Raw genomic sequence first — 144,179 nt, 5'->3', positions numbered from 1 at the left:
CCCCTCCACCCTCCCACCCCACTCCAGTGATGCAGTGAAAAGACTCAGGTCCAGGGTAGGCCTAGGAACCATATTGGTTCTCCAGGTCATGGAATGATCAGAGGAAGGCAATTAGGAGTTGGGGAAAACTAGAAATCTAAGATTATTGTTGAAGTAACTGGGAATGTTCAGCTTGGAGAAGAGATTTAGGGTGAGAGGGGCATGAAATCTCTCTTCAGATAGCTAAAGAGCTTTTCCTGGGAAAAGGTTGTAGTGCCTTGTTTGGCCTCCAAGCAGGGGTGCGCTGAAGTCAGCTCATACTGGCTCCTGAGAGCCAGTTGTTAAATTGCTATTGTGAGCATATATTCCAGAGTCAGCGAATGTGACTAATCAGGGCTCGATTTATTGTTTTGTTCATTGTACATACTTTTAAAAATGATGGAGACAATGTTAGTAATCCAGATTAAACGTAAAAGTATGTTCTGGTTTTCAGAGAGCAAGTTGTTAAACATTTACCAGCAAGCCCAGACTCAGAGGATTGAGATAGGGTCAGGGAGGGATGTTATGGGAGATGAGAGACATTTTATCCCAAGATAAGGAAGAGTGTCAACTGTCTGTTGTCCAAGAATAGAATGAGTTGCTCCAGTGGGTAATGAGTATCCTGATACTGGAAGGTAGATGCCTGAGCCTCAGTTTCTTTACCTGTAAATTGGGAATAACTTACAGATGGAAATCTGCCATCTGTAATCATCTAGTGAGCCACACAGCTAGCCAGAACAGTAAGTGCTGGGAGATGAGAAGAGGAAAAGACCCATTGGAGATGGGGAGGGTTCCTGAGGGTAGAGACCCTAAGAAGGGACAGAGAGCTAAGGATAATAATGATGATGATAATCCACATTTCTATAACACTATAAGGTTTAAAAAGTACTTTCCTCAAACCAGCCCCATGAGAGAGGTAGTACAGATTTTATTTCCTCCATTACAGAGGATAATATGAAAACTCAGGATAAGGGGCTAGCCTGTGATAATATAGCTAAAAAATGGAAGTACTAACATTTAAACCCAGGGCCCCTGATTTAAAATCCATCTATCTTTTCATTCATTGTTCATTTTTAGTGTCTGTTCAAAAAATATATGTACATTCATATGTATACATATATGTATGTGTGTGGACACACACACACACACACACACACACACACACACTGATGTACCAGTTTTATAAATTGTCCATTCAACTCAATAGTATAGTCTGGAAAATAGTCCATCATCCACTTGGTTTTTGTTGTGTGGATAGTTAGACCATACTCTTTTGATTATGATTTAATTTGATTATGATTGAAAGAGTCCCCAAGACCCTTTCATGGGATATGTTTAGTCAAAAGTATTTTCATAACAATGCTAAGATATTGTCTATTAAAATGCTCCTCCCTTTTCCAACTACACACACATTTGTGTGAGACTAGATTATATATGTGTGTTTGTGTATACATATACATCCATAGATCATACATACCCCAAAATAAAATATCCCAATAGATTGAATGTAGAAGCAAATATGAGAACCTACTGAGTTTGACCTTCAGGGTTCCTGAGCACCTGACCCAGCCACCCAGCTCTTCTCTGAGGCTCAATGTCACTGCCAATTATACATTCATTTCCACTCATCATTTTCTCCTCTGAAAGGGGGCTGCCCCCACTCTCTCATATGAGATAGGAGAGATTTGTTGCAGGGGCAGCTAGGTGGCACAGTGGATAAAGCACTGGCCCTGGATTCAGGAAGACCTTAGTTCAAATCCGGCCTCAGACACTTGACACTATCTGTGTAACCCTGGGCAAGCCACTTAACCCCCATTGCCCCGGAAAAAAAGAGAGATTTGTTGCAATCAGCACAATGGCCCCCAAGTTTCTCCCTGAAACAAAGGCTCTTCTCTCTAATAACAATATTCTTCTAGTCAAAATCACCACGGCTTTGACATATATATAGAATATCACAGTCTGAAGAAGTAGAGTTTTACCCAAAGGGCAATGGGGAGTTGAATAGTGGGTATGAGCAGACTGCAATACATTACAAACAAAGAATTATGCAGGAGAGATGGTTAAAAAAAGATGTCATCAAAGAAATTTATGATTGGAAAAAAAGATGGACCAGTCACCCAGCAAGAGCTGGGGATAATTAATAACCCAGGAACTTATTTGATATCCATTAATGTAAAGAGCCTTCGAGAATGGATCCCATGTGGTGAACTTATGGGAGGGCATAGACAAAAACTGTGCCAATGTGCAAGGTATTAAAGGGTTGCCATCTGTATCACTGGAGGGCATTCCCACTTCAATTAGGTCACAGCTCCATTGTATTACTGGAGTGTGCCCATTTGACAGAGGAATCAAGTGAGATTCAGGGAAAGGATGTGACTTGTTTAAGGGCACTCAAAAAATTAATGGCAGAGCCAGGAGTATAGCCCACATCTCTGGCCTCTTGTGATCTTTCCAAACTGCCTCATGATTCTATCTTTTTTTGGGGGGGGGAGGGGACAATGAGGGTTAAGTGACTTGTCCAGGGTCACACAGCTAGTAAATGTCAAGTGTCGGAGGCTGGATTTGAACTCAGGTCCTCCTGAATCCAGGGTTGGTGCTTTATCCACTGTACCACCTAGCTGCCACCCACCACCTAGCTGCCCCCTGCCTCATGATTCAATGAGTGGAGTTAGCAGAAGGTGCTGGGAGACACTAAGCCAGAAGCTCTTACCTTCCAGGACTGAGCTATAGGGCTTCTCTGGTCCATGGCACTTGCTGATAATTTCCCCAACGTAGGTGCTTAGGAGAAAACACACTGGTGTTCACACCCCTGGTGGTGAAGGGAGAGGGGACCAGAATTTTTTCAAGGAAGAGAAAAGAGGGAACAACAGGGGCATGATGCTCAGTTTGGTGGCTTTGGGTCCAGGGAAACATAATGTGCAATGGACTTGGACTCAGGCCATGGCATGCCCCTCCCCCCATGCCATGTTCAAGTCCTTGTTCTACCACTTAATAACTGTGCATCCTCAGGCAAGTCATTCCTCTCCAGGCCTCGGTTTCCCAATCTGCCAAATGAGGGGATTAAGCTAGATCATTTCTAAGATTTCTTTTGGTTCTCAAAATCTATGGGTTATTCTTTCCTGTAAGGCTAGAGCATGGGAGATGAGGGGAGGAGATTCCAAGAAGGCTTCATTTGGGTCCCTTCTGACACTACAGTTATAGTAGATTCTTCTCTGACAAGACCCCAAATAGGTAGCAAGGGATAGTGGGAAAGATAGTTCAAATTTCAGCTCTGCTACTTACTACAACATAGGTGACCTTGAGCAAGTTTGGAGGCCCCAGTTTCCCCATCTGTAAAATGGGGGTGTTAGTTTAGGTGGCCTCTGAAGTCTCCTGCTGTTCTAAATGCACGATTCTTGTGAGGATCTTGGGAGTAGGGGTCCCTTCGTGGGTGAGGAGCCCCTGTCTGACCCAGTCTGAATCTCTTCTGTAGGGCTGAGCCCAGACTATTGATGCACTAGTAAAGCAGATTATTTCTCATCTCAATAAAGGAGAGGGGGAAACAAAAAGGGGTGCTCTGGGGGAGGCAAGGGCTGGTCACAAGAAGGCTGCTAGGTAAAAGAGCTTGAGATGAGATCAAGGGCGCAGGCTGTCAGCGATAGTCACTGAGGAGAGAGGGGTGGGGGCAGCCCCCTCTCAGAGAAGAAAATGATGAATGGAACTGAATTTAGAAGTGGCAGTGGCGGTGAGCTCAGGAGAAGAGCTAGGCACTGGGGCCGTCGCTGGGGAGCCCTGAAGGTCAAACTCAATAGCACAGTAGTTCACTAGTACTGATCTCAGAGTTGGGGGGATGGGGCAGGCTGGGGTACAGCAGGCATTTGAGCAGTGACCCAGTAACAGACTATGTGTGATTAGGGAAAAAGGAGTAAGAAGAAGGGGGAAAAGAGGAATAGGGAGGGCAAAGCTGTGGTCACAGGCAGAAGAGGCTTGAGGAGAGTTTTACAGAAAGGGAGGGAGGGAGGAAGAGAAGGCTAGAGAATTCTATGAGAAAATTAAATGTGTCTTTGGAAGAGGGCTCAGAGGCCCAGCTTTGGATCCATTCCTGCCACTAACTGGCTGTGCAACCCTTTCCTGTTTCCTTGCCAGTAAAACAAGAGGGGGTGGGTGTGCAGATGTCTAGTTCCGCACTGGGACCATCGGCTCAAAGATATGGAGGTGGAAGGGATGTCAGAGGCTATCTAGCCTAAGGGCCCCCATTCTACAGATGAGGAAACTGAGGCTCAAGAAAGCTTTCAGCTTGCCCAAAGGTGTAAGCATCAGAGGCAGGAGGATGGCATCTGAAGGCCTCCAAGCTTTAGGAGTCTAGCAATCTGAGGCTCCCAGCTCTAGCCTCCTGGGGCTCCTATGATGTTCCATAGCTTATAGTGGCATAATTTCTAATCCAGGGCTTCTCTAGAACAGAGTCACTGGGATGAGATATGGGGCAACTATGCCATCAATAGATTGAAACCAGGAGCAACAGAGGTCAACGTAAAGAAAGACTTCCTAACAATGAAAGTCATACAAAAGCAGAAGGGACAACCTCTCAAAGTAGAGGGTTTCTCCTCACTAGAAATCTTTAAGCAGAGGCCAGATGACCTCTTTGCAAGGATATTGTAGAAGGGAATCATACTGGACCATACTATGTCCCTTCCAACTCTGATTCTACAATACTGTGTGCCTAACCCATTTACTTGTTGGAATTCAATTTAACAAGTATCTAGGCCCTCACTACATGTAGGGCCCTGTGCTCTCTGCTGAGGGAGACACAAAGATAAATATAACATTGTCCCTGCCCCGAAGGAGCAAAGAGCCTAGTAATGATGAGACACAAACCAATCTGATGATAATACAAACTGATATGTGAGTAGTGCATAAAAAAAGGTACAAACCAAAGGACTGTAATGGAAGGAGAAAATGTCAAAGGGATGGGAGAATGAAGGAAGGCTTCCTTTAGGAGGCAGCATTTTAAGGATGGAAATGGATCAAGTTAGCCCTTCTGCTCAAAATCCTTAATGGCTCCCCACTGTCTAAAAAGGTTTAATTCAGGGGCAGCTAAGTGGCACAGTGGATAGAGCACCGGCCCTGGATTCAGGAGGACCCGAGTTCAAATCCAGCCTCAGTTACACTTACTAGCTGTGTGACCCTGGGCAAGTCACTTAACCCCAATTGCTTCACCAAAAAAAGGTTTAATTCATATAATTTAGAATTTAAAGAGACTTTAGAGAATTAGCTTAACTTTCTAAAATTCAATTCATTTCTCTGAGCCCCTACTTGAACTTAGGGAATTTCTTCTTTTGGGTTTATTTACTCAGAGGGCTTCTCTCTTCTTCACTGTTTGGTATTTTCTTCTTTTTATTCACATCTTCAACCTCAGTTTCTGACTGGGTTTTGTTCTTGGATCAAACTCCTTTCCTCTACTCCCTAGGTCGTTTGATCCTGAGTTTGAGATTAGATCCTCCCTTCTGGAGGCATTGTCTGGATTTGTTTCCTGCTGTGGTTTGGGCCCAGTTTGTCTGGCTCCTGGATCAGTTTGGGGGCTGTCTGGCCTGATCCTGCCACGGATGAGTCATCCTGCACTAGGCACTTCTCTGGCTCTGTTTCCTGACTCAGATGGAGATGATGCCCTTGGGTGCTGGTCTGGTGCTATGTCCTGACACCGATGGGGATGGGGCCCTGAGGTTGCTCTCCCTTTTCTCTTGCTGTAGGACCAGGCTGTTTTGTTTCCCCTTCTCCCTCCCCTAGCTTGTCTCTGGTGATTCCACAGGATACCGCCCATCTTTTGGAGCAGTTCTGAGCTGGAGGAATTTACAGCTGATTCTCTTTGGTTTTGTCATGGTTCCTTCCAGTGAATTTGTCACCAGCCATTTCCCCCCAATTCAACAAATAGTAAGTGCCTCCTCTGATGCCCAAAGTCCTCTTTTACAGGACACTGGAAGAGAAGCAAACTATAGAGAAGACATGGTCCCTGCCATCCAGGTGGGTCCTGGCCCAGTGGATAGAACTCTAGACTTGGAGTCAGAAGACCTGGAGTCAAGCTGTGGTTCCAGCACCGTTCTGTGACTTTTGGAAGATCACATTACCTTTGATTCTCTTCTAACTTCCTCATCTTTAAAATGGAGATAGCAATACCTATCTATATTTCTTACCTCACATCTCAGACCCATACTGGCTGTGTACTCTAGCCAGTGTAACCATCTGACCTCTCCATGATCTAGGCACCTCTAGCAGATTCTGTTTAGGTTGTAGAGGAGAGATGACCTGCGTTCTTGGAGGGAGGTTCCCCACCCCAAAGTTCCTTGTATCATTGAAGTCGCAGGTCCAGTACCATCCCTATGGATCCCGACCTCTCTGGGCTATTGGAAGGAAGGTACTTAGAAGGAAGCTTTAGTTTCTTAGCATTGGGAATTATTTTTATGATATATCCAGAGATAACTGTAATACACAATAATGCATACTTAGTGTTTGCTAAGTAGTGTGCACTAATATACTACTTAGCTTGGGAGAAGCCTGCAGAGAAAGGAAAGGAAGGGAAACTGGATCTTCCAGATCCTAGGTGGTGGTGGGGAAGGGGGATCCTAGACTCCCAGTGGGGCTGTCCTACACCCCCCCACCCCAAACACCTGGGGCAAGAACATCTCTCCAGTCAGACTGAGGCAGGGAAATGAATCCCATGGGGTGAGTTTTTAAGGTAAATTTTCAGGAAAACAGCAAAAATAATCCTCAAAGGACTCTCTCTTGGGGCTTAAAAAAAATCTAATATCTTCATTTCCATCCCCCCCTTTTAAGCTAATTTGTGGAAAATTAAAATGGGGAACTCACAAAGGCTGCATTTTAATTGAATCTTGTGTCGGTGCTCAGGAGCCCCGGTCTCTCTAGGATTCCTTGATTAGCTGCCTCCATTAAATCATTTTCACATCGTTTAGCTCCCTTCCCGCCTCCCCAGAGGCGGCCAGGCCTGAGAGCTGGGGCTTGGTTCAGGGAAGTTCCAAGCCCCTTTGGGGACTTGGGGTGGGGCTAGTACACTGGGCTCTTCGATCCACTGGAGTTCCAAATCCAGGGATCTCTGGAACCTTCTGGGTGCAGGGCCCTGGGGACTCCTGCAGCAAGATTCCTTTGCTAGAAGCAGCTCTGTTTACTGGAAAGAGTACTGAACGGGAACTCTGAAAACCAGGGCTTAAACCTGGCCTCTAGCCTACAGGCAAGACCCTTCAGCTCTCTGGATCTGTTGCTGCACATCTCTAAAATGGGCACAATAATACTTGCACTGGCCATTGACTAGAGCAAGGCTTTTTGCAAAGCTTTAATTGCTTAGGAATGTGTTGTTGAGGGGCAGCTAGCTGGTACAGTGGATAGAGCACCGGCCCTGAAGTCAGGAGTACCTGAGTTCAAATCTGGCCTCAGACACTTAACACTTACTAGCTGTATGACTCTAGGCAAGTCACTTAACCCCAATTGCCTCACTAAAAAAAAAATGTGTTGTTGAAAGATTAAATGGTCAAAGCTATAAGCATGTATGTTTTGTTCCTGTCCCTCCCCCCAAACTCTTAACCTGGCATGGAGGAATCAGAAAGAGCAGAAGGCAAGTTCTCCTTTCCTTCTGTTCTTTCCCTCTCTTCCTGCTCCCTCCTTCTCTTCCCCCTCCCATTTCTTTCCGTCACTCCCTCCTCCCCATTCTTTCCCCTTCCCCTCTCCTCCCTCCCTGCTCCCATCTTCCCCTCTTTCCTTTTCTCTTTTCCCCTCCCTCTCCTCCCACCTCTCTACACACTCCCTTCTCTCCCCTCCTCTCACCCTCTCCTTTCCCCCTTCCTCCACCTCCTATTTCTTCCTCTCCCCTCCAATCTCGTTTTTCTCTTTTCTTCCCTCCCTTCCCCTCTAATTTCCCTCAAGCCCCTCTCCTCTCTTTCTCTCCTCTCACTTTCACTTTCCCTCCTCTCCCTCCATATTCCTTTCCCTCCATTGCCTCTAGTCTTCCTTTTCCTCCTTCCATCGGTCCCCCCCCCTCGCGCCCCTCCCCCACATTGGTTTGGGCCAATGATTACAATGCATACTAATCGTGCCCTTTCCCTTTTCCTCTCCTGAACCCGAGGTATAGCCGAAATTCCTCGCGAGGATCCCAAAGCGCGCTCATGCCCCCTGCTGGGACGACAGAACCAAAAGTCAGGCTGGTCTAGCAGCTGGTGTTCAGAGCTGCTCTGGTAACCTCAGGCCTCTCCATCCGGCTTGGAATTGGAGGCAGGCTGCGGGCGGCAGGTTTAGCATCCTAGCGTCTGGGCCCCAGGGGATCCTGAGCTCGTGCTCTCCTACTCAGCAGCAGAGCCCAGTCTCTGGGCTCCATTCTTCCCCCACTCCACGGGGTGGCTGCAATCAGCATTAATCAGCTGTAATTATGGAGCCCCCGTGGGGCGAGGAGCGTGGCCCAGGCCCCTTGCTGAGCTTCAGAGCGGACTGTGTAGCGGCGGCGGAGAAAGCCAGAAGACTCCGGACTCTCCCTGGAAAGCTCTCAGCCCGCTCTGCGGGAGAGCTAGATGGGGAGAGATAACACAGCAGCCCTCCCGGAGTGGTAACTGGAAGAGCAGCTGGGGTGGCGAAGGTGATGGGCAGGAGACCAGCTTTAAATGGAGTTCTGTGGTCTGAATAGCTGAATGACCTTGGGCAAGTCATTTCTGCTAACCTTAGCCTCAATTTTCCCATCTGTAAAATGAGATGATTGGATTCAATTATTTCCAGGGTCCCTTCCAACTCTGACATTATATGCTACAGCGTTTCCCTTTCTAAATTTGGGGCAGGCCTAGCAAGGGGGTTTATTGAGCAAACCTGGGCCTCTCCTAGGCTAATAGTCTCCTCCTCTCTACCCTATAAATACCTCCATGTAAATTTCCTTGGTAATTATACCGAACACTATCAAACTATCTAATTTAATTTCTTTGTGAAAATAAATAGCTAAAAGTGGCCCTCGGTAGCGGCATAAATACTTCAGACTCAGCTCCCGCCTGTTATTATTTCTCTCGGCCTGGCTGGCTGTAATGCACACTTAATAAGTACATATTTATTGCCAGGGTGGGCCCTAGGGACGAGGCTGGGATTTTGCTGAGTAAGCAAGGAAAAAAAAGAGAAACTCGTATGATGGTAGTAAAGAAGGGAGGGGAGGGAGTGCCAGGGAAATATGGGGATAATTAATTATCTGTCTCTGTACATCCATAACTTTTTATTAAACAAATATGCAAATGCTGTCTAAGAGGCTGGTGTAGCTGGGGCCTCTGCTGATTGCTTCCCTCTCCTGGGACAAGAAGTAAGGGAAGGAGGAGGAGCCCACCTGTGCTGGGGAGCCAGAGCCCTGCCTTTGGGGTCCTGGGGCTGGAGGCCCTGAGGTTTGGGCTGCCCCTCTGGGTCTTTCTTGGAGCCTTTGTTGAAGGGAAGTTAGACACCATCTAACCCACCCTCTTCATTTTACAGGTTGGAGAATGAGACCTGGAGAGTTGTATAAGATCCTACTACCCGTAAGTGGCAGAGTAGAGCTCAAACAAAGGTGCCCTGACTTTGGGGCTAGAACTCTCTATACCATAGTATAGTTTTTGGTCTCAACTTGTGATTTCATCATTATAGGAAACTCACAGTGAGAAAATTCTTTCTACCAGCTGTTGTTGTTACTCAGTTGTGTCCAACTCTTTGTGCCCCTGTTTGGGGTTTTCTTGGCAAAACTGCTAGAGTGGTTTGCCATTTTACATATGACAAACTGAGGCAAACAGGGTTAAATGACTTGCCCAAGGTCACATAGCTAGTAAGTGTCTGAAGCCAGGTTTGAACTCAGGAAGAGGAGTCTTTCTGATTCCAAGTCCCAAACTGTTTCCACTGTACCACCTAACTGCCTCCTTCTACCAGCATAGATCTGCAGTGTATAGTTTCTATCTCCCATCTTTTCACTGGCTGTTCCCAAGTCCTGGACTGTACTCCCCCCTTACCTCCATCTCCTAGACTCCCTTGTTTTCTTTTTCTTTTTTCTTTTTTGTGGGGCAATGAGGGTTAAGTGACTTGCCCAGGGTCACACAGCTAGTAAGTGTCAAGTGTCTGATTCTGGATTTGAACTCAGGTCCTCCTGAATCCAGGGCCGGTGCTTTATCCACCACGCCACCTAGCTGCCCCCTTGTTTTCTTCAAAACTCTGTTCAGATACCACTTTCTACAGGAAACCTTTCCTGATTCCCCCCATCAGTTAGACTCCCTACCCCCGCATCACCTCTTATTTATTTTGTATATACTCACCTATATCCATATTATCTCTTTCATTAAATGTAAGCTCCTTGAGGGCAGCAATGTTCTCATTTTTTGCCTTTGTATCTACAGTACCTAGAGCAGGGTCTGGCACATACTAGAAACTTATATCCTTGTTGGTTGGTTGATTGATGGGAAGAGTTGTCTAGGGGTCCTGAGATGTGCCCAGGATCACACAGCACTATATATCAGAGGCAGAGTTTGAATCTGGACCTTCCAGACTCTCAGGCCAGCTCTCTAGCCTACAGCATGCTCCTTCTTCCATTGTGTTCCATATTGCCTCTAATAGGTAACAAGGTGGTGAAGACTTCTTGGAGCTAAGAGCAGCAATATAAAGAATCCTAGAATGTTCTGACTAGAAGGAACTTAAAACTCCACCTACTCCAACTCCCTCATTTTATGGAATTGGGAAACTGAGGTCCAAAAACATTAAGTGACTTGTGAAGATCACACAGGTAGCAAGTAAGGGAGCTAGGATGATGAACCTAGGTCTTTTTTTCTTTTTTGGTGAGGCAATTGGGGCTAAGTGACTTGCCCAGGGTCACACAGCTAGTAAGTGTTAAGTGTCAGGTCAGTTTTGAACTCTGGTCCTCCTGAATCCAGGGCTAGTGCTCTATCTGCTGTGCCACCTAGATGCCCCAACCTAGGTCTTTTGACATCAAAAAACCTTTATTTCCCCCAAATGGAGTAGAAGTCAGGAGCTGGGAATGGGAGCAGCTAGAAGCTGGAAAGTGATGGGCCTTCAGAATTAGGCAGGATGCCTTCCTCTGCCACTTTTGATAAGCTTGAAAAGAGGCAGGGGCCTTAGGAGAGCAGGCCAAGGCTGGGAGGGGTGAGCCACAGGGAGCCACAGGGAGGGAGAGCTCCACATTAGCCCTAATTAGTCAGCGTCTGGAAGAGAACTCCAACAGAAATTAAGAAGCCATCATCGCGGTCCCGGCTGGGTCGTTGCTGAGCCTGGTCGGGTGTTGCAGCTGCATTCTATCCAGATCTGACTGTTAAAGGGACAGAGGGAGGAAGTCCTGTCTGCCGAAGATTACTCCTGCCCCACAGAAAAGTGCCTCAGAAAGAAAAAAAAAAGATGTGGAGTCAAAAGAATGGAGCTCTTCACCCTAGCTCCAATGAATGGGACAAGTCTCTTAAGCCTCTCAGATCCTCAGTTTCCTCATCTGAATAAAATGGGAACAATAATCCTGGTAGCCCTTCCCTCAACCTGGCTATTTGTAGGCAAGCACAGTGGAAAGTGAGATATTATTGTTGTTGTTGATATCTAACCTGGTATTGACAAGAGGAAGAAGCAGGATTGGACTAGGAGAAAACAGGAAGGAAATAAGTGTTCATATAGTACCTACTATGTGCCAGTCACTATGCTAAGAGCTTTACAGATATTGTCTCATTTGATCCTCATGACCACCTTAGGAGGTAGGTGCTGTTATTATCAACATTTTACACTTGAGGAAACTGAGGTAGAGGTTTGCCAACTCGCTCAGGGTCATATAGCTAGTAGATAAAAAATAAAGTATGGTGGAAAGAGCACTGGACTTGGGAATCAAAGGACCTGGGTTCAAATCCTACTTCTTAATATCTTTTGTGTGATCTTGAGAAAAATCACTTAGCCTTTCTGTGTCTCATCTGTAAGAAAAAAAAAGGAGTGGGGTAGGTGGGTGGGAGGGAGGGAGGGGTAGACTAGATTTCCTACAAAGTTCCTTCCAAGTCTCTATATGTGATCTTCTGACTGTTAACATCCCTTCTAGCTTTCAAGGTCTATACATCTATGGATCAGCATAGGCAGAGTTCAGAATCTCCAGGGAAGGAGTGAAGATACTAGAGCATCCAGATGTTTCCACTTCTCCCCTTTTACCCTTTCTCCCTTCCCAGGGGAGTAGAAAGAAGATTCAGTTCAATGCCTGCCCATCACTGAGGAGCAAAGGAGACACCTGCCTGAAATCCCCCCTTTTCTCGCCAAAGGCACTGAGAATAAACTTAGATTTAAAGCCCAAGAAATCAATGGAAATGATTTGTGGAGCTGACACCATGCTGGGGAAGCCCTATTGTGCGGAAAGACGTAGAAGGGCTGAGCTCTGGCTGGCTCCTGCATTACTATCCGTGGCCCAGGAAGTTGGTTGGATAGACTTCAGAACAGGTAAACACACAGGACCAGCTCTTTCTCCTCCCTTTCTGCTGATACGGGGTGGGGCTGAGGGCCCACAGAATTGATTAGTTGGAGGTCACCAAGATCCTTATTGAGATTGTTTTGCTTATTTTTAAAATAGATTTTAGATTGAAGATTCCCTAGTGAGAAAGAAAAACAATTAAGCAAAAACATCTGATACAGAAACCTTGCCTTACAATGTATATAGTAGTCTGTCATAGGAGCCCCCCATTTCTTTGTCATGAGGGAGGAGGCACATTTCATTTCATTCTCTCTCTTCCAGGCCCCCTCCCTTTTTAAAGGATGACTCCAAAACTTAATGGCTGAGGATAGTAGTGACAGTGAGGCACCTAAAGACTGCTGAAAGCTCTGTGCATGCTTAATTAATATTTGTAGAATGAAAAACAAAACAAAGGATAGTGGCACCATTCCGACACAAACTGCACACCTCATACAAGGGACCTTAAATACCATATAGCCTATCAGCCTCATTTTATAGAGGATACTGAGGCCAAAATAAGGTCAGGGGTGGGGTGGGAGTGGGGAGTATGATGCCTGAAATTCCAAACCTTTCACCCAAACCCTCCAGTTTTATGATGCCTGAAATTTCACCATTCAAACTTCATTTCTTTTTTCTTTCTTTCTTTTTTTTTTGCAGGGCAATGAGGGTTAAGTGACTTGCCCAGGGTCACACAGCTAGTAAGTGTCAAGTGTCTGAGACCGGATTTGAACTCAGGTTCTCCTGAATCCAGGGCTGGTGCTCTATCCACTGTGCCACCTAGCTGCCCCAAACTTCATTTCTTTGACATTAAATTTTGATCCTTATGCAAATGCAACTTTCCCTTGGAAGGGTCTCACACTAAGTTGTTATCAATTTTATTGTTCTCTGTGGTGCTAAAAAAAAAGACTGGACTGGAAGTCCTATCACTTAGTATGGTGTAACCTTTTTTTTTGTTTGTTTTTTTGGTTGGGCAATGAGGGTTAAGTGACTTGCCCAGGGTCACACAACTAGTAAATGTCAAGTGTCTGAGGCTAGATTTGAACTCAGGTACTCCTGACTCCAGGGCTGGTACTCTATCCACTGCGCCACCTAGTTGTCCCTCTCCCTGGTCTTCTAATAGCCTCCAAACTGGTCTCCCTGCCTCCAATCTCCCACTCTCCAATCAGTTCTCCACAAAGCTACCCAAGTAGGTCTAATCATGCTATAGTCTCCCTCCCTCTCAAAAGTATGCATGACACATTTAAAAGATTAATCATTAAACATTTTCTTGATCACTTTCTTAAGTCTAGACAATTAAGGCAATAATAAATCAAGCCCTGATTTGTAGCATCTGTCAATTCCTGTCCAGTTGGCCTAGCACAGCCCTGCTTCCCCTACTTCTCCCCTCTCAAGAAGCCACAGTGGCTCCCTCTTGCTTTGAGAATAAAATACCAAACCCTCTGGCATTTAAGGCCCATCAAAATCTGGCTCTAACCTATCTTTCCAGACTGATTTTCCACTCTTCCTCCTCCTGACACAAACTACATTCCAGCCAAACCTGTCTACTTGTGGTTCCCCTTACTCACTATTCCATCTCTGACCGGATGCCTTTGCACAGGCTGTCCCTCATGCAGGGAATGCCAAACACTCTTCACTTTCAAAGCCCAGAACAGGCTCCACCTCTTACATGCAAACTTCCCTGACCTCCTCTGTCCTTGGTGCTCTCCATCTTGCAAGTACTTTGTATTTACCCTTTATATTTTCTATATACTTATCCTTGTACATTTTGTCATTCCCAGACCTCCACCCTCACTCCCCGCCAGTAAATTCTAAATGGGAAGGGAATGGTTTTTTTGTTTTTGTTTTTGGCATTCCAGCACCTAGCAGGATGCCAGCCCCACAGTAAGGCACTCAATAAGTGCTTGTTGAATTGAATTGAATATAGATGAGTTTCTAAGATCCCTTCTTGCTTGCAGGTTTTGCTAAAGGAAGGGGGAAGAGCAAGAGGCTAGTGGAAGTCTGAGTGTGTAGGGAAGGATGAAAGGGCGTTCGGAAAAGGGAGGTTTGAAGCCCCCAAAGGCAAACTTTGCTCCCTTGGTATGCACTCATAGGCAAGAGAGGTAGAAAAAGGAATTGCCTCCAGCAAGTTAGGTGGAACCCCTCATGAAGAATTGATAGGAGGATATGTACAAGAGTTGTACCAGATGAGAAATCATGCATAAGTTCCTGTTGAGGAGAGTACCGCATTGATTCACAGATCCACCAGGGTTTCAATGTATCACAGTGGAAGAAAGAGCAAGGCAATTCGTATTGTCCTTCTGCCTCTAAACCTCATAAAACCTCAGCCTGGGGCCCCTATGGGAATCACAGAATCATGGAATGATGATGAGTCCTGAGATACAGAAGGGCCTTAGAATGGAGGGGACCTTAGAGTGTAGAACTAAGGGCCTTCCAAACAGAACTTCAGACCTGGAAGAGAATGTGGATTAAAATATCTGACCTGGAAGGGACTTAGAGATAATTTAGTCCAATCCTCCTTGTTTTTTGGAGAAGGAAACTGAAATCTAGAAAGGAGAAGGGACAACACAGACATACATATGTACATACATGTATATATATATATGTGTGTGTGCATACATATACATACACAGTTAATTGCATTAATGAATCTTGAACCCAACAAGTTTCAGGCTGCTCTTGGTTGGTTTTCAGTTTTTTGTGAACAGACTAAAAGGAGGATTGATTCTTTCTCTTTTGGGGAGGAGGCAGTCAAGGTTAAGTGATTTACCCCGTGTCCTATAGCTAGTAAGTGTCTGAGGCCAGATTTAAACTCAGGTCCTCCTGACTCCAGGGCCAGTGATCTGTCCACTTTGCCTAGCTGCCCCAAGGATTGATTCTCTTAGAAAGACCTGACCCCTATAAAGAACCAACTTATAGGTACATGTCAAATTATGAGAATAGTTGAGTACTTACAATGTACCAAGCACTGTGCCAAGTGCTGGAAATATAAATACAAACACAAAGGAAAGTAGTTCATGCCTTTGAGGAGCTTCCAGTCTAATAGGAGACAACACATAAGAGGAATCTGAAGAGGGGTGGGGCAAAGGAGAGGGGAAAGGAGGTAAAATGGAAAAAGGAGTCTGGAGAGCTAGTCATGGAGCCAGGAGAGGGATGGAGGAGAGAACCCAGCTGTTTTGGCCACTTCTTTAAAGTAAAGGTTCTGGTAGGAAGTGACTAATCATCTTTCAGAGTGAGAAGGCTCCTGATTTATGGTGGAGAAAGAAATCTGTAGAATATAAAAATATTTATAGCAGCAAAGAATTGAAAACTAATATTCAATTGGGGAATGGCTGAGCAACTTATGGTATATGAATGTTAACAGAAAGCTATTGTTCCATAAGAAGCAATGAAGGAAGTGATCTCAGAGAAACCTAGGAAGACTTGTATGAACTGATGCAAAGTGGATTGAGGAGAACCAGGAGCACAATTTTTTCTAAAACAACAATATTGTAAAGCCAACAACTTTGAAAGACTTAAGAACTCTGATCTACACAATGATTCCAAAGGACTGATGAGTTATGTTCCTTACTTCCTAGCAGAGAAATGATAGGTTCAATATATAGAATGGTATGTGCATTTGGGGACATGACCAATATAGAAATTTATTTTGCTTCACTATGTCTATTTTTACAAGAATTTTGTTTTTATTTTTTCCCCATTGAGTAGGGGTGGTGGGAGAGAAAATGTTCATTGAATAAAAACAATGTAATTTTTAAAAGAGAGGGGACTGACTCATTTCATTCTCCTTTCATCCTGTTCCTGACTTTCTGGACTTGAAAACCATACACTCATGCAAACCATGTCTTTTTTTTCAGGGTAGTGAGGGTTAAGTGACTTGTCCACGGTCACACAGCTAGTAAGTATCAAGTGTCTGAGGCTGCATTTGAAATCAGGTCCTCCTGAATCCAGGGCTGGTGCTTTATCCAATGTACCACCTAGTTGCCCCCAAACCATGTCTTTTCTACTGTCTCATCCCAGAACTTCCCTGAGGCTTCCTCCTGGAACATTTAACTATCCCTTCAGCCTTCTTATCCTTGAATATCCCTTTGCAAGGCCCAGCCTCTTCTCCCATTGGTGAGTTCATCCTGGAGACTCCGTTTTGTGAAGGGACCCAGACTGGCCACCCTCCATTCCCCTGCATACCATGGACCTGACTTTTGGACTTCAGAACCATGCCTCAGCACTGGGTACCTTCATCTCCCCATATCTCATTTTTCAGTTCCCTTTTGGGTGGCTTCTCCCATTAGAATGTAAATACTCTTTGACAGCAGGGATCGGCTTTCTTTTTGCTTGCATTTGTATTCTCAGTGCTTAGCACAGTTCCTGGAATATAGTAAGAACTTAATAAATATTTTCTTCTTCCCTTCCTCCCTCCTCCTTCCCTCCCTCTCTCCCTTCCTCCCTTCCTTCTTCTCTCCCGACTTTTCTTATTTCCTTCTTTTCCAGAGCCCCTAGATCTCCAGACGGAGACCTGGCAGACAGAAGCCAAGTGTTAGAAGTGGATGGATTTGAGAGCCAGAAGGAGCTTGAGAGATATATGTAGTCCAACACTACCCCTCCTCCATTTTACAGATGAAAAAAATGAAGCCTGTAAGAGGGGAAATTAGCAGAGATAAGAAGTGTCAAAGTCAGGATACAAACCCAAGTCCTCTGACTTCAGACCCAAGGCTCTTTCATGACACCACACAGACATAAATGTTTATCAGATGACTCACTCACCCACTATTTGCCTTGCCAAGACTCTTCTCCACTTAGGTAAAAATGACTGGGCTTGTGGGCCTGGGGTCTAATGCTTAGAGAGGAAAATCCGACTGCTTTGGAGAAAGGAGATGGAGGTCGTTGTCAATGAAGACAGATGGAGGGACAACCTCCTTTCCCACATAGGATCAACTTAGCAGGCTCCCTTAACCCTTGTGGCCTGACAGAGTCCTGCTGGGATCCCTGTCCTACTGGGAAGTGGGGTCTGTAATGACCACACTGTCATTGCTAAGCTGTCCACTGAGTGTAGAGAGCACAGCCCCTGCCTGTGATTTATTGGTACCCAGGAAAGGGAGGGGTCAGGGTCTGGGCTGACCCAGAAATAGTGACCCACCATTCTCCTCTCCCACCATTACTCTCTGCTCCCCTGCTGACAGACTGATGGGAACCTTATACCCCTGACATCCAGCTGCCAACAGTCACCTTTGCTTTTGTAAGCAAATCACAAGTAATGAGCTTTCACTCTAGGACCTGGTGACCTTCTAGGAAATTATGTCCCAGATGCTAAACCGCAATGGGCAGGAGTGGGAACAGGAGTGGGGACCCTGAGATTATGCATAGGAAGACTCCCTATAATCTCCTCTTCCCCTTGACTGCCAGTCAAAGAGAGACTAGGGCTGAGTGAGGCTCTCCTGCCAAGGCTGGGGATGGAAGAGGAGGCCAGGCCCTGCCTTTGGGTCACTTGGCCATCACTTGACATTAGGCCTGGGGAGTCCCAGCTGCTCGATCTATTGAGAAGTTTGGCCAGTATGGTCCTTTCGTGGCCTGGCATTCTCTGTGTTATCTAAAGGCAAGGGGGCCAGGCACATTCTGCCAGCCAAGGGCATCACAGCCAGATACTATCTGTGCCAACCAAGGGCATTGCAGCAGGACATTATTGATGCCACCTAAGGGCATCACAGCCTGGCACCCTCTGCCACCCAGGCACCCAAAGACATATAGGTCAGACACTGTTCCAGCCAAGGGCATCATCAAAAGGTACTCTGTGTCACCCGAAGGCCAGGCCCTCTCCTGGCTACCCTCAGGTGCCAGTACAGCCTATCAGACCTTGTCCCCTCCTCTGGGCCTACTCCCATCACTAAGTGATCCCCACCTCCCTGCTTTAGAGACCCTGACAGGGACTCAGCCCCTGTTCCCAGGTATAGCTCACTCCACAGAAAACTCATGATGACCCCACAGGACGGGATGTGCTGGCAGCTCAGCCAGGGCTCTCCAGCCCACCAGAAAGAGGGAGTCCAAAGCTGCTGTCCAGCCTGGTTCCCAGATTGGAGGCTAATTGATCCTACTTGCTCTGCTGCTAGAATGTCATTTTCTACGGAAAACTCTCTCTTGCAATTACTGAGAATTACTTATGAAAAGAGAGACAGCGTATTGATTACTGCCCCAGAGAAGCTCAGGAATCATTTGGAGTAGATTAACTTAACTTTTTTTTGGCATTGGGTGGGTGGAAGTAGTGAGCTCTGAGTTATTTAAGGAGATTAGTCAGGTCATCCAAGATCCAAGGAGTCTTTTTGGACTCCTCGTAACTTTCCCCTCCAGGTCTTGGGACTCTCTTGGGAATATTGGATCATATAATCCCAGAATGTCAGAAATGGAAGGACCCTTTGAAGAATGTCAGAGACAGAAAGGACGTTAGAACACAGAATGTCAGAGCCGGGAGGGATCTTAGAGGCCGTCTAAGTCTACTCCCTCATTTTACAGAAATGGAATTCAATTCAACAAAGCCTTATGAAGGCTCTACTATATGCAAGGGACTGCTTGATCTGAAAATACAAACACCTCCAAAAAAGACAGTCCTTGCCCTCAAGGATCCAACACTTTTCCAGTGGGTACTGGCAGATGACTGCAGAGTGTGACAAGCTTAGGGCTATAGAATGAGAAGCTGGACAGAACCTGGCCAAGAACTCAGGTTTCTTGAACGATCTTTCTCCCGAGGCTCTGATAAACTAGATCACATTAAGGTATTAATGGTTCATAAGGGCTTTGCTCTAGTTCTTCTCTGTTCCATGGACTCCCCTTCCCTTTTCCTCTCTGTCCATCCCAAACCATCCCAGGTTGCAAGATTCAGCCTTCTGAAAGCTCCGGCTCACTCCCTGATTACTCCAGGCTTCATTGTTCTCTCTGAATTTTTACAGCACTTATTGTCTCGTTGTTCAGTCATTTTTTAGTTGTGTCTGACTTTCTATGACCCCATTTGCGGTTTTCTTGGCCATTTCCTTCTCCAGCTCATTTTACAGATGAGAAAACTGAGGCAAACTGAGTTCAGTGACTTACCCAGGGTCACACAGCTAATAGGTGTCTAAGGCCAGATTTGAACTCAGGAAGATGTCTTCCTGATTCCAGGTCTGGCACTTTATCCACATGCCACCTAGATGGCCTTTACTGTCTCATATGGTGTACTAAACACATTTGAGTCTTCTTTCCCCACCTAGTTCTGTGAGCTACTTGAGAACAGGGAGTGTGGCTTTTATTTCTTTTGTGTTCCACAGAGGTCCAAGAACAAAACTAACACATAGTAGGTCCTTAGTACAGATATTGATTGACAATCTGTTTCACTGTCCTAGACAGGGCTATAAGAAGGGCTGGGTATGAATTTAGCCATAGGCTGGGTCCCTGAGCAGTCAGTGGAATGGGAATAGCATTCTCTCATCAGATGCTTGTCTCTGTCTCTCCCTCCTCCCCACTCCCCCCTCCCCTCCAGCTCTCCCCACTGCTACATTACCTGCCCTTTTCAGGCATTCTCTACCTCTCTTCTGATTTCTGTTTTTCTTTGTCTCTCTTACTGTCTCCTGTCATTGTTTCTCCCTGTCTCTGTCTCTCTCTGCCTCTCGTTGACTCTCTTTGCCTCTCCTGCTTTTTCCTTTGTTCCTTTCCCTGCCTCTCCCCATCTATTTCTCCTGGTCTCAGCCTCTTTCTCTATCTGCTTCTCCCTGTCTCTCCCTCCCTCCCTCCTTAATACTGCCTTTTACCTTGTCTCTACCTTTCCTCCTTCCCCTGTTTCTGTCTGATTTTCTTTTTGTCTCTGTCCTTGCCTGTCTCCCTATTTCTTGCCTATCTCCTTTGTCTCTGTCTCTCTCCTCTTCCAGGAAAAAAGTTGAGAAGTCAAATGGCTCCCGAGGTGGAATATTTTCCAAATGTCAGTGCAATCTGTGTTACATCCCAGCTAAATGTGATCATCTTTACGCCTGGTTTTTTAATGTCAGCAGTGCCTGGGCCTGATGGATTGACAAACAGCCCTGGTGACAGGCTGGGTTGTGGATCAGGGCTCTCTCTCTGGGGAAATCAGGCCCTTCAGCACGGGGAGGGCCTTGTGACTCCCCAGCAGCACCTTTCTCTGTGTTGGAGGAGATTCTAGGCATGGACCACAGGCTTTGTGTGTGGCAGCTCAGTGTGTCTGTATATATGTGATGTCACGGTGGGGCTGGGGTCCCCGTGTTAACATGTTGATGTTTCCCTGGGTGTCCATAGTACGTTAGTGCCAATGTGTTTCTGTTCAATAATAATAGCATTTATTTAGCCCTTTGAGGTTTATAAAACACTTTATATACATTTTCTCATTTGATTTTCACAACAACCCATGATGGAATCCTGAAACATGTTATTCCCATTTAAAAAAGGAGGAAACTGAACCTGAAAAAGGTTAAGTGACTTGCCCAGGGTCACACAGTCAGGATTTGAACCCAGGTCTTCCTGATTCCCAACTCCAGGTACCTAGTATATAGTGGGCCAGTGTGACCATAGGAATACAATGCTCTGGTGTTTGTGTGACAGTGTGCCCCTTGGTGTGTCTGTGCCTGTGTAGTACACCAGTGTGGCCCCTTGGGTGTGTATCCCATACCCCTGTGCAGCCGTCTCTATCTGGTGTCCTGATGTGTCTCTCTGTGTGTGCACTATCCCATTGTGTTTGTGTGACTGTGTGTGGATGACGTCTATGGAACTAGGTTGGTATTGTGTCCCAGTATGTCTTCAGCCTGGTGAATTGGTCTAAGGAGCTTGTGGAAGATGTGTCCAGGAGGGATTTTAAAGTAGAGGCCAGGTCTGAAGAGCTGTAAGACAAGGCTATGACTGCAGGGGGCAGTGAGGTGGGGGCTTCCAGGCTGGGTTGTTGGGGTGGCGATTGTGAGAATGTGGCTGAGGAAAGAGGAGCTGTGGGGGTTGGGGGGGCGGAGGGGCTTTGAGACGGTTTCATGCTTCATAGACTCGACCTTAACAAGGATTTAGCTGTCTGTTGTCCCAGAGGCGCTGGTGATTGGCTGCAGGCAGCTGGGGCTCAAGGGGAGGCAATGGGCCATCAGAGGAGGGGGACCTGCCTGCCCCCTGGAAAGTGGGATTAGAGGGCCTTCAATTCCCAGGGAGTGAATGGGGGGCGTGGTGCGCTGCTTGAAATGAATGCTAAAACCAGGCTGTGGCCAGCCATGTGGATCCAGAAGGAGCCTGGATTAAAAAGCCCTGTATATGCAAATGGACAGGGATATATAGTGAGCAAAGCTGGTGAATCTTTCCTCCCTGGAAGCTGGAGGTCTCAACCGAGAAGCAGAAAGAAAAACCCTTCCTTCTGTGAGGGTTCTAGGAGCACTCACCATTCATTCATTCATTCATTCATTCATTCATTCATTCATTCATTCATTCATTCATTCATTCATTGTCATTCAGTCAGTCAGTCATTTCAAAAATGAGCCCAATTCGTTGCTGCCCAGAGTTGAGGAAACATAGGCCCTATCAAGGTGAGAAGGGGGCTCACTCTAGGGATCTGATGGCTAGTGCAGGGCCTGACAGGGGCCTTTGGAGAGTTAAAAGCACCTTAGCTCTCCTCACTGATCTTCATAGAATCACAGATTTAGGTCTGGGTGGGATTTGACTAGTTTTTGTCCAATCAGAAGCAGGGGCAAGGGGGAAGATGATAAGTAGGAAGGCAGGGATTCAAATAAAGGTCCTCTTATTGCAGGTCAAGTGTTCTTTCTTTCTTTCTTTCTTTCTTTCTTTCTTTCTTTCTTTCTTTCTTTCTTTCTTTCTTTCTTTCTTTCTTTCTTTCTTTCTTTCTTTCTTTCTTTCTTTCTTTCTTTTCCTTCCTTCCTTCCTTCCTTCCTTCCTTCCTTCCTTCCTTCCTTCCTTCCTTCCTTCCTTCCTTCCTTCCTTCCTTCCTTCCTTCCTTCCTTCCTTCCTTCCTTCCTTCCTTCCTTCCTTCCTTCCTTTTTTTCAGGGCAATGGCAGTTAAGTGACTTGTCCAGGGTCACACAGCTAGTAAGTGCCAAGTGTCTGAGGCTGGATTTGAACTCAGGTCCTTTATCCACTGCGCCACCTAGCTGCCCCCTCAAGTGTTCTTTCTACCACACTATTATCACCAGGCATCTACTGTGCCTTTTCCTCTGCAAACTTCTCTTCCTCTGTTGTCCTGACCTCAGGGTAAATAAAGAGGCCTGGCTTCTATAAGAAGCTCTGTCACTGACTTGCCGTGTGCCTCAAATTCTCTGCTTTCCCCTTTATGAGGCTTGGTTTCCTTGTCTATAAGATTAGGGGGTTGGGGTAAGTGGTCTCTTGTGCCAATTCCAGTTCTAATTCCTATGAAATGTCACCAGCTCTGACGCTCTATGTTCTAAGGTCCCTTGTAACTCTGATGTTGTTTTAGGGTCCTTTCCAGTTCTAATCGTCTCTATTCCAAGGTAACTTCCAGCTCCAACATTCTATGTTGTAAGGTTCCTCCCAACTCTGACATTCTATATTCTAAGGTCTCTTCTAGCTCTGACATTCCATGTTCTAAACCTCCCCCACCCTGCATCCCTGATTTTCTGAAATCCTTTCTGGCTCTGATAATGTCCTAGGGTCATTTCTACCTCTGACATTTTATGTTCTCAAATCCCTTAAAGTTCTAAAGTTCTATGTTATAAGTTCTGTGTCTCTTCTAGCGTTAGCATTCTGTGACCTATGATTAGATTCATCCTCTCCTTGGCTGCCCCTCATTGTTGCTGGGATGATCTCGATGTACTGCTAGCATGCCTAAGTGCCCACACCTCCCTCCGCCCAACTCCTAACTATCACTAAAGGCATGTTTTGAGTCCCACTTCCTGCATGAAGCCTTGCCTAACCACTCTGAGCCACAGGGATTTCTCTCTCTCTCCCATGAATTTCTCTAACCATCTCTCTATCTGTCTGGACCATACTATCTGGGGGCACTTAGCACAGAACACCTGGTATTGTTAGTTGTCTTTCCATGCATGTGAGTCTGGTCTCCTCATCTAGTGCCCAAGGTGGGGTCCTGCACATCACAGCTGTACAACAAATGCATGCCCTGTGACTTATCCCAGGACTTACAGATAATCACTAGATTCTTCCATCTTTTCTTCTTAAACGTAGTCAAAAGAAGAACAAGATGACTCAATGGTCCTGCCCTAGACTGACCTTAGAATGTTCAGTCTGGGAGGGACTTCAGGGCATAAAATATCAAAGCAGGGAAGGACCTTAGATCCTAGAAAATTTGGGGCATTAGATTAAAGGGGCATTAGAGATCATCTTGTCCAACCCCCTTACTTTAAAGAGGAGAAAGACTAAGAACCAATCAAGGAAAGAAGTAAACAATCATTTATTAAGTGCCTACTATGTGCTAGGCACCATGATAAGTGCTTTACAAATATCTTTTTTTTTTTTTTGGTGAGGCAATTGGGGTTAAGTGACTTGCCCAGGATCACACAGCTAGTAAGTGTCAAGTGTCTGAGGCCAGATTTGAACTCAGGACCTCCTGAATCCAGGGCCGGTGCTCTATCCACTGCGCTACCTAGCTGCCCCACTTTACAAATATCTTATTTGATCCTCACAACAACCCTGGGAAGATAGATGCTATCATCATCCACATTTTACGGTTGAGGAAACTGAGGCAGACAGAAGTTAAGTAACTTGCCCGGGGTCACACAACTAATACATGTCTGAACTGGATCCAAACTCAGTTCTGCCTGACCTGAGTAAAGAAGGACCAGTGCTCTATCCATTGTGCCAACTAGCTGCCTGGATACTTTGCTGCTAATGCTGTGTGACCTTCGACAAGTCCTGTAATCTCTGAGTTTCAGTTTCCTCATCAGTAAAAGAGGACTATAATATTGCAGTCTCTGCCTCACAGGCATGGTTAGTGTTAGGAAAATTCTTTGTAAGCTTTATAGCATTATAGAAATGTCTTTTCCTGGGACACAGTTTCCTTATCTGAAAAAAAAGAGCTTAAACTAGCTAGGTAGTTAAGGTCCCTGGCAACTCTGACACTCTAGAAAACCTATGGCCTTAGGGGAAGTGATGGGCTGAAGACTACTCCCTGTGTTGGTGGCAAAGCCAATTCTCCTGCCATGTCCAGTGGCCTTTCCATCACACCATCTTGGGACCTGTCTCCAGCATCATAGAATCCTAGCTATACTGGCAAGGAGCCCAGAAGTCAACTAGTCTAACCCACTCATTTACAAACAAGGCAACCGAGGCAAGACTAGATGGAATAACTGACGGTAGAAGCATGGTTTGAATCTAGTCTCTCTGTCTCATGATCCTGTGCTCTTTCCAATGGGGTCTTCACTCTGAGAAAGGGCCCACAGATTGAAGGTAGAGTGAGATCCCTCCCTGGCATAGGGGGAGTTAACTGGAATGGAGGTGGAGGGAGTAGCCTAGCAGAGCTTCCCAAGTCCTTCCTGACAATAAAGCTAATGAGTCCCTCCTTGCCATTTCTCTTTGCACAATAACATTTAATCATCATTTGTGCAGCTGAGAAGGCGTTTGCAGCAGATGTGTGCAGATTTTGCCGAGCGGCGATTTTTGCGTGTAAGAGAAACACCCCTGCTTCCTTAGGAACACCTGACTTTCTGGAGCTAGCAGTCTCCTGGGGAGCATGTATACAAATATAAGCATGTGACAGATGACCCATGTGTGGGGGCACATGTACATTTGTGTAGGGGAATGGCCAAGCACATATATGTACACATGTGTGTCTGTGGATAAACATGCCTATTTACATGGAGATGTGCATGGGAGGAGACAGGGTATTATAGCAGAAAGTGCCCTGAATCTGGAGTTAGGATACCTGGGTCCACTTTTTAGTAGCTGTGCTACTTGGGACAAATCACTTTCCTTCTCTGGGGCTATTTATTTCTTTACATGTATAATGGGAATAGTGCATGTCCAGTGGGACAGTTAGGTGGCATGGTGAATAGAGTGTTGGGCCTAGAGTCAGGAAAACCTGAGTTCAAATACAGCTTCAGATACTTACTAGCTGTGTGACCCTGGGCAAGTCACTTACCCCTGTTTGCCTCAGTTTCCTCATCTGTAAAATGAGCTGGAGAAGGAAATGGTGAACCACTCCAGTATCCTTGCCAAGAAAGTCCCAAATGGGGTCACAAAAGGTGGAATATAATAAACAACAGCAACAAGCATCTTCTACCTTCACCCACAACACAATACCTCACACATACCATAGAAGGCAATCACTTGGTGGTGTGGTAGATGGAGTGTCAGGTTGAGAGTTAGGAAGACCTCAGTTGAAATCCAGCCCCAGACACTTACTAACTATATGGTCCTAGACAGGTCACTGAAATCCTGCCTCAGTTTCTTTGTCTATAAAATAGGAATAATGTTAGAAAATGAGAGAATGTTTGTAGAATGCTTGGCTAAACCTGAAAGTGCTATCTAAATGCGAGCCATTATTATTGGTGAACTGGAGCATTATTTCTTCCCTTAGTGCCAGACAGTGCCACCTATAGAGCATGCACAAATAAATGTTTAATTGGAATGTCTTCCTTTTGTTTTACGTGCAGTGCCCAACACAGCCACCCACAAAGGTGCCGGTAACGAGTGTTTGGTGAGTTGGGCAGGGTCTTCTGTTCCCACCCACAGTACCTAGCACAAGGCTATACACAGAATGGGCACCAATAAATGTAGGTTGGATAAATAAATGGACAGGGGTGAGTTCGTATAGTTAATCCATGAGCATTCCTATGATGATTAGGTGGACTAGAGTATAAAGGGCAGGGCAATCGTGATAAGAGGGGAAAGAAGGGAAAGGGAGGGGAGGGGAGGAAATAAGAATTTATATACTGCCCGCTGTGTGTCAGGCACTGATCTAAGCACTTTTACAAATATTATTTCATCTGATCCTCCCAACAACCCTGGAAGGTAGGTTTGACAGTTGGGAAAACTGAGGCAGATAGCAGTTAAGTGACTTCTCATGGTCACAAAGGAAGTATATGAGGTCACATTTGAACTCAGGTCTTCCTGACTCCAGGAGAGAGTATGACCAAATGTGCTTCTCAGTAAAAAGGGGACTGGAGGAGCCCTAAAGAGAACTTCTTCCATAGTGGTGCACCTGGAGCTCACCTAAAAGCCTTCCGTGCCTGTGTGAGGTATCCAGTTACAGGGTTCCTGCCCTGGAAGAGATGGATACAAGCCCAGTATCACTCCAGGGGGGCACAAACCCAGAGTAGAGGAAGTGGAGACTAACTTCAAACCTGTTTCTGCTGAAGGACCTGTGGGGAGGTCTGATAAACTCTCTTGCCTCTGGATCTGGGGTTCCCTTCAGTCCTGTCCTTCAAGGTTCACCACATGATGCCCTTTCTCTAGGAAGCTTCCCCTATTCCCCTAGCTAAAACTTGTCTCTCCATCCTCATGCCTCTGTAGCACTTCTCCAGGAACAGAACTCTCTATTAACCTCTTCATCAAAGTTTAAATTGCATGTGCCTTTTCTTTCTCATCAAGTGATACTGCTGAGTCTTTATAGTCACTTCCAGCAGTACCTACCACAGGATCCCATGTTAGGGGTATCACCATTGAGTAGGTTGAGCATTGGACTTTTTGTCAAGAGATCTGGATTCTAGCAGTGGCTTTCCACACTTACTACCTCTATGCCCTTGGACAAATCACTTCCCCACTCTGAGACTCAGTTTTCTCATCCATAAAATGGGGATAATACAAAGCACTGGACCTAGCATTCAAATCCCATCTCAGACACTTCCTAGCTGTGTGACCCTGGACAAAGCCCTCAGTTTCCTCTTCTGTAAAATGGGCATGCCAATAGTACCTACCCCCACAGGATCGTAATGAAGTTTAAATGAGTTAACATATGTAAAACACTTTACAAACTTATAAATGTCATATAAATGTCAGTGAAATTATCGTGACCTACTTCAAAGAGTTGTGAGGACAATGCTGTAGAGATATGAGTTATTATTACAGTGGGTACTTAACAAACGTAGTGGAGGTTGATTTGAGACCCAAACCTTCCTTGAATCGAATAGGAGTTGATGTCAATTAGGCATAACAAATTACTTGTCAAAACTGGGGGCAGGGAATAGCCTTCAGGGGAACTACCAACTTGCAAGCTAGCCCATCTTTTCTCAGTTGGGGCTAAGTGTTTAATTAGATAGGTGAATGTAGGCAGTTTTGGGGAGTGTGCCAGCATAAAAACATAGATTCTGAGGAGAAGGGGAGCAGGACAGTTCTAGGCTGGGTCTTAGAGAGTATTGGAGCTTGGCTGAAGATATAGGTTTGGGGAAGATATTCTTGGAGCCAGGGATATGAAAGGGAGGTGAACGGTGGTTGGGGGCTGGAAAGGGTGCTACAGAAGAATTGGTTTGGGAACTTGGCAAAGAGAATTGAAGAAATATGATCAACTAGACTTCAAGTATTTGAAGCCTTATTATGGAGGAACAGATCTGTGGTGTAGTTGGGAGGGGGACAAATATTTTATTAAGCAACTACTACGGGCCAGGCACTGTGCCAAGAACTCTACAAACATTATCTAATGTGATCCTCACCACAACCCTAGGAGATAGGTGCTATTATTATCCCCATTTTACAGTTGAGGAAACTGAGGCAAACAGTGGTTAAGTAACTTGCCCAGAGTCAGACAACTAATAAGTGTCTGAAGCCATATTTGAACTCATATCTTCCTGACTCCAGGCTCCACACTTTATTCACTGCATCATTCAGCTGCCTAGTGGATAAAGAACTGGACTTGAAGTCAGAAAGATCTGGGTTTAAATCCTGCCTTAGATGTATGACCCTGGGAAAGTCCCTTAACTTCTATGAGCCTCACTTTTCCTCTCTGTAAAATGGGAAATAATAATAGTACCTACCTCAGGATTGTTATGAGGGTGCTGAATGAGGTGCCAAAATATGTAAATCATTGTACAAACATTAAAGTTTAGATAAATCTGAGCTGTTATTAATCTCTTTGGCCCTAGAGAGCAGAATGATGAGCAGTGGCGGGTCAGTGAGAGACAGAGAGACAGAGAGACAGAGACAGAGACAGAGAGATAGATAGAGACAGAGACAGAGACAGACAGAGACAGACAGGGACAGACAGACAGACAGAGGTGTGGTAAGGGAAGGAAAGAAGTTCCTAACAGAACAGACTAGAAATGGAATGGAGTATATCATGTGATGGTGAGTTCCTCATTACAGAGAGGCCTTCAAGCAGAGGCCTGATAACTACTTGTTAGCATTGATGCAAACTGGGCTTCTGCTCAAGGGCAGATGAACTGAACATCTTCCAAGCTTCTTCCATCTGGGACTCTAGGATTGTATAAGTTCAGAGGTTCCTGCAGTGGGAAACCTACAAGCTGGAGTCAATCAGTATTTTACAGCCAAATTTCACTTGTGGAAGAGTTATAGTGTAATGGCAAATCTCCTTGGTCTGAGAGTCAGAATTAGGTTCAGATCCTGACTCTATCTTGCACTCTCTCTGTGACCTTGGAGAAGGCACTTTTCTACTACAGGCTTCAGTTTCTTCCTCTGCAAAATGCTAATGTTGAACTAAATGGTTTCTAGATTTCCTCCCAACTCTGATATTGTAGTTTGTGTTTTTAGGCAAGGGTTCTTAACTGGGGGTCCATGACTTTTTGTTTTGTTTTGTTTTGTTTCGTTTTGTTTTGCTGAGGCAATTGGGGTTAAGTGACTTGCCCAGGGTCACACAGCTAGTGTTAAGTGTCTGAGGCCGGATTTGAACTCAGATCCTCCTGAATCCAGGGCCGGTGCTCTATCCACTGGGCCACCTAGCTGCCACCGGGTCCATGACTTTTAAAAAAAATGTGTTTGTAACCATATTTCAATATTTGATTTCCTTTAGAATTCTCTGTATTTTATTTTATGCATTTAAAAACGTTCTTCTGGGAAAGGGTCCCTAGGCTTCACCAGACTGCCAAAGGGGTAACTAAACAAGGTTAAGAACCTCTTTCTAAGGGAATCTTCTGGCCCTAACATTCTATGTTGTTCTAAAGTCCATTTCAGCTCTGATATTCTGTGACTTCATCTGCAAATTTCTTCCTAGGTTGTCTACACCACACTGAGTCAAATTTACAGCTAATTATTCCCTCCAGCCCAGGACAGGGCCTTGACACCCATGAGGTGCTGCCAGTCCTCATATCTCTTCTCTACGAAGGCAAGGACACTGCATCTTTCTTTGGTTTCTCCCCGTCTCTTAGCAGATGAGGGGAGGGAGGAGGCAGCCAAGGCCCAGGGCATCGAGGTTAGGTTCTTGCTTTCCCTTGCTGGAACCTCCCCCGCAGCCACCAGTTCTCCCTTTCTTCCAACGTTCCCTTGCAGTCGCCCACGTCTAGGAGAGATGGATCGGTCTCCGGGGGCGGATAGATTAAAGATCTCCACCCTTCTTTCCTTGGCCCCCGCCAACCAGCCTGGCGGCTCCATCCATCTCTTTGCGAATCACACCCCAGAGGCGCTAACCGCACCTGGCATTCTGGATCCTGGCCTCTCCCTGCGCCTGCGCAGCCCCAAAGGTAACGGTACCTTGGAGACGCGGAGGGTAGAGGTAAGGGAACGGAGAAAAGGAAGGAAAACCGAGTCTCCACCCCCCACCCCCAGCCTGGCCGGTCGCCACTCCAGGTGAGGTCTTACTCTGCTTGTTTAGGGGCTCAGGAACTTTCCTTAGTGTTCAGAGACCCACGCATAGAGGGCCTCCGAACGATTAAGGGATGGCTCAGACGATCCCATTCTTCAACACCGAGTATCTCTTATTCACCTTGAGTCGCCCGTAACCAGATTCTGCACCCCCTTCCCCAGTCCAGATTGTTGTGGTTGGTTGCAAGACACAGAATCATGTCATTACTTAGCGCAAGAAGCTTCAGTGGCTCCCTATTGTCTCTAGGATTAAAAAAACAAACAAACAACCCAACATTCTATTTGGTGTTTTAAGCCCATCACAATTGGGCTCCAACCTATGTTTCCAGGCTTATTGGAAATTGCCCATTTTCACTGACTCTTCCAGCCTAACTTGATGTTGCTCCTACAGGACATCTACAGTCTCCATGCCGCTGCACACGGACTGTCCTCAGTGCCTGAAATGCTCGGTTCTGCCTCCTGGAATAACTAGCTCCATTCAGGGCTCAGCTCAAGTACCACCTCCCAATAAAGGCCTTTATGATCCCCCCTAGTTGTTAGTATCCCCCTCTATATTTTGTATTTACTTGTACATGTTATTTTCCTTCCAGTAGAATATAATTTCTTTGAGGTCAGAGGCTTCCATTTTTGCTTTGGTATTCCCCAGTGCCTGACACATAGGTTAATAAACGCTTGTTGAATTGAATATGGGACGCTGCATCTTAGTGGGTCATTCACTTTGAGCAGGGGACCTCAGGTTGGGAGAAAGGGGAGAAGGGTGTTTCTCGCCCATACAAAGTAGTAATAATCGCGGCTAGGAGGAGAACTCAGAGGTCTCTCAGTCCAGTCTCCCGGTATAAGGAATCCTCTTTACACTATTCCTTACAAGAAGTCATCCAGACCTTCACTTTGATGATCTCTGCTGACCAGGGACTCACTCACTACGTACAGAAGCAGTCCTTTCTACTTTGGGACAGATCTCGTTGTTAGAAACTTTTCCTAACGTCAGGGAGTACTCTGCCTCTTCGATTTCACCCTCCTACCTCCACCTCCACCACCTACATATATATGTCTTCAGGGATCATGCTGAAACCGAATACGTCTCCCACGTAATTGTCCTTTAAACAAGAAAGGCTCCCCACTTCTTCCCAGCATCCAGCTCCCCTAAAGAGCTGGGGAGATACCAGAGACAAGGCCCCCTACGGCCCAGGCCCCACTTTCTGACGGATCAACCCCCACTTCCCTAAGTCTCTAAAGGTTAAAGTGTACTCCAAATCCAAAATTCACTGACACACTCTGAATGCCCCGGTCTGGAAAGCTCCGGGATCTCCCCTTCCCCTAGCCACTCGGGATTCTCAGTGCGGGACTTTTAATACAGATCGGATTGAACGAGACCACGGGACACGCGCTCTGAGCTCCCCGCGAACTCTGGGCACGAAGTTGAGGGTGAAGAGGGATAGGACTGGGGAAGGGCCCCGGGCCTCTTTCTGGTCTCCGACCCTCCCCACCCCCACCCCCAAACTCAAGGCTCTCCGAGTGAGGTTTGGCCAGACAGTGGGAACTGAGGTGAGCGGGCGGGTTGGTGCGGGATGCTTTGGTCTTTCGGGGCGGCCTCAATGCCAGAGTCATGGAGCCCCGAGGGGAAGGGCGGGCTAGGACGCGTCACCCTCCTCATCTGCCCTGTGCCCAGCATAGAGCGCGGCCAGCGGGCGGAAACGTGGCCCCCAGCTGCTGAGATAGGAGAAGTCCTGCTCCGAGCTCGAGCGGGTGTGCACCGAGCTGAGCGAGGCTGCCGGCGAGTCCGCACCCTCGAACGCATACGTCTGGAAAGCGTCGTAGGGCGGCACAGACAAGTCCGCATCCGCCAGCGCCACTTTTCTGCTGATGAAGTCCCTGAAGAGGGAGAAGTCCAGCTCGGGACTCGGGGCCCCCTGTGGAAGCGGGAGGGAGGGGCGCTCCGACGGCAGACCTGACTGCAGGCCGCCGCCGCCGCCCCCTCCTCCCCCACCCCCTCCCCCGCCGCCATCCCCGCCTTTGATCTCGCTGAAGTCGTACAGGCTCCGCAGCGCCGACATGTCGTAGGCCTCCGTGTCCTGCTCTCCACCGCCTTCGTCGTTGTACTTGATGACGTTGTCCCTCATGTCCTCGTCTTCCTCTGAGCTCAGGTGGCTTTTATGGTGGCGCTTCAGCGTGAGGATGAGCAGGACCAGCACTGGCCAGGGACAGGGAAAGGCACGAGAAGCAGGGACGAGGAGAGTTCGGCCCCGGGGGAGAGAGGAGGGGAAGGACGGGTTTGGCCAAGAAGAGGGCAGGGGATCGATTGGCCAAGAGAAAGGAAGCGATAGAGAGGTGGGGATGCCCCGCCAGGGCGAAGGCAGGGAAAAGGGCGCCCAGGGTTCGGGGAGGGAGTCGTTGGACAGTGAGTAGAGTGGAGAACAAGCTTAAACAAGGGGAGGGGGGCAGGGAAGAAAGAGGAAAGGTAGGGACAGGACAGCGGACCAAGGGGAAGCCGTGAGTGTGGGCAGAGCCAGGCAGGGAAGAAGGGGAGAGATGAGGTAGGCAGGAGAAAAATGGAGGAAAGACCCACCGGATGAGGGTAACAAGGGGTGTGTTGGAAAGAAGGAGAGACATCATTAGAAAGCTGGCCCTACATATATGTATGAACGTCACTACCCCTCCCCCCATCCCGTCTGACTTCACCCGGGTCCCTCTCCTCCGTTCCTACAGAGGGCCTGATGTGGCACGGGACCTCCAAAGGAGGCAGGAGCTGGCTGGCTGTCCCGCTATAGAGCACAGAGGAGGCACAAGTGAGACGGATAGATGGCAGGGTAGGAGTGGGCTGGGGGCTGGGGGAGCCACTGGAGGGGGAAGCCGGAGCAGATGGCTGCGCGCAGGCGGGCCAGGGCTGCAGATGTGACTGCTCCATCAGCTATTCCGCCCGTCACCTTTAGAGCACTGATGGGCACTTTATTCGTTTGTGGGCAATTAGGCAGAAATTTGTTTGCACTGCGTTGGAAAATGAAACCGATGTAAAGTGCACCCAATGGGAAAGGGGTTTCTGAGATGAGGGCGGGGAGAAGGGGAGCCTGGCCTTCCTATTTTGGGGCTCTCTAGATTGTCTCCTTTGCCTCTGAGTCCTGTGGAAGGTGAGGCAAGTGTCAACTTGGCCATAGGCCGGCTCCCCCAAAACAGGAAGGGGCGGCATGTGTCCAACTGAATCGGTGAATGGGAACACAGGAGTTTTCTTAGGAACTGAAGTCTGAACTAGGTGAGGGAATACCCAGATGGAGTACTGTAGGGGTTTGGGGAAGGGAAATTCTTTGACTTGGGAAGGGAAGCATCTTTATTCCTTTTTTATAATAGACCAAAGACCCTGGGATTCCAGGAATCTTCAGTGACCTGATCTCAGAGTTGTGGGGTAAGGAGAGGATGGCCCCCTAAGACCCCTTTTAAACTTCAACACCTTAAAACTGTGCTAAGAATTGAGACACCTGGCATGTGTTCTAAATTCTAGAATCCCTCCCAACACCAACATCCCATGTTCTATGTTCTAAGGTCCTTTCTATCTTTGGCATTCTATATTCTAATGTCCATTGTAGCTCTGGAATTCACAAAGGTGTCCTCCAGTTCTCCATTCAATGATTTGATTGAGGAAGGAATGGGGCTGGGTCTTGCAGAGGTTATGATGAGCAGGCTGGAGGTTGGAAAATTAAGACTTCTGGAGTAAACATACAACCCAGGCTAGAGAACACCATGGCCAGGGGGCAACCTGCTAGAAGGGGGAAAGGCTGGGGCCCACAGCAGACTCACCAACCAGGATGAGGATGCAGACCAGCAGAGCAATGAGGGCCCCTGGGCTCAGGGAGGCAGCCATCACGTAGGCTGTGGTGTTGCAGGACTGGATGGCACCAGCACTATCACAGCCACATACACGGATGGTAAGGGTTCCTGTGCTGCTAAGTGTGGGCGGTCCACTGTCCACCACCAGTATGGGGAGGAAGAAGACATCCTGCTCCTGACGGTTGAAGCCCACGTGTTGTGTGTGCACAGCTGCTGTGTTATCTAAGTAAAGGTAAGGAGGGATGTGGGGAGGGCAATGACTTTGGGCCATTATCCTGGCCTAGCCTCTGATTCTACCCACTAGTGTACTCTTAGAGTCTCAGCCCATTCCCACATCCCAGTGATTTACTCCCTTCATCTTCCTTTGTAAGTCAATCCTTCCCCATCCCTCCATCACATTTATTGCTCCTCCCTGGCCTCCTGCCAGCTCCTTGGTGCAGAGGTACTCAGAATGGAAGTGATGGCCTCAGCTTCTTTATAGGGGTGGGATATGCCCAGGCTCTGAAGCCTCCCTCCTCACCCTTAGGAAACTTAGTCTCTGCTTCTCAGCCCTGCCCAATGTCTTCTAGGTTTTACTCTCCTCCTGCTCCTGCTCCTGCTCCTCCATTAGAGGTTATTTCTCCAAACTGAATCAGTTCAATGCCACAAAGTCCAAGACACAGGGGGTATGAGAAGCTCGTCAAAGGGGCACAGCAAATATTTGATAAATCTTGTCCTAGAAATGCTAAATTGATTTCTGGTCAGTTTAGTTACAAAACTTTTTTTGTGTACCCTTGGAGAAGTAAAATTCATTCATTTTGTATGTTCATATTCATGGTAAGCTCTAGAATTTGTTTCATTTCCTATTTATTAGGGAGTAAGGGAAGATTTAGTGATTTGGTATAGAGACTAAAGGCTGAGAACCCCTAGACAAGGGTTCTTTCCAGCACTGTCTTATTTTCACCTTGGCTTTTCAACTTTATCTCCTGCCCACCCCACCCTGACCCTCACCCCAAGGAGCCTTCACTTCAAGCATGCTGGTCTACTTGTGTCTGGCACATTCCCACTTTTTATGCTTTAGTTTATACTTAGAGTACCTGCCCTCTTATGCTGCAATCAAGCCAGCCCTCCCTCCCCACTGTCCCCCAATGCACTAGGCTCACATGCTCTCCCACTTCTGCCTCACTAAAACCTCCCATTCGAAGCCTCATTTGATCCCTCAGCCCATGGGCTTTCTCCATCTGAGATCCTATAACCCCAAACATCTGTATCCTGCACAGGGATTTTGTCAAACATGGCCTGAGAATGGGAATCTTTCCTCCCCAACTGAATCAAGGGCTCAGAAAGGGCAGGGACCGGATTTTCTAATGTTTTCTTTCTTCACATCTCTCACAGGGCCCAGTGCCCACAATGGCATGGGGAAGAGACACACAGGTTTCAATCAACACTTGTTGACCAACTGACTAACCTCTGAAAAGGCAGACACTTATGTCAGGTGAGAATGTTTGTTGAGTTCAGCCTGATGGGTAAGCAGGCAAGGGGAGGGGGTTGGGATAACTGGAAGAGGGATCCACTTCTGTGTTTGAGTTTCATCTCCTTAAGGAAAAGGAGGGAGGAGCCTGTGTAATAGGGAACTCAGATGCCTCTGTGTGTGTGTGTGTGTACTGGGAGCCCTCTCCAGAGCTGGGCCCTTAATAGCCATGATGCTCATTCTCCCTTTGCATGGCACTTTAAGGTTTACATAGTCCTTTCTTCATGATGGCCCTGAGATGTGGAGAGACAGATATCATTACTCCCATTTTACAAAGAGGGGAATAGAGGCTCAGCGAATAAAGTTATTTAGCCAGGATTACCCAGCTAATAAATGGCATAGCTGGCATTTGAAGCTAGATCTCCTGACTTAGGACCACCACACTTTATACTGCATCAGGCAAGGAGGCAAGACCCTAGGGAGATAGTGGCCAGGACCTCGGGCCCTTGCTACTTTTCTTCCTCTTTCCCCAGGAATAACCTGGCAGTCTGAACGCCTATAGTTAATATGTCTGCCAGTGGTCCAGGCTAGGGAAGCCTCAGAGGGTTGGGGGTGTGGGGGATGTGCCCTTTTCACCACTGCAAAGAAAGGGTGAGGGAGGGGAGCCAGGGAGCCAGGGAGCGGCAGGCATCCATCTGGGCTGACATTCATCAGTGTCAGTCCCTGGCTGCAAAAGCAATATTTATAAATCACGTTTCCAAACTGGCTACAAATTTGTACAAAGAAACAGATGGGCCAGGGGTAGCAGTTTGTCACAGTGGATATTTATAAGAAGAAGGGGAGGGAAGGGGGGTGCTTAGGGACAGGGAAGGAGGAGAGGGCCTCCCACCCACTCCTCTAAACGGATTTTTCCTAGCACAGAGTAAGTTGCCACCCACCAGCCCCAAGCAAGCTCCACCAACCCACACAGACAAACAATTACTGAGAGGCAATGTATTTGGAGGGGGAAAAACCACTGGACTTGCAATCAGGACACCCAGGTTTATATCCTAGCTATGCCATTTATTGCCATGTGACTTTGGACAAGTCACTTTCTCTCTGGGCCTCAATTTACTTAGCTGTAGACAGTAAAGAAGCTCTATAAAAGCAGTAGAAAAAAGCCTGAACTCGGAGTCAGGAAAGGCCTGCATTGAAATCCTGCTTTCAACATTTACTAATTTCAGGATCGTGGGTAAGTCGTTTGGTCACTCTAAGCCTTCGTTTCTTCATCTTTAAAATGGGAGTAGAAGCTGAAGTACAAACCTCAGGGGGCTGTTTGTAAGGATCACATGAGACAATGTAGGCTCAATACACTTTGAGGTATTTGAGCACTTAAGGTGCTATACAAATGCCAGCCATTATCATTATTACTTGTACTAATCTCATAGGACTATTGTGAGGAAAATGTTATATGACGGTGAGTTATTACAATGATCATTATTGGATTTGTTCTGGGCTGCAGCCCCAGATGACTTGGGTATTCCCCAGCCCCCAGCCAAACAAATATGATTAGGAATGTTTTCATATAGAAGGCTAATGGCCTCCCAATGTCATTTCTGTGGCTTCCAGGTGGTGAAAAATTGGGAGAGAGGAAGAAAATATGGACCTGTAGGAGATGGGGGGACCTAGTCCTTCTGGGGAGGGGAAAATCAGGCTTCCAATGCCATTGAGGGCCCTGGAGAATCAGCATGGAGGGGTCCATGACTCTAATCCCAGATTTTCAAGGAATTCATTCTGGATATATCCACTCAGATTATCCCAGAGTGGTCAGTTCAATGAGGCTAATGGAGTTGATCTCCCAGGGTGCTTGGCTTGATTCTGTTCCATGACTCCAGATTATCCCCACCTACCCACTGTGAGCTCACTTATAAATGCATGCTCTCAATCGTAAGGAAAACTAGGGAGAGTGTGGATAGCCCCGTAAAGTCCATCTCCACTACTAGAAAGGCAACTTGGCCCACTGTTATCAGTAGCACCATCTTTGTGCACACAAGGGATGCCTCATTTTCTCTTGGAGGAAAATGGATGTAGGATTCTCTTAGTCTGGGACAAGAAAAAGTGCCTGAGAAATCCCTTTCTCCTGCCTCCCTCCCCCACAAATAATAGCAGTGGGTCTGAGCTTTCTGATGTTGGGGGTGGTTAGGAAATGGCAGGTTTGTGGTGTTAGCACTGGAAAAAACCTCAAAGCATATCTGGACCGACCTCTACCTCAGGAAGAACTGCCCCCAGCTCTGCTTGATCACTTAGTTGTTCAACTTCTGACTGTTCACAAATCAGCCTATTCCACTCTGGGAATGCTCTGACCATTAGGAAGTTCTCCCTCTGCCTCTCTGTAGCTTCCACCCATCACTCCCAGGTTTGTTCCCTGGGACCAAGCAGAACAAGTCTACTCAATCCTCTGAATGAAGGCCTTTAAATATATCTATATATGTATATAGATATATTTGTGAGGCAATGAGGGTTAAGTGACTTGCCCAGGGTCACACAGCTAGTAAGTGTCAAGTGTCTGAGGCCAGATTTGAACTCAGGTCTTCCTGAATCCAGGGCCAGTGCTTTATCCACTTCACCACCTAGCTGCCCCTAAAATATTTCAAGATAACCCTCATCTCCCCTAAGATTTTTTTCCTGCTCCAAGAAAACATTCAAATTTTCTTTCAACACACCTCCTGTGACATGATGGGGAATCCCATCACCATCCTTTTTGCTTTCTTCTGGACAACCTACACCTTCCTAAATGGTGATACCTGTAACTGGATGTATTATTCTGGGTGGGATCTGCCCTTTGTGGAGAACAACAGGACTATTACTCCCTTGTTCTGAAAACATTACCCTTCTATGAATGCAATGAAGAGAAATGGCATTGTCACGATGTTGACTCATTGGAAATGCAGTACACTATGCTCCCTGGCTCTTTTTCTTTCTTTTAAAATTTTTTTGCATTCTTTAAAAATTATTGGTATCAATAAATTAATAGGTGGCCCAGTGGATAGAGCACCAGCCCTGGAATCAGGAAGACTTAAGTTCAAATCCAGCCTCAGGCACTTACTAGCTGTGTGACCCTGGACAAATCACTTAACCCTGATTGTCTCAAAATAAAATAAAACTATTGATATCTCATGTTTTTATATCCCATTCATTTCTGAATATATTCTTCCGCCTTCCCATACCCAGCAAGCCAGTCTTTGTAACAAAGAATTAAAAAGAAAAAGAGAAACTCTTCTCTTTCCTCACTTAAACTTTATGGAGCGTTCTTACTCTGCCCCAGCCAAGACACTCACATCTGAAAAGCCATTCACATTCTGCTCTCCCCTGTGATTCTGCTACTCACCTCCTCCCCCTTGCTTAAGTCAAAGCCATCCTTTAAAGGCTTGGTTCAAATTCCACTTTCCAAGGAAGCTTTGTCCCTAACCATTCTAGCCCAAAGGGACTTTGCACTAGTGTTGGTGGACTAACTGACATCAGTATGGCTCCATTGGACTCTGAGTCCATTACCAGAGTTGAGAGAGATGTCTACCTTAATCCTTCTGTGGGAGGGGATAGAGGAAGTAGGTTGGGCTTACCTTTGATGTCGAGCAGAGAGAAATGAGGGTTACTGACAGCCTCAGGTACCAGACGGAAGTAGAATCGGTGACCGCCCTGTGGTTCATCTCGGTCCACCACACTGATGGTCTGGATAAGCTATGGGCAAAGGGGAGATGAAGGACAAGCCTCAGAGCCACTCACTGCCAGCTAGGGAAAGGTAAAGTTACCCAGGGTTGGTTCCTGGACTGAAGACCTTGGTGGCAGCATTAAGAAGATGAGATGAGGGAGCTGAGCCACACAGATGTTCCCATCCTGACCCCTATTTCATCTAGTCTTCCTGTCCCAGAGTAGGTGTGGTCCACGGAAAGAACAAGGGATTCATATGCAATTCTTAAAAAACAAACTGCATGTAACAAATTGATACTTCCAAATACCATCCTCTTGTATGTTCTTTGAATCTTGGGATATTTGTGTTTGTTGATTTTTAAGTTAATAATAAAAAGAAAGTTTTATTTTTAAGGGTGGGGGGAGTGTGGGACTTATAGCCAAGAGAGCCTGCCTTTGTGTTTTGCCTCCATCACTAACTACCTCCTTGACTCCCCATATCAGTTTTCTCATCTATAAAATAAGGATGATATCTACCCTAAGTGCCACACAGAGATGTGTCCTGAGGCTCAGAATGAGATAGATGTGTGTGACTGAGCTTTGTAAGAGTAAAGTACTAGAGAAATGTCAATTTCACCATTGTGGTCATTACCTGGCCAGGCTTTGCATCCTCACACACAGCAGCCTCATAAGGGGTGGCCAGCTCTGGGGGGTTGTCGTTCACATCCAGGATCCGGATCCGAAGGGATGCTCTGGAGACCTGTGAGTGATTGTCTGTAATCCAGAGTGGAAGGGGAATGAGACAGACAGCTAGGGTAGTTGGAGGGTGGTGCTACTCTCAACCCTTCTGTCCGATTTCTCTGGATACAACCCATGCCCCAGTGGCTGGGTTGACCACCAGGACTATGGTGGGCCCTGATCCTGGGGGTAGAGAGGATGGGCACAGGGGAATAGGAGTGGGTCCTCTTGGGCACATGCCAGCAGGCTTGGTATGGCAGTTTGACTAGAAATAAGGAAATCTACGTCCTAGGATCACACTCTGTTACAGCTAGTTTCATAAACTTAGACAAGACAACTCATCTTTCTGGGACTCACATTGTGAAGGAATTAGTTGCATGAACTGATGGAAAGTGAGCAGAACCAAGAGAACAATTTAACAAAAAGGAGAAAAACACTGAAAAACCTCAAAACTGCTCCTTGAAGTTACCAATCTTGATTTCGGAGGACTGACCACAAAACAAAGCACTCTCCTCTCAGTAGAGGGGCAATGGACTTAGAGGAAAGGAATTATACAATCATTTTCATGTGTAGCCACTAAGCATTTTTACTTTGTATAACGAAACTACTTTGTTACGATGGATGGTTCTTTGGGGGAGGATGCTTTTAGGGGTAGTGACAGTGATGTAAAAAAAGGCATTGATTTTTAAAAAGTAAAGCATTTGATTAGGAGACTTCTGCAGGAGTCAAGCAGGGATCAGCCTAACACAAGTAGAAAGTCTCTAACAAAGAAATCTATCCCAAAATGGAATGGACTTGGGTTGAAGAGGTGGAGAGGCACCAGGACAGTGAGGTAAGGTAGGGAACTCTATGGCATTGAAGGGTTTCCAACACAGGTGAGATGATCACTTATTAGAGATACTATGGAGGAAATGTTCTGAAGTTCATTACCGGACTACCTGATCACGAAGGTCTTTTCCAGTTAATACAAAGCGTCCAACAATTCCAAAAGACCTATGATGAAAAATGCTATCCACCTCCAGAGAAAGAACTAATGAACTGTGAGTGCAGATTGAAGAATACTTTTTCACTTTCTTTGTTTTTCTTGTTTTTTGGGGGGGGAGGGAGTGCTTTTTTTTTTACAACATGACTAATATAGAAATATTTTGCATGACTTTGCATGTATAACCACTATCATATTGCTTGCCTTCTCAAGGGGAGGGGGAGGAGCAGGAGGGAGGGAGAGAATTTGGAACTCAAATTTTTTTTAATGAATGTTAAAATTTAAAAAAATGTAATTGGGAAATATTTAACAAAAATATAAATATGTGTATATGCATATATGTGTGTGTATATATGTATACACATATGTATGTATGTATGTACACTTTTATATATGTATGTGTGTGTGTATATATATATATATATATACATACACACACACACACACTTAAAAGTTTAAAAAAACCAAAAGGGTCTAGGACCCAGGCTAGACTTCTAGCCTTTCTTCCCTGGGGGGACAGCGCTGGCCAGACCCCTACCTCCATCAGCTCAACCTAGCCTCAAGGAATCAAATCTGACAAGTACAAGTACACTGATGTCATGTCTCCTCCACTAACATATGGGAATTTTAACAGCCTTAGTGGAAAGAGCACTGGATTAGGAAGCAGAAGACTAGATCTGAATTTTAGGATCATAAGGGGATCTGAAAGTGACCCTGGCCCAATTTCCATTTTACTGTGGAGGAAACTGATATCCAGGAAGGCTAAGTGACTTACTTGCCCAAGGCCACAACTGCCATGCATCAGAGGCAGGATTTGAACCCAAGTCCTCTGACTCCAAAGTCAGTGTTTTTTCTTCATGCTGCCTCCCTGCTCAACTACTTACTATCAGTGTGACCTTAGACAAATCAATTCCCTTCCCTGGGCTTGTTTCCTTACCTGTAAAATAAGGTGGTTAAATTAGACAGTCTCTAAATACCTTCCAACTCTAATATTTTGAAATACTGGAGGTGGAGTGTGTGTGTGTGTGTGTGTGTGTGTGTGTGTGTGTGTGTGTGTGTGTGTGCGCGCGCGCGCGCACGTGCTCAAGAGTCCAAAACAAAATTTATTCAATTCTGGAAAGGGTTGGAATTTAAACAAAGGAGATTAGAGAGGGTCAAGTTAAATTGAAAGGAAGAAAGCATGGATGGTGGAATTTTCAATGCCACATCAGCCTGGTAAGAGAGCTATTTAGGGGCATGGGGACCTCCCTTGTACTCCTGGCATTACATGGTTGTCCATTCACCTGGATGACCTAGTACTCTGCTCTCCCCATTTTCATTCAGCCAGGAAGCTTAGAAGTCTGGTTAGGGGGTAGAAGGGGACCTGGCCGTCAGTTCTTTTTCTTGCCCTGCTTAGATGTCAAGAATTGGCTGTTTTCTGTGAGCTTGTTGATAAAAAAGGAGCCAGTATTTGGGAGGCTGGTGCAGATTCTCTGCTGAAGGGGCAGCTCTGTAATTAACTAGGACCTTGACCCCTCTGGCAGAGTTCATTCATGAGTCTCCACTCCCTCTCTCTTCTCCTGGGGCTGGCCTCTGTTTTATCTCTCCAGGTCACCTAGATCTGCCTCTTTGGTGATTACAGGGGGTGCTTTCTGGGGGAGAGAGTATTTAAGTCGTGACTGAGAGCTCTGGGTGATCAGTTATTTTTAAGAATGTGTTGTTCAGACCCTTAAATAACCATAGTTTCATTTAGGGAATTGAAGAGAATATGAGGGAAAGGAATAAGGGAGGTCAACAGGGGCCAGGCTGACTGTTGAGCCAAAGGTCAGGACTGGTATAGACAGTTGTCTTTTTCTCTCCAGGCAGCAAACTCTTTGTTGATGGTAAGAAGGAGTGAGGCAAAGGAGAGGGGAGTTCACATTCTGCCTGCTTGAATTCTTTAAAGCCTAGCTCAAATGAAAGTTCCTCCAGGAAACCTTGAATTCCCCCATGACTGAAATTGATTTTCCCTTTATTAGAACTCAAAGCACTTTATATTACAATTGTGCTCTCATCATATTGTTTTAATTATACATTTAGTTACCTGTGTAACTAATCTTTTTCCTGTTAGCAGACTGAGTGAGGACATCAATGGTGTCCTCTTTATTGATACATTGTAAGGCACAGAGTAGGTACTCAAGAAATGTTTGGTAAATGAATGGAGCCCACTGAGGTACTCTGGATTCAATTACTCACTGTGTGGAGAACTCTTAGTACAGGTACTAAGGGCAAAATGCAAAGTTTAAAGAAGACACGATCCCTGCCCTCAGGTAGCTTATACTCTAGGAGGAAGGAGGAGTGGATTTATACAAAAATACTTATCATACAAAAGAGATGGCCAGTTTGTCTTGGCCAGGTGTAACTGAAGCCTTATGGATTAATGAGGAGAAGGAATTCCTAGGATCTACCAAAGGGTGGAGTCAACATGCCAAAAGATTCCCCCCACCCCAGGCCACAACCCAAAAGGGCAATGCCAAACTTGGTCATGGGTCAGGTTGCTTTGAGGGGCACTGGGAAGGTCTCCTTATACCAAAGACATAGTACTCTTCCCCATCCCTTCCAGCCTAGTTTGTGACCTCTACAATTGCACTATTTGTGGGGTTCATCTGAGTTAAGTATCACCTGCCCTGGACTCCTCTTTCAAAATGTAAATACCTCTGTGATTCTATGGGAAGTTTATTGTTTCCTATACATAATATTCCATCTCTGGCCTCCTTGCCTTTTCAAATACTGCCCCTCTGCTCTCCTTCTTTACATTTACCTCTTTAAATCTCTAGCTCTCTTGGCACTTAGCTAAGGTGCCCCCTTTCAGATGAATCTTTTTTTGGATCTCTCTTGTTGTTTTGCTTTGTATTTAGTTATCTGCTTCCATGTGGTATTCTCATCCCCCCCCAACAGAATACAAGTTTCATGAAGGCAGGGATTGTTTCATTATTATCTTTGTTTCCCCAGATCTTAGCACAGGGTTTTGGACCTAGGATGTACTTAATAACTAACTGCTTGTTGAATTTAACTGAATTAAATAGATCACATAAGAGAGGGGGAAAGAAAGACCAAGCTTATCTTCATGAGCCTAATCCAACAAACCTGATTGCAACCTTGAATGAGGGTAAACAGTGTGGTATAATGGTAAGAGCACTAGATCTGGTGTCAGGAAACCTGAGTTCAAATTCCTGCACCAGTACTTACTGGCTACCTGGACCATGGGCAAATCACTTTATCTGGGCTTTAGTACCTTAATCTATACAGTGGAGAGAATTATATTTGTTCAACCTTCCTTGGAGAGTTATTATGACATGTAAGTCTTTTTTTTTTTTTTTGGCGGGGGCAGTGAGGGTTAAGTGACATGCCCAAGGTCACACAGCTAGTAAGTGTCAAGTGTCTGAGGCTGGATTTGAACTCAAGTCCTCCTGAATCCAGAGCTGGTGCTTTATCCACTGTGTCACCTAGCTACCTCCTTGGAGGGTGGTTATGAAGGAAACGCTATGTAAACCTTAAAATGCTATAGTAGTATGAGCTATTAATCCGCTTCCCAGAACACTAGCATCCTTGACCCTGTCCTTCCAATTCCATGGGGTTGGTACCTGGGACAGCTCCCAAGAATGAATCTGAAGAAGCCTCAGGCCCAAATGCTAGGTAGACAAATCATGCCTGGATCTTTGTCCTGTTAGAACCCAGGCCTGACCTCGCTGTACCTGCCTGCCCACAATAGGTGCCCCTACCCCATGGTGGCAGGGTTCCCCCCTACCTACCTTGGCATCTCAGCTCAGCTGACTGACATGCAAATTAGTTTAATTATTTCTTCTTCTAAAATAAATTATATTTTGCAGTGACTGCAATATGTTGTGTCAGGCAAAATTACATTCAATATTTTTAAACTAATTGATGCAGCCTTGAGGAAGCCTGATTGACAGCAGTGAGCAGCACAGGCCTGCTACCTAAACGGTTTCCGAAATTAAAATTAAACATGCAGCTTTCCTGCCTTTCCTCCCAGAGCTGAAACACCATTAATCTGGGGAGGCAGCTGGGAGAGGCAGGGAGGCCCTGATGTGCTTAGGAAGGCCAGGGAATGACCCTCATTGATGACAGTGCCCTGAGTCACTTATTTGTTGTTGTTCAGTCATTTTTTTCAGTTGCCTCCAGACTCTGTGACTTCATTTGGGAGGTAGGGGGGAAGTTTCTTGGTAAAGATACTGAAGTAGTTTGTCTTTTTTTCCTCCAGCTCATTTTACAGATGAGGAAACTGAGGCAAAGAAGGCTAAGTGACTTGCCCAGAGTCACACAGCTAGTAAGTGAGTGTGGCTGAATTTGAGGTTGTATTTGTAGAGTCTTCCTGATTCCAAGTCCAGTACTCTATCCATTGCACCATCTAGCTGCCAGAGCCACTTATAGGGAGATTAAATCTGAGGACTTCTGGCCTGGAGGTTAAAGCTCAGGAATATCCCTATTCCTCAGATGGTCCTTGGATCCCAATAGAAAGACCCCTCCTCCAGGTAGATGCAATACACTAGGTATGTATATTCTGAGTACTTAACAAATAAATATTCCTTGAATTGATCTGAACTGAACATTTGGGTCAATCTGACCCTGCAGAGCCTTGATACATAGTGGAAAGGTGCCTGGAATAGAGCATCTTCTGCTTCCTTTACTGGAAATGCACGATTGAGTGGAACAAGGACTATACCAGGAGTTAGGAACAGTAGACTCTATCCCAGGCTCTGATTTCATTTTGGGCAAATCACTTCTCCTCTTTGGGTCTTAGATCTTTCCTATGTAAAATAAAGGGGGGTTGGGCTAGATGACCCTTAAGATTATCTCCAAGGAGAGAAGCAGTCCACAAACCATAGCTAGTCATCGAATTGAAAATTTGAAAAGGATCTCAGGGACCATCTTGTTCAATTCATAACAAGCATGACTCCCTGATACAACAATACAGGTAAGTGGTCATCTACCCTCAGCTAAAAGATTTTCCTTGATGAAAATGCACTACTCTCACTTCTTTTTGTTTGTTTGTTTGTGTGTGTGTGTGTGTGTGTGGCAATTGGGGTTGTGACTTGCCCAGGGTCACACAGCTAGTAAGTAAGTGTTAAGTGTCTGAGACCGGATTTGAACTCAGTTACTCCTGACTCCAATTGGCCTGGAGGTTAAAGCTCAGGAATATCCCTATTGGGATATTCCGTCTGTAGGATCTGTAGTTTTCACATTCCTCATTTGTACAATGGAGATAATTAGACTTGTATTATCTACCTCATGGGGGTTTGTGAGGAAAGTACTTTGAAAAACCTTACAGTGCTACCAAAATGTGAGTTATATAGGTACACAGCTCTCAGCACACATGCTCACTTACACACACAGCACACATAACTCTTACCTACACAAATCCTAACCATCCCTCCGGACAGCATTATACATGCGTGCACACACACACACACTACTCCCAACATGTTCTCATGCACATATCCACTGCAACCTGTGATCACACATAGCTCACAGATGACTATTTCCCCTTCTAAACATACAGACATACACACACAGACAGACAGACACACACACACACACTCCACTGTGCACCTGCTTATCCTAGTTCTTAGAATCTGAGCTCTATACAAACAATAGCCTATCAACTGCATATTCACCAGAGTACCCATACACTTCCCAGAATAGGTCAACACACATAGCAGACATGCAGGGCACATAGTCCTCCAGGTAGGTGGCCCTCTTTTGTTTTTTATTTCTTTTGTTCACACTCCCCTCGCCACTCTCCTAAAAGGAGACGTGCCCAGGCTGACACTGGATCCAAGGCTGGAAGGCACTGTGCATGAGACATACCAACATCCCTACTGGACCTGAGGCTAGGTGCCCTGGCCTCTAGGGAAAGGAAGAGGGAGAGAGAGTAGAGAAATGAATGAAGGGAGTGGGAAGGAAGGAAGATAGAGAGATAAAAGAAAGGGGGAACAATCAGGTAGAAAACAAAAGGGGGAAGGGAGAGAAAGGGAGAAATAAAGTAGAGAGGGATAGGTCAAGTAGAGAAACAGAAGTGGAGAAAGTAAAAAGAGGCAGACTGAGAGAAAGGAAGAAATGAGAGGAGAGAGAGGGAGAGAGAGAGAAGGGAAGGAAGGGGAAGTAAAGGACAGAGGGGAGTGAAAGCAAAGAAAGGGAGAGAGACAGGCAGACAAAGGGGTGGGAGTGAGAAGGAGGGAGAGATAAAGTAAAGAGACAGATTGAGGAAGGGGGGATTCAGTGGGAGACAGGGCTGCCAACGCCTGTCAGCCCCTGGGCTCTCCTCCCCTGGCTGCTGGCCTCCCTATCCTCCCCTGAGGGTAATTAGATTGCGTCCAAACACAATGCTCTGATTAGACTCGCTCCCCTCCCGGCAGGAAGATTTATCATCTCAATTACAGGCAAGCCCAGCCTCAGATGCAGCCAGGAGTAGAGCTGAGACCTGTAATAGGGAACCTACCCTCTACCCTCTTCCCCCGTCCCCTCACCTTCCAGAGGGGTCCAAGTGCTTGTTCACCATTGAAGGTGAGGGAGAAAAAGAAGACAATGAGGCCAGGTTCATGGGGAAACACTGAAGAACTTCAATATGGCCCCTAGGAGGAACCCTATTAAGTGGTCGCTACAGAGAGGATCTGAAATGAGGGATTTACCCCTCAAGGTGAACATTAGTCTCCCTGGTTTCTCTGAAATCATTGAATGGTACAGATCAGGTGCCCTAGAGGGCAAAAGCTTTGCAGTTAGGTGAGGGTCCGTCCTCCCCACTCCTTTCTGACCTCAGTTTACCAGCTGGCATGAACTGGACTCTCTCCTACTTCATCCCACCCCACCCTGAAAATCTTCTTCCCTCCTGATCTGGGAAGCACTGCATTTTAGTATGTATGATCCCTACTCTGGCACCAAATAACCCAAGTCTTAAAATAACAGAATATTATGACTGAAAAGGATCTTAGAGACTGCCTAACCCACTTTTTTTTTTTTTTTGCGGGGCAATAAGGGTTGAGTGACTTGCCCAGGTCACACAGCTAGTAAGTGTCAAGTGTCTGATGCCGGATTTGAACTCAGGTCCTCCTGAATCCAGGGGCGGTGCTTTATCCACTATGACACCTAGCTGCCCCCTAACCCACTTTTTATAGATGAGGAAACTGAGGCTCAAAGAAATGAAGGAACTTAACCCAAGTCACATAGCTAGTGAGTGGCAGAGTGAATTTCTTTCTCTGAACCTTACTTAGTTTTACAATCCATAAAACACTGTGGTTGGCTTAGAGAATCTTTTAGGCCCTTTATCTCTCCTAGCCTTGACATGCTAGGTCTGTAGTTCTGTGACACTGTCTTTCCCTCTTCCCCTGAGGTTTATTTAGCCTAGTTCTCTAACTAGCCTGGGCAGTAGAGCCCAGCTAGGGGTTCCTGGAGCAGATGAGATTAGCTGCTAGTTGTCCTAAGTTGCCTGACCTCCAACCTAATAGGACTTCATCTGCTGCTCCCAGGTCCCTGAGAGAGGCAGTAGGGACCCCAGACCTGACCCCCCCCCATCCCTCCCTACCCAGCAGTGGGGACCAGCTAGACCTCCAAAATTCTCGCTGTCACTTTGAAGGCCTTCCTTCTACAACTGCCCTTTCCACCAGAGGATTCAGACACAAATTGTACTTTAAATTCAATATCGGTCATTAATATTTCATGATTACAAAACGTTAAAGATAATGTCAGTGGAAGGAGCGTCTGGATGGGCAGAATGGATGACTCAGAAGTTACTGGCGGAGGGAAGTCAGAATACTAAGCGACTCCACAGGCCTTTGAGGTAATCCACTATGACAGGCGGCCCTGCTGGAGGGGAACTGCAACACTTACTGACTTGTTCGGAAATCTTAGCTGCTGTGTATAAATATTTCCCCTCTGATTCTTGTCACCTTGTGTTTGCCGAAAGAGAGAAAGCCTGGCTGGCTGAACTAGCACCCCCACCCCTGCTAGCCTCCCCCTCCAGGTCCAGCCAGCTCTCTTCATTGGTTCCCCCAACCCCATGCCAGGAACGCCCTGTTCCCGCCAGCCCGATGAAGTGAGCAAATAGAGAATTCTCAGAATGTCAAGGTTTGAAGGAGCCTTAGAACGCAAAATGTTAGACCATAGAATGTGTAGCTTGGAAGGAGTCTTAAAACACAGAACAGGGAATGTTTGAGCTCAAAGGGACCTTAGAACAGGGCTGTAGGAACTGAAAGGGACTTGGGAACATGAAATCTTTGGGCTGAAAGGGACCTCAGAGATCATCTAGTAAAACACTCCCCCCATTTGTTGGAGGAGGAAAACCAAGGTCCAGAGAAATGAAATAAATGTATTTTCTCTGAGCCTCAGGTTTCCCATTTGCAAAGTAAGGATAATATTTACAGTGCAAGGGTTCTTAATAGGGGTGGGGGGGTGAAGGAGGAAATCTGTAGCTAGATTTCAGAGGACCCATGAACTTAGATGGGGGAAAATATCTTTGTTTTGTTTTTGTTTTTTAAGTGAGGCAATTGGGGTTAAGTGACTTGCCCAGGGTCACACAGCTAGTAAGTGTTAGGTGTCTGAGGCTGGATTTGAACTCAGGTACTCCTGACTCCAGGGCCGGTGCTCTATCCACTGCACCACCTAGCTGCCCCGGGGGAAAATATCTTGATAAGTGTATTTCAATACAGCTTTGTAATCCTGTGTATTTTGTTTTATGTATCTAAAAAACTAAATAATGAGAAGGGGCCTATAAAATTCACCAGATGGCCAAAAGGGACCATGATGCAAACAACATTAAGAAGCCTGGCTCTAGTTCTTAGGAGATAACACATGTAAAGTGCATTGTAAACCTTAAAGCCTCCATATACATCAGTTGTTATTGTTGCTGTTATTATTAGTAGTAGTAGATCAAGGTCAGAGTTGTCTGACATTACTATCAGAGCAGGGACTAGAAATATCCTGGATCTCCCTATGACTCTTACCTTGACCCCCAGAATGTCCCCTATGTTTAAGCTCCCGAGGAGGCTTCTGCTTAGTCAGAACTGGCATTGAGCGCCAGCTCTGAGCCAGCCTCCAAGTGTAACCTTGGGTCGGTTGCTGCCCCTCTCTGGGCCTCAGTTTCCTCAGGTGTCAATCTATGCTAGTCCCTAAACTGCCTACTTCCAGAGATCAAAGGAAGATGAAATGCAGCTGTAGATAGGAGGGGTGGGGGGGGGATTGTACTTTTCTCTTTGATGAAAATTAATAACTACAGATGTTAAGGGGTTACTTTTACTCACAGCAGTTTATCAGGCAGCTACTGTATGGAGTTGTGTTTAGAAACCTGATTTGACCCTCTAATGGAATAAGGAGTCCATGTTATACAGTAACCCAACCCTCCTGGATTTTGTGAATCTGGTTTTGGGATGCCCTAGAAAAGCAGGGCTCCCTTTGGCTAAGCACTTTACAAAAAGCCATCAGAATCCAGCTCTCCTGGAGACTGGGGTTTCTAAAAATGCTCTGCGGAGGAGAATAAGAACTGCGTAAGTGCTGATTTAAACAGAAGAATTCCCAGCTCAATGCCCTGGGTCTGGAGGGCATTTTATCAACTGAACAACAAAGATGGTGACTCCAAGTCATTGGAAAATAGGATCATAGATTTGGAGCTTTGAGGGACTTTAGAGGCCACTGAGTCCAACTCCACCAAGAGAAGTGAAATGATCTACCCAAGGCCACATAGGTAATGTCTGAGATGGGATTTGAATCCAGTAACTCTAACTCTAAATCCAGTGGGGCTGTCACAATCACTACCCAGGGGGAAGCTGGGCTCTGGTCATTGGGCTTCCAACAGAGCGCACCCCAACCCCTTCTCTATGAAGGCTTCCATGACTAACCCTATCCTTATAGGCCTCATCTATCCAATTAGAGAGCTGGATCAGATGGTTTCTAAGGTCCCTTCCAGCTCTAGCTTTCTATATTCTAAGGTCCTTTTCTGTTTAATTCAGTTCAGTTCAACTCAATTCAGAAGAAACTAGGTGGTACAGTGCATAGAGCACTGGGTGTAGAGTCTGGAAGACCTGAGTTGGAAGCCAGCCTCAGACACTTACTAGCTATATAATCCTGAGTCACTTAACCTCTGTTTACCTCAGTTTCCTCAGCTGCAAAATGGGGATAATAATAGCATCTATATCCCAGGGTTGTTGTGAGGATCAAATGAGATCATATTTGCAAAGCACTTAGTCCAGTGGGTGACACATAGCAGGTGCTTAATAAATGTTAGTTTCCTTCTTTCTCATGGTTTAATAGAGCAAGCTCTGGGTTTAAGTACCAGCTCTGCTCTTTCCTGTATGACTTTGGGTAAGTCACTTTCTTTCTTTGGAACAACTTTCTCACCTGTAAAATGAAAGGTTGGACTCAATACTATTTTGATTCCTTCTCATTTTAAAATCCCAAAGAAATGAATTGATAAGGGTAGAATAAGAGACAGTACAGTAGGCTAGTGGTGGGGGGTGGTCTTTGGGGCTAAGAAGGAAGGTGTTGCTAATGACCCTCAGATTTTTGTTTCTTTCTTTGTTTCTGTCTCTTTCGCTCTGTTTCTGTCTCTGTCTGTCTCTATCTCTGTCTATTTCTTTGTCTCTGTTTCTGTCTGTTTCTGTTTCTGTCTCTGTCTCTATCTCTATTTCTTTGTCTCTTTCTGTCTCTGTCTCTGTCTCTGTCTCTATCTGTCTCTATTTACCTCTCTATCTTTGTCTCTGTCTCTTTCTCTCTGTTTCTGTCTCTGTCTCTTTCTGTCTCTATCTCTCTGTCTCTTTCTGTCTGTATCTCTCTCTCTCTCTCTCTATGTCTGTCTTTGTCCTTGTCTGTCTGTCTGTCTGTCTCTTTCTCGTCTCTCCCTCGCCTGAGGCCTCAGCTGCCTCCTGGGGAGTACTGGAGGTGGGGGGGGGCTTGCTCCTCTCTCCTCCCCAGCTTCTCGGCCACTTTCTCTGTTACTGCTTGTTCTTTTCCTTTCATGCCCCAGGAGGAGTGGATTCAAAGGCGCTCATAGCAGCAGCCCAGAGGTTTGCTCTTCCTTTGTATTTCCTTTTAAACTGGAGTTGAAAGCAACAGAGGGAACTTCAGCAGAGGGACTTAACTGGGCCCAGGGCTGGGGCAGTGGGGCTGGACTGAGCTGGGGGAAGGGGCAGGAAAGCTGGGCCTCCCCAAGGAGAAGTTTCTCTAACTCCCTCTGAAGGGAGGTCAGATTGGTCAGGGATCTTGTTCTCTTAAATGGGGGCTTTGGAGCCTGCGGCTTGAAGCCTTTCCTGCTAAATGAGGCTTTATAAGCTTTCTCCTCTGGGGTGACCAAAGGGTCAGGGGCCTGGGCTCAGGAAACAAGGGACTTTCCTAACAGAAGACAGATTCACTGCAAACTGCAAGGCCCATCTGGTGGATGGCAAAATAATAATAATAACAACAACAATAATACTAAAAGGATCATAGAATTAGAAGAAGAGACCTTGGAAGAAATGTAGTCCAACCCTCTATCTTTGTTCAGTCATCTCAGTCATGTTCCACTCTCCGTGACCCCATTTGGGGTTTCCTTGGCAGAGATACTGGAGTGGTTTGTCATTTCCTTCTCCAGATCATTTGAGAAATGGGAAAACTGAGGCAAACAGGGTTAAGTGACTTGCCCAGGGTCACACAGCCAATAACTGTCTGAGGGCAGATCTGAACTCAGATCTTCCTGGCTCCTGATCTGGCACTCTCTCTACTGCCCCACCTAGCTACCCCAATCCTCTATCTTATAGATGAGGAAACTGAAGCAGAGAAAGATTAAATGACTTGCACACAGCTGTCCACATACCATAGAAAAGCCAAGATTTGAAATCAGGTCATCTGACCCCAAATCCAACTCTCTTTTCACTGGACTCTGATGCTGCTGCTTGTACAATCCTATGAAAGTCACGTAACTTCTCTGGGACTCTGTTTCTTTATCTGCAAAATGGGGATGATGATACTTGCATTATCCACTCCATAGTGCTGTTTGTTACGAGAACATGCTTTGTAAACCTTAGCTCACAAGAGAAATGTGAGCTGTTTTTCAGATCCGCAACAGAATATCTCTTAACCCTGCAAAGGTTTCTGGGCCCTTAGCCGGCAGGGGTGCCCCATGAGCACAGTACAGGGAGTCTTTGGGGTCCAGACCCACTATCCACTAGCCGGGGTCTCCTGTTTCCACTACAGTTCTTTACAGAGGCTCGTCATGAAACTCTGCATGTACAGCTAGCATCCACGTCAGCTAAATCATCCTGTATTCTGCATTCTCTTCAGCTCAACCTTCTGCACTCTGACAATAGCCGTCTGTCGCAGGGCCCTGACTCAGCTCAGGGTTAAGGATTCTGGTATGTCCTGAGAAAGTGGGGCAGACAATTGGACCCCCATTGATACTTGATTAAGGGAAAATGGGGGCTAAAGGAAGGATACCCTTCTCTTCCTCTACCTTCTCTTTCCCCCAGTAGGAAATCTGGCCCGGTTTTTCAGACAGGTCTGTTTAATTAGCAATTAGTAAATGATAAGAGGACCCCTTCTGACACTTGGGCTCATCAGATCTCAGTGGGGGATGGCTGCTTGGTTTGGAAAGAGGGAAGGAAGGTCTCTAGGGAATGCAGGGCTCTGGAGAGAACCCATGGGGAATTGGTGGCCCAAGGCTATTCTAAGGGAGTTTGGGGAGGGAATTCTCAAGGTAATGCAAGTAGTAAGTAATAGCAGAGAGCAGAAAATGTTCTAGGAAAAGCTGGGAGGAGGGGAGGATGTGGCAGGATTTGGGACCCAGATGCACAGGAGGGGTGGTGTGGGTGGCATCTAACCAATGTTGTCATTTAGTGAAAACAAGAGAAAGCTATCTGCTACCAAGAGGTGGCTTGGAGTGGGGTTGGAGGTATCCAAGAGAACTGGATCTGTAGGCATCTGTAGGACTATAAGCCTCCCTCCCTCCCCCAACCCTGCCCCACTCACCAGCCTCCATGGCCAGCACAGTGATGTTGTGCCAGCCTGCTGTCTCCCGGTCCAATCCCTTGCCTGTCACAATGGCACCAGTGTCAGCATCAATGTTGAAGATCTGCTCCAAGTCTGAGTCACGGTCGATGGCATACCTGGGGGCCCACGAAGAGGCAGGACTGAGCAGTGGCTCTGGGCCCCTGTACACCCACCCCAGGGGAACGAGAAGGCAAGCTGTTGGGAATAGGATGGAGGAGGCTCAGCCCCAGGCCACCTATCCCCTTTTCTCCCTCCTTCCCCACCAACTCAACCTGTCTGAGAGGCACTGTACTGTAGTGGATAGAGTTCTGGACTTTGAATCTGGAAGGCCTGGATTTGAATTCTGATCAAGTCACAACCTCTCTGAGCCTTGCTTTCCCCACCTGTAAAATGGAGGGATTGAACTAGATGACCTACAAGGTCCCTTCCAGCTCTAAATCTATAATTCTTTTATCCATGCTTCATTCTATTCCCAGCTCTCCCACCCCACCCTCATCAAGATGACTTCATCTACAATCCCAAGTGTCCCAACTTGTAGGAGGTCCCCCCAACAGCTTGTTTCAGGGTACTTAAGATAAGGGTAGTTTTCAGTCAGTCAATCAATAAATACTTAATAAGCACCTTTTATAAGCCAGAGACTGTGCTAAGTGCTGGAGAGTCTCAGGAGATCCCCTGGATGGTCGGCAGGATGGTCCTTAAGGGAGTAGGGGGGGGGCAGCTAGGTGACGCAGTGGATAAAGCACCGGCCCTGAATTCAGGAGGACCTGAGTTCAAATCCGGCCTCAGACACTTGACACTTACTAGCTGTGTGTGACTCTGGGCAAGTCACTTAACCCTCATTGCCCCACAAAAAAAAAAAAAAAAAAAGGGAGTATGGGGCTCAAGGTAGTCTCTAGGGGATGAAAGGTTCAGGCTGTCCCTAGAAATCCAGGACTTATCTGAGGTGAGTGGAAGCCCTGAACTATTTCTAGAGAGTTGTAGGGGTTCAAGAGAGATTAAGAGAGTCAACAGGCCGAGATAGGGAGGAGGGAAGAATCAGTTCGAGATGGTGAGGCTAGAACATTGTCTACTGCAAGGCTTCTTAAACTTTTCCCACTTGAGACCCCTTTTCGCCCAAGAAATTTTTACGTGACCCCAGGTATACAGGTATATAAAATAGGCATATGGAACTCTTTACTGTTTTGTTTTAGTTTTGCGGGGCAATGAGGGTTATGTGACTTGCCCAGGGTCACACAGCTAGTACGTGTCAAATGTCTGAGGCCCGATTTGAACTCAGGTCCTCCTGAATTCAGGGCCGGTGCTTTATCCACTATGCCACTTAGCTGCCCCCAACCCTTTACTGTTGCCAAATTTTTCTCAAACCCCACATTCAGTTACTCGACCCCATATGGGATCTCAACCCATAGTTTAAGAAGCCTTGATCTTGGGGGGGGGCAGCTAGGTGGTGCCATAGATAGAGCACCAGTCCTGGATTCAGGAGGACCCAAGTTCAAATTTGACCTCAGACACTTAACGATTATTAGCTGTGTGACCCTGGACAAGTCACGTAACCTCATTGCCATGCAAAACAAAAACAGACAAACAAACAAAAGAGGCCTTAGGGACAGCAAGGTGATCCAGTGGATAGAGCACCAACCCTGAAGTCAGGAGGACCTGAGTTCAAATTTGGCCTCAGACACTTACTAGCTGTGTGATCCTGGGCAAGTCTAACTCCAATTGCTTTCCTTCCCCCCAATAAAAGGAGGCCTTAAAGGACACATCCAATCCCTTCATTTTATAGATGAAGAAACCTAGATCTATAGAGGTTAGTAACTTGCCCAGGGTTATACAGTCAGTAAGTGTTTCTGGTAGGATTTGAACCCAGGTCTTCCTTACTTCAAGTCTAGTCCTCTGTCCACTTCTCCCCACTGCTTCTGCCTTCCAATTTCTTCCATTCTGGAAGAATCCAGAAAGGGAATTCCCTCTCCTTCCTCCCCTCTTACAAGCTACTGACTCATTGAACAATTTGCACCCCCAAGATTTTACCAGCTCTCAACTGGCTGCCTCTAGTTAGCTTGAGTACAGGACCCTCTCCCTCCTAGAGGTTCCCCTCATTCTGTGGAGCAGGATAAAGAATGGAGGCTGCTGAGATCCAAGGGATCTGTTGGGGAGGGAGATAGGAATGAGGGAGCAGGGATGTCCCCCAGATATGCCTTGCTTAGTGTATAATGGGCTTCTGAGAAGCAGCAGAATACAGTGAGAGAAAAGCTAGACTCATCAGGAACCTGGATTAAAATCCCAGTTCTACATGTGGTTCTATGGTTCTAAAATCTGGTTCTACCATTTACTTGCTGAATGAACCTGGGTAGGTCACTTAACATCCAGAGTCTCTGGAAGTCTCAGGAAGGCTAATTCTCAATCTCCTTGGCTGGATCTTCATCCATGTCCACTAACTGTGGGTATTCCCCCAGTGTTCTGTCCTGGGCCCTCTTCACTTTTCCCTCTATACTATTTCCCTTGGTGGTCTCACCAACTTCCACAGATTCAATTATCATCTCTATGCTGGTGATTCTTAGATCTACTTTCCAGCCCTAACTTCTTCAATCTTGCATCTCCAGCTGTCTGTTGGACATCTCAAACTACGTCCCAAGGGCATCTTAAACTTATCCTGTCCAAAACTGAATTCATTATCTTTCCTCAAAAACTTCCCCCTCTTCCTAACTCCCTTTTTGCTGTCAAGAATACTAACATCCTCCCAGTCACCCAGGATCACAACCTAGGGGTCATCCTTAACTCCTCCCTCTCTTTCATCCCCTACATCCAAGCTGTTGCCCAGTCCCTGTCAATTTTACCATGTGCAATATCTCTCATATATGCCCCCATCTCTGCTCTGATCATGCCACAGCCCTGGTTCAGGCCCATCTCACCTCATGCCTAGACTACTATAATAACCTTCTGGTCGGCTTCCCTTCCTGAAGTGTCTCCTTGCTCTTAGTCCATCCTCCATTCATCTATCAAAGTGATCTTCCTAAAGTACAGGTCTGACTATATCATCCCCCAATTCAATAAACTCCAATAGCTCCCTACTACCTCTAGGACCAAATATAAGATCTTTGGTCTGGCTTTTAAAGCCCTTCATAACCTGCTCCCCTGACCCCTTCCCCCATCTCTCCAGTATTCTTTTTGTGTGTGTATGTGTGAGGCAATTGGGGTTAAGTGACTTGCCCAGGGTCACACAGCTAGTAAGTGGCAAGTGTCTGAGGATGGATTTGAACTCAGGTCCTCCTGAATCCAGGGCCAGTGCTCTATCTACTGCACCACCTAGCTGCCCTTCTCTCCAGTATTCTTATACCTTATTCCTCTTACGTAGTCTATCATCCAATGGCTCTGCCCTCTTTGCTGCCCCTTACATCAAGGGGCAGATAGGCAATACAGTGACTAGGACAAGAGGCCCACAGCCACGAAAAGCCGAGTTCAAAGCCAGCCTCAGACATTTACTAGTTGTGTGACCCTATTAACCTCTATCTCCCTTGGTTTCCTCAATGGCATAATAAGGATAATAATAGTACCTACTGAGGTAAGGTTGTTATGAGGATCAAATGAGATAATATTTGTCAACTGTTAAGCACAGTGACTGATAAACAGTAGGTGCTTAATAAATACTTATTCCCTTTCTTCTTCTCCCCCTTTTCTTCTCCCTATCTCCTTACTCTGTGTACTTTCACTACTGTCCCCCATGTCTGAAATGAGTCCTACCTTCTGCAAGAAGTCTTGCCCAGTCTACCTTAATCTTAGTGCTTCCCCTCTGAGATTATCTGCAATTTTTCATGGATATGGGTATGTGTATACACCTTGTTTGTACATAATTGTTTGCATGTTGTTTGTGTGCTCCTCGAGAGAAGGGCCTATTTTTGCCCTTTTTTTGTCTCCCCAGTGCTCAGCACATATTAGGTGCTATCATATCATTATGTCACTCATTTTGGATTTATGCTCAGAAAATGACAAAATTTCACTGTTAGGAATATACCCTGGGTTGGTCAAAGAAAGAAAGGTCCCATGTATACCAATATATTTATAATAGTACTTTTTGTAGTTAATAGCCATTGATTAGGGAATGGCTAAACAAATCACAGGATATGAATGTAATAGACTAAAAGTGTACCATAGGAAAGATAAGGAAAATTTAAGAAAAGCACAGACAGATTTAGTTGAACTCATATAAAGCAGGAACAATATAATCAAATAACTACAACAGAGTCCATGGAAAGAACAGTAACAAAAATCAAAACTTAATGCTGAGAATTGGCCTGAGAAAGAGATGAGAAAATTAGCCTCCCTCTGTTCTTTGCAGAGGTGGGAGACTATGGGTGTGGAACCCCAAATATATTGTCAGGCCTATTTGATGGGGTAGTTGGTTTTGCTGAACTGCTTTTTCCTCCTCTTTCCTTTATATTCTTTGTAACAAGATATGACTGGGGAGATCAGATGGGGATATGTTTAGGAATAAAGGTGATATAAAAACAAAAGATGTCACTAAACTTTAAAAAAAATATATAATTGTATGAACGATCTCACAGGATTGCTGTGGGGAAATCCTGTTGTAAGCCTTAAGGCACTTAGAAATGTGAGCTACATGATTCTGGACTAAAATAATCACATTTCTACTGCACTTGAAGGCTCAAAAAGTGCTCACAACAATTCCTGAAAGATTGTTAGGGAAATATTAGTATTCCCAGATTATAGATGAGGAAACTGAGGCTCAGAGAAGGTATTCAATTATTCAATTTTCTCTAAGATAAATAGCTCACTAGTGTGTGAGGTGGGATTTGAAAACAGATCTCTCTTGGCTCTAAATCCAAAGCTCTGTCTACTATACCACACTGCCCAGCTTTCATTAAGTGGTTAGATCGAGCAAATCACCAAATTATAGATACACATAACTGGAAAGAAACTTGGAATACAGAATGAAAGTCCTGGAATGGTCATAATAGAGCATGTGAGATGCTAGAGCAGGGAGGACACCCAAAAAGTACCACATCGTCCCTGGAAGGGACCTGACCTATTATTTGGTCTAACTCCTTTTTTAAATTTTTATTTTAAAGTGGCAATGAGGGTTAAGTGACTTGCCCAGGGTCACACAGCTAGTAAGTGTCAAGTGTCTGAGGCCACATTTGAACTCGGGTCCTCCTGAATCCAGGGCTGGTGCTTTATCCACTGCGCTACCTAGCTGCCCCTTCTAACTCCTTTTTACAGAGTAGATTAGGGCTCAGAAAGGGGAAGTGACAGACCCAAAGCAAACTGTTCTCTTCCCCATCTGACCCCCTAACAACTGAAAAAGACCATTTTGATAAGGATGAAAATGAACATCGAGATTTCAAACTCCTTCAACCATTTGCCATTTCCTCTGTTTTCCCTGGTGATCCTACATATCCTTCAGTATCCATTTACCATCTCCAGGAAGCCTCTCCTGGTTCCTGGCTAGAAGTATTTTCCTTCCCTCCCTTCCATAACACAGAATTTGTTTGGCTCCCTTGTATTTTAATTTATGTCTAATCCAGTTCAAAAAAATGTATGTTTAAGTGCCTATGTGCAAGGATGCACTGTGCCAGATTCTGGGGATAGATTTTTTTTTTAATGACACAGTCCCTGACCTCAAGAAGCTTAAAGAATCATACAATGTGTATGATGAAGTATAGAGTGTGATGAGAACTAGAGTCAAAGGGGACCTAAGATAATTTGAGGAGGGAGAGAATACTTTCAATGGGGTGAGGTTGGGGAGTGGGGAAGCGAAGGCTGTCAGGGCAGAGGTACCATCAGAGTTAAGCCTTGAGGAGACTTCTAAAAGGCTAAGAGGTAGAAGGTGTGCATTCCAGCTATGAGGAAAGGTATTCACATGTGAATGAAGAGAGGCAGGAGATGGGATATTGAGTTTGGAGAATGGCTTCTGGTCCTGTGGCTAGAATGTACAATGCACAAAAAGGACTCAGGCTGAATAAAGTGCTAAACACAGGCTGCAACCATATTGTGGAGAGCTTTAAATGCTAAGCTCAGTATATCTTTTCTCCTATGAGCAATAAGGAGTCACAGAAAGTTTTTGATCGGGAGATTGAAATAGTCAGATTTGGGACCTTTACATCTTTGACCTCCTTGAGGCATGTTCCTAGCACTGGAATTATTTCTTAGCATAATTCTAAAATTAGTGAAATAGTGAATAATGAAACAATGTGTGTCTTAGGGATGGTTTTGGCAGCTGCCTGAAAGATGGATAGTACTGGGAGGTTGAGGGGCACCTGAAAGCTGATCAGTTTTAAGAGGTTCTTCTAACAGCCCCAGGGAAAGGGGATGTTGGTATGGACAAGTATGGGGTCACTGTGAGGGGAGAAAAGTGGATGGAGATGGAATCAATAGGGCAGGACAACTGACTAGATGTGAGGGCTGGAGAGGGAAGAGTCAAAGATGACTCAGGTATTAAGCCTGGCTGCCAGATATCAATTTAAATAGGGAAGTGAGGCAGAGAAGAAGGTTTATCAGGGATAATGATGCATTCTGGACATGTAGACTTTGAGATGCCAGTGGAACATTCAAATAAGGTCTCCTCCACAGAGTAGGTGGCATAACAAATGTTTGTTGAAACGAATGGAACTCCTCCTTAAAAACAGGTAGGGCTTGCAGAAAAGTCTAGATTTGTGAGCTGATTGATCATAGCATTAATCAATCAATGGTCAAACATTTGTCAAGTGCCTGCTATGGCACTTGGCACTCTGCCAAGTGATGGGCATATAAATGCAAAAGTTAAACAGTCCCTGCCCTCAAGAAACACGCATTCTATTGAAGGAAGAGACAAGATCCACATGCATACATATATGCACAATAGTTACTAGTGGAATGGGGGGAGAGAACAGCTGCGGAGGATGGAAAGCTGGGAGCTGGGGAGGAAAAAAACCGTCTTCCTCATGAGGTGCTTAAGCTGAATCCTGAAGGAGACTAGAAAATCTCAGAGGAAGGTTAAGAAAAGAGTGCATTCTAGGCTCAGGGGCAGCCAGTGCAAAGACAGAGGCAGGGAGCATTGCTGAGTAGGAGGAACAATAGAAAGGCCCATCTGAAGGATCATACTGGGTATAAACAAGAGTAATGGATGTGATTACTCCACCAGCACTTCATGCTAGTCTCCTTACTCTATTCTTTGTTCTAGCTACACTCTTAACAACTATTCCTTTAACTCTTCCTTTCCGGTTATTACTTAACCACTTGCTACTTCAAGCACGACGCTTATTTCACTTTTCTGGGCTTATTTCCCCTGCAAAATGAAGCAGTTGGCCTAGGTCCCTTCCTCTAAGGTGCCTTCTCAGATCTAAACTTGGGGATCTCCCATCCTTTCCCTTTCGTCTAAGGTCTAGAGAAATGGTTGGAAATGTCCCATTTAGTGAGAGGATTCAGTATTCTTGTTTTTTGTTTTTGTTGGTTGGACAATGAGGGTTAAGTGACTAGCCCAAGGTCACACAGTTAGTGCTAAGTGTCTGAGGCCGGATTTGAACTCAGGTCCTCCTGACTCGAGGGCCAGTGCTCTATCCACTTTGCCACCTAGCTGCCCCCAGGTCTCAGTATTCTTGAGAGGTTTTATAGGATTTAGAAGTGTCGGGACTTAAGGCTCATCTGGTCCATTCTCCTCGTTTTACGGATGTGGAGACTGAGAGGGTAAAGTGCCCTGACTGGCCTGAGTTCACACAGTAGGTGACTGGGGGGCAGGGCACTGATAGTGAGTGAGTCAGGCCCTAGGCCTCCAGTGCATCATCCTTGCCATCGCTCCAGCTCCCCTCGCTCCCTGCCTTCTCCTCCTGTTCCCCCTCCTCCTTCCTCTTCTCCTCTTGTCATCGCAGCACCGGGGGATCGGGGGCCAGGGGCCATCTAGCAGACGGCCACTCGGCCGTCTGCTCTCCCAAGGCTGCATCCCTCGGCCCTTCCCGCTCGGCAGCCTGGCCAGCGCCAGGGTTTGTTCGTCTGCAGCTTTTCAATTGCCGCGTGAAAAAAGCCCTTTGTTCCGGCTCCTTCCCGGCTCCCTCCTGCCTTTGTGCGGCGGGGGCGGCGCGGGCCCGTGTCTAACACATGTCTCCGGCGGCCCGAACAAGGCGGAGGCTGCGTTCCAGCCAACGTCTTCCAAGAGCTGATAAAGCCAGACCCGGAGTGTGGGGAGCCCGGTCCCCCCTCCCCTCCCCCCCAGCAGCTCGCGGCCCAGACAAAGGGCGCGCGCCTCGGGCCCAACAAGCGGTTTATTGTGTGGGCCCGGACAAAGCGGGCCCGGAAAGGCGGGAGGCTGGGGGCGGGGAGTGGGGAGCCAGAGCCAGAGCCGAGAGCCTGCAGCCCAATGCCCGCCGCTTCCACCTACCCGACCAGACTGTGTTTGGGGACTGAAGTCCCTGCCCGATCTCCAGGGAGGCCAGCTGCATCAAAGCGGAGCCCAGCCAGTTCTTGAGACTGGGCCCCAGCCCAACCAGCCCGGCCTGTGTCAACCCACGTCCAGCCAAGCTGCTTAATTAGCACCATCCGACAGCCATGCAAAAGACGCTTCACTGAGCCTGCACAGAGGTGGCGAGGCCGAGTGGAAAGAGCTACTGACTGCTGAATAAGGAGTCCCGGCTTCTGGTCCCAACTTTAACTAGCTTGAGTGACCTTTGGACAAGTCTCTTTCCCTCTCCCGGCCTCAGCTCTCTCCTCTGCAAATGAAGGGGCTGAATGAGATGGTTGCTAAGGTCCCTCTCAGCTCTGTCCCTTCCACCTCTGACACTGTGTGATGCCTTCCCTGAATCTTTGTCCTTGGTGAGATCATGGAACATAAATGAGAAACAAGACCTAGTCCCTTCCACACTATATAGTCTAGTGGGGGAGAAAGAACAGGGACACAACTATAACAGCAAGCAGAAGGTGATAACTGCAGGACACAAGCTGAATAATGGGAATCCAGATGAGGGAGAAAGTACATCCTAGCCAATCTACCGGAGCCAATGTATTTTTTTTCTTGGGAGGAAAGAGGACTAGGAAGACCTTAATAAACTGGGCTTGTAGTGCTGCTTTACTATCTTCCCTGCCCCTAAACCCTGCTCATCTACCTTCTCAAATGAGAGTTAGAAGGGGCTTTGGAGACCAATTGGAGTCCAATTCCTTCATTTTGCAGATGGGGAAACTAAATTCATAGGGGGAAGTAGCTTGTTCATCTCAAGATGCTTGAATTTGATGGGAATGGGATAGGTCTTGAGATGATGCTATAGCTGGGTACAGGAAGCCAGTTCAGGAAAGGTTAATTCAGCGGGGAAAGGAATAGGTTGGGTGACTGGCCTCACCAGAGAAGTCCAAGTTAATAACTCCTAGTTGGTAAGTTGGATATGCCTCTCAGCTGATGATTGCCTCTCTGGGTGGTCTCCCTGTCCTCGGAGATCATTTAGAGATTTAGAGCTAAAAGAGATCTAAAAATAAAGAACATAGACTTTCAAAGCTAAAAGGAGCCTTAAAGAGCGTTCTAGTAGAACCTTTCATTTTACAAGAGAAGGAAACTGAGGCCCAAAGAAGGGAAAGTGTTTACCTCTTTTCCCTCTCCCTATATTCCTCCCTCCTTTTTCTTTTCTTTGTACTTCTCTTTCCCTTCTCTTTTTTATCTTCCCACTCCTCCTGTTCCTTCTCCCTCTGTCTTAGCCCTCTTTCCCCTTTCCTCTCCGCTTTGTCTTCCTCTTTCTCATCCCTTGCCACTAGGCTTCCTCCTCTACTCCCCTTTACCTACCCCCTTATATGCTTATCTCCTTTCCCCTTTCTTTTCCTCCTCCCCACTCTCTTCCTCCCCTTTCTCTCTCTCTCTCTCTCTCTCTCTCTGTCTCTCTGTCTCTCTGTCTCTGTCTCTGTCTCTCTCTCTCTCTCTCTCTCTCTCTGTCTCTCTCTCTCTCTCTCTCTCTGTCTCTCTCTCTCTCTCTCTCTTTCTCTCTCTCTCTCTCTCTCTCTCTCTCTCTCTCTCTCTCTCTCTCTCTCTCTCGGCAATTGGGGTTAAGTGACTTGCCCAGAGTCATACAGCTAGTAAGTGTTAAGTGTCTGAGGCTGGATTTGAACTCCAGTCCTCCTGAATTCAGGGCTGGTGCTCTATTCACTGTGTAACCTAGCTGCCTCCCTCCCCTTTCTCTTCATCTCCTTCCTTCTACTTTCATTCTCCTGCTTTTCCTCTCTTCTCTGCCTATCTTTGCTTTTTTCTCCCCTCTCTTGTTTTTCTCCTACTCTCCACTTCTCTTACTCTCCCTTTTCTCTCTGTCCTCCCTTGCTTCTCCTTTGTCTATTCTTCACCCACCACTTCCTATTCTCCTCTCTTTCTCCACTTCCTCCTGTCTTCCTTCCTTTTTGTCTCCTTCCTTCTTTCTCCTCTTCTCTTCCTTTCCCCTTTTCCTTCCTTCTCATTGTTTCCCTCTCTCCTCTTCTCTCCCTCTTTTCTCCTTTCGTCATTGTTCCTCTCTTCCTTCTCCTTCCAATCCCCCACTTCCTCCCTATTCTCTCTTCCTCTCTTTTCCCTTTCTCCCCCTCTTCTCCTCTCCTTTTTTCTACATCCTTCCCACTTTCTCCTCTTTTCCTCCTCCCCTTCTTCCCTTTGCCTCCTCTCTCTCTCCCTTTCCTCCTCTCCTATATTTTCTCCTCATTCCTCTTCTTTGTCCTCCCCTCTCCTCCCTCACTCCCTTGACAGTCCTCTTTTCTCTTCTTTCTGCCTCCTCAGCCTTCAGAGGCTGTTTGTTCTCAGTTCTTGGCTCTTTTGTTCCCTCTGTAAGTAAATAATGTGGAGACAGAGTGAGGGAGGGAGGAAGGAAAGGAGGAGGGAATCCCAGGCTGGAGAGTGAGAGCCAGGTGTTCCCAAGGACAGCAACTTGACTGCCAGAGGCCTAGGTCACAGTCAATGCTGCTGAGCCTAGGCTTTGTGACAGCCAGTGTGTGTGTGTGTGTGTGTGTGTGTGTGTGTGTGTGAGAGAGAGAGAGAGAGAGAGAGAGAGAGAGAGAGAGAGAGGCATGTTTGTGTGTAGCTTTGTGTGTATGTGTGAATGTGAGTGGCATATTTGTATGTAGTTTTGTATGAGTGACAGAGAGAGAGAGAGAGAGAGAGAGAGAGAGAGAGAGAGAGAGAGAGAGAGAGTCAACTCTCATCTACCCCATGTTGGGGGCTATAGGAGAGGGCCTCTCTTAAAAATGGGGAGTTCAGGGGTCCTCTCCCACTGGGTTCAGAAAAAGGAGATCAAGAATGAAGAAGGGGGAAGGCAATTGAGAACAGGTCTGGTAACTGGGAGTAGAAAGGAAGGCAAAGGACTCCATTCCAAAGACAGCCAAAGGGAGCAGCTAGGTGGTGCAGTTCCAGTCTCAGACACTTGATATTTACTAGCTGTGTGACCCTGGGCAAGTCACTTAACCCTCACTGCCCCACCAAAAAAAGGAAGAAAGAGAGAAAGAAAAGAAAAGAAAAGGAACCAAAGACATCCAGAGTCCCGGAGCTCAATGAGCTCCCTCCATTTGGGGGCTGGCTGGCTATTTTCCCAGGGATCCATGGAGAAGGCTGTATGTCTTTATCCTTTCCTATAGCATAAAGCAATACAATGGAAAGAACACTGACTTTGAAGTCAGGGCACCTGAGCTTGAATGCCACTTTGTTCTTTTGTACCTGTGTGGCCCTGGACAAGTCATTTCTACTCCTAGGATTATTGCCTGAGGGGCTTGGATTAGATGATCTTAAAAGTCCCTTTTGGCTCTAAATCCTATTCAACTCAACAAACATCTTAAGCATTTACTTTATGAAGGGCACTGTGCTGGGCTCTACACTTGCAATTTTTAAAAAAATGATACATTCTCTGCACCCAAAGAGCTTACACAGTGCTCAGAAATCATAGTGTGTGGTTCTAAAACTGGGAATCCCTGCTCTTCCATTTACTAATCCTGCGGCCATGGACAAGTCCTTTTTAACTCACTGGGATTGTTTCCTCTTTTTTAAATGGGGCTTATTATGTAGTCTCAGGGTGGCAACTCCCTTTGTTCAGATAAGGAAACTGAGGTCTAGAGATTTGAAGGACTGACCATGTTTCATAGCCTGGAAAAAAAGATATGAGATGGATATAATGATAGTCTTCAAGCATCTGAAGTTGGAGGGGCATGGTTAGGTTTTAGGGTTTGGGGTTTTTTGGTCCTAGAGAGGAAAATTAGGGAAAATTAGTGGAAGGTGCAAAGGGGTTGGTTTTTAGCTCAGTTTAAGGGGAAAACTTCCTAAAATTTGGGGCAGCCCAAGGCAGACTGGGCTGCCTTGAGAAGTAATGAGGACTCTGCCTCAGGGAAGGTTTTCAAGTGGATGTTACATTGATTACCTTCTGGAGGTGATATAAGGCGTTGGGTTAGATGCCCTCTGAGGTTCTTTCGAACTCTGAGATCCTGCGATCTGGGAACAGATCTCAGAGGCCAATGCCTGTCCTGCCCTGCCTTGCCTCCTGCCACACAGGGCGGCAGGGAGGATCAGATGAGTTAATGTCTATAAAGTGTTTTGTACACAGTAAAAGTGCTGAATGTGAGCTGTGATAAGGAATATATGAGTAAATAGGGATAGCCAGGTAAGCAGGTGTATAGGCATGATTGCTGACTATCCATTCCCAGCTTGAGCTGAATTCTTTACTTCCCAGACTATATATAGGCCTCTTATTCCTGGAAAGGGGGAGGGAAGCATATATAGGGTGTTCTTTATGGATTCACCAAACCCTGCACAAACAGGTGTGCACATCTGTGCATATCTGTCCAATCCCTGCATTACCATGGGCGAATAACTCCTGGAGACATCAAGTGAGTTTGTTAGTTTCCAGCCATTGCTGGAGTAGGGGGACAGTAAGATGGGGACATGTGTTTGTGTGCACAAGTCTTGTATTCAAGTCTGACATCAGCACTAGAATGGAGCTTAGGTCTCATCTAGTCTAATCTCATTTGGGGGGGGGGACCAGATCTATGATTTCTTTGGCATAGAAACCTCCAGTAAGGAAACTCCCTTTAAACATATTGTCTTAGAGAGCTGTGTGGGTCACTCACTGAGATGTTAAGTGACTTACCCAGGGTCACCCAGTCATTATGTGTCAGAGGCAGGATTTGAACCCATGCCTTTCCAACTACTTGGAGGCTGGCTTCCTGTGCCATCACGTTGCTTTCATTTTCCTCATTTTACAAGTAGGGGAAGAGAGAAAAAAAGGAAGTAGATTTTCCAGATCACATAGTGAGTTAATGGCAGAGCAGAGACTATGGACGTTTATGGACATGTGATTGAGTGACTGGTGCTAGCACATATGGATGTCTGCTGCAGGTGCCTTCAGTATATACCGTTGTAGGTTTTTCTTCTCAATTACTGAATAATGCTCTCTCTCTCTCTCTCTCTCGCTCGCGCTCTCTCGCGCTCGCTCTCTCTCTCTCTCTCTCTCTCTGAGGGACGGTTCCTTATTTCCCCTTCCCCCTGCTGCTCATCTCCTTCACCACATCCTAGCACTCCCCAATCTGTGCCTATCTCACTCATTCATCCTGGAGCAGATTCTGAGGTCTGCCTGGCAGGTAGGGAAGCACCCTTTCCTCCAACCCAGTGCATGCTTTTCTCTAGCCTATAGACTTGTCTCCCTTTCTTAGGCTTCCAAGCCAGCAGAGGGGGCCTGGGTTGCAGCAAAGAAACCCACTGCAGAGAACTGTTGTTTGGCAAATCAGCTTTTCAATTCCCCCTCTCACTCCTGGAGTGACTCAGTCCAGTTGGCAGCCCCTCCCAGCTGCTTTTGTATGCCCAGGGTAATCACAGCCTCAGGAGGGGGGTTCTCTGGAGGAAGGAAAACAAGATGGGAGGGACTCTGGATAAATGAGCTGGTCTCCACCATCCCCATTCCTAGTTCACACACACACACATACACACACACACACACACACACACACACACACACACACACACGCATGCGTGCATGTGCACACAAACACATACACAGACATGATTCTGCCCTTATCTTTCCTTAAGGATGGATATTCCTTTGTGCTTAGAAGTTGACGATTCCTTCCTCCCTCTGCCCACTTGTTCCATCCTAGACCCTAATGTCACCACTGGGGTCCTTCCTTTCCCTACCCACTTAAGTCCTACCACCTCTCTGGCACCCATAGTTCATCATCCATGGTCTTTCTCACTATGTTTCCAGTTGGGTAGCCATGTGTGCTATCGTTCCTTTGCTGGCCCTCAAGCCAGAAGGCCCCACACACTATCACGTTTTCCTTCAGACTGGCCAAGTAACTGTTTGATCTCAGGCAAGTCGATTTCATTGTTTGGGCCTCAGTTTCCTCATCTGTAAAATGGATTTAAGAATAAAATGGTCTCTAAGTCTCTTTAGAACTATAATACTGTATGAAACAGCTGGGTGGGGTCTGGCATCTAGACTCTACTCAAACGCTTACTAGCTGTGGGATCTCGGGCAAATCCTTTAACCCGTCTGCCTTCAGTTTCCTCGTCTATCAAATGAGGATAATAAGAGCACATACCTCATAGAGTCATTGTAAGGATAAAATATGAGATTTGTAAAGTGTTCTGCAAACCTTGCAGTGATGTATGAATGTTAGATATTATTATTGTTATTATTATTATTATTATTCTATATCCTAAGATCCCTTCCAGTGCTAATATCTCATATTCTATGTTCTAAGATCATAAGATCACAGGATTTCAAGCTGAAAGAAGAAACCACCTAGTACATTTTTTCCTTTTATAGGTGAGTTCACTGAAGTCCAGAAAGGCTAAGAAATCTATGCTTCACTGATGGGATTTGCTCAGGATTGCATGCTAATAAGTTGTTATTATAGTTTTTAAGGAGCTGGGCTGGGATTTGACTCTGCCTCCAGACCTTGCTCTTTTTACTACCTAGAGCTACCTTTCTTCTAGCTGTGACATTCAGAATTCAAAGGTTCCTTCCAGCTCTGACATCTGACGTTCTCTAGTTCAACAATCTAGATTCTAAAGCTGCAGCAAGTTTTGGCAGAAACAGTGCGTTCAGGTTTCTGCAAACAGGATTATGTATGTCATACACAAGATATTTTGTTGTCTCTGGCTTATTCAGCCCCACCAAGGAAACTGGACCCAGAACATGGATGAAATCAAGTTAGGGGGGAAAACTGGGTTGAAACAAAGTCTCCCCCCTCCCACCCGCCCCGATCCTCCAAGCACTGATTCAGTCACTTTAGCTCTTGATGCTCACAGCTAAGGAAGCCGATGCATAGAAGGTGGGATAGATCAAGAGAGACTGGTAAGAATTCAGGCTGCCTGGTAGATTGCCAATATCTTTGCAAGGCTACCTTAGTCCCAGAAGGGGTATATATGTCCATTAACCCTATTATCTCCCTGTGTAGAACCCTTCTCTGATACCTCATTGTCCAAAGAGTAAGAAGCTCCTAAACCTGGCATGTAAAGTCCTCCTCAACCTGGCTACCATCACCCTTTGCAGACATATTTCCCAATACTCTTTGAACAGAAATCCTCTACTTCCATGAAATAGGTCTTTTCACATTCCTTTCACTGCTGTTCTTTCCTTCTTCCATGCTTTTGCCTACATTGTGCCCTCCAACCGGGAATGATGAGGAAAGGGACCTTAAAGATTACTTAGGCCAACCCACTTATTTTAAAAAGGAGAAAACTGAGGTCCAGAGAGGAGAACTAAGTAGCTTGAGGTCACACAGTGGGGTCACTCAGGTCCTAGGATGGGATGACACACCATACAGAGAGAAGCTGGAGTGCCAATATTCAAACCCAAGTCCTCTGACTTCCAATCCAATGCGCTTTTCTCACTAGTTCTCATCTTTACCCAGTCTAGTCTCTAGTAGTGAGGGAAGGGGGAGGGAAAAAAGCATTTATTAAGTACCTACTATGTGCCAGGCACGGTGCTAAGCACTTTACAAAGATTATCTTATTTGATCCTCACAACAGTCCTGAAAGGTAGGTACTATAATTATCTCCATTTTACAATTGAGGAAATTGAGGTAGATAAGTTAAGTGACTTGCTCAGGGTCCCACAGCTAGTAAGTGTTTGAGGGCAGATCTGAACTCAGATCTTCCTGATTCCAGGCCCAGCCCTCTATCCACTGGGTCATTTAGTTGTCTAGTATCCTTCAGAAACCAGATTCAGTGCCACTTCCTCCAGAATGCCCTTTCTGGCATTCCCCAACGAGATGTGTTCTCCTTCCTTTGAGCCTCTTGTGGGGGGGGCGGGGTTGGCAGCAGCCCTAACAGTTCCCAGATAGGGTAGGGGAGCCTCACCGGACAGGCCTGTTGGCAGCATCAGGGTCCAACGCTGTTACCACACCAACAATGGAGCCGATTTGGGCATCTTCCTGTACTTCCATGAGCCCAGAGGGGGGCCGGAATTCAGGAGGCTCATCCACATCCACCACCGTTACGCGGATGATTGCTTGGTCTCTGAAGGTTCCCAGGTCTACAAATCGTGGGTCCACAAACTTGTTCAAGGCTTCGAGCACCACTGTATGTGTGGCCTGAGCCTCAAAGTCCAGGTGCTAGGATACAGAGAGGGACTGGGTGAGAGGGGATTGGGTCCTTAGTGGGGACTTTTGGAGCTTGGGACTGAGGGAGGAGGTGAGGTTCCCATGGTGCCCTGAATGAGTGGATAAATGGGTGATGCAGGAGTGACAAGGGCCTAGGCCCTCGGTGCTGCCCTGTTTGGGCCTTTTAGAGATAAGGACAAGTCAAAGGTACAACATTAATAGTAGAATATCAGGCACTGTAAAAAGGGCAGGCTTTGCTGGGGAAGGCCTATCAAGGACGGTCCTTCTCTGGGACTGGGAAGAAGCCAGGACTAGGCCTCTTCTTCATCTCCCCTCCCATATGCCAACCATATGAGCATCCAGAGCTCCTGCTCAGGGCCCCCACTCAGACCCAGAGCACCAACCTTTGAAGCAAAAGAACAGGGATATAATCCCAGTTCTGCCATTACCTTCAACCCTGGGCAAATCACCACTTCTCTGGGCCTCAGTTCCCTCCTCTATAAAATGAAAGGTTTAAACTAGAAGATTTCTAAGGTCTCTTCCAGTTCCAACAATCGATGGCCCCAGGATTGTATATGTGCATTCAAATCTCACCCACGCTGTGCTCTGACTCCTTGGTGACTGGACATTCTGAGCCAATTCATCTGTGGATGCTAATGGTTAATAATCTCTTACCCCTCTCAGTGGATGCTAAGTGGGACCTTCCAGAGACAATGGTTTCACCCAAAGGAACAACAACAATGATGGAATTTTAGTCTCTGTGACAAGTGCTAGGAGAGATATATGGGGGTAGAAGAGGCTTTCTCAAAGGCCCTCCAATAGCATGCTACAGGGGGCTGCCTGCTTTGCCTATAAATAGGTACTGTTGGCCCTGCTGACTTTAGAGGGGACAGTCATTCCTGAAGTCAAGGCCAAGCTTCCCCCCTCCCCTTACCCATTCTGGGGAAGCCCATTATACTATACCCCCACTCCTATGAGCCAGTGCTCCAGGGAAATCAGGATGCAGGAAAGCCACTGAGTGATGGACCCAGAGTGGGGGTCATCAATCAGGCAGGGGCTCACTTCACTACCATGCTGACATGACAGAGCATCTGAGGGTGCCTCCAGAGTGGGTGTGAGACCCTTTCAGTGGCTATCTGGGGGGTGGGCTGGCCAGGAAGAATGGATGTTCTGCTTATCATGAAGGGAGAAAAGGGTTGTTTGGTTCCCTTCCAGGGTAGGCAAAGATATATCCCTTTACTCTGCCATTTTAGAATCACCTCACATATTTTTTGACTTTGATTCTGTATTTGGAAAGGACTGTAGAACATAGAATGTTAGGACCCAAAACACAGAATGTTATAAATGAGAGGGGCCTTGGAACTTAGAGTTCTAGGATATAAAACACAGAATGTCAGAGCTCGAAGGGTCTTAGGGATCGCCTAACCCAGCCTCTTTTGTCATTCTACAGAGGAAACAGGCTCAGAATAGTAAAAAATGACTTGCCCAAGGTCACACAGCTTACTAAGTTACTATAGAGCTAGGACCCAAACCCAGGGCCTCTGAATGCTTTATACCATGCTGCTTTCTCTCTCCTATAGACTCCCTCCAACAACCCCACCCCAGACTCCTTTCTGTAGATTCCTCCCCATCCCGCCCCACCAGGGTCTCCACCTTCTGCACAGTGATGATGGCCTCCTGGGTGTTGCTGTCTGTTGTGACCTTGAACATGTCCCCGCCGCCCTCGTCCTTGAGCTGGTATGTCATGTCAGTGTTTTCTCCCACATCCGAGTCCTCAGCCTTCACTCGCCCAATGGCAGTGCCAATGGGTGCTGTCTCCACGATGCTGAACTGGTACATCTCTGGAAGGGGTCCCACAGAGCCCGTAAGCTGGGGAGCTCATGGCTCCCATGTTCAGGCTTTTAAGGACCTTGCCTTGCCACCATCCAGCCTTTTCCAAAGAAGCCACAGGCCTTGTGCCCTCTGCTCCTTTGGAAGAAGGAATGGGGAGGGTAAAGTTCTATAGTAATGGGGTAGGGAATGGATTGGGGAATGGGATTTCCATAGGAGCTGGGATGGTGGGAGAATATAGGGGCAGGAAGGGGGAGAAGGAATGTACTATAGTGTAAATTCCTTGAGGGAAAGGACTGTGACTTATCTTTATACCAAACCCAGCTAAGAGGAGGCACCTAAAATTATTCAATTGAATTAAATAGGGGAAACCAAGTCCTCAGACTAAAACATTCCCTGATCAGATTGCTTTCTGTCTTGGGGAGGGGGGAAGAAAGGAAGGGAGGGAGAAAAATTTGGAACTAAAAATCTTATGAAAACAAATGTTGGGGGCAGCTAGATGGCGCAGTGGATAAAGCACCAGCCCTGGATTCAGGAGGACTTGAGTTCAAATCTAGCCTCAAACACTTGACACTAGCTGTGTGACCCTGGGCAAGTCACTTAACCCTTATTGCCCCACCAAAAAAAAAGTTGAAAACTATCTTTACATGTAATTGGAAAATAATAAAATACTTTTATGATTAAAAAATGTTTAAATAAAAAGAAGAAATAAAATAAAATTAAAAATTCCCTGACAGGGGAGGTCTGAATTGGAGCTATTCATACTAGGTTATTTATAGGGATCAGAGGATGAAGAGCTGGGAAGGGCCTGAGAAATTACTTAGTCCAATCTCCTTCATTTCCTAGAGACCCAGAAAGAAGAAGTGACTTGTCCAACAGCGCACAGTTAATAAAAAGCAGAGAAGAGATTTGGATCCAGCTTCTCTGACTCCAAATATGGTGCTCTTGCCACTGGCCCATATTGGCATGAAGCTGCATTGGGCTCCACAGGTATGTAGTCTTGTGATTCAACCACCACAGAGCACCCCGAGCTTGTTGCGGTATGATGGGCTAGAAATCAGGGTTTTAATCCCATTTTCAGTTTGCTCATCTGTGTTCTAATAGGGATACCCTAATAGGGATGTACCCTACCTACATTCAAAGGTTATGATGAACACAGAAGATGTTAACAAACATTTTTAAAAGTAAAACTATCATAAGCATCAAGGTGAGGCTGGTACCGTACTTGTGAGTCAGATTTGACATCCATGCCTGCTTTAAGCCTAGGACCAGGTTGGATGCAAACAAAGGATGGATGGATGAATGGATGCATGGATGGATGGATGGATGGATGGATACATGGATGGATGGATGGATGCATGGATGGATGGATGGAGGGAGGGATGGATGAATGCCCTTCCTACAGTTCTTCTATTGATTCTGGCTGGGAGTAGGGAGACCTGGGTTAGATTTCCAGTTCTGCCACTGATTCCTTCCATGACATTGGAAAAGTCACAACCTCTGTGGGCCTCAGTTGTCCCACCTGTAAAATGGTGGGGCTGGACTAAACAGTCTCTATGGACCCTTCTACTCTTTGTCCTAAAGTACATTGTTTTAAGGTCCCTTTTAGCTTTGACAATCTAAGATCCTGCCTTATGAGTAAGGGTTGGTAGGCATGGGTTCTGGACCAGTCTTTCCTTTGCCCCTTATGCCAGTGGGGCTGGCCAGCTGCATATCCCTCCTCCTTCCTTCTCAAAGGCTGGATCCCTCCCCAGCAGCCTGTAGCAGGCCTGCTCCGCAACAGGAGTGCAAGGCAGAGATTATGGCTGGCTCCATGCGGATAGGCTTCTGTTATCTCTCGGGGGTCAGTCCCCTGTGGCGGAGTCCTAATGTGAGAACTCCAGACCTCTCATAATGACTCGCCCGATAGGAATCAGCTCACATTCCCACCGGCATTTAATCTCTGCCAGCGCCTGGCTGCTTCCCCGGCTGCTTCCCCGGCTTTCAGGCGGTAGCAGCAGCAGCAAGGGCTGGAGTAAAGGATAGAGGGGGCTCAGCTGGGCAGACAGAGTAAAGCTATAGGGGAGAAGGTAGGCAGGGAAGAGGAGTGAAGGACTGTGTGAGCTTGGACAAATCATTCACTTCTCTGGGCTTCAGTTTCCTTATCTGCAAAATGCGGGGGGGGGGGGGGGAAGATTAGGAAGCAAGCCTGTGGACCCTTCTCAGACTGCTGAGGAACACTCATTAGCTGGGGCTCTAGAAGTGGGGCGATTCTGCAAACAGCTTGGAAGAAAATCTGCCTCTAGGTGTCCAGATCTCCAGGCCCCAGCCAGAGTTGAGTCCAAATGGCCTAGAATTCAAGACAAAGTAGCAACCTAGGGAAGAGACAAGAAACCTGAGCTTGGAGTCAGGAGATCTGAGTTCCATTCCTGACTTTCTACCCCTAATTCAAAATGTGGTTTTGGGCAAGTCACTTCTACTCTTTGGACCTCTTTCCTTATAAGCAAACAGAATCAAATAACTTCCTTCCTGTCTGCTTGTCTTTTGGGTGCTATGAGCCTTGTGCAATCATGGGTGAGAGCTTTTAAAGTCTTAAGTGCTACAATATGTATCTCCTTGGTGTCCCTGTTGCACAACGTCAATGATAACTCATGTTTTGATAGCACTTGAAGGTTTATAAAGTGCTTTCCTCACACTGTGAATTTCCTCCCCTGTAATTATGTGTGGGAAATAGTATTACTCCCTTTTTACAGATGATAAAACTGAGGCTCATAAAGGAGAAGAATGTAGTCATACAACAGGTCTGGGGAGGAAAGGGCAGATTTCTTGGGCAAGAAGTGGAGGAGTGAGCACAGGGCTGGAGGCCTTAGCTGACTCTTCCTCTAGCAAATATCTGGTGACAACACTGGTCCGTGCCAAGTCAGGCAGATGGCAAGACCTGGCTTAGTTGGCCTCAGCAAGAGTGATCAAGTCTCTTCCCTCCCAGCCCCCTCTATGCCTCGATGCCCCTCATCAAATCTAACCATCTGGATCCCTTCCTGGACAATGCCAGGGTAGGGTGGCAGTGGCAATTGTGGATAGGACAAAGGGCCCCAAGACAGGCAGATAGATGGTGTGCTGGCGTCTTATTCTTTAAGTACTGGAGAGGAAGAAAGATAGCACCATGGGAGATGGGGTGAAGAGACAGATAGTAGGACAAATCTAAGTTCATTGAGGGTCCAGACTTTCATTTTTTAAAAAATCTTTGTATCCTCAGTGTTTAGAATAGTGCTTTTGGTGTAATAGTAGTTATTGAATTGAATTGAATTGAAATAGCTTGTTAAATTGAACTGAATTGAGAGCAGAGGAGGTTTGAAATGGCTGCGAATGGGTGGGCAGCCAAGCAAGGGTCCTTACTTTGTGGGAAGCGAGGCGGGTTGTCATTGACATCAGTAATGACGATGGTAACTGTAGTGGAGCCCGACAAGCCTCCTAGCTGACCAGCCATGTCCGTAGCCCGGATCACAACCTCATAGCGCTCCTGTTTCTCCCGGTCCAAATCAGCCACTGCTGTCCGGATCACACCTGGGAAGGAGCAAAGGTATCCTAGTTCAGTGTCAGTTGGGAGGTAGAGGCTGCTGGGCCTCCAGGCTTCCTTTGGAAGCTGCCTTAGTGAGGTGTAGACCAGAGAGCTCAGACCCTCTCAGTCATTCGCAGTCATAGAGGACAGATATAAATTCATCAAATAATCCTGAATAAAATGCCATTTTATTCACACCACATACACACACACAATCTCCATATAATGTGCACACACAACTCATAGCCAGTAATATACAACCACATTCTCAACTCAATTTCACACACAATCAGCTTACACAACTCACTGACACATACCCACACGTAATTCATATGTAGCCCCATAGTTCACATATACATTCACAGAACATTAAAGATGGAAAGGAATGACGCACAGTGTGCATATAACATGTGCATGTAGCACAAACACACGGATAAACAAACACACACCCATACATACTCCATCTCTGTGAACAGTCCTAGGTTCCCCCTCCCCTCTCAAATCATTCCCACCTCTAGATGGATATCAGAAGCCCCAGCTCAGTCCAACTCCCTTGTTAAAGAGACAGTCTACCAAGTGGACAATTGAGAGAGAACTGGGCTGAGGCCAGACCAAGGGACCCCTTCACACCCCCAGAGGATGATCAACTCAGCACTCTCCCAACCTGCTGAGCACCAGCTGGCGATGGGCAGTGCCTGGAGCTGGGTTCCCCCTCCCGCCATCGTTTCTTTCCTGGCTCAGCTCTGACCCCTCTAAGCTGCGAGCGCCAGGTGGAGTCACGCACCAGCTGCCTTTTTATTTCTCCAATAAAACCCAGACTCCTGGCTCCACAAGCTGGCCCTTGGGCTCTTCCAGGCTCTAAATCTCCCCCAAACGACCCCCATATTCTCCTCCATTTATGGTGCTGTAGCCTCAGCCTGCTGGGAGGTGGCAGCTTGGAGGAAGAGGAGGGTCTGAGCGTGGCCTGGAGATCCTGACCCCTTGGGCAGGAAGGGTTTGTTGGGAAGGAATAACCACAGTGGGGGAGGGGGCTCCCTGTGCCACCAAAACTTCTCTCACAGGGTTGTCTCTGACAGGGATAGGGAGGGGCCAGTTCAGGAGTAAAGAATGGGAGCAAGTACACAGACGTAGGGGCTCGTAATCTGTTACTGCTCCATACCATTTCTTCCACTTTATCTCCCATAACATGTTACTTTGTCTCTTCATCTGTGAGCTCCTTTCAGGGCAAGGACTAATTTATTGAGAGACAGTGTGTCATACTGAATGGGATGCTAGACTTGAAAGTCAAGAAAACCTGGATCCAAATGCCACTTAGCTGGGTAAGCTCTTAAGTCAATTGACCTCTCTGCTTCCTCATCTGTAAAGTGAAGGGGTGGGAAGTTTGATCTCTAAGGTCCTTCCCAGCTCTAAATCTATGACCCTGCAGCTAGGTTTTATACCCTTTGCATCCTTGCCAGGGTTTAGCACAAGGCTGAACACTTAGTAGGCACCTTAGTAGATTCTCAAAAAGTGACTATACTGACTGACCCTGGGTTTGAATCCATCTCCACGACTCATTATCTGTGTGACCTTGGGCCTCAGTTTCTTCATCTATTAAACAGGGGAATTGGATTAGATCTTTAGGGTTCCAATAATATGATTCAATAGCTGTGTGACCCTGACTTCTAGGCAATTTTCTAAGATAATAAATTGGAGAGAAGGTGCTACCCTGTATTCATAGAGGAAATTTTCTCACCTGGGCATTCCCCATATCAGTGAAATCACAGGGCCAGTCCCTATCTCTCTGACTGACCTATTGGCTGGTACAGAGCTGAGTGCTATCTAGACTTCTGGAGGCAGAGAACACTTAGACAGTTAGAGCTAGAAGGACTCTTAGAGAATAAGCCCCTGATTTTATAGATGACAAAACTGAGGCAGAGAGAAGTAACTTGTCTAAAGTCACACAGAGCTAGGACCAGCCCCCACATCTCCTGGTCCCCAGTCCAGTTTGGTGCCAAGCTCTTCATTTGGCCATGGGGGATGGGGCATCTGCTCAGAGTGGGGAGACTGCTGTGGGGCAACGTGGGATGGGCTCCCCAAAGGCAGTTAATCCCAGGGGATGGTGTTCAATGGTTGAGGCCACTGCTGCCCCTTCCTCCTGAGAGAAGAGAAGAGAAAAAAGATGGAAGGAAAGCAAGAGAGAGAGAAAGAGGGGGGAGAGGGAAGGACACAGGAGGGTCTTCTTGAGTCATTAGGAACCAGTCCTGTCCCACTGGTCTTGGGATGGGGGGTAGTAGTCAATTGTAATAGGGAGAGGGGGAACCATGTTGATATATAGATATATTTTCCATATTAATATATATATACATGTATATACATACACACATACATATATACATGCACATATACATATATACAGACACACATGCACACATATACAGCTAAGTGGCAGCTGGAATCAGGAAGATAAGTCTTTCTGAGTTAAAGTCCAGCCTTAGACACTTACTAGCTGTGTGACCCTGGGCAAGTCACTTAACCCTGTTTGCCTCAGTTTCCTCATGTGAAAACTGGAGAAGGAAATGGCAAACCATTACAGTGTCTTTGATGAGAAAACGCAAGTTCACAAAGAGTAGGAAATGACTAAACAACACGTATATGTATGTATGTGTATATATACATACATGTTTGTATACACATATATATATATACATCACACACATATACATACACACACACACACATATATATCACTGCAGCCTCTGCATTGGTGAATGGGTAACAAACTAGTATACAAACACAATGAAATATGACTGCCCTATAAGAAATAATGAATATGGAAGATTCATCTAAGCACAGGAAGACTTATATGAACTGAGGCAGAAGGAAGTAAGCACTGGGAAAACAGTATACAAAATGACCACAATAATGTAAATTGAAAGAACAAGAACAAGAAATAGTGGGAAGTGAATGCTATATAATTATAATGGCCAAGCCTGGCCTTGGAGAAGAGACAAGAAAATGCACCTCCCCTCCTTCCTTATAGAGGCGGGGCAGTACAGGTATGGGGCATTCTATCTATATGCTTTTAGACTCAGTTGATACACTGGTTAGTTTCACTGAACTGTTTTCCCCCCACTTTTTTTTCTTTTTTGATTACAAGGGTTGGCTCTTTAGGTAAGGGAAGGAGAAAGGATTTATTCTGAAATGATGCTGTTGTAAAAATAAAAAATACCAATAAAATAGAGTTGAGGGGGGGACCAGCCCACTGGAGCCTTGAATTAGAGAACTATTTAGGAGGTAGCCAATTCTATTGTCCCCCTCTGAGCCCCTCTGGCCCTCCTTCTCTCCTCCTTCTAGCTGTAATGGAGTGGCTAGGCTTCCACAGGGAAGTCAGTCACCTGGCTAATGGGTCCATGAGCCAGTCCCAGCACACACTCCTCTAGGCCTTAATTAGACAAGTGAATCCTCATTTACCCAGCATGCCCCTCCTTAAACCCTTGCCCAAGCTCTAGGGCCCAAACAAAGAGCAGAAGTGCGAGAAAAGGCAAGGGATGGAAAATCCAAGCTGAATCTTTTCTCACATCTTAGATTTGCAGAGTGATTTAGTGGACAAAGCATCAGATTTTCTGTCATAGGATCACAAGCTGAGGATTTGTCTGTGTGACTTTAGGAATGTCACTTGAACCCCTTTTTCTCTCCCTCCTAATTTATGACTCTCATGATAGCCTGCAGTTTGCAAAGTGCTTTCCTTGTAATAACTCTGTCTGATAGAGTGTAAATTGTATTGCCCCCATTTTACAGATGTGGAGTGTTAAGGGCTAAAATTCTAGCTAAACTGTCTAAAATATCCAATGAGTGGTTATAAGCTTTAGCAAGAGTTAGACTTTTAAGCATTTATTAAGGAGAATAAGAATTTGGTAAAGAGAGAAGAAAGGCCTAGATTCCTATCTATTAAAGGGAGAGCACTTTTCTAGCTCCGTTCTCCGCCAGCGTCCCCAGGAAAGAGCCCGAGACCGAGTGCCAGTCTCTTCCTTCCTCCTCCCACTAGCCCGCGTCACTTCCTGACGCCAAAGAAAAGACTCCTGGTCTTGCCCTCAAAGACCTTCGCTTCATGAGCAGAACTCTTCTACAGTAAGTCTCCAGCAGGTGGTGTCATTCCAATCATTACAGTTGCCTGAGACTGAGAGCAGTTAAATGACTACTAAGGTCAAACAGATAATAATAAGTAGCAGGCCCAGAATCTGAACCCAGGTTTCCTGCTTCCAAGTCCTTTAAGTATCACACCACAGCTGATCCCCTCCACACCTCTCCCCTTTCTCTTTTCTTTCATCCCTTTCCCATCTTTCATCTCTAATTAAGCCCCTCTCTCTCCCCCCCATCTTTCTCCATCCCTCCTGTTTTTCATTATATTCTTTTCTTGGATTGAGTCTAACAGTTTAAGAGCTGTAAGGGATCTTAGAAGTACAGGGTCTAACTTTCATTTTAGGGAGAAGGAACAAAGGTCCAGAGAGGCCCACACGGTTTTTAGTACCAAACTAACAGTTTGTTCTTGGACCAATTTGTTTTAATTCTTGGACTAGAATCCCTCCAGCCCTCCAGAAACATCGCTCTTAATAAGAAGGGAGATGGAAGAAGGGAAACAAACAAGAACAAGGTGGGGGGAGGGAGAGAGGAAAAGAAAGGGAATAGGAGCAGAAGGGTGGGGGGAGGTGCTGAAAGATGGAGCAGGAACCAGAGAGAGCTAAAGGAGAAGAATCAAAGATCTTCCCATCAGAAGGAATCTCAGAGTTATCTAGTCCAGCATTTTCCATTTTACAAAGGAGGAAACTGAGATCTAGAGAGATTAAAAAAAACAAAATAAATCTTGGCCAACGTCATACAAGTAGCTAGTTAACAGCTGGAATCTGAATCCAGATCCTTTTACCCCAAATCCAGCAATCATTCCAAGCAAGAGAAGAGGGAGAGAGGAATCCAAGGAAGGATGGAATGATGGAGAAATCGAGAGAGGAAGTGGGCTGGGAGGGAAGCCTAGGAGAACAGTATCCATGGAGGATCTTTTCTCTCTTGTGCATTGTTTTCCTCCATTAGAATGGAAGTTCCTTGAGAGCAAGGACTGGCTGCCTTGCTTGCTTCTATTTGTATCCCAGCACAGTGCCTAGCACAGAGTAAATGCTTAATCTATCTATCTATCTATCTATCTATCTATCTATCTATCTATCTATCTAATCTATCTATCATCTATCTATCATCTATCTATCAATATCTATCTATCTTTTTTTTGTAGGGCAATGAGGGTTAAGTGACTTGCCCAGGGTCACACAGCTAGTATCAAGTGTCAGATGCTGGATTTGAACTCAGGTCCTTCTGACTGAGGTCAAATTTTAACTCAGGTCCTCTTGAATCCCAGGGCTGGTGCTTTATCCACTGGGCCACCTAGCTGCCCCCATTTATCTAGCTATCTTTTGGGAGCCATTGAACATCTCTGGACACCATATAGATGTTGAGAAGAGGAATATATAAATACCAGAATCTCTCCCCTCCTTCTCACTTGGCTTTGTCTCCCTCTGTTCCTCCCCCCCCCCCCGCCCACCATCACCAACCCCATCACCACCACTCAGTAGTGACTAAAGATTGGGTTACTGGAGCTTTCTCCATTTCTGTAACCATCTTATGGAAATTAGCATTGTAGGAGTAATCGTATGATCTGAAGCTAGAAAGGAATGTAAGAGTTTGTCTCATCTAACACTCCCAGTTTACATATAGGGAAACTAAGGCCCAGAGAGAGAATGGGACTTTCAAAGAACCAAACACATACTAAGTTTGTTGGGAGTTGGGATTCAAACAAAGCTAGGAATCTTCCAACTCTAAATGCAGGGCTCTTTCTAATGACTAAGAGCTATGGGGAGCAGGCAGCCAGCCTCCTTTTTCCCAGCCCACTCCAACTGTAGCTGGAATTTCCTGGAAATAATTCACCCTCAAACTACAAGAAGTGGGAAAAGCTGTCTCAGATAGCCAAGTCCTGGAAGGAGACTCTGATCTAATTCCCACTCATGCCTAAATCACTGTAGGTGGGTGGGTCCTAGGGTCCCATCACAGGCCCATGTGAAGAGCTGAATCCCAAGAAAAGACTAAATGTCAAGGGACCCTGATTCCAACCTCAAATTCAATCTAGTTATGGAAATGATAAAGTCAGTCCAGGAGCTCTTGTCTTCCTCCGGCTGGTGAAAAAGGCTTAGATTTAGAGTTGAAATGGTCCTTGGAGGTCATCGAGACCAACCCCTACATTTTACAGATGGGGATTTTGAGGCACAGAGGTTAAGCCATTTGCCCAGGACCACACAGCTGGGAAGTGCCCAAGTCAGGATTTGAAGCCGGGTTTTCCTAACTCCAAGCCCAACACCATATCCATTGTCATCCCCTCTATTTTCACCTGTTTCCATCCTTAGAGTCAGCTTTTTTTAGGAGAGGGGGTGCAGATGTGGCAGATCACAGTCTAGGACACTGATACCCTATGGCAGACAGCCTCTGGTCTCTGTTCAGCCACTAACTCTATGTGTAACCTTGGGTCACTTCCACTTGGTGGGGAAAATTCCCTCCTCTAGCCTCAAAGGTCTCTGAGATTCCTTCCAGTTCCATCAGTCAATGCTCTATGTTCTCAGACCTGTTCCAGTTCTGATATTCCGTGTTTTATGTTTCAAGGCTTCTTTCAACGCTGACATACTATGATCTAAGGCCCCTTCCACCTCTAACATTCTGTATTCTATGTTCTAGGGCCCCTTCCTGTTCTGACATCCTGTGTTCTATGTTCTGAGACTCATTCCAGCTCTGAGATTCTATTTTGTTTGTTTTTTGTTTGTTTGTTTGTGGGGCAGTGAGGGTTAAGTGACTTGCCCAGGGTCACACATTAACTCAGGTTCTCCTGAATCCAGGGCTAGTGCTTTATCCACTGCACCACCTAGCTGCTTCCTTTTTTTGTTTTGTTTTGTTTTGTTTTCATTCTTTTTTCCATCCATTCTATTTTCTAAGATTTTTTTCAGCTCTGAAATTCTGTCCTATATTCTAAGGTTCCTTCCGGTTCTGTCATTCTATGTTCCAAGGTCCTTTCTAGTTCTGACGTCCTCTAATTCTAAGAACTTCTGACAACTGATACTTGATATCTCTGGTTTTCTGGAAAATCTGTGGGTTTTCTCAGGACAAAGCCGAAGATTTCTTGCTAGGCTCTTTCTACCCCTTGGAGGGGGTGGCAAGATTTGTTTTAAGGGGTGGGCTGGGGAGGTGGTGAATTGGGAGGGATTAGAGCTCTCTAATAATTGTGACATGGCTACTCCACCCCCCTCCCTCTGGCCCTATTCTAACCCATCCTTCACACTTCCAGGGCCAAGCATCCAGCTGTTCCCCCTCCAGCTGTTGCTGCAGGGGCCACGAAGGGGCACAGCGTGAGATGCCTCATTAGTCGCACAAATGCCATTCCTGTTCCAGATGATGGGGGCCACGTTGGGAGATTTGGCCTTTAAAACACACAAGTTAATTTCTTCTCTTACAAGGTTTTTTTCCTCCCTCCCTTCCCCCCTTCTCTCCTCTCTCTTTCTCTCTCTCTCTCTGTCTCTCTCTCTCTGTGTCTCTCTTTCTCTCTGTGTCTCTCTCTGTCTCTGTCTCTCTGTTTCTGTGTCTCTCTCTGTGTCTGTCTCTGTCTCACCTTCCTCTCAGGGCCCCGTTCCGGCTATGCTCCCTGCTAACTGCACAGTGAGAACAGACTGTACCACCGAGCATCTGCTAAATATAGCCCAGAGAATGTTATCAGTTTAATATTCCCAGCTTATGGAATGAAACACTCTTCTGTGCCAGGTCTGGCATCAACCCTGTTACTGTAGGGAGATGAGAGCCCAGAAGAGGGGATAGAGGGGGGAAGAGAAACAATGAGGGGAGAATGGATTGGAAACAGCGTAAGTAAGAAGCGATTGGACCCTCCTTTGGTCAGGCCCTCCCTCTACAGAAGGCTAAGGGTCCCCGAGATCCTCAGAAAGCGAGGGGTTGTCTCTGCTCCTTCCTCTAAACTCATGCATAATTTCCCTCCAGGTCTCAGTTTCCTCATCTAAAGTGAAAGGGTTGGATAGGGGGAATCCCTAGCATCCCTTCCAAATGTAAATCCTTTGATTTCTTATCTTCTTTTCCACAGGAAAATGGGCTCTCAGGGTATATCATAACCTGGAAAATAGAGGAGGGAGGCAGTTTATTGTACTAGTGCTGGGACTCAGTTTCCCAATATGGATAATGAGGGATAACTACTTACCTCACAGGAATGTTGTGTAAAGTATAAAGCACTACAGAAATGGAAGTTAGCATTAGCACAGCCCAGGATATTGATGGGAACAGAGAAACTTTTGAACACACAACCACATCTACTTCCTCATCACCCGATATCTCCTTAACTCCCAGTAACTGGGCTCCCATCTCAACTGTGCAGGCAGCACGGTTTCCTTTTTTTTTTTTTTTTTAAGTGAGACAATTGGGGTTAAGTGACTAGCCCAGGGTCACATAGCTAGAGGCTAGATTTGAACTCAGGTACGCCTGACTCCAGGGCTAGTGCTCTATCCACTGTACCACCTAGCTGCCCCAGCATGGTTTCATAGACAGAGAATTGGACTGGAAATTAGGAACACCTGAAGTCAAATCCTGCCCTTAAAGCATTCCACGGCAGATCAGTTAGCTTTTCTATGCCTCAGTTCCCTCATCTGTAAAAGTAGGCAGTTGGACTCAACGACTTCTAAGATCCTCTTTAGCTCCAAATCTCTGATGCTATGAATCTATGACCTGGATTCAAAGCCTGCCTCTGACACTAGCTACGTGACTACCTCTCAGCCTCGGTTTACTCATTTTTAAAATGAGGATAACAACATCTGTAGTACCTACCTTACAGAGTTCTTGGGAGGCTCAAATGAGAATGTAGCTAAATCTTTTTGTTTCGTTTTGTTGTTTTTGTTTGTTTGTTTTTGGTGGTGCAATGAGGGTTAAGTGACTTGCCCAGGATCACACAGCTAGTAAGTGTCAAGTGTCTGAGGCCGAATTTGAACTCAGGTCCTCCTGAATTCAGGGCAGTGCTCTATCTACTGTGCCACCTCTGCCCCGTAGCTAAATCTCTTTGCAAATTTTAAGGTGCCATATAAATTCCAGTAATTATTATTAATTAATCTAGGACCATAGGTTTAGAGATGGAAGGGATGTTGAAGATCATCTGGTCCAGAGGTCCTCCAAGTGTAGTCCCAGATCCTCCAATAAAAGAGGGAGTCCAGGCCAGCCGTTTCCTAAACAGGAGCACCCCTCTGGACTTCAGCACGATCCTCCTTTTCATCTTCTTGTTACCTGTTTTCTTTCTCCCTTAGACTCTAAGTTTCTTGAGGGCAGAAACTATGTTTTGTCTTCTTTGAACCCTAGCACTCAGCAGTACCTGGCCTACTGTAGGTGCTTAATCAATGTTTATTGACTGATCGACTCACTGATTGGACCCCTAAAGTCCAGAGTACTCCAAGACACTTCTCAAGGGATCCTTAAGGTCAAAACTATTAATTTTCATAATAATACTAAGATGTCCTAATATGATAAATAATGATAAATCAATCAACAAACATTTATTAAGCACCTGTCTAAGCACGGGTTAGATGTAACCCACATAAACGAAATCTCTTTGGGGAGTTCTCAATATTTTTTTAAGAGTAGAAAGGGGAAAAAAAAAGAAGAGTGGAAAGGGGTCTCAAAATAAAATTTTAAAAAAGAGAATCTCTGATCTAGTCTCTTTTCTTTTCTTTTCTTTTTTGGTGAGGCAATTGGGGTTAAGTGACTTGCCCAGGGTCACACAGCTAGTAAGTATCCAGTGTCTGAGGCCAGATTTGAACTCAGGTCCTCCTGACTCCAGGGCTGGTCCTCTATCCACTGCGCCACCTAGCTGCCCCTCTGATCTAGTCTAATCTCATTTTACAGATGAAAAAACAAAACAAAACTGGAGCCCGGGGAGGAAGTGACTTGCCCAAGGCTACACGATTGGTTACACAAGAGTCAGGATTTAATCCATTTAACTCAAGCATTCTTTCCCATTAAACCAAAGGGCCAGTGATGCCCTACTGGCCAAATCCCATGGCTATTGCTCAGTTCTTATCTTCCTCCTCTCTGCCACACTTTGTTGGTCACCCTGATCAACACCTTGAAAACTTCTCTTCCCTTTTAATATTCTCTCCCCCCCACCACCTCTCTGACTGCTTCTTCTCTGTCTCTTGATGGTTCCTTTCCTTCTACTTCTTACTTTGGATTTCCCCCAAAGGCTTTGTCCTACACCCATTTATCTTCTTTCTTTACACTTTCCCCTTGGAAACCTTAGCTGTCCCCATGGCTCAAACTATCACCTCTCTGTGGATGACTCCCAAATCTAAACCCTTAACCTTAACCTCTCCTCAAGTTTCCAGGTCAACATCCCCCAATGCCTACTGGGTGTTTGCATCTGGATATTCTGCCAACATCTCCAATTCAACATGTCCAGAACTAAATTCACCCTGTTTCCCCTTAAAACCACTCTGCTTCCCAATTTCTTCATTTCTGTTTATTTGGAATTACCTACCCCCACCCCATCCCTGGAGTCCCCAATAGCTAGTGAGTCACTGGATCCTCAGCTATTTCTCTATCATATCTTTGGCATCTGTCCCCTCCTTTCTGTCTCCATCACCACCACCTCAGCCCAGGCCCATGTCACTTCTCCTCTGGATTACTGTAACAGCTTTGTAACTAACTGGGCTCCCAGCTCCCAGTTTCTCCTTCATACAGTCAGAGACATTTTTCCCGCTTCCCAGTGCACTGCTCTGGCCATGTTACTCCTCCTGTTCAAGAACTTTCAATGCATTTGGACTGTATAAAATACAAATTTGGTTTGCGGATAATGGGGAGCTAATTTGGGGGGCAAAGAGCTGCAGAAACTTGGGGAGTCCCGTGGAGGGGTTTGGGAAGGCTACATTTAGAACTTTCAGTCAGGCGTCCCATCCTCCTCTTGGTCAGTCCCTTCTTTCTCTCAGCTGACAGCTGGGGATATAGGCTTCTGGCTAGGCCTGGCTCAACTCCGGCGGTATCATCCTCCTATCCTTCTCCCCAACCTTTCTGTTCCCATGCCTGCCTATCGCTCTGCATGCCATGTTTGTTTCCTGCCTTCCTCTCCTGTTCTCTCTTCCCTCTGTTTCTCCACTCTTCTCTTGATCTCCCACCATCCCTCAGCTGCCACCCCATCCCCCAGCATCCTGGGGCCTCCCAATCCCCTATACTCTACCCTCCTTCCTCCTCCCCCATCTGCCTCTCGGATCTCCTGTCACTCTGTTTCCTCACCACCACCCCCCCCCCAGCTTCCATTCCCTATCCCTTTGTCTCCTGCCCCATCTTTCACCATTCTGTCCCATCTCCCATCCCTATCCCCTTTCCCCCTCTTCTCTTCCTAATTTCCAATCCCCCCAGTTTGCTCCTCTATATCTACCCCACTGTTCTTAACCCACCTCTCGGTCTCTGACCTCATTCTCAACCTCCTTCTTTGCCCCATCTCATTCCCCTCACCTGTAGCCTCCATACCTGTCCATGTTTTTCTGTCACCCCACCCTACCACTCCAACTCGGCTGTTCCCAACTCTCCTTGTAACTCTTCCTCATACCATGCCCTCTGCTCCTTTGCTCTTTTGTCTTCCAACCCTATCTCTCTCATTCCATTGTCCCCTATCTTTCCATCTTCCTTGCCCATTGTTTCTCTGGGCAGTTAGGTGGCACAATGGATGGAGCACTATCCAGGAGTCAGGAAGACCTGAATTCAAATCTGCCCATAGAAACTTACTAGCTTGTGACCCTGGGCAAGTCATTTAATTTCTCTCAGCCTCAATTTCCTCATCTGTAAAATGGGGATAATAATAGCACCCACTTCCCAGTGTTGTTGTCAGGATCAAATGAGATAATAACTTTAAAGTGCTTAGCACAGAGCCTGGTATATAGTAAGTACTTAATAAATGTTAGTTGTTGTTCTCCTTCTCCTTCTCCTCCTCCTCCTCCTCCTCCTCCTCCTCCTCCTTCTTCCATCCCTCAGAATCTTTGTCCTGGTACCTCCCAAGAGTTGCCCTCCATCTGCTCATGGCTGTCCTCCCACCACCCTATATTTGGTCTTCGGAAAGGACTTGATTCTTCAGCCTCCTCTCCCCTCATAATACCCCTTACCCCACAGGGATCAGTTTCTAGGACACAGGACCTGTGTCTGCCATCCCTTCTGCCAAGCATGTCCCACAGAGCTCCTCACCTGTCTTGTTGTCCACAGTGAAGTGCTGCTCTCCATCCAGGACACTGTACACCAGTCGAGCGCTGCTCCCATATGTGGGGTCATCTGCATCTGATGCCATCACCTGCATTACTGAAGTGCCTGGGCCCATGGAGGGGGAAGGTAGGGGGGACCAAGGAGAGACACGGTTGTGAGATCATCTGCCTGGAGCCTGAGAGGGAAAAGAGACTCACTGGGAGGTGTTACTGAGCCCCCACCCCCATCTCCTCATTGAGTCCTCATCCCCCTCACCAAGCCCCTGGCTCTCTGGCCCTAAGCTCCCAATTCTCCTCAATGAATCCCACCACCTCCATGCCCCCCCCCATCACCCTCCCTCCATCTTCTTCCCTCAACGTCCCTTAAGCTACTTTTCAGTGAATCAGGGCAAGGTCAGATCTTAGCTGTTCCTAGAATCAGGGCTACCTCCTATTCCCTTAACCTTTCCCAGCTTGGCCACTCAGAGACATGTCTATACCTGCTATATCCTGCTGCCTCTCCCTTTTGGGTGGGGATGGGGAAGGAGAGGTAGGGAGGTGATCCCAATGTGTCAGCTGGTGGGAATATGGACAGGAGGAGGTTGTGGCTAGAAGGACTTGGGTTCTAGGCCTGTCAAGTGCCTCTGGGGAAAAGCCATCGGAGTTGGAAGGCGTCTCTCGGATTATGTAACCCAATACCCTTGGTTTACAGAAATGGAAATTCAGGTCCAGAGGGAGCAAATCACAGAATGTCCGAGGGAGGAGGGAGGTCACCAGCCATTTAGTCCAATCCATACCCAAATAAGAATCCTTTCTCTAAAAACCCTTCCAAGCAGTCCTTCAGCCCTCAACTGACCTGCAGTGACAGGGAGCTCATTAACCCCTCTGAGGCAATCTATTCTACTTTTCAACAGCTCTAATGGTAGCAAGTTTTCCTTCTATTGAGCTGAAAGGTACTTGCCCAAGGTAACACAGTAAAATTAGAGGTAATGGGTAGACTAGAACCCAGGACTCCTGAGTGTCCAAGTCAGAGATCTTTTCCTTATCTCACTGTAAAAGATAACCCTGATGTGGTCCTTAAGCAAACACAGGACTTAGAAATGGAAAGATTATTTTTCAGATGCAGAAACTGAGGCCCTGAAAGGTTGTCACTTGTCCAAGGTCACATGGGTTAGGTAGCAAAACCAGGATTAGAACCCAAGTCCTTTAATTCTAAATACAACACTCTTGCCAGTATTTCACGCTGTGGACCTCGTGTGATGTGCCTGCAGGATAGACTCAGCCACAGGGTAATGGAGGGCCGAAAGGTAGGAAGAACCTGCCTTGTAAGCTTTGTGCTGGCAGAGAACAGCAGGAGTCACTGCCTCTGGACTCTGCCCCACAGCTCTGCCTCCTAGGGATGCTGGGAGGGCTACAGGGACACAGCTCCACTGCCATCCGCCGGCTGGAGCTCAGGATTCTCCTCCTCCCCCCTCCCCCATAAGAGAGAGGAAAGAGGGAAACACAGAATGGAGGAGCATGGGAGGGGGCCAGGGAAGATGCAGTCCAGGGCAGTGGTGCCATCCCTCCCCCTCCCCCCAGGGACCCAGACAGGGCCCCCTCTCCTCATGCGCTGCACGTAGCTGGTCGGGGAGAGTATAAATTGGATAAAAGTCCATCAAACGGCTGCAATTAAGTTATTGATTTTCGACGCTGCCTCATTAAACCGAGCGCTTCACTCTGCCTGTCCCCGCCATGGTTCTAATTTGACATCATGTTCAATTTGAGGAGAGCAGAACTTGGGACGTGAGGCTCAGCTGGGGGCAGCTGGGGAGAGGCGCAGGGAGAGACTAAGGGACAGACAGACGAATGGACCTCAGAGGCTTCACCTGACCTGTCAAAGAACTGTAGTAGCCTAGAATAAGAGCCAGACCTTAGAACAGAGCCTAAAGGGAGCCTCAGATTTCCTCAGGGCACTTTGGATGGACCTCTCATTTGCCCATCACCTTCTACCTTATCCGTGTGCGGGTTATATGTAGCACCAGTCAGTTACAATATCCTTATTGAGGAAAGGACTGTGCTCTTTTTCTTATTTTTATCTGCACCCCTGAACATAGGGTCCTCTACACAGGAAGCACTTAATGAATGACTGTTGAACTAAATTCTAAATTGAACGTCAGAAGTGGAAGCAAACTTAGAATGTGGAATCTCAGAGCTACATAGAACATAGAATGTCAGATCAGAAAGAGACCTTAGAATATAGACTGTCTGAGCTGTCAGGAATCTTAGAGAGCAGACTAGGCTGGAGATCCAGTCTGGTTGGCCTGTGGATCCCTTCTTTAGAGAAATATTTTTAGATGCATAAAATAAAATGCATAGGGTTACAAAGAAAACCAATTATATAAATATATAAATATATCATTTTCCCATCCAGTTTCACAGACCCCTTGATATCTATTCATGGACCACAAGATTAAGAACCTCTCATAACTCCCATTTTACAGATGAGGAGACACATCCAGATTGGGTAAGTGATTTGTCCAAGCTTACACACACACAAAATTGGGATTTTCCAGAATCTTCCAACCAGATCTTAGTTTCTGTATTTACAAAATTAAGTATGTATTTAGACCCTCCTGAAGGTATGTCCTGGCTCTAACCCACATCCCTGCCCAAGGGACCCCATCTACTCAGCCCCTGTGCCCATTTGCATAGCTCAGGGTTCTACCTGGGAATGGTGGATCAGAACATTTGGGACTCCTGAGCTCCCTCTTTACAGGCCTCCGTCTATCCCATCCCTGCTGTTGTCACTCTTCCCCATGTGCAACATAGTCTTCAAGCCGTCCTGCCAGTCCAGTCCAGAGGTGAGCCCAGCTCACTGCCTGGCCTAATGAGAGAGTGTCTGGAAATGCTACTGCAGCATTTCTCGGTGAGCTCCCCACCCTCCCTCCTTCCTCCCCCGCCCCCTCCCAGCCAGCCTCTTGCCTCCCTTTCTCTGGCCCTTGGCGGGCTCTCATTCTGGAGAGACATATATATATATTTATATTTATATTTATATTTCTTACTCTAGCATTTCTTCTTTCCCTCCCCCCCCAATCCTCTCCTTCCAGTCCCCCCCTCCCCCCCCCCCCCCGGCAATGCACCTCCCTCTCTTCAATTAAAATTAGAACCACTGAGGATGAGGGCAGGAATGAGATACAGGATGTTAGCATCCCAGGGAAGGAAGGAGGGGGAGCAAGGAACCAGGGGCCCAGGTGCAGGGTACCTTAGCCAGTGAGATTCTGAGCCTCACACACCAGGGTCACAGTCTGAGCTCTCCTACTTATTACTTCTATGACCCGGTCAAGTCATATGCTCTCTCTGAATCCCAGAGTGCCCCCTGGCTAGGGTACAGCGGTGCTGCCCTGCTGGAGAGGGGACAACAAACTCAATACACATTTTGTATTGTCTTTCCAGAATCTATTGCCCTGATATTGCCAAGGGACAGCAATGCTACAGGATTCATGAAAATTTGTTTAAAGGCAATTAGGTAAGCCCAGTGGATAAAGCACTACACTTGGAATCAAGAAAACCCAAGTTCAAATCCAGCCTCAGACACTTGCTAGCTATACAACCCTGGCCAAATCACTTCACCTCTGTCTACCTCAGTTTCCTCACATATAGGGGATAGTAATAGCAACTACCTCCCAGGGTTATTGTGAGGATCAAATGAAATATCTGTCAAGTGCTTTGATAATTTTAAAGCACTCTCTAAATACTGGCTATTATTATTATTAGAGATGGACAAGGACCCACGGTATACAACAAGCAGATTGCAGGAAAAGCACTCCTTTTGGAAGTTAAAGGACCTGAGTTCGAATCTCAGCTCGATTACGTAACTACCTTGGACAAGTCACCTTACTTCGCTGGAACTGTTTCCTCATGTGTCAAATGAGAGCTAGCTGGACTAGATGATCTCAAAAGTCCTTTGAGCACTCAATTCTGTGACCCTGGGCTATATTCCCATGGTTTTCTATGGTTTCTAAAGCATCTTCCAAAGTCACGATATAATTTGATCCTCCTAACAGCCCTTAGAAAGTAGACAGTGTAAATGCTATGTAAGGAAAACCAGAGAAGCCAACATTCTAGACCAAATGGGCTACTTAGTGCTTCCTCACAACATGCCATCTGCTCCCCCATTCCTAGAATGTTCTCTCTTCTCACTCTGCTTCTTGAAATCCTTGGCTCCCTTCAAGGCTCCCCACAAGGGCCACTTCGACCCGGGGATTTCTTGTTCCCCCAGGAGTGCCCCTCAGTCATTAGGGCTCCCCATTCCCCAGATTATTAAATATTTATTTCATATATATTTTGCATTTAGTTATTTCTGTTCCTATTGTTTCCTCCCAGTAGAATTTCGGATCCTTGATAGCAGGAATTGTTTGTGGTTTGGGTTTTGTATCTCCAGAACACAGCATAGGCAAATACTATATGCTCGACGTGTGCTTTTAAAAATGGAATTGAATTGAGTAAGATCTGTCCAAGCACGGAATAGACCACATTAGGAGATAGTGGGTCTTTTGTCTGTGAAGGTCTTTGAGCAAAGGCTGCACAACCACTTTGGGAAGATATAAAAGTTACTCCTGCTCAGATACCAATTAAATAATTCTGAGTTTTGAAGGTTCTCTGGCTATCGTTCCCATTTTTCAGATGGGAAAATTGAGGCTTGCTTCAGGTCACACAGGTAGGAGGTGCCCAAGATAGGACTAAAACACTGGTATCCTGTCTCTAACCATCAAAACAGAGGATTTCCCCAATGGAAGCCCCTTTAAAGCACTATATAACTGCTGGCTATTGTTGATATCGAACCCTTGGGCCCCTCATGTCCCAGACCGAGCCTGGACACAGTGTGAGGGCATCCTGGGGGTAGCTTGTTATGGAGTACCCCAAGGACCCCATCATACTGAGTCATCTAAGACAGCAAGTGTTAGGGTCAGGAGACAGGCTGCTTGTTGGACATCCTATCTCTGAGTAGGTCAGAGGACATCCTGCACTATGTCCTTAATTTAATTACATTTTTTTTTGGTGGGGCAATGAGGTTTAAGTGACTTGCCCAGGGTCACACACCTATTAAGTGTCAAGTATCTGAGGCTGCATTTGAACTCAGGTCCTCCTGATTCCAGGGCTGGTGGCTTTATCCACTGCACCACCTAGCTGCCCCGCACTAAGTCCTTAACAAGTGGTCATCCCCTCCAGTGACAGGGAGCTCATTCCCTCCCTCCTGAGGCAGCCCTTTCTACTTCTGAACAGCTCCAGGCCTTAGGAAGGTTTACTTCCACCTACTGCTCCTAATTCTGTCCTCCAGAGCCGAGCAGGACAAGTCTCATCCCTCTTGACCATGCCAGTCCTTCAGATACACAATGGCAGCTATTATGTCATAAGATCATAATTTGAGAGCTAGATGGGGCCCCTGAGGTCATCTAATCCAACACCCTTCCCCCGTTTTATAGATGAAGAAACAAAGCCCAGAGAAGTTGTGACTTATTGAAGATCACACAGGTGGTGCTAGCATTTGAACTCAGGTTCTCTGACTCCAGAGCCCATGCTCTTTTCACCATATACTCTGCTTCTTCCCCACTAAGACATCTCCAGGCTTAATATCCTCATTTCCTTTAATTATGGAATAATGTCTCCTCTCTCTCTGACCTCCAACCTCGCTGGGCTATCCCTGATCCTTTGTTTGTCAATGTAGCACCCAGAGCCAAATTCAATACTTCAGACACAATGTGACCAGGGCAGAAGAGGGCTGGACCATCACCCGCCTGGTTCTGTACACGGGACCTCTATTCACACAAGCTCTTTTTGCCTTCCAGATCACTAGGCTGCCCCTTAGCAGCACTAGGGCAGCTGAGAATAAGGGACAAGGTGGTTCTGTCCTTCCCCACCGGCCTAAGAACCTCAAATAGGGCCTGGTCTTTTCTGGGGTGTCACATACCTGCAGAGCTCATGTTCCCCAGTTCCAACTTGTTGCTTTGTTTTGGTTTCCTTAATGTTCTTAACTGTCACTGCTGCTGCTGTTGAAGAGTCACCAGGATTTGCCTTTTTTTTCCAGGTGGCTCCTTTTTCTGGTAGCTCCCCTCACAGAAGATTCTCCCCATTACACACACACACACACACACACACACACACACACACACACACAAACACCCAGCATGTGTCAGAGCTGTACATACTGGCCACATCAATACCCATACATAGAAATCATGGCAGGTCAACACTGGAAATGCTCTGAGGAAGTGGAGCATTATGGGTAGAAAGCACCTTAGAGACCATCTCAGCCAACTCCCTCATTTGAGTGAGGACACTAAGGCCCCAACAGAGGCAGTAGCTTGTTCAAGGTCACACAATTAGGTTCTAGCCTCAGCACTCAGGAGAGAACCAAGGTCTCTCTCTACGTCATTATGTGCCGCCAACTCAATGGGGCTGGAAACATATCAGAAATGATGGATGGAAAAGTCACCTGTCATTCTGCAGAAATGTAGTTTAAGGTCCCTAGGGGACTGGAGGACTGCTATGTGATTTTCAGCAAATGACTCTAGGCCTTAGTTTATCTTTCTATAAATAAGAGAGACAGGAGAGAAGATAATCCTTATTTTCTCTGCTTTTCTCAACCCTTCTCATATTTTGACAGGCCAGTTCAAAGCCCTCCTCCTCCTGGAAGTCTTTTCTATTCATTCTTATTGATACCAATTTCTTCCCTTCCTAGCCATCAACAGTATAGTAGCTGGATGGTACAATAGATAGAGCAACAGGGCAGGAGTCAAAAAGATCAGAGTTCAAATCCAGCCTAAGATACTTCCTAGCTATGTGTCCCTGGGCAAGTCACCTAACCCCTGCTTTCCTAATTAGTACCTACCTTCCATGGTTTTTGTGAGGATCAAATGAGATAACTGTGAAGCACTTAGCACAGTGTAAGTACTATCTAAATGTTAGCTATTATCATATTATGAAACTGAACATAAAATTATATTTAAGTGTCAACTATTCAAGTGGAGAGGGCATTAGATAGGAGAGAGATTTTAGCAGGTGGAGATGGAGGGGATAGTTGGGGAGAAAGGTTGTCTAGGTGAAGGGAACATCCTTAGCATAGGCAGGAAGGTAGGAAAACGAAATACCTACAGGGTTGTAGTGAACAGTCCAGTTTGGTGGAGTGTAGACAAAATAGCAAGCTCTACAGTGCTTTAGAGATTACACAGTATGTTCTTCCCAATAACCATGAAAAACAGAGAGAACACAGAACCCCAGGCATGGTATTATAGAAAGAAGCCCAGACTTGGTGTTAGGACCCTTGGGTTCAAATCCCAGCTCTGCTGCTTACTGGCTGTATCACCATAGCCAAGTCATTTAATATCACTGAACCTGTGTCCTCATCTGTAAAATGACCATTTGTCTCTGTGCCTGGTACACAGTAGGCACTTAATAAATGCCTGCTGATGGGCATATGAAAACCTGCCAGATGGGGGCAGCTAGGTGGCGCAGTGGATAAAGCACCAGCCCTGGATTCAGTAGTACCTGAGTTCAAATCCAGCCTCTGACACTTGACACTTACTGGCTGTGTGACCCTGGGCAAGTCACTTAACCCCCCATAGCCCCGCAAAAACAAACAAACAAAAAAAACCCGAAATGTTATTTGGGGCAGCTAGATGGTGCGGTGGATAGAGCGCCGGACCTGGAGTCAGGAGTACCTGAGTTCAAATCCGGCCTCAGACACTTAACACTTACTAGCTGTGTGACCTTGGGCAAGTCACTTAACCCCAATTGCCTCACTAAAAAAACCCAAAATACCCCCCCCAAAAAAAACCCTGCCAGAATTATTGTGCAGAAATTATGAGTCTAAAGTTCTCTGGGATTAATAAAGAAAATTAACATTCCTGATCTTTCCAAGGATCACTCTCCAATACCAATGCACAAAATCCTTACTGCATTATTAGCATGATAGGGGCAGGAAGTAACTGTTACTTTGGATACCATGAGTCTGCCCCAGGGAAACCAGCGTAGAGGGACAAAGTGGTTTCCCAACATCACGCAGTTAGGAAATATCGATGGGGCCAGGATTCAAATCCAGGTTTCCTGCCTCCAAGTTCAGCACTGTGTATATTGTGAGATAAGCCTTTAAATGTAAGTTGGGGCCAGAGGGTGGAGGGCCTCGAATGCCAGGCCTTTCCGGCCTTTCAGGGAGTGAGGTGTCATTGATGGTTTTCTCCTCCTGTTCCTCTCTCTGGTTCTGGCTCTTCCCCAGGCCCCAGGGGACCTCATTATCTCAGGAGTGTAGCACTCAAGGACCTGAAATCTTTTTTGATATCACTTGATTTGGTAGTATTTAGAGGGGAAAAAAGGTATCACCAGGTAAGTGTTCCTTACATAGCAGAAACCTTCAAAAGAACATCCCCAATGGGCACTGGGTGCAAGAACACAGGATCGAGAGCAGGAAGAGTCCATCCAATCCAACATTCTCATTTACAGATGGAGAAATGGCTTGCCTAAGGTCACATGGGCAGTAAATAGCAGAGCCAAAATTTAAATGTTGGTCCTCTGACTCCAAATTCAGGTGTCTTTTTCCCTATATTTCCTATCTTTCTATTTCTTTTTTTTCTTTTTTTCTACTTATGTGGGCTTCAGGGATAAGAACCTTTTCAGCCATATCCAGACCAAGCCATATCCAGTCCAGACTTTATTCCCATCTCCTTCCCAGCAGAAACCTGGATTCTGCCCCCAAAACGACCCTAGGCACTAACAAGTGAGCTTTTGCCTTATCCTGTATGAAGGTACACTTCAATTCACTTCTTGGCCCTCATCAGACCGTGCTACAACGTGGCCCCCCACTCCTGATTTCCAGGACACCTTGAGAGTTGTCTTGTCCTTTAGAGTGTAAGCTCCTTGAGAACAGGGACTATCTTGCTTATTTGTATTTGCCTCTCCATTGCTTAGCAGAGTTCTTGGCATTGCTCTGTCTGTCTGTCTGTCTGTCCATCTGTCCATCTACTATATCATCTAGACCAGCCCCCTAACCGTGCTGCCATTTCCAGGTCCGCTGAGCTGTAACCTAGTCCTGGTGATGGGGAGGGCGGTGCCAGGAAAGAGGGGTATCAGGAAAGGCAGGGTGCTTGGGAAGCCAGAAGGGGCATGTTCTGTCTTTGCCTGAAGAAAATGACATCCATTTCCTCATGTGGAAGATTTGAACCTCTTAGCAGCATTTCTACAACTAGCAGGGGCCATGACACCAGCAAGGCTCAGCAGTCCCACTGTGGTTGCCTGCAGGCATCGAATGTACCAAGAGGAAGAAGAGAAGGGGGTAGAAGGATTAGAAGAAGAGAATGGGAGAATCAGATGGGGAGGAGGAAAAGGAAGAAATAGTCTGGCAGGAGAAAGTGGAAGAACAAGAAGAAGATGGGAGGAAAGAAAGGGCAATGAAGGGAAAAAAGAAAAAGGAAATGGGGGAAAAGATGGAGGGAGAGGAAATGAAAGGAAAAAAGAATTGGAAGGAGAGATACAAAACACTGGAAGAAAAGGTTAAAAATGAATGTTGAGGGGGCAGCTAGGTGGAGCAGTGGATAAAGCACTAGCCCTGGATTCAGAAGGACCTGAGTTCAAAGCCAGACTCAGACACTTGACACTTACTAGCTGTGTGACCCTGGGCAAGTCACTTAACCCCCATTGCCCTGCCAAAAAAAACCCAAACAAAAAAGATAGATATCCTTTTTGCGATGGCCCTGGATTCAGGAGTACCTGAATTCAAATCCGGCCTCAGACACTTGACACTTACTAGCTGTGTGACCCTGGGCAAGTCACTTAACCCCCATTGCCCAGCCCCCCAAAAAATGTTGAAAACTATATTTACATGTAATTTAAAAAATAAAATACTATTAAAATGAAAAAAAAATGAGGTTGAGGAAGAAGAGGGCAAGGAGGAAGAAATGGAGGTGGAGAGAGGAGGAAGAAGTAATAATAATTAATAATAATAATAGCATGGAGCATGATTCAATAGTTCTTTGAGGTTGTTTACAAAGTGCTTTCTTTTTGTTTTGTGGAGCAATGGGAGTTAAGTGACTTGCCCACGGTCATACAGCTAGTAAGTGTCAAGTGTCTGAGGCCAGATTTGAACTCAGGTACTCCTGAATCCAGGGCCAGTGCTTTATCCACTGCGCCACCTAGCTGCCCCTCCAAAGTGCTTTCTTTATGATAGTCTCATGGGAAATTCAGGGCAGAGATTATTATCCCCATTTTCAAGATGAAGAAGTTGAGGTACTACAACTCAGTCCTCTGCCCCTAACACTATTCATCTCAGACTGTGAATCCTTCCGTGCTTGAAATGCCTCTAGAAAATAAAAGAACTGATTCATTTTTGTGGACAAAGCTGTGATAAACTTTTAGAGTGTTCCATCCACTATCTACCATAGTGCTATAGCCACCATGCCTAACACTGTCCAGACAGCCTCCTCCTCCATTGGTCAGCCCTGACTGGGGCATGGAAAAATGGGAGGAGGCACAGGTGTGAGAGTAAGAATTCCCAAAAGCCACAGAATATAGAATATACATCAGAGACAGAAGGGACAAGGGATGCCAGAAAGCAACCTTTGAACATGGGATGTCTGAGTGGAAAGGACACCATACAATGTCCAAGGTGGGGGGGGCAGTCCTAGAACATAGAATGTTAAAAATGGAAGGGACCGGGGCAGCTAGGTGGCACAGTGGATGGAGCACCAGCCCTGGAGTCAGGAGTACCTGAGTTCAAATCCAGCCTCAGACACTAAACACTTACTAGCTGTGTGACCCTGGGCAAGTCACTTAACCCCAATTGCCTCACTAAAAAAAAAAAAAAGGGAAAGGAAAGGGACCTTGGCACGCAATCTCAGAGGTGGAAGGGACCTCTGACACATAAAGTGCTCCAAAAATTATCCAGTGTAAGCTACATGTTTTATAGGAATCCAGGCTGGGGGACTTCCTAGACTTCAACTTTGCTTTGCAGACCTTTTAAAGAGAAACTCTATCCCCACCCTGTCTTTCCCCATCACCTGCAGCTGCTATAACTGCTCTGAACACTTTCTATTAAAAATTAAAAACCACTTGTCGAGGCCCCAGGAACGTTCTGATTACACAGGAAACAACCCTCCTTCTCAAGCTCTTCTCAGCTCCCTTGGTGATCATCACTCCTGCAGCCAGCTCACTATGCTGGCCTCAACCCCGGGGCTTCCGCCTGCACAGCCTAATCTAGACGGATGAGCCTTGGGAGACACCGGAGACTTTGGACAGCAGCTGAGGGGAAGAGGGAGAGCAGGAGAGAGAGAAGGGGAAGGGAGGAGATGCAGGCAGGAGGATATGGAGACAGGGGGCAGAGGAAGACCCAGGGGAGAGGAGGGAGAGGAGGGAGAGGAGGGGGAAGGGGCAGGGAAAGAGAAGCAGGGGATGGAGGAAGAATGGAAAGGGAGAGACAAGAGGGGGGATAGTATGGGCAGCAATGCATGGAGGGGTGGGGGTGGAGGAGAACACAGTGCCTGGTGCTCTCCTCTCCCACCCCATTTTTCTTTTCCCTCCTGAAGGAGATGGCTTTGGGTAACGACCTTCGGCAAAGTGCACTGCTGAGCTCCTGCAAGCAGGAATCGTCCGTGAGCCACTGACAGTTACCCATGAGTGTTTCCAGAAGCTGTGGGCACCCATCCAGCCCAAATCGGGGGGGATTTTGGATTGGGGGTGGCTAGGATTTCTCAGTTGCTCAAACATCTGTGGCTGCTGAGACCTGCTGACTATCCCCAGGCTCCTCTATTGCATCTGGCCCTCCTTCTCCACCACCCTGAGGCAAAGGGGCTAAGAGAAGTCTGAGACTTGGTCAATGCAGTCGTGACCCCTCAGGATGGTCGGGCCTGAGGGGTGAGATCAAAGTGCCCCTGGGAAAGAGGAGACACATCTAGGCTCCTGAGTTCTACTCATAGTATCATGAAGCATTAGTGATAAAAAAAAGAGACTTTGGAACAAAGGACGCTAGCACCTAAAACGTAGTCTGTAGAATGCAGAACGTCACTCAGAGAGGATTTGCTCTCAAATGCTAAAACACTGGACACAGAACCAGAAAGGAACCTTAGAACACAGAATGTTAGAGCCGGAAATGACCGAAAAAGATTATCTATTTCAAAGCTCCCATTTTACAGAGAGGACGATTGAGACCCAGAGAAGGAAATTGACTTGTCTAAGGTCATAGGACCAGCTAAAAGAAAAGGCTAGGCTAGAACCTAGACCCCTGACTCCTGGATCAGGGCTTCTTCCTCAGACCCAGCATTGTAATTCACCGGCTGTTGCTCTCAGCACTTACATTAGGCCTACATTAAGTAGGATTGATGATGCTGCTTTGATTAGGATTTTATTGTGTTACTCTTGGCTTCCAGCAGGAGAGAATCAGATCCCTAAATGTCCCAGACCTAGGTTGCTAATTCGTCCAGAGGGGACCCTGACCTCCCCCTACACACACATACACACCCTGCTCCCAGGTCTCATCATCCCCTTTGGCTTCGGGATTTCCAGGGACTGCCAGGGGGCTCAGAGTGTCCTCATCTCTATGGGGCCCTGAGTCCAGATGCCTGGACCCAAAGCTCTTCTCCAAAGAGGGCACAGAGGCCTCTGCCTGCCCCTCCTCTTGTCCTCCCCTGCCTTGGCCTCATTCTTCCCCCTCCCCCAGGCCTGGCCCCTCTTGGTATTGAAAGCCAAGCGCTGTTGCTAGGCGAAGAGATATTGCACATATAGATCTTCCTGGACTTTAATTAAAAACATCTTTAGAAGTTGTCTCTGTGGACGCTGGGCACGATTGATTCCACCTCTGGCCCCTGGGGGCTCCCTAGCCAGCCCTCTCCCTGGTCACTGAGTCGGCTTCCTTCCTGTCATTCCCAACAGAGAAGGTGAGACATGACCCAGCCTGGGAGGGGGAAGGGGCCAGACGAACGATGCCCTCGATCTCATTGATCTTCCTGCATGGCAAAGGTCTTCAAAGACAGTGCTATTCAGGCTCATTTAGGCCCGACCATAGCTTCTGGTTGTTTTACTCTTGATTCTAGCCCTGTCAACAACTAATTCACGGTGTGACCTTGGGCAAATTGTTCCCTCTCTGAACCTCACAGTATAGTAGAAAGAGCAGTGGTTTGGGGGGTCAGAGGTCTAGAGTTTAGATCCCAGATCTACAATTCACTACCTGTATGAACTTGGCAAGCCACTTAACTCCCTAGTCTTCCATTTCTTCATCTGTAAAATGAAGGAGTTGAAGGAGATGATTTTCTGTCCAGCTCTGTGTTCTGTTTCCTTATCTTCACAATGGGTTTATTAGGCCAGATACTCACTATAGATCTTCTGACTCTAAAATTCCATGATTCTCCCAACCTATGTTCATCCATTCATTCACCAGACCACAGATTAGCATGATTAGGAATGTGGGGGAAAACACTGACCTTGCATTCTGGAGGTCTGGTTTCTCATAGTGGCTTCTGCATTGACTAGCACTATCACCTTGGGTTAAGTCCCTTCTCCTCTGATTTAGCTTCCTTCTCTGGAAAATGGGAATGATCCTGTCTGGCCTCGTATGATCTTGTGAGGATAAAATGAGATAATGTAATTTAAAGCCAGCTGGAAAAGTTCAAAGTGCTAGAGGTTGGTTGTTATTATTCTTGGGAGGCTCTGACTGCATTACTGTCTCCCCCACAGGGAGTTGCTCAGAACGTGGAAGGGATGTCTGGGAACAAAGCTCCCACCCATATGCACCATTTGGCAAATTATAGCCCCTTGAGCCCCCAGATTCAAATTTCTACTTGTAACGGGAAAGGAAGAAGGGGCCAGCCCATAGACAGGGCTCCAGTAGCATGAGGGATGCAATGCATCACAGGGCAGGGACATTAGTAAGTCGGAACACAGACTATGCAAGGACCTTGGAGCTCAACCAGCCTGAGTCCCTCATTTTACAAATCATACCATTTTGAGCTGGAAAGGACCTTAGAAATCAGCTGGTCTAACTAAATTTTACAGATTAGACAACCGAGGTTCAGAAAAGGGAAGCAATTTGCCCCCAGGGTAACACAGTGAGTGGACGGAGCTGGGATAAGAACTCAGGCCAAAGCTCCCTGCCTCCTTCTGGCTGCCCCTCCCTCTCATTGGAGTCCGGGCCCATCGGAAGCTGCTCCACGCACTCCCCTTCCCTTTTAACTTCTAAGCATGCTAATTTGCAAGGATTGCCGCCTTTCATGTTTCCCAGCCGTATTTCCCTTCTCCCTCTGATCTCCAATTTTGCACAGACACTGTCGCCTCTCGTAGGCCGTGTTCCCATCAGTTGGTGATCAGGCAACTCAGTAAATGTGAGTGATTTTCAAAGCCGCCTGGATCCTTGTCGAATACCCTGATGCCAGGATTGCTTCCGCTTTAAAAGTTGCTGAAGTAAAATAAATTAATTTCATTTAATTTCTTTCCCCAATGGTCTCACTGGCTTGTTTGACTCTGAAGTCCACCCACCCACCCAGGAAGAACAGCTAGAGCGCCCGAGATTTTCCCCAGCTCTTCCCAGGGGCCTGTGCCTTCGGCTCCTCTCCCACCCTTCCATAGACATGGAGGTCACCACCTCAAGGTGAACTAACAGCAGCTACCCCCTGCCATCCTACTGCACTCACACTTCCATTGTCTTAGGATTTAATGCTGAAGGCAATGTCATGGGGTGCAGAGCACCCCAGAAGTTCTCTGGGGCACATCAAGGAACCTTCTCCTTGAGAAACTAAACCAGAGGACAGATAACGCCTAGAGAGATAAGCTCAACCAAATCGGACTGAGCTAGCTTCGGATTCCTACCCTTCATTCTGGTCTCCCTTACCCTGGGGAGATAAATTTGGGTGTGGCTGCAGCCTTTGTGTTCTGAAGAGGTATCCGTAGCCACCCCTCACCCAATTCCTCTAGTCACTACCAGTGGGGGATGGTCCTCCACTCCTCACCCAATTCCCCCAGCTACCACCAGTGGGGGATGGTCCTCTCTCACTAAAGGAACTTTTCACGGGCAGATGGTCCACCCCCATCAGTCCTCTATAAAAGTACTTTCCAGTCTCCTGTTCGAGGAGATTTGGTACCTCTGAGCCATGTGCTTTATGCCAATCTCCCCATGAAAGTCCAAGGATTTCTTTCATGGTTTCCCTCCCCCCACCCTTCCCTTCCCTTGCTCCTAAATTAACTATCACCTTATTCTAACTATTTTCGTGTGCAAGAGGGTGTAATTCTTTAAAGAGGAATTCCTAAGAACCCCAACCCTAATCCAACCCGTACCCCATTTCCCACCATATCAGCAACTTTAGAGACCAGAGAGGAAAAGGCATCTGCCCAAGGTCACACGGCCACTAAGCCACTGAGACTGTTTTCAAAGCAAAGCTCCTTGTCTCCAAATACAGTGTTCACAATTGTTCTGGGAGGTCATTAGTTAATTTTCAATAATGACAACAATAGCAGCTGGCATTCATATGGCACCTTACAGGGGCAGCTAGGTGGCGCTGTGTGTAGAGCACCGGCCCTGGAGTCAGGAGGACCTGAGTTCAAATCCGACCTCAGACATTTAACACTTACTAGCTGTGTGACCCTGGGCAAGTCACTTAACCCCAATTGCCTCACCAAAAAAAACATATAGCACCTTACATATGCTGGCTCATTTGAACCTCGCAACTACCCTGGGAGACAAGTGTAGTCATGATCTCCATTTTATAGATGAGGGGAAACTGAAGCTGAAAGGGTCATGTAGCTCTAAGTATCTCAGGTTGGATTTGAACTTAAGTCTTCCAGATTTCCTGATTCCAGTGCTCTGCGCACTATGGCGCCACCTAGCGGCCTGCTGTTGACACTAACAGAGGAGTAAACCTAGGCTCAAGTAGGTCACATAACTAGTAAGTGATGGATCTGGGACTTGAACCCAGAACTCATGTTTCCCAGCACAGAGCTCTGTGTACTTCATCAAAGCTACCTCTCCTAAAAATCTCCAGCTGCCTGGTTCAGCACTTACACTTCACAGACCTTCAGAATTCATTAACTGAATTGATTTGTCCCGATAGAGAATCAATTATTATAGCCATTGACAGATCAGGAAACTGAGGTTCAAAATGGTCATCCATTTTTTCTACTTGAGTCTTCTAGCACCAAAGAACTCACTACCTGGCAAAGCAGACCATTTCTTTCTAGATAACTCTGATGTTTAAGAAGTTCCTAATTATACTGAGCCCATATCTACCTCCTTGTAACTTCACTGAGTTAGTAATGAACTCCCCCTTTCAGACCTCATACCGTGCTTTGTTTTGTATTTCTCTGAAGCATTTGTTATATAATGCAGCACAGCACAGTTAACGGCGAGTCTTTTACCCCTTGTAATTGGCAGTTCTGAGATGGCAGGGACTCTGCCTTAATCATCTTTGAATCTCTCCAATGTCTACTTAGCAAAGGGTTCTGCACATGCAAGTGTTTAATAAATATTTGTCGTAAGGATCTGAGTGAATCGGGCCTAGTTCTACCCTCTGGAGCCAAGCAGAACAACCCTAACATAGCAGCCTTTCAAATCCCTGGAGGCAGCCATCATAGTATAGTGCTAGGGATTCCTATCAGGAAGAAACCTCTGAGGCCTGCTAGTCCAGTCTCTCACATTTTACAGAGGAGGGAACTGAGGCTCGGTGAGATTATATGTCTAGTCCAAAGTCATAAAAACAGTAAGCATTGGAAGTAGGATTCAAACCCAGGTCCTCTGAATCCAAAGCCAGTGCTCTTTCCATCATACGAAGTTGTCTGTATCCTTTCTACTTCTGCAGGCTAAACATCCTGCTTCCTTCTATTGATCGTCAATATGACCTAGTTTTCAATCCCCTTGCCATTCTGGTTGCCTTCCTCTGGATGCTCTCCAGCTTGTCAATGTCCTTCCTAAATATGGTGCCAAGGATGCAGATAATCCCAACTTTGGGCTCTATGTTGTCTGCTTCAATGGACATGTATGCTCGATCTCTCTCTCTCTCTCTCTTGTTCTCCCTCTCTCCTTGCCTCTCCTTGTCTCTCTCTCTGTCTCTTTCTGTTTCTTTCTCTGCCTCTTTTGTCTCTCTGTATCTACCTATCTTCTGTTTGTCTGTCTGTCATACACTCAGAAGCAGACATGCACACAATATATGTGTGTATGTGTATCTATATCTATATATACACACATACCAAGTACCTGTGCATGTAGATATTCTCACAGCCTAAATGGATATGAATGCACCCACAAGTACTATATGTACACATATTTTAAGTACACAGAAAGATGGAGAGGAGCAATACATGGATCCATCCACACTGGTGCTCCGGGTTCCCAATTGCCTCCCCAGTCCTCCCCTTCCTTTGCATCTGTCACTCTTCCTGGCCCACTTTCTCCTCTTCCATTTCCCTGGGCTGATTGTTTGGAAGAAGTTGCCTGATCATTACCTGTCAATCGAGCTGGCCCAGAGAGAGCTGGGAATTACCACTCCCAGAAACAGGATGCCTCCTTGTGCCCTGCTGTGTCACCCCCCTCCCCAACCCAGCTTCCTGAACTCCCCTGGTGGAACAAAGCTCATCCCAGCGCCCTACCCTGGGTCTTTTAGTGACAGACAGTGTAGAGACACAGAAAGAGACCAGGCCTCAGGGCTTCAAGGGAGAGACCAAGGGAGAGAAGACCTCCCCTTCCCTCGGCCCCTGGCCCTGGCTCCCACCAGAACCTCATGCTTCCAAGGTGGCAGAGGGCTACAGAAACTGCGCAAGCAAAGTTGCCAGGTTAGAACAGAAAGTACTCTGGGGCTAGCCTGGTATGGGGGTGACCTCCCAAGAACTTCACTATCAGACAAGGCACTTTGGCTTCATCGGGAAGAGTCTCCCCTCCAAGGAGGGACCAGTGAGAAATTCACAGAGGTAGGCATATTCCTCTTCTGACAAACTGGACATCATACCATATGTCCAATTCACTGTATCAGCATGGATTCATGTTTCTGTGTGTTGCTATGCCTAAGTATGTACACATCTGCTCTCTGTATCTATAGTTTTGTACCACAAGTCCAACCCCAAGTGTCTATCCATCTATGGAGTCTCTGTGTCTTTTTGCATGTAGGTGGCTAACTCATGCATGCATGTATGTATGTATGTGTATCTGTCTTTAAGTCTCAGTTTGATTCAGTCTAGGAAAAACTTCTTTCCAGGTCCCCCTGACCCCCAGCCCACCCCCACACTCCCACTGCCTTTGCTCTGCAGTTACCTCCAGTTTACACAGTAGCACATATCCTCTAGTTATCGGTGCATCATCTGCCTCATTAGAATAGAATCTCCTTACATCGGTTTTGGCCTCCTTTTGTATCCTCAGTGCTTAGCACAAAACACGAGCTTAATAAATGCTCGTTCTGTTGCCATCTCTCCTCTCTCTGAGTCTGTCTCTATGCATCTATGTGTCTTGGTGCAGGAGTACGTGTGACTGTGTCTCCCTGAGTGCTGGTGTACGTCTCTATATGTGTGTCCGTGATCTTGGAGTGTCTCTGGACAGGAGGTTCAGTCTCTTGATATATTGTGATATATCTCAAGTGTCTGTGATGTGACTGAGTTGATGGGTGTTATGTGTGTGTCTGCATGTCTGCACTCATCCATTATTCTCTTTCAGTAGCAATGATCCTCCTGATAGCCCTAAAACAGGAGCAAAGAGCTGTAGCTGCATCTGGAAGTTCGAATAGCCCTACCCAGTCCAAGGCCTCTGGGAGGCTCTCCTCACATCCCAAGGAGAGTACAACTACAGTTCAATTTCTCCCTCTCCCCAGCACTGAACACCCTCCCAGAACCTGCCAGTCGGTGCCCAGGAAGCCAGAGACAGGAGCGCAATATCCCAGGCTTTAGGCCTTCCCAGAGAGCTACACCAGGCTCCTAGAGACATATCCTGAGCCCCACAAGACAGACTCTCCTCACCTACCTATGGGTGAGAGCTCAGCCACACTACCAATGTAGGGGCCTTGCAGGAAGCGAGGTTCACTGTCATTGATGTCCTGAACTTTGATGATAAACTCTGACTCGGGCTCCAGGAGCTGGTCTGTGGCCCGATCCCGTGCCTGGGCCCGGAGCGTGTAGAAGGTCTTCTGCTCCCGGTCGAGCCGCTCCATGGCATGAATGTCACCGGTCAATTCATCAATCAGGAAGATTGTCCCGGCCCCCTCCCCAGAGATGGTGTATTTGATGGAGCCATCACCTTCGTCAGAGTCGGAGTGGATCTGCAGAGAGGGAGAGGAAATGACATGTTTGAGGGGCAGGTGAAGAGGAGACAGTCACCTTCTCCTGGCACAGTAAAGGTAATAATCCCCTTACACTGACAGGTACATTTACTCAAACATTATCTCATTTGGGCAGCTAGGTGGAGCAGTGGATAGAGCCCCAGGTCTGGAGTCAGGCCTACTCATCTTCATGAGTTCAAGTACAGCCTCAAATACTTACTATATGTGACCCCGGGCAAGTCACTTACCCCTGGTTTGCCTTAGTTTCCTCATCTGTAAAATGAGCTGAAGAAACAAATGGCAAACCACTTCAGTATCTCTGCCAAGAAAACCTCAAATGGAGTCATAAAGAGTCGAACTTGATTGAACAACACAGTCTCATTTGATAGCTTATTAGACTGTAAGTTCTTTGAGAGCAGGGTCTGAGTCATATTTTGTCATAGACCACCCCACTTTACATTTACTTGTTGTTTTAAGTTCTCATTAAAGACCCTATAAGAGGTGAAATTACTCACCCAGTATCACAGAGCAAGTATTCGGTAGAATGGGAATTCAAACCCATGTCATCTACCCAGCCCTGTCCACTGTACCTCCCTGCGTTTTATGGCTGGCAATAACTAGTGCTTATTTATCTGGTATTAAATTTGCAAAGCATCATAGACATAGACACATACATAGACATAGACACATACATAGACATATATCTACACACGCATATAAAACATCACCTGATCCTCACAACAGCACTGGGAGATGGGTAATATTATTATCTCTGTTTTACAGATAAGGAAAATGAGGTAGGCAAAGATTAAGCGACTTGTCCAGGCTCTCACATGTAGCAAAATGTCGATGCAAGATTGGATCCTAGTCTTTCTGACTCCAAGTCTAGCCACATTGCCTCTTAAAATGACTTCGTCAGGGGCAGCTAGGTGGCGCAGTGGATAGAGCACCAGCCCTGGAGTCAGGAGTACCTGAGTTCAAATCTGGCCTCAGACACTTAACACTTACTAGCTGTGTGACCCTGGGCAAGTCACTTAACCCCAATTGCCTCTCAAAAGAAAAAAAAAATGACTTCGTCAGATCTGTCATTGTATCCCCTGTAACACGCGTAGGGTCTTGCATATACTAAACACTTTAACTATTTAATTCCTCCCATTGTTTAAATCTCAACTCTAATGCCTCCATGAAGCCTTCTCTGATCTCCCCAGTCAAGTTACTTTCCCCAGGAAAACATCACAAGGCATTTTGTTCACACCTATGTGTTACAACACAACATGTATTGTCTGTCATACATTAGGGTCAAAGGTTTTTTGGTATGTTTCACATTCCCTAACTAGACTGCAAGTAGAGGTGGCTAAGTAGTATTGCATAGAGCACTTGCACTTGGAGTTAGAATTCATCCTCAAACACTAGTAAGTGTCTCTAGGCAAGTCATTTAATCTCAGTCTGCCTCAGTTTCCTCATCAGCAAAATGGGGATAAGAATAGCAACTTCTTCCCAGGGCTGTTGTAAATATTTGTAAAACTTTGCACAGGGGCAGCTAGATGGCGCAGTGGATAGAGCACCGGCCCTGGAGTCAGGAGGACCTGAGTTCAAATCCGACCTCAGACACAACACTAGCTGTGTGACCCTGGGCAAGTCACTTAACCCCAATTGCCTCACTAAACAAACAAACAAACAAACAAAAAACCTCTGCACAAAGCTTAAAGTGCTATGCAAATGATAGTCATATTATTATTGTTGCTGTTATAAGTATTAAACTCCACTAACACAGAGACCACATCTTGTCTAAATCTTGCGTCTCCTTCAGCACTTAGCAAAGGATTCTGGACTCAGTAGAGGATAATAAACATTTGTTGAATGAATTTAAACCACCTCACAAAAGCCCCCAAACCACTGAACAAGATTCCTAAAAGGTCTCTGCCTCTGCTCACTCCCTCTCCCAATTAATGGTTCAAATACTAATAGATTCATGTTTCCTGTACCTAGAGATGGTCTTATCATTCTTCTGTTCAAACCCAATCTCCACCCCCACCCTCCAACAAGGGGCAGCTAGGTAGTGCAGTGGATAGAGCACCAGCCCTGGAGTCCAGAGGACCTGAGTTCAAACCTCACCTCAGACACTTACTAGCTGTGTGACCCTGGGCAAGTCACTTAACCCCAATTGCCTAAAAAAAATCTGGGGCCATCTCCAGTTGTCCTGGATCTAATATATATATCTCGCCATTAGATCCAGGTGGAGGAGAGAGTGAGGTTGGTGACCTTGTACAGCTCTCCCTCATTTAAACCCAATTCAGTGCAAGTCATGACTTTCCTCCCCAGCCCCCCATGTCATGGCAGCTAGGTGGTGCAGTAGATAGAGCACCGGCCCTGGATTCAGGAGTACCTGAGTTCAAATCTGGCCTCAGACACTTAACAATTACTAGCTGTGTGACCCTGGGCAAGTCACTTAAACTCAATTGCCTCACCAAAAAAATATTTTTTTTTTTAAAGAATGAAGGACAAACAACAACCCTCCCCCAACAGTTCCTTACAGTTTACTAAGTAAAAGTCCAGCTCCTCAATCAACATTTTCTAAGAGCCTCCTTTGTGCCCCGCAGGGTGCTAAGTGTGGGGAATACAAAGATAAAAGTGAAGCTGTCCCTGCCCTCAAGGAGCTTACGTTTGCTACATAGAGTATTCTACTTTTCTTTTCGTTTTTTGGTAATTATTTATGTTTGCATACATTTACAAGCTGTCCCTCCCACATCCCTCCCCCAACTGAACAGCAACAATTAAACCCTCTTCATAAGCATGCCTAGTTCAGAGAAACAAACCTCCACATTGGCCACGCCCCCAACATCTCTGTCTCTCTGTCTCTTCATCTGCATCTGTCTCTGTCTCTTTCTCTGTCTCTGTCCCTCTCTCTGCATTTGAAGTCGATCCACTCTCTAGAAGAAGATGAGTGATGGGTTTCTGCTCACTCAACACCCTGCTTTTTCAGCATTGTCTTAGATAACTCCCCCTCTTTCCCCCATTAACTCCACACTCCAGGCAAACTGAACCATTCCCTACTCTCTCCCTGACCCTTCTGTGACTTCCATGACTCGGTGCCTTTATTCGACCGATTCCTTTTCCCCAAAAATCTGGTTGGGGTACCCCCAGGGTCCTCTAGACCCTTCCAGGGGGTCTGTTAGGTCAAAACTATTTTCATAATTATCCTAATATGCTTCAAATTCTAATATCGTAAATAGCAATAGCCATAATCCACATAAAAGCTCTTTGGGGTCCTCAATAATTTTTAAGACTCTATTATTATAGTTGTGAAGAAGACTGCCCAATCTGCTACTGTTTTAGTGCAATGATTGCTGAGCTTAAAAGTGCTTTATACTTCAATTAGCATGTACAACAAACACTAGTGAGGCCATGCAGCATAGCAGAACGAGCACCAAACTCCATGTCAGAAGATCTGGGTTCCAGTATTGTCTCAACCCTAACCATCCATTTGGCTTTCCTACATTTTTACTTGCTTACATTTGGGCTTTGTTGTTGTTTGTTTGTTTGTTTTTTGTCTGTATAGATGAGAGAATCAATTACAGGGAAGGGAAAGGGAAGGTTGAATTTATATTAACTATAGGGTGCCTTCCAGCATCAAAATTCCATGGGTCTAAGTAAAATCGAGGGTGGGGCTAGGAAATTGACAATTTGATGTACTGAGAGATTCAACAGTAAGATGGAATGCAGCCTGCTCCACTAACTGAAAAAATAAAAATAAAATAAAAGTCTTACATTAATGAGGGAAAAAAATAAATTGGTATGTACACATTTCAACATCTTCATTAATAAGGTCATTTCCATGTCCAAAAAAGAATATAAAGGGGTTCTGAAACCAAAGTTTGAGATGCACTGGTTTAGACATCTTCCTCCCACCTATTGCTACCAGTTAATAGCTCTCCATCCTTTAAATGCCAGGCAGAGCATTGGGTTTAGGCTTAGAAGTACCTCCTCTGCTCCTCCATCAAGCGTCTACACTGGGGAATGACCTTCTTTCACCCCATTCTTTACACTTCAGACCTCTAACAGTACTTCATACCTCTTCTAAAGCTCATGTATTTTGTGGCATGGTTCTTTGTCAAATTCATTTACTAGGCTCTAAGTAATACGAGCGGGGCACACTTGTTTTATGTGGCTCCACGGCAAATTTGGGAAAAGCAGAATGGGAAAATGAAGAGTCAGAGGATTTAAAGCAAGAGAACCTGGGTTCAAATCCCAGCTCTGCCACTTGGGACCTGCGTGACTTTGGGTAAATAGCTTAGTCTCTCTGAACTTCAGTTTAATCATCTACAAAATGAAGGGGTTAGACGAGAAGATCACAGGATCATAGATTTAGAGTTGGAAAGGATGAACCTTAGAGGCCACTGAATCTGACATACATGTCCCCATTTTGCAGTTAAGGAACCTGAGGCTCAGAGACTAAGTGACTTACCCAGGGGCATACAACTAGTAAGTATCTAAGACAGTACTTGAGCCCTAGAAGTTCCCTTCTAGGTCTAAATCTATCCCCCAGTGAATTAGGACCGAGGAGAAAAGTTACAGGGAGGCAAATTTCAGCTTAATATAAAGGAGAATTTTCTAATAACTGGCACTGTCTAAAAATGGAATGAGCTGTCTTATGTGATAGCGAGCCCCCAATCACTGATGACGCTCAAGCAGAGACTGGATGACTGCCCTGTTAAGGACACTGGATTTTTGCTTCAAGTAGGGGTTGGAAAAGATGCTCTCTGAGGTCTCTTCCAATTCTGAGAGTCTGTGCTTCCAAGAGAGGGTTTCTGAGCTGATCCGGGGGTGGTTTGCCACATTCTTTACACTTGCCCCGACCCCACCCACCCACCCAAGCCTTTGCTTCTGATGTCTCCAGCTCCTCCTAAAATCCTGTATTTTGTAAAGGGAAGAGCACTGGGTTTGGACTCTGAAGCCCTGGGTTCAAATCTTGGCTTTGTCATTAAGTACCTGTGTGACCCTGGAGAAGACCCATCTCTGGGCATTCAGTTTCATCACATGTAAAATAAAGGATCTGAAGAAGATGGATTATGTCTGTGAGCTCTCAGATCCCTGGCAGCTCCAAATCCTAGGATCCTATAAGGTCCAGCTAAGTCTCCCCTCCTCCAGGAAGCTTCCCATCCTACGAGGCTGGGCCAAGTACCACGGCCTGTGTGAAGCCTTCCCCACCATGGTGGCCCACACTAATCTCTTCTGCCTTTGAACTCCCGGAGCACTTACTGTCTGTATCATTCATGCTGATAGTAAATCATTCACACCCTTGTACTGGAATTTAACTGTTTCATGTAAGACTCATCTCATCCATGGGACTATAAACTCCTAGAGGGATGTATCTTCTCCTTAAGTAGGCTAAATCCACAGGAAAGGCTCAATCCCACCCAGAGAGAGGCGGAATTGGAATAAATGGAATATACGGGGAGGGGAGGGGAGGGGAGGGGAGGGGAGGGGAGGGGAGGGAAAGAATGGGGATAAAACCGATGCTTCTGACATTCCTCTGCTGTGGCTGTGACTAAGTAGAGGCCCCAGGACGGAGAGAGATTGGGAATTTGGAGGAGGGTCTATATCTCCAGGCTGGGAAGCCCTTCTAATCCAACTCCCCCGCCCCCATTTTGCAGAGAAGGAAATTGAGGCCCAGAAAAGGGAAAAGAATTGTCCAAGGTCATACAATCAATCAGTGACAGATGAAAAAGCAGTGTGATGTGGTGGAAGGGGCTCTAGTTTAGGAATCAGAGGACTGGGATTTGAATTCCAGCTCTGAAAATTTACTGCCTCTGTAACCTTTTGGAGGGAATGCCTTCCCCTCCCTCTCTCCCCCACTTGGCCTGATGAATTCCAATAGCTCCTTTAAAGCCCACCTCAAACCACATCTCTCCCATGAATCTTCCCTGATCCCCCAGGCAGTAGTGGCCTACTTTACTGTGCTTCTTCAATACACTTACTTACCTGTTTCACACCCCCTCTAATACACTCACCATGTAATGCTGTGTATGTCTTATCTTGCTGCTAGCCTGAGAACTCCCACAGGAGGGAACAAGTCTTATCTAAACTCTGCATATCCTTCTAGGTAGGGTTCAGCATAGGACTCTGCACATAGTAGGAATCCAATAAATGACTGCTGAATGTCAGTGTCAAAGGGTCTATGGCACAATTGATGACTATTCACACTACTGTGTGCTCAGTCCTGTGGTGGAGGTGGGGAGGAGGGAGTAGAAGGTAGAAAGAACAAACCTCTGGAGAGCAATTTGGAACCAGGCCCCAAAGCGTTTAAAACTGTGCATTCCTTTGACCCAGCAATACCACGACTAAATCTATATCCCAAAGAGATCATGGAAAAGGGAAAAGGACCTACACGTACAAAAATATTTACAGCAGCTTTCTTTGTGGTGGCAAAGAATTGGAAATTGAGGGGACGCCCATCAATTGGGGAATGGCTGAACAAGTTGTGGTATATGATTGTGATGGAATACTATCGTGCTGTAAGAAATGATAAGCAGATGACTTTCAGAAAAACCTGGAAAGACTTGCATGAATTGATGCTGAGTGAAATGAGCAGAACCAGGAGAATATTGTACTCAGTATCAACAACATTTTGTGATGATCAACTGTGATAGACTTAACTCTTCTCAGAAATACAGTTATCCAAGACGATGCCAAAAGATTTATGGTGGAAAATGCTCTCCACATTCAGAAAAAGAACTATGGCGTCTGAATGCAGACTGAAACATACTATTTTCACTTTTGCTGTTGCTTTTTTGTTATTGTTCTTGTTTATTCTTTCTTGTTTTTTATTTTTCCTTTTTTTTCTGATCAATGTGGAAATATGTTTAATATGATCGTAATGTATAACCTATATCAAATTGCTTGCTGGCCTCGGGAAGAGAGGGTGGGAGAAAAATTTGGAACTCAAAATAAAATAAAATTTGGAAATAAAAATAAAATAATTTTTAAAAAAGAAAAAGAAAAGAACAAACCACCAGGGAGGGGGGGATGAAGATGGGGATGCAAAATTTACACATAAGAAATAATTAGAAAAATGACTGTGGTCTTGAGTCTAAGGATTGTTGGGAATTTAAAAGAGGCAAGGCTTACTGTTGTTTGGAATGGTAGGAGAAAGCTTCATGAGGGCAGGATGACCTGAGCTGGGCTTCGAAGGATGAACAGGGTCTGAATCTCAACAAGCACATCCATACCTTCAGGGGCATAGGGTGAGAGATTAAATGGGGAATCTCAGCCTCCCCAGAGAACCTAGACTGAGAGTCCTTAACCTGGCATCCAGCAACTTGGTGGGTTTTTTACAAATATATTTTGAGAAGCATATTTCAATCTAATTGATTTCCTTTGTGATCCTAAATATTTTATGTGCTTAAAAATATGATTCTGAGAAAGGATCCTTAGGCTTCACTAGAAGCCTAATATCATATCATAAATATCAGTTTATGATACAAACAAGACTGAAGAACACTTGACCCAGACCCAGCTTCCTGGACCTTCAGCTCCCAGCCATACCTCCTAGTGGTTTAGTTCAGTCTCCATCCAGATCCGAGTCCCAGCCTCCCCTAATCTTCACCTTATTGAGGTTTTGCCAGAGTAAGCTGGGCAAATTTATTGCTGACAGGCCTGGCTGAGGGTTAGGGGAAAGGAGGTCGCTGAAGAGAGGGCCACACCCTAGCTATGGAAACTGTCCACACATAATCATACACACACATACGTGTGTGCACAGGTCTGTTTTGGTCCTGAGCACCACTTCTCTCTGTCTCTAGGGCCAGCTTCTTGGAAGTGCTGAGACTTGAAGCTGGAAAGGACTTTGGAGGCCAACTAGTACCACCCCTTATTTACAGAAAAGGAAACTGAGGCTAAGAGATGCAATCATTTGCCAAAGGTCACACAGGTAAAAAGTGACAGAGGTGGTCTTCTGATTTCAAGGCCAGAGCTCTTTCTATACTACAACCCAAAATGAGACTTTAAGGATGGGAGAGAGTTTATACCCCTCGCAGCTATCCATCCTAGGACTATTAGAAGGAAGAGAAGGAATAGCTGCTTCTGGTCAGATCCAAACAGCCTTCCCAGAGCCAGCTTGGCAGGACCTCAGCAGGACTAGCAAGGATTCCAGTTGCCAAAGGCCTTCTGGGAAGGAGGCATCAAGTCTGTGGCCAGAGGCTGTACCACTCACCTTCTGTATTCTGGTCTCCTTATAGAACAGGAACAAATAAGCCAAGTTAAGGAGAATTAGAAAGCAGATATGGTCACAGATAATAGGAATTTTATAGTAAAGAACAGTCAAAACAAGTTTGGAACCATCTGGGCTAACCCACATGTGGGGAGATAGCACTTTGGGGGCCCAGTCCTAGATTTATGGAACTTTGCTAGATCTGGAAGAGCCCTAGAATGTAGAGTTAGAGCAAGAAAGAACTCTGTGACTGTTCCCAACTTGTGGGCTGAAGACTCCCCAGGAAACCCATAGTTATTCTCAGGGGTGCTCAATTCCATATGTGCACCCAGCACTGTCAATTTGATCTTTATTTAGTTCCAACAAAATATGCAGTGTGAATGCAACTGCTATCATGTGGGGGTCCGCAAAATTTTTTGACATTTAGAAAAGGGTTCTCATACTCAAAAAGGTTAGAAACCTCCCTGCCTTAGAACACCGAATGTTTCCGGGGCAGCTAGGTGGCACAGTGGATAGAGCACCAGCCCTGGATTCAGGAGGACCTGAATTCAGATCTGACCTCAGACACTTGACACTTACTAGCTGTGTGACCCTGGGCAAGTCACTTAACCCTCACTGCCCCACCAAAAAAAAAAAAAAAAAGAACACAGAATGTTTGAGCTGGAAAGAAACTCAGGAATCATCTAGCCTAATCTTCTTGATCTTATGGAAGGGGAAACCGAGGCCTATCAAGTGATGACCTGGGTCACACATTAAATTAATGGTGGAACTAGGAATAAAACCCAGATTTATTAACTTTATTAACTTCTGGGCCACTCATACTTTATAATGGAGGCGGGGGGTGGGGGGGGAAGGCCTGGCCTTGGGATGGTAACTGGGCCTCATTACTTGGCAAAAGAGAGCTTGAGGCCCAAGGAGCTTCCCACAGGGGTCAGGGGCCACCTGTTCTATGACTTTGAGTTGGAAACTTTACCTCATAGGCCCAATTTCATACGGTAGTAACTGGAAGGGGGAGGGGAAAGAGAGGGGGACAAAAGGAAATCCTCCTATTGCTTCAGTGTTCCTAGCATAGGTTCCCCTTAAAGTTGCAGGTCATGAGTCCTTCCATTGTCCTTATGGGAAAATATGTTCCCTTTCCCCCAGAATCCTAGGCAGTTCTCAGGTTCTTGTTATCTTATACCCTTACTGTACAGCCAAGGAGTTCCCAAAACAAAGTCCTCCCACCCCCGAAACTTAGTCCAGCTATGATGTCAGGCTGGGAGGGGGGAGCCCCAAGTTGGGGCCCAGGCCTCTCTCTTTCAATCCCTGCCTCTCTCCATGGAGGGAGGGAGTGAAAGGGTAAATAGCAAACAGGAAAGACAGGCCTTCTCATCCCCAGGAACTGCCAGTGATTCAGGGCCGACCGTCCTGAGATAATTTTATTGGTGGCATTAAACTGAGTTATGAGGTTTTTACAATCCAGCCACTTATGAGAAATCTATTAACAGTAACTGGACAGGAAGAATGCATCTCGGTGGAGCCCAGGACGGGCATTAATTGGGGCAATCTATAAGGGGACGGGGACCCGGAAAGGTTCCACTCGACGCCACCATTTACTCCCCGCGATTTCTGCTGAGAATCAGCAAAGTTGCCAAAAAAAGAGAGACGTCCATTAATCGGCTAATGAAATATGAAAATGTTTATGGGCCATTCAATCTTCCAAACGGCAGTTCTATAATCCACCTTTCAGACACACAGTTCCACCAGACAGAATTTATACCCAGGACCTAGGTGGTGTGGGCTGCTTTTTTTCCCCCCTATGACGGCTTCATCCCATTCATCCTCTCTTTGGGTGGGGTTGGGGTATCTCCTCACAGGCCACTAAGAGCATGCATTCCAATAGCTTTCATTTTACAAAAAGAGAAATTGAGGCTGAGAGAGGGCAACTGACTTACTTTCCCAAAGGGACATAGCAGATGCATGACATGGAGGAAAGGGCTCTGAATTCGGAATCAAAAGGCTTAGATTTAATTCCTGGCTTATCTGCTGGTTACCCGTATGATCATTTCAACTCACTTTCCACATTAGTAAAATGAAGTTGTTGGACTAGTTGACCTCTAAGGTTCTTTTAGCTCTAAGTCCTATGATCCTGAAAGTTTGTTCAAGAGGTAGTGCCACGTGGTCTCAAGAACACTAGGCTTGGAGTCAAGCACCTGAGGTTTTAGTCTTAGGTAAGTAATTAATTTCTGTGGCCTTAGTCGAGTTCAGAATATCAAGGAAGATGAGTATTTGTCTACTCTGGTCCTCTGTTCCCTCCTCTGTAAAATAAGAAGGTTGTACTGAATTATTCCCAAGGTTCATTCTAGCCCTAAATTTCTACCATTCTAGACACAGAGCTGAAATTAGAACCCAGGATTGCTAGAAGGCTAGAACCCTTTCCAATCAACTGCCTTGAATATCAGGATTACAATGCTGGAGAGAAGGACTTGGGAAGCCCCCGTTTTTGCATAGGGAATATCCTTCCTACATGTTCTCCCTCAGGTGATCGGCAGTAACGGGCTTAAGTCAGGCAGGATCATTTGTAACGGATCTTAGAGTCTGCAAGGAAAAGGGAGACAACTTAAGGGTGATGTCACTGGTGTTCTGTTGCAATTTACAAAGTGGAGCTCACTGTAAGATTGATGGTCAGACCTCCAGGGACTACGGAACCAAATAGGGCTCTCTCTCCTGGCTCCTGGGACCCTGGATTTGGCAGCCTAAAGCAGCAGAAAGACTAGGAGTCAATAAACCCAGGTTTGAGTTTCATTTTCAACTGCTATTTATTGTGGGCAAGTTACTACACCTGTGCCTTAACATTCTTACATGTAAAATGGGAGTAAAACTAGTACTATCTACCTCAGTGTATTGGATGAACTTTTTTTTTTAAGTGAGGCAATTGGGGTTAAGTGACTTGCCCAGGGTCACACAGCTAGTAAGTGTTAAGAGTCTGAGACCGGATTTGAACTCAGGTCCTCCTGACTCCAGGGCCGGTGCTCTATCCACTGTCCCACCTAGATGACCCTGGATGAACTTTTGTAAAGAGTGTTGAGGCCTTGATAGGGATCAAGATTCTATTCCTAACTCTAACCCTCATTTGCTATGTGACTTTGGGCAAGTTATTTTCCTTCCATGCCTCAGTTTTCTTACCTGTAAAAATGAGAAGGTAGGAATAGATGATCCCTAAACTCTCTTAGGGCTCTAAAATTCTTGGTTCCAAGGTCCCTTCCAGAACTAACATTCTGTTGACTGTTCCAATGTCTCTTCCAGATCAGAGATTCTATGTTCTTGGAGTCCTTACTTATAGTGCTAACATTCTACACATGGTGGCCCCTTCAAGAAGTAAATTCCATATTATGCATTTTAAGGTCTTTTCTAGCTCAAAAATTCTATCTTTTAAAGATCCCTTCTAGCTCTGGTCCTCTGATAAATGTGAAGTTATTCCTGTTTTTCTGGAAGTACCTCCCAGAGTAGTGTTTTCTTGTCTCCAGCCAAGGTCCCAACACTGGATGGAGAATTATCTCTGACTCAGTTTGGAGGCAAATGAGCCAGAGACTTCAGGGGAGGGAACACCAGAAAGGGAATGTCTTGGCTCCAGCAGCAAAATCAGAGTGAGCAGATGCAAATCTTCCCAGGCACAGAGAAACCTGCATTTTTTTTTTCTTGGCAGAAATGACTTTCTCTGAGTGGGCCTTTGTTGAGGGTTTTTCTTCAGATTCTAAGCTCCCCGGGAACCAGGAACCGTAGCCACCTTTGATTAACCTGGTGGGGCTCCAAGCCCAGCCTCAGTGAGTAAGCATCTATAGTCCATTCTGCTGGGAGATAAGGGAGAAAACTCAAAGGAGCTGAAGGGAGACAGATGGACTACATACTTGGCCCCACTGGCTGAAAAAAACCACCTCTAACTCACTGCCCCCATGTGAGACTGGACATGGGCACCAATGACCTTCTTGGAATCACAGAGCATGAAGGACATCTAGGTCAACTCTGTGCTTTAAAAAGAATCAACATGGTACAAGACCTTGGTTCAAATCCAGGTTCTACCACTTACTACCTGCAGGATTCTGGGCCTCAGCTTTCTCAGTTTTGGGGTCCCTTCCAGCTCTAAATCTATAATTCTGTTCCAATATCCTCAATGGTCATCTACTATGACATGGCCTTCACTACCATCCAAGGAAGCCCACTGCACTTTTGGTTGGTTCTCATTGGTAGGAATTTTTTTCTTACATTGAGGTGAAATTTGCCTCTGCAGAACATTCACACACCCTTCCTGGTCCTGCCCTCTGGTGCCAAAGTGAACAAGTCTAATCCTTCTTTTGGGTGACAGTCTTTAAGATAGATGTCATCAGAGGGGGCGGCTAGGTGGCGCAGTGGATAGAGCACTGGCCTTGGATTCAGGAGGACCTGAGTTCAACTCCAGCCTTAGACACTTGACACTTACTAGCTGTGACCTTGGGCAAGTCACTTAACCCTCATTGCCCTACAAAAAAAAAAAAAGATAGGTGTCACCAGCACTGGCCCAGGAGTCAGGAGGACCTGAGTTCAAATCCAGCCTCAGACACTTGACACTTACTAGCTGTGTGACCCTGGGCAAGTCACTTAACCCCAATTGCCTCACCAAAAACAAAACAACAAAAAAAGATAGCTGTCATCAAGTATCATGTGTGCCTTAAATCTTCTCTTCTCCATGCTAAAAATTCCAAGTTATTTCAGCTGATCAATCAACGAGCATTTATAGTTATCCCTTTACCATAGTGACTTTCCCCATTGAGGTTTCAATAGATATTGTGGGTCAACATAAGAAATGAAATGCGAAGTTGGGAGGAAAGCCAGCAGACAACACAGAAAAAGTTTAGAAACTTAGAAATGCATAAAATATATGTATTGTATAATATCAACACACTTTATCTTTAAAATTTAATTTACAATAATGTTGCTATTATATTAGTATATAATATATAAATAAATTTAACTTAAATTTAAAATTCATATTTTAAACCTTCCTAAAAGAACTCTGGTTACTTAGGCCCAAACAGAATACTATAAATCTGGTTCCTCATTCCGGAAACTAGGCCTCTCCTAAAGCAGCCCAAGAGCACACTAGCTTTTTTGGCTACTATCTCTTTTGCAAAATAATTGTAAAAACATGTTTACATCCTTTAACAACTATCATCTCTTCAAAGGATCTTGCAACAGGATGGGACCTGAGAAAGTCACTGGAGATATCCAATGCTGGAGTTGGAAAGGTCCTTAAAGGTCACTTAATCCAAGCCCTTCATTTTTTTTTTTTTTTTAGTGAGGCAATTGGGGTTAAGTGACTTGCCCAGGGTCACACAGCTAGTATGTGTTAAGTGTCTGAGGCCGGATTTGAACTCAGGTACTCCTGACTCCAGGGCCGGTGCTCTATCCACTGCGCCACCTAGCTGCCCCAAAGCCCTTCATTTTTACCCATAAGGAAATTTAGGAGAATGAAGAGAAATTAAGTGACTTGCCCAAGGTCACATAAACAAGTAGGCAGAGTCAGAATTGAAGGCCAGTTCCCTCAACTCCAAATCTAGGGCTCTTTCCAATGCATGACACCCAGACCTCCTTAGTCTTTCCATCCTCTCCTTACACATATTCAAGAGAATTGACCTGATATTTGCATCACTTCCTCCCTGATCTTAACAACATACTCACTCTACCTTTCAAAGCTCAGCTCAAATGTCACTGCCTCTAGGAAGCCATCTCTGATTCCCCCAGGTGGATGTGATCCCTCCATCATTTGGTATTTTGTCCTCCTCTGATGTACTTGGCACATTCTGATTTGTACCATACAGACCATGCAACTGACATTTATTAAGCACTTACTGTGTGGAGATTACTTCTTGGCACTGCAAAACACACAAAGTTTGTCTCCTGGAGTTTATGGTCTGATAGGAAGTTCAGACACCAGCACAGATAACCACAATACATAACAGTTTGAGATAAATACACAGAGTTATAAAACAAAATTGAGGGCGGGGCAGCAGAGAGGGGCTTATACAGGGCTGCTTTCTACCCTGGATCTTCTCAGCCCAACCCCAGGATAACTCCTGGGAAAAAGGCTTGGGCAAGAGGCCCTCTAAGCTCCACCCCTCACCCATCAACAATGGGAAATATACCAGAGCTGTAGTTGGCCTCTCCCTGGGGGGCTGAAAAGTGCGATTTATGAGCCCATTAATTACTTCCTCCTAATTAAATCAAAATTAAATGGGAACAGAGGTACGTTTTTCCTTATTAAAAACAATTAAATGGACAGCGTGGATACACAAATAAAACGACTCCAGGATTTAACCAGAAAGGAGATCAAATCAAAATGCTCCCCATTAATGAGAGCGCCTCTCATGTTGGAGCCCCTCGTAAACCAGGAGTTCATCAATTTTCTTTAAATATTAGCAACTTAATTAAATCTGCTCCCCCCCTGCTTTAATCCCCCCATATATCTAAAATAGATCTCACCGCCCGCAGAAGTTGGTAACAAGTGCTGACCCCATAATTCTATCTTTAAAAAAAAATTTTAAATCCTACCGAAATCCACATCCAACTGACAGAGGCCTCGGGGGAAATTACAGTTCAGAAAAGGGATTAGCCAAAGTACCCAGATTTTATGGAAATGCTGTTGGTTCGGAGGAGGTTGTGAGAGGGGGTGTTGGGCAGAGGTTTGGGATGAGGATGTCGGCTTGGGTGCTAGATGGGGTGGGTAGAAGTGGAGAGAGGGAAGCTAGGCTAGTGGCCCAGCGTGTGATCCAATGGGGGAGGGGGAGAAGGCAGTAGAGGGAGCCAGGGCCAGGACGCTGGGTGACGATGGATGACGGCTGTGAGCGATGGGGAAAAGGACTGTAAAATGGGTTAGCTCTAGGTGCCCGGGGTTCACTCTGGAAATGAGGCTGTTGCTAAGCTACCTCTGGAATTCGACAAGGACAGATGCTCGGAGTGGCTCCCTGGGGTGGTGGTGGGGGGAGACTGTGAATTAACGGAAAGTATGGAGAATACCTTTCCCCTGGAAGAGGGGAACTTGACTGAAGAGTGTAAGGCAGAACGGGGACAGGTTATTTTTAAAACCCCATAGCCAGACATTTCAAGGAGAGGGGAGGTTGGGGAAGGATAAGTATGGGTCCTCACTCTAGTGATGAGGACAAAAAAGGCCCATCTTCTCAGGAAAGGAAAGACTGAGTGGTGTAATGGATTTAGAGTCAATCCTGTCTGCCTCCTACTGTGTGAGTGACCTTGGACAAGTCCTTTAACTTCTATAGGCCTCAGTTTTCCCATTTGAAATAGGAAAATGAAGGCTGCTGGGCCTCAATGGTCTCTAACATCCATTTCAGATCTAAATCCTATGATCCCAAATGGCATAATTGGGGTGTAGGGGGAGAAAAAGTAGGTAAGGATGAAAAGAAATTGGATAATGGACAACTATTTTCCCAGAAATAGGATAACCTTCTTCCCTTGGAGGATAGTCATCCATGTCTAATATTCTATGAGAATAAATGGCTTCTTTTCTGGGTTTCTACAGCATGAGGGACCCCAAGGACTACAGGGCTGATGACAGGCTTTCAAAACCCATTCAGGATTGTCCTTGAGATGGTAGAGGCTCTAGTGACAAGTCAGGCTCTCCTATGATATAGGGGAGTTCAGAACAAGCAGGCCTAAAAGAAAGACTTTGGCCTAATCTCTCTGAGCCTCAGTTTCCTCATCTGCAAACTGGGAATAATGCCTATAGCAATTACCTCAAAGGGCTGTTGTAATGCTCAAATGAGACAGCATACGACAAGCATTTTATAAACTTAAAAGTACTATTTTAGAGACTAGTTATTATTGGTTGGAGAAGATGGTGACAATGATTGATCGGCAACTAGGCAGTACAGTGGATACAGTGCTGGACCTGGAGTCAGGAAGACCTAAGTTCAAATCCAGCTTCAGACATTTACCAACTGTCACCTTGGTCAAGTCACTTAACCTCTGCCTCAGTTTCCTTCTCTGTAAAATGGGGATACCAGCACTTACCTCCCAGGGTTGTTGTGAGGATTGGATGAGATATTTGTAAAGCACTTAGCACAGTGCCTGGCACATAGTAGGTGCTATATAAATGCTAGCTACTACTATTATTATGGTAGAGAGAATAGTACGATAGGAATTCCCCAACCTAGGTCTCAAGAAATTGGTCTTGAAAATCTAGCTCTATTGTCACACAGGATCATGGAATCATCGATTTAGAGCTGAATGGGCCCTGAGAGGTGCCCTAGTCCAAGCCCCTTATCTGACAGAGAGATTAAATGACTTACCCAAAGGGATAGAGGTGGTGAGATTTTTAACCCAGGTCCTCTGATTCTAAACATACAAGTTTCCATTGTACCACATTCCCTTCTATGACTTTGGCAATATGATCTTGGCCAACACACTTTGCTTCAGTTTTCTCCAAGTCCTATAAACCACAAGCTGCTTTCCCCAAGACCTTCCTGGGCCCCCTTCCCTCCCCTCAATGTCCTTTCTCTTGGTGATCTATACTGGCTGCGTGACCTTGGGCAAGTCGCAGGACCATAGGAACCCCCATGGGCTCATGCCCCCAAATCTATATATCCAGCTCCAAACTTTCTTCTTAGTTATAGTCCCACCACCTGGTTGGTCTATAGGCATCTCAAGCTCAACACATCCAAAACATATCCTCGTCCCCTCTAAACTCATGAGCCCACCAAAACATTTGTTTCTGTTGAGGGCAACACCATTCTTCTAGTCAAGAAGATGGTAATCCTCAACTTTTTACTCTCTTTCATTTCCTCCCATATCTCATCACTTACCAGATCTTGTCCAGTGCACTTCCCTTAACATCTCCCACATCCTTCCTCATTTTTCCACTCATACATCCACCGCCCTCATTCAAGGTCTAATCACCTTGAAGTTCTTTGTTCAAGTCTCCCTTTGCTCTGCTCCATCCTTCACAGAGATGCCTAGAAAAAAAAAGCCTTTTCCTCCAAACATAGGTCTAATCATGCTGACCCTCCTCCTCTAACGTCTCTAGTGGCTAACTATTGCTTGGAGGATAAAATACAAACTTCTCTCCTTAGTGTTTAAAGCCTTCCACAGCTGAGCTCCAGTCTACCTTTGGAGGGACATTTGCAATTACTTCCCTTCATGTGTCAAACTAACCTGCTTGCTGCTCCCTGAACTTGTCCCTATGCTTCTCCACAGGCTGTCTCTCATGTTTGGAATCCATTTAAGGATCAGTGTTGATGCCAACTGTTTTATGAAGTCTTTCCTTATCCTCCTACTTCTTTGCACTCTCTCCCTCCTTAAATGAGCTTCTGTTTACTCATCTATTTATATGTTATATCCCTTATTTTAATATAAACTCCTTGAAAACAGGGCCTTTCTCATTTTAGTCTTTGAATACCCAGGACTGGTACATTGAGTTGCACTTTATAAATATTTGTTGAATCAAATTGAATTTCTACCAGGGGATTCAAGCCAGAAGATCTGTCAGGGTATATCCTTCTTCCCCAATGTCATCTTAGTCAAGTCACTGGCTTCTTTAGGTCTCATTTTTCATAAAAGTTCTATAAACAAGGGCAGGTGGGTGGTACTGAATTTATAATCAGGAAGACTCATCGTTGTGAGTTCAAATCCAGCCTCAGACAATTCCTAGCTGTGTGACCCTGAGCAAGTCACTTAACCCCGTTTGTCTCAGTTCCTCACCTGTAAAAGGAGATGGAGAAAGAAATGGCAAACCGTGCCAATATCTTTGCTAAGAAGACTCCAAACTCATGACACAACTGAACAACAACATCATAAATCATAAGCCGCTAAGACTTTTCCCAAGACTTTCTTGGACCCCCTTCTCTCTTTTCTATACCCTTTCTCTTGGGATGTCATACTGGCTGTGTGACCCTGGGAAAATCATAGAAACCCTTGGAGATTCCTCCTAATCAAGGTCTAATTCTAGGGCTTTGTAGGCGTTTATCTCACAAGCTACTCACTATCCTGGGGTAAATCACCTCAGCTCACTAGGCCTACATTTTCATCATCTACAAAATTAAGAGGTTGGATCACAAAATGCAAAATATCCACTTTTATTATGCAAAATTTAAATCTTTTGGGGCAGCTAGATGGCGCAGTGGATAGAGCACCGGCCCTGGAGTCAGGAGCACCTGAGTTCAAATCCGGCCTCAGACACTTAACATTTACTAGATGTGTGACCCTGGGCAAGTCACTTAACCCCAATTGCCTCACTAAAAAACAAACAAAAAAAATTAAATCTTTTGCACAACCAAAATCAGTGCAACCAGAATAAGTAAAGGGAAGCTGTTGATTAAGGAAGGAGGAGGGTAGGATCTTTCTATGTAACATATCTGATATACAAGAGATATGTGGAATTGAAACAAATATAGATTACATAATATATATATGTATATAATACATGTGTATATAGTAGCTTTTCTCACATAATTTCATATTGTTTTATTATATTCTTTTTGTTTTGGCGGGGCAATGAGGGTTAAGTGACTTGCTCAGGGTCACACAGCTAGTGTCAAGTGTCTGAATCCGAATTTGAACTCAGGTCCTCCTGAATCCAGGGCTGGTGCTTTATCCACTGCACCACCTAGCTGCCCCCTCATATTGTTTTAATATAAACGAAGTTTATATAAACTAAGAGTCATTTCCCAATAGCTAAGTGGTTGGAGGATATGAACAATTTTCAAAAGAAGAAATGCAAACTATCAATAACCACATGAAAAGGTAAAAATAACTAATATTAAGAAATTAAATTAAAAGCAAATTAAATTTAAATCAACTTAAAATGAAAGCAACATGAGTTTAACTTCACAGCTTTCAAATTTGCAAAGGTGGTAAAAATAGAAAGAATCAATGTTGAAAAGACTATAGGAAGTCTAGCACACTAATTAGCTGTTGGATTTGTCGATTAGTCTAACTGCTCTGGAAAACAATATGAAGTTATGTGAGAAAAGTGGCTAAATTATTCATATGTACTAAACAATCATATGTTAGTTACCTAACTATTCGTATTTATAATCCCACAATTGAGCACATACATAACCACAGAAGTCAAAGACAGAAGCCTGTAGATGTCAAAATGGTCATCCAGCACTTTTTGTTATAGCATAATACTAGAAATGATGTGGGTTCCCATCGATTGGAGAAGGGCTAAATAAACTGTGGTATGTGAACACAACGTGATCTTGTTGTACCATGAGAAACAATGACCATGAAGGATTCTGAAGTATATAAAGGCAATAGAATATTATTGTACCATAAGAAACAATAAGAGATAGCATAATGTAGTAGAGAGAGGGGTGGCCTCAGAGCCAGGAAGACAAGAGTAGTCCTACCTCTGGCATATACTGCCTGTGTGACTCTGGACAAGTCATTGAATCATCTAGTTCAAATCCCATCACTTTAAAGATGAGAAAACTGAGGCCCAGAAAGTTAAAAAGGTCCAAAGTTTAAAAGGTTGGAAGAAATATAGTTGGGATTCAAACCAAGGTTGTCCAAGTCCAAACCCAGCATACTTTCCACTGTGCCAATGTTCTGGGCAACTCTTGAAGACTTTAAAATATAGAGAAAGCGGTAACTTACATTGGTAAAGAGTTCCCTCCTCTAGTCTGCTATGCCAATGAAACCACATTTCTAATGTGGTCTAATCACTGTCCCTACAAAATAGTGAATATGGAGAAATCATTCGTACATTAAAACTTAAACAGCTGTGGAGCAAAGTAGAACCAAGAAAATATATACAATTACTACAGTAGTGTACTTCACACACACACACACACACACACACACAGGCATCTGAAAATATGCTTTATGATTGGTTCTCTCACTGGAGGTAGATAACATTTTTCAACATGAGTCCTTTGGAAATGTCATGAGTCATTATATTGATGAGTCTTTCACAGTTGATCATCACAATATTGCTGTTACTGTGTACAATGTTCTCCTGCTTCTTCTCACTTCACTTTGCATCAGCTCATGAGTCTTCCTGGGTTTTTCTGAAACTATCTCCTTTGTCATTCTTACAATACAACAGGATTCCATCACCATCATATACCACAACCTGTTTAGTCATTCTCCAGTTGATGGGTATCTCCTTGGTTTCCAATTCTTTGCCACCACACAAAAAAGATGCATTAAATATATTTGTATATTCAGGTCAATTTCCTTTTTCTTTGACCTCTTTGAGGTACAGACTCAGTAGAAGTATTGCTGGGTCAAAAAGTATGCACAGTTTTATAGCCTGTTGGGTTGCTGTTCCAAATTGTTCTTCAGAATGGTTGGACTAAATCACAGCTCCACCAACAGTGATTAGAGTACATTGTTAGAGTACTTATTTTTCCACATCCCCCTCTGGTATTTGTCATTTTCCTTTTCTGTCATTTTAGCTAATCTAATGGGTGTGAGATAGTACTTCAGAGTTGTTTTAATGTGCATTTCTCTAATTATTAGTGATTTAGAGCATTTTTATATAACTATTGATAGCTTTGACTTCTTTTTCTGAAAACTTCCTGTTCATATCCTTTGACCATTTATCAATTGAGGAATGGCTCTTATTTTTATAAATTTGGCTCAGTTGCCTATATATTTGAGAAATGAAACTTTGTAAGCCCTCTGAATTAAAATTAAATCCAGCAACCTTTATTCCAGATGAAGAGGTCCAGGATAGACAGATTCACAGAACCACAGAATTGGAAGGAACCTCAGGAGGTAATCAGACCAAGATACTCCCAACAAGTGATCATTCAATATTAGGAAGGAAGGAAACAAGTATTTATTAAGCACTCGGGCACTGTGCTAAGTGCTTTATAAATATTATCTTATCTGATCCTCACTACAACCGTGGGAGGTAGACATTATTATTATTACCATTTTACAGTTAAGGAAATTGAGGCAGACAGAGGCTAAGTGACTTGCCCAAGATTACACAGCTAGAAAGTACCTGAGGCAGGATTTGAACTCAGGTCTTCCTGACTGCAAGCCCAACATGCTATCCACTATGCCATCTAACCTTACTTTAAAGACTACTAGTGAAATAGCCCATTTTCCTGGTTTAGTTCCATGGCTCTAGTTTCTAGGATATTTTTCCTGACATCAAGCTTTAATCTGTCTCTTTGAAACTTTTACCCACTGCTCTGAGTTCTGTTCTCTGGGGTCAAACAGAACAAATCTCTGTGTCAGGTGCACATGAAAGTCTTACACATTCTTTAAGGTCATTCTCATGCCCCACCAGCAAGTTTTCTCCAGTCTCAATTCTCCTAGCTGCTCACCTGGTCCTCCTATGCCTCCTATCCATCTCGAGGCATTTCACTATCCTGGCTGTACTCATCTATTTTATCAACATCCTTCCTAAAATGTGATCCTTAGACCTGAACCCCATAGTCTAGATGTTGTATGACCAGCACCAGTGGCGTGTTGATAAATGCTTAACAATTGGCCAGGGGTGTGTGTGAAATGTACCCATGACACATTTTTATGTTTAGTCTGAATCATTAATATTTTCTCCATCACTTTCTTAAGTCTAAGCAATCAACAAAACAATCAATCAAGCCCTGATTGGGAACATTTGCCGGTTTCTGAGGCATAAATGCTTCTGCTGAAAATGTAACAATCAACTCCCTCCAGCTACTGAGCTGCTCCAGCAGACCCCTGACCAGGGTGCTACTGTGGGTAGGGGCTCTTATCTTCCTCTCTCTAGACACTGTATTTCTCTTAATGAAGTCTAATTTGCATTGTCTGATATAGGATACTTTTCTCTCACTAGAGAGAAGGTGACTACCAGGTAGAATGCTATATACCTCCTTGGATCATTTCTGGGTCCGTTGGTTTTACTTAATTGTTTTTCTTTAGTATAGTAAGAGTGTTGGGAGCATAGATCTGGAAGAGACTGTGACATAAATAAAACGCAAAAAGTATTAATAAAACTAAATATATCATTTGAAGGCACTGGACTAGATCTCAGATCCTTTTTGGTTCTAAATACTGTCATTCCTACCACCACCACCCCCCATCTCAGAGACTCAGCCTGTGGTAATGTCTATACTCATACCTAATAGAGGGTCTCATTCCTCACATTTCCTTAAAGAGCTTTCATTAACCTGGAGACTAAGAACAATCCACTCCTCTGTAGACAAACAATTCCTGTGCCTTACAAGGGACAGTGTTGTCTAATTAGGAGAGCACAAAGGTCAAGTCCCCACTAACTTATTTTATGACCTTGAATGAATCACTTCCCCCAAATCGGCTTCTTCATCTTAAAAAATGAGAATTAACAATTCCTGCCAAAGGCACAGAAATAAAGCATGGTAATATTTGGAAAACTAAGGAGCACAAGAGATTATATTCTAAAGAGAAAGAGAGAGAAGGTCTGGGCTAACCTCCTTACAAGCCCCAAAGGTTTAAGAGGACAGACCTACTACTGCCTTCATTATCAGGTCTCTTCTTATGACCCTAGAGATAGGGTCGGCACAGTGAGGCTGCCTCGTATAGTGAAAAAAAAATCTGTATTAGGATGTAATCAAAAGATCCTGGATTTGGAGTCAGACTAATTAGGTTTGAATCTCAAACTATTGCTATTTACTACCTGTAACAACCTTAGACAAGTCTCTAAACCTCTTTGGGCCTGTGTTCTCCACTGAAAAGTGGGGGAGGGATCTAAACCAAATAAATCAGTCCCTTCCAGCTCTAATGCCTATAAACCAATGAATAGAAGGCCTGGGTTTGAACCCCAGCTCTGCCCCCAATTCCCTGGGTTGCCTTGGGAAATGTCATTTCTCCTTTATGGATATCAATTTCCCCCTTTGTCAAACCGGGACAACGACCTTGCACTATCTACCTCTCAGGTATTTGGGACAGAAGCAGTTTGTAAATCATCTTCCTGGAAATATACCTCTGGGCTATTACCACCACAGAAAGCCAACCCAACCTCTCGATTCCGCTTACTCACCCCTCTGGTGAATATCACTGTTGTTAATCTTTTTTTTTTTCCCAGGCCCCAATCATAGGCATCTGCATGCTCCTTCTATGAAAATCTTTTATATGAACTGGAATTTGGTTATGTAAATTTTATGACAACATCACTGGTGGATGAACAGCTGGAGTGGGAAGGAACAAAGGCAACAGGTTTTATTTAATCCCCACCAGACAGAGAAAATAGTTAACCAGTCCCTTGCTACCGCTAAACTGTCCGGAGAGATTATTGACTGGAGCTGAGGCTGTAGCTGGGAGCTCTTGAAGGATTCTAGCCCAACCCCAAAGGGGATCAAGCAACCTGAGATATTCCTGGCATCTGCTCTGTCCTTTAGGCTCTAAGCAAAGCTGATCTCCAAGACAGAACCATAGAACAGTAGAACCAGAAGTGGGGTAGACCTACAGAATGTCAGAGCTACAAGAGAACATAGAATAAAGAATATAGAATGGTAGAGCTCCAAGGGTCACTGCACAAAGTCTAATACAAAACTAGAGTTTTCCAGAGGTGGAAACTAAGGCCTAGATAGGATAAGTAACTGGGCTAAGGTCACACAGTTAGTGAGTGGTTGAGTTGGAACCCATGTCGCCTTACTTTTAATCCACTGGTCTTTCCACTAAAGCATGCTGTCTCTCATCAAGCCTGTCTATCTCTTTGGAGAGGGGTGAGCCTCAGAGCAAAGGCCTTCATGGATGGATTCAGGAGACATGAAGAATCACCTCCAACCGAAAATGCCCAAATATCTCCCTCATCTTCACAGACGCTTATCTGAAAACCCACCATGAATGCTTCCTCCCTCTCCCAGTTTAAGCATTGCCCTTTTTCTGCTCCTCTTTTCAAACACACGTTCCCCTAGGGGAAATCAAGCCTGTTGTTATTAGTCTTTATCACCTCAATGTGAAGGAGTTTGCTGGGGCACTTCCCATAGAACAGCTAGGTCCAACCCAGGAGAATAGAGGGGAATTGGGGCGGGGAGGGGGGAGAAAAGGAGTGGTAATTTTGAATCCTAGAATACTGTGTTGCAAACAGGTTTGGGTGGACACCTAAAATGTACATGGGAGGAGCCTATGAGTGGACTTGAGCTAGGAAGCGAAAAAGAAAAGTCAAGGAATGATTTTTGGCCTCTGTTCTTACTCACTTCACTGCCATACTTAAAAGCCCCCCTCCCTATTCTTCTCCCCTCAATAAAATCCAAATGCTTCATGAAGCCATTCCTCAGTCCTCCAATTGCTAGTACCTTCATGACCAAAATCCCTTGGATTGAACTCCTTTGTATAGATTTTCCTTTATTAATTTTATATTTATGCTGCATATATGTTTATATGGACCTGCCTCCCCATTGATGATACAATCTTTTCAGGCAGGGATTGTTTCATTCTTTGTACCTTTATCCCCAGTAACTAACTTAATAAATTCTTGTTGATCGCTCAATTTGTATTTGCGGTTCCCTGCAATCTGTGGCTCCTTTAACTTTCCAGCCTTATATCATCATACCACTCTCTTTCAAGTGATCTACATCGGGGGGCAGGTAGGTGGTACAGAGGGTTCAGCACCAGCCCTGGATTCAGGAGGACCTGAGTTCAAATCTGACCTCAGACACTTGATGCTTACTAGTTGTGTGACCTTGGGCAAGTCACTTAACCCTCATTGCCCTGCCTTAAAAAAAAAGAAAGAAAGGAAGGAAGGAAGGAATATCAAGTGATCTACATCAAACTGGACAACTAGTTAACCCCTGAACATTTCACATTCTCGCCCCCTCCATGAAATCTTCCCCAGGATACCCAAAGAGAGGGTTTTTCTTCCTCCTTTGATACCCACCGCCACCACCAAGAGTAACTTGGTTTGTGACTCTCTTAAGCACTGAGTTCTATTTTTATGAAAGTTATTGTTGGTACAAGTCATTGATAGATGATTGATAACTATAGTTTTGTTCTAAACTTTGTGCAGTGGCCCTTGGAGCTCTACCATCCTATATCCTATGTTCTATGTTCTCTTGCAGCTTTGACATTCTGTAGGTCTGGCTTTACTGTTCTATGGGCAGCTAGGAGGCACAGTGGATAAAGCACCAGCCCTGGATTCAGGAGGACCTGAGTTCAAATCCGGCCTTAGACATTTGACACTTACTAGCTGTGTGACCCTGGGCAAGTCACTTAACCCCCATTGTGTCCCCCCCCCCAAAAAAATCAAAACCAAAAAAACCCAAAAACTATTCTATGGTTCTGTCTTAGAGATCAGCCTTGCTTAGAGCCTAAAGGAAAGGGCAGATGCCAGGGTGTTTGAGTGAATATCTCAGGGGCAGGCAGGAAGGAAATAAGCATTTATTAAATGCCAAGTACATGCCAGACAATATGCTAAGCACTTTATAAATATTACCTCATTTGATCCTCACAATAAACATGGGAGGTAGGTGCTATTATTATCATACCCATTTTATAGTTATAGAAACTAAGGCAGACAGAAGTTAAGTGAAATGTATTAGATCATACAGCTAGAAAGTGTCTGAGGCCAGATTTGAACTTGGGTCTTCTTTAACTCCAAGGCCATTCACCAGACCACCTAACTGCCTAGATAGAATACACATGCAATATCTATATCTATATCTACACATATGTGTGTAGATATATAATACACATATATGGCTGCTGTTACATATCCAGTACATACAGTTATTGTAAGGGTTAAAATTCTAGCTATTCTGTCTAAAATATCTAATGAGTGGTCACCAATAAATTATAAGCTTTAGTGAGAGTTAGACTTTTAAGCATTTATTAAGGAGAATAAGAATTTGGTAAAGAGAGAGAGAAAAGGCCTAGATTCATCTATCTATTAAAGGGAGAGAGCATTCCTAGCTCCGCTTCCTGCCAGAGTACACAGGAAAGAGCATGAGTCAGAGCGCCAGGCTCCCCCTTCTTCCTCCCACAAGCAAATGGCACTTCCTGACGCCAAAGAAAAGACGCATGGTCCTGCCCTCAGAGGCCCTCTCCTCATCCCCATCCTCCATACCAAATTGGCATGCCTAAAGCACATGCCACTCTCCTACTCAAGAAGCTTTAGTGACTCCCTATGGCCTCAAGAATAAAATAAAAACTCCTGTTTGGGTATTTAAAATCCCTCACAATCTGGTTCTGAGTTCTGTCACGTTCTTTCCATGTTCTTCACATACATCCTCTCTCTCGGTTCAAGCACCATCTCCTGCAAGAAGCCTTTCCTGTTCTTCCCAGTTGTCCCACCACCAATTACTCTGAATTTACTTGCCTGTGTATGTGCTATTTCCTCCCAGTTTTATATAAGCTCCTTGAGGGCAAGGATTTTCATTTTAAGCTTTTTATTCTCAGGGCTTATCACAGTATCTAGCAAATAATGTTTACTTAATAAATATCTACTTAACTGAATTGAGAATGTGGCAAAGTGGATAGATGGTCAGACATAGGGTCAGAAAAACCTGGATTCCAGTTCACAGATAAGCTGCTGACATCATATGGAAGAAATTTCTGTACACCAATGAAATTACAGATCCAGATAACAAGGGGGTGAGGGGGAAATTGTGTCGTAGTCTTTTTAGTCCAACTAAATCATGAGATTCTTGAGAACAGGGCCATATTATTCACCTCTATCATTCTCAGGGTCTGGCATCCAACTTGGCTAGGTGCTTAATATTTTTTAATGTTGTTAATTGAATTGGGGAAGGGAATACAAAAGGGTATGGAAGTCAAACCACCCCCTGCATTATTTTTGTCAGAGCTGCTTCAAATTTGCCGTATATCCCCTCTCCTCAATTACTATGTCTGTGGAAATCCCTTTGTTTCTTTTAATTTTTTTCCTTTTTTTTTTTGCTATAAACTTAACAAACATTTCAATATACAAAAAAGAACACAAAAGAGGACTGTATATGAAATTGTGAGCTTCTATCAACATAAAATTGTAGGTATATGTTACATTTAACATAACAGTAAGATGACCACTCTGCTTATCTGTATCTCCTTCTGAACTTCCTTCTGCTGTTTTCTAGATGTTTAAAAAATGTTTCATTAATTTCTTTTCTTTCTTATCTTTTTTTTTACATTATTATCATTAGCCATACTTTCCCCACCTCCAACAGAAGTCCTCCCTTGTAAAGAATAAATATAATTAAGCAAAACAAATCTACCCATTGGCCACATCTGAAAATCCATGTCTCATTCTTCACTCTAGTCTACCACAACTCTACTAAAAGGTGGGAAGCATGCTTCATCATTGTTCTTCTGAAGTCATGATTGGTCACTGATCAGAGATCTTAAGTGTTTCAAAGTTGGTTTCCTTTACATTTGGGGGTGGGGTGGGGCAATGAGGGTTAAGTGACTTGCCCAGGGTCACACAGCTAGTAAGTATCAAGTGTCTGAGGTTGGATTAGAACTCAGGTCCTCCTGAATCCAAGGCCAGTGCTTTATCCACTTCCTTTACATTATTAAAGTCATTGTATAAATTATTCTCCTCATTCCCTCCCTTTCTTCAATGTCCAATTCAAGAGTCCTCTAGTCCTGTATGAAGCCTTTCATCACCACCTCCACTCCTCCCATTTTTTGCCAGCTTTGTCAGGCCTTTTATCATATTTGCCATTTATCACAGTTTCTCCTGTATCAGGATTAAGTCCATACATATCTTTCCCTTACATTAGCCCGTGAGCTTCAGAAACAATGTATTCCTTTATTTTCATGTGCCTAGGGCTAAGCACATAGTAGGTGCTTGATAAAAGTCTGTTGAGTTGAATTTGTTGAATTAACCTTAGGCTGCTTACTTCTTCCCACAAGCCTGACTGAGCTTCCCTACCCGTGAAATGAGGAAGTTGGCCTAATTGATTTCTAAGGTCACTTCCAGCTGTAACACTCTATAGTTTTATCATTGCTCCTACAAAAACCTTTTCATGCTCCCAGTTTCCTTATTTCTGTTGAGAGTACCACTAGTTTCTTAAATCATTTGGGCTCAAAATCTGAGTCATCTTTTATTCTTCCTTCTACCTCACAGTCACAAATGATTTGTTGTCAAACCTTGTTCATTCTAACTCCAACAATGTCTCCAACATGTAACCCCTTCCCTACACTAATGTAGCCACATCCTCATCCTCTGCCTCCACAACTATTTTAAGAGTCTTTTTAGATGGGCTGCCTGCCAATAGCATCTCCTCTCTCCAACCCATCTTTCACATAAAAGCACAAATAATCTTCCTAATGCACAGGTCCAACTACATCACTCTATTTCTTTGTTCTTTTTCTTTTTTTTTTCTCTTGCAGGGCAATGAGGATTAAGTGACTCGCCCAGGGTCACACAGCTAGTAAGTGTCAAGTGTCTGAGGTCAGATTTGAACTCAGGTCCTCCTGAATCCAGGGCTGGTGCTTTATCCACTGCACCACCTAGCTACCCCCACATCACTCTATTTCTGAAGATCCTTCCTTGGCTCCCTCATGTCACTAAGATAAAATCTGAACTCCTCAACTGGCCCTTTAATTCCCTCAACCACTAGATTCCAATTCACCTTTCCAGCCTTAATGACTCTCCAGCACACATTCTGCCTTCTTGCCAAACCAGGCAACCAGTTTGAAACTCAACCTGCCACTACCCAGCTCTATGAAGTCCCATAAACTGCCATCCCTTCATCTCTCTACCTTTCCAAATCCTCCTTGTGAATGCTCTACTAGGGGACCACCGCCCCATAAAGCTTCCTGTACTTTTATAGGCTGTCAGATTTTCCCAGAGTACTTGTTATGGATCTCACTTTGCCACCCCTCCTTGTCTTACCCTACCCTAATCTTTTTTTTTTTTTTGGTTAAGGGACTTGCCCAGGGTCACACAGCTAGTAAGTGTGTAAAGTGTCTGAGGCTGGATTTGAACTCAGGTCCTACTGAATCCAGGGCCTGTGCTCTATCCACTGCGCCACCTAGTTGCCCTCTTCCCTACCCTAATCTTAATTGTAGCCATATCTTATCTCCCCAAAGTAAACCATGAGTTTCCTGACTTCCTTTAAGTCCCAACTAAAAGCCTATCTTTTACAGGAAGACTTTCCCAATCTCTCTTAATTCTACTGTTAATTATTTACTATTTGTCTTGTATTTATCTTGCTTTGTATATACTTGTTTACATGTTGTCTTCCCTATTAGATAGATTGTGAGTCCCCTGAGGATAGGACTATCTTTTGCTTTTTTTTTTTTATCCCCAGCACTTAGCACAGTACCTGAAGGGCACATAGTAGGTACTGAATAAATGTTTCTTGATGGATGGATTGATTGAGGGGAAGAATGGTATCATTTTCATTTTTGTATTATCTGGTACGGTGTCTTCAACACAATAAAAGCTTCAATGCAATAAGCATTTATTAAATACATAAGCACCTACTATGATGAAGGTACCATGATGAATATTGAATAAAATCCCTGTTGAATTAAATTGGATTCTACCATCATTCCCATTTTAGATTATATCTATCTATATCTATCTATAACTTTATATTCCAAGGTCCTTTCCACTTCTGGTATTCTATATTTCATACTCATAGGATCATAGAGTTAGACCTAGAAGGCATCTTATAGGTAATTTAATACAATGGTCACATTTTCAGATGAGGAAACTGATGTATATAAAAGGTAAGTGATTTGTGTGATCGCGTCAAAGGCAGGATTTCAACCTAGGTCTGACACTTTGTATTCCATGTTCCGTGTTCCTCCGAGGTCTAATACTCTGTTTTAAGGATTTTTCTCTTCCCTGACATTCTAGGTTCCAAGGAATTTCCTTGCTGACATTCTAGGCTCCAAAGAGTTTCCCTGCTCTGACATTCTAGGCTCCAAGCAGTATCTCAGTTCTTATAATGTAGCTCCCAAGATGCATTCTAGCTCTGATATTTTTAGTTGTTCTACGATTGTAGGGATTTGGTCATCACCTCCCTGATGGCAGGAGGGGGACCCCAATTGGGGATGAAAGGAGGTAGGAAGGAAGAAAAAAAAGAGAGGAGGAAGGGAGGGACGACGTGCCATCTGCTCCCCCCCCCGAACTCCCTGAACTTTACCTTGCCCACATAAAGGGGCTCGGTACCCGTGTACTCCTCCACCACGAAGAATTGGTTCCAGACCCAGCCTCGCTTTACGCGACCACTGGCGAGGGCTCCGTCGTCTTCCTCCGGCCCGGACATGGCTGGGGTCCCAGAAGCCCACAAGCTACCCAGAAGCAAAAGTAGCGGAGGCAGCAACAGTGGCGGCAGAGACGAGCTGGCCCCCATAGGCCTTCCCCTGGCTCCGGGGCACGGCCTCCTCATATTTCTCCGTGGTGGGAACCCGGCCCAGGCACATGAACGGAGAGGCTGCGCCCCAGGACGCACCTGAGCCGCGGTCACATGTTGGTCTCAGGCCCCCCGGGGAGCCAAGGTCAGGCCTGTGCTGGGGCCCTCGAGCTCCTCATGGCACGTCCGATTGGCTCAGTGCGGCCCCAGACGGGACGGCCCGGGCTGGAAGGACTGAAGCACGGGCCCCGGGGGCACAGCGCCCAACAGGACGGCAGACCGCCGCTCTCATCTGAGGCCCCCCACTCCCGGCTTGGCTACTCCGCGCCCCCGACGGACGACGGCCTCGCGATCACTGAGAGATTCTGCTCTTGCCCGGGCTACGCCGGGCCATCTCCAGACTCTGAGGCTATGGCTGGGGAGGGAACACTTCAGGCTCGTGGCGGAGTCTTCCTCGGAACAGATCAGGAGGGCGGACTGTTGTCTGGGTGGCCCACTCCAGGAGCCTGGAGGAAAGAGAGAGATGTCATTGGCAACTTTGCGAGGTGACACTGACTGTCCTTTCCCCAAGAGGTGCTAGCTCCCCTTTGGGGGCTCTTTCTCACTCGATTTACTATGTGCATTTGAGCAGCTGTTGTCATCCCTCTGGATAAACTAAATGATCTCGAGTTCCTTCCACATCTAAATCCTATGATCCATTTTCCCTCCAATCTTCCCTTTTCAATCAGTCCTCCTTCCCCCCCCCCTCCAGCATTGCTACTCCCCCCAACCCTATGCCACTACCCCCCACCACACATTTGCAGACACACACACACACACACACACACACACACACACACACACACACACACCCTTCCCTAACATACATCATTTCAAGGAGCTTTTCCACTAGACCACTAGCTTGGTATGATTGGTTGGCCTAAATGTCAGGAGCCTGGGTTCTAGTCACAGCTCTGTCACTGACCTCTTACTGACCTTGGCCTAGTCATTTACCTAGTAGGAACCTTAGATTTTTCCTCTGTAAAATACAGAGGTTAGGGGGCAGCTAGGTGGTGCAGTGGATAAAGCACCAGCCCTGGATTCAGGAGGACCTGAGTTCAAATCCAGCCTCAGACACTTGACACTTACTAGCTGTGTGACCCTGGGGAAGTCACTTAACCCTCATTGCCCTGCCCCCCCCCAATAATAATAATGAAACACTTAAAATACAGAGGTTGATCTGGCTGGTTTCTCAGGTACTTCCATCTCAAATATTTTCTATACCATGATTCCCGACTTTTGGGGGGTGGGGTGAGGCAACCTGGATTAAGTGACTTGCCCAGGATCACACAGCTATTAAGTGTCAAGTGTCTGAGGCTGAATTTGAACTCAGGTCCTGCTGACTCCAGAGCTGGTGCTGTAGCCACTGTGCCACCTAGCTGCCCCGATTCACTTCTTAAAGTTGAGGCTGGACCCTATTACCTCAGAGTAAAGATAGTCCTGCCCTCCTGAAGGGAAGATTATAATGCCTCTTTTACCTTAACCCATCCATCATCTCTGAACTAATTTTTATTCTCCACCTGAGATGCAGCCCAGGGCAAGGCCCAGACCAAATTATACAGTTAGCAAATCCCAGATTATCAGAACCGGAAAGGACCTTAAAACAGAACAAATGTTTCAGGTGGAATGAATGAATGAAAAAGCATTTCAAGGAGATAACACCTGAGGTAACATTAAATTGAGTCTTGAAAGATATCAAATGATGGTAAGGCATCTATGCCTTATCTAAAAGACGTATCTTTATCTATAAAGATATAGTCTCCTGAAATTTATTCTTTCCCCCTCTTTCTGAACTAAGCAGGTCCACCCAGCAGCTATGACATTTATGGGGTTTGAATGGTCAGGACTCAAAAGGAAATCTTTACTTAAGAGAGCCTGACCGGGAAACTGAGGAAGTATGTTTATAAATCATCCCCAGACCAGCTGAGATCTAGGGCCTGGCATCAATATTTACAGATCAAGGTTTTATTCCCTACATTCAGGCCCCAGTTGAAATGAGACTGGAATTATAGACAAGGAACAGTCTCTGACACACAAGCCTTAATTTTGGGAAGTTTATGACTCTCTGGGGAATGGCTAGAGGGCCCAAGATAGCTCCCTTGGCTCTATGAGGTAGTTTCAAGTTCCATCACTGCTCAGCAGGGAGATATTGTAAGGAAGAAAGGACTGGGAGATGGCTTGAGGCCTCCTCCCCTGGGAAGTAAGAAGGAATGGAGAGAAAACATTGATAGAGAGAAGACAGGAACACCTCCTTCCATTCAACTATATCAACCCCCAGAGCCTGTTCTCGGTAGAGGAGGAACTCCATGGCTGGTCAAAACTAGGAATTCCTAGACCACACAAAATGTACTCTCAGATCCCTTCCATTTTAAAAAATCCGATTTTCCTATGGTCTCTTCCAACTCTTACAATCTGCAATTCTTCCTCAGCCTCTTTGACTAGCCCCTATTCCCATTCCCATTACTCCTTCCCTAAATGAGAGAGGAGGTGATTTGTCCATTTTTACTCACAACCTAACTGGTTTGAAGTATGGTCTCTTTAAAGCCCAGACTCATTTCTTGTAGATTCTATGTTTATAAATATGTGCAGCTACTTGGTTATGAATGAAAGGTCCTGGAACATGTTAGGAAGACTAGGACTTTACCTCCCCCACCCTTCAACTTTAACAGTGACTCATGGAACACAGAATGTCAGAGCTGGAAGGGACCTTAGACAACAACTATTCCTAGCCCTTTATTTATTTATTTATTTATTTATTTATTTATTTATTTATTTATTTATTTATTTATTTTTTGCGGGGCAATGAGGGTTAAGTGACTTGCCCAAGGTCACACAGCTATTAAGTGTCAAGTGTCTAAGGCCGGATTTGAACTCAGGAACTCCTGAATCTAGGGCCGGTGCTTTATCCACTGTGCCACCTAGCCACCCCCTCCTAGCCCTTCATTTTACAAAGGAGGATGCTTGAGGTCCCAAGATGCTAAGTGGGGTAAAGGGAGATCCTGAGTAGAATATGCTAAATTCCCCACTGTATAAATTTCTCTTGGGCAGACTCTCTTCTTACCTGCTTTGACCTGTGGGTGCCCAGCTATGTGTGTCTGCCCCAGAGAATAGCAATTGGAATGGGCCTGTGGACATAACAGTGTCAGCACTGGATAGAATGTTAGACCCTTAGGCATCATTTAATCCAAAGCTGCTTCTTCTTCTTCTTCTTCTTCTTCTTCTTCTTCTTCTTCTTCTTCTTCTTCTTCGGTGAGGCAGTGAGGGTTAAGTGACTTGCCCAGGGTCACACAAGTAGTAAGTGTCAAGTGTGTGAGGCTGGATTTGAACTCAGGTCCTCCTGAATCCAGGGCCGGTGCTCTATCCACTGCGCCACCTAGCTGCCCCTAATCCAAAGCTTCTTAAACTGTGGGTCTCAACCCCATATGGAGTCATGTAACTAAATGTGGGGGTCTTAGAAACTTTGGCAGCAAATGCTTGATTTGTATACCTGTTTTATATCTTATATTCCCTGGGGTCACATAAAAATTTCTCGAGCGAAAAGGGGTTACAAGTGGAAAAAGTTTAAGAGGCCCTGATTTAGCCCACCCTCCTCATTTTGACAGATAAAGAACCTGGGACCCAGAGAGGGAAAGGAACTCAAGAAAGGTTGCACAGCTGCCTTAGTGGCAATGCCTCCACGCACATGCATGTGTTTGGTGACAGGGCCAGCCTTGGCAGATCTGTCTCTGGGTGTTATTAATGGGCCAGTCCCTCCCTCTCTGGGGCAGTAATGACGACATTAATAAAGCTTCGTGCATGAGAGACACTACATAAGTACAGCCCTCACTGACATTAAATCAGCTTGGCCCCAGTGCCGACCCTGCAACCCCCACTGGCGGCTCCTCCATCGGAGAGTGGGTCATCCATCACCCTCCTTTGTTTATAGACTTTCCGTCAGGGCTCATAAGCAGCCGATTTAATCCCTCTGGCCGGACATGGGCCCAGAGCGGCCCCCAGGCAGCAGCTGCTTCCTCACACCAACATCCTTACCAGGGCTAAAGATTCCTTCTCAACAGCAGGTCCTGGCTTTGCTAAGGGACCATCTCTAACCCCAGCCCCTCTTCTTAGAACAGCTTATGTTTCTATAGCACCATAGGGTTTACCAAGTACTTTCCTTACCACAGCTCCAAGAGGTAGGGAGTGACAGTATTATTACCTCTATTTTATTGTTGTTGTTGTTGTTGTTGTTGTTTTGGCAGGGCAATGAGGGTTAAGTGATTTGCCCGGGGTCACACATCTACTAAGTGTCAAGGATCTGAGGTCAGATTTGAACTCAGGTCCTCCTGAATCTAGGGCCGGTGCTTTATCCACTGTGCCACCTACCTGCCTCATTACCTCCATTTTAGAGCTAAGGAGACTTAAGACTCATACTATCTGGGGCAACTAGGTGGTGCAGTGGTTAAAGCACTGGCCCTGGAGTCAGGAGGACCTGAGTTCAAATCCAGCCTCTGATACTTGACACTTATTGGTTGTATGACCTTGGGCAAGCCACTTAACCTGAATTGCCCTGACCAAAAAAAAAAAAAAAAAGACTCATAGTATCATAGACAGAGATCTGGGAGGGACCATAGAAACCAGGTAGTCCAACCAGTTCACTTTACAGACAAGGAAGTTGAGGCCCAGAGATGGTGACTTACTTGCCTGGGTCCTACTGGTGACTTCATGTCCAAGATTCTATCTGCTAGCCACTTATAGTCTTAGAGAGTTCTTCAAGTTCACAGGCTAATAAGAGAAAGAGCTGGGATAGAGGACTCACTTTTCTGTCCATTTTTCTTCCACTGTGCCAGATAGTCTCAGAGATTGTCCCTGTCATCTTCCAGTGGCCCACAAAAAAGAGTATAGCTCCATTTGCTTCCAGTGGCTTTGGGGATCTCCAGAGAAACTTGGACACATGAGTGCTTGCCTGGTTGTCAATAGTCGAGTTCACCTGCCTCCCACCTCTCTGGCCTCCTACTATTCCCTGATCCTAAACTCATGGCAGCCCTGCAGATAGCTCCTCTCCTACTTCCCAGGGCTGAATTTGGATGCCAAGTGAGAGCAGCCTGAAGCTTGGGAAGGTATGAGACTGAGCATCAACAATCCTTAGCTCCAGCTCTGCCATAGAATTCCTTGTGTGACCTTAGACAAGTTATTTCCCTTCTCTGGGTCTCAGTTTCCTTATATGTACAATGAAAGAGTTAGGCTAGATTAGAGATTTTTAACATTTTTGAATGAAGGACAAACCCGCCCCCCCCACCCCAGTAAGCTGATAAAATCTATGGACCCATTTTCGAAATAAAAATTTTAAATTCATAATGAATTTAAAATAATAAATCCATAAATTTCAGCTAGATATTCGTGAAAATAAAGATGTCATCTTTCCCCATCCAAGATCATGGAGCACCTGAAATTTATCCTGGAGATTGTCTCTATAGTCCCTTTTAGCTCTGGCATTCTTCGTTCAAGAGTTTCTCTCATTTGCCCAACAAGTAGCATTTCTTGAGTGTCACTTCTGTACAGAGCACTTGGTACAGGAGACCCAACATTCAGTTAAGACACAGCCCCTGCCCTCAAGGGTAATTCACAGTCTTTAAGTACATAGCAAAATATCATGCACAACATTATAGAGTAAATACATTAGAGGTATAGAAGCAAAGTGCGACTTGAGGTCTGAGGAGAAAACATTCTCTGTTCTAGGATCCCTTCCAACTTTGACAGTCTGTCTCCCTTCTAGAAAAGAGAATAGATTGTGGAGAGATCATAGTCTTAGGATTCCAGAGGATTTTAGAGGTCATCTAGTCCAGCCATCCTTATTTTACTTACAGAAGAGGAAACTGAGGTTCAGGTGACTTGCCCAAAGTCCCAGAAGTCTGATTTGAACCTAATTCCTTTCTCTCTAAGGTCATGGTGATTTCTACTATCCTGTTTTATCAGACTTGGGGCAGCAGCTTCTGATCCACAGGAAAAGTATGGTTGAGTTGGTGACTGTTCTTCAGGTTCAATAGTCGCTGCTATTTTCCCTATCTGGAAAACCTTCCCTGTCCCCAAATCCAGAACACTTTACCAGACCTTCATTCAAGGCTCAGATCAGGTGCCACCTTCTCCAGGAAACATTCCCTGACCCTCCCAGCCCATGAAGATCTCTTCCTTTGAGCTATCACTCTTACTGTCTCTACCACTACTTGGGCACATAGTAGAGACCGATGGCCTCCTAATGTATCTAGAATTTTAGTGCTCAAAGAACCTACACTAGATTGTCAACAAAAACCCCTACAGGGCTAGTAAAGATGAGTACAGGGTTAGACTCTCAGGAGCTTCCCAATTGGTCTCCCTGCTTCCAGTTTCCTCTCTCTAGTCCATCCTCCAAATGTTTGTCAAAAGAACCATCATAAGGGGCAGCTAGGTGGCGCAGTGGATAGAGCACCAGCCCTGGAGTCAGGAGTACCTGAGTTCAAATCCAGCCTCAGACACCTAACACTTACTAGC

The 144,179-nt window shown here is 45.6% G+C and overlaps 1 protein-coding gene across 3 annotated transcripts; it reads right to left on the bottom strand.

Moving 5' to 3' along the window:
• Window positions 1–29,333: 29,333 nt before the first annotated feature.
• CDH22 (cadherin 22) lies at window positions 29,334–137,672 on the bottom strand. 3 transcript variants are annotated; one of them, XM_043988807.1, is made up of 12 exons: window positions 137,427–137,672; window positions 106,886–107,180; window positions 87,944–88,063; window positions 75,499–75,666; window positions 71,947–72,134; window positions 70,052–70,305; window positions 53,752–53,888; window positions 39,718–39,839; window positions 38,999–39,116; window positions 33,920–34,171; window positions 32,165–32,321; window positions 29,334–32,040 (listed from the first exon to the last, which is right to left on the bottom strand). In XM_043988807.1, exons 1-12 carry the CDS (start codon window positions 137,670–137,672, stop codon window positions 31,632–31,634), a joined length of 2,466 nt encoding a protein of 821 aa, XP_043844742.1. In that variant the 3' UTR covers window positions 29,334–31,631. The 3 variants fall into 3 exon arrangements, with proteins under 3 accessions (XP_043844742.1, XP_043844744.1, XP_043844743.1); XM_043988809.1 differs by having other exon boundaries at window positions 31,615–32,002; XM_043988808.1 differs by having other exon boundaries at window positions 31,615–32,321.
• Between the last annotated feature and the right edge of the window lie 6,507 nt (window positions 137,673–144,179).

Source organism: Dromiciops gliroides, chromosome 2 (genome assembly GCF_019393635.1).
Source record: "Dromiciops gliroides isolate mDroGli1 chromosome 2, mDroGli1.pri, whole genome shotgun sequence".
Taxonomy (NCBI): domain Eukaryota; kingdom Metazoa; phylum Chordata; class Mammalia; order Microbiotheria; family Microbiotheriidae; genus Dromiciops; species Dromiciops gliroides.
The sequence above is the reverse complement of the archived record's forward strand: the minus strand, read 5'-3'. Positions and strand labels throughout refer to the sequence as shown.

Excerpts from the sequence above, each read along its gene's own strand:
- CDH22 (XM_043988807.1), bottom strand. The coding sequence starts at position 137,672 with ATGAGGAGGCCGTGCCCCGGAGCCAGGGGAAGGCCTATGGGGGCCAGC. Across the intron at positions 107,181-137,426 it reads AGCCCCTTTATGTGGGCAAG|ATCCACTCCGACTCTGACGA; the intron begins GTAAAGTTCAGG and ends CCCTCTCTGCAG. Across the intron at positions 72,135-75,498 it reads CCCGCCTCGCTTCCCACAAA|AGATGTACCAGTTCAGCATC; the intron begins GTAAGGACCCTT and ends GACCCCTTCCAG.